General features: G+C 50.6%; 11 protein-coding genes and 1 long non-coding RNA gene across 23 annotated transcripts; 11 read left to right on the forward strand and 1 right to left on the reverse strand.

Annotated features, from left to right (window-relative positions):
* The first annotated feature begins 8,377 nt into the window (after positions 1-8,377).
* HOXA13 (homeobox A13) lies at positions 8,378-11,175 on the forward strand. Of its 2 annotated transcripts, XR_010623135.1 has the most exons (3): positions 8,378-9,050; positions 9,577-10,291; positions 10,602-11,175. XR_010623135.1 is itself a non-coding variant. In XM_065752074.1 (2 exons), the coding sequence occupies exons 1-2, from the start codon at positions 8,378-8,380 to the stop codon at positions 9,819-9,821; spliced, it is 918 nt and encodes a 305-aa protein (XP_065608146.1). In that variant the 3' UTR covers positions 9,822-11,175. The 2 variants fall into 2 exon arrangements, 1 of the variants encoding a protein (XP_065608146.1); XM_065752074.1 differs by having other exon boundaries at positions 9,577-11,175.
* A 4,670-nt stretch (positions 11,176-15,845) lies between these two features.
* HOXA11 (homeobox A11) lies at positions 15,846-26,890 on the forward strand. 2 transcript variants are annotated; one of them, XM_065753621.1, is made up of 3 exons: positions 15,846-16,336; positions 24,366-24,861; positions 26,182-26,890. In XM_065753621.1, exons 1-3 carry the CDS (start codon positions 16,232-16,234, stop codon positions 26,412-26,414), a joined length of 834 nt encoding a protein of 277 aa, XP_065609693.1. In that variant the 5' UTR covers positions 15,846-16,231; the 3' UTR covers positions 26,415-26,890. The 2 variants fall into 2 exon arrangements, with proteins under 2 accessions (XP_065609693.1, XP_065609692.1); XM_065753620.1 differs by lacking the exon at positions 15,846-16,336 and having other exon boundaries at positions 24,116-24,861.
* An 8,727-nt stretch (positions 26,891-35,617) lies between these two features.
* On the forward strand, positions 35,618-38,348 carry HOXA10 (homeobox A10). Its single transcript, XM_065753528.1, has 2 exons — positions 35,618-36,437; positions 37,780-38,348. The coding sequence occupies exons 1-2, from the start codon at positions 35,618-35,620 to the stop codon at positions 38,052-38,054; spliced, it is 1,095 nt and encodes a 364-aa protein (XP_065609600.1). The 3' UTR covers positions 38,055-38,348.
* A 5,814-nt stretch (positions 38,349-44,162) lies between these two features.
* Positions 44,163-47,267, forward strand: HOXA9 (homeobox A9). The gene is made up of 2 exons (XM_065752227.1): positions 44,163-44,782; positions 45,730-47,267. Exons 1-2 carry the CDS (start codon positions 44,239-44,241, stop codon positions 45,966-45,968), a joined length of 783 nt encoding a protein of 260 aa, XP_065608299.1. The 5' UTR covers positions 44,163-44,238; the 3' UTR covers positions 45,969-47,267.
* A 5,454-nt stretch (positions 47,268-52,721) lies between these two features.
* HOXA7 (homeobox A7) lies at positions 52,722-56,156 on the forward strand. The gene is made up of 2 exons (XM_065752937.1): positions 52,722-53,220; positions 54,312-56,156. Exons 1-2 carry the CDS (start codon positions 52,845-52,847, stop codon positions 54,593-54,595), a joined length of 660 nt encoding a protein of 219 aa, XP_065609009.1. The 5' UTR covers positions 52,722-52,844; the 3' UTR covers positions 54,596-56,156.
* A 1,031-nt stretch (positions 56,157-57,187) lies between these two features.
* Positions 57,188-101,544, forward strand: HOXA3 (homeobox A3). 9 transcript variants are annotated; one of them, XM_065752915.1, is made up of 6 exons: positions 57,188-57,496; positions 68,617-68,720; positions 69,877-76,537; positions 82,968-83,157; positions 97,843-98,431; positions 99,865-101,544. In XM_065752915.1, the coding sequence occupies exons 5-6, from the start codon at positions 97,960-97,962 to the stop codon at positions 100,632-100,634; spliced, it is 1,242 nt and encodes a 413-aa protein (XP_065608987.1). In that variant the 5' UTR covers positions 57,188-57,496; positions 68,617-68,720; positions 69,877-76,537; positions 82,968-83,157; positions 97,843-97,959; the 3' UTR covers positions 100,635-101,544. The 9 variants fall into 9 exon arrangements, with proteins under 9 accessions (XP_065608987.1, XP_065608990.1, XP_065608988.1 ...); XM_065752918.1 differs by having other exon boundaries at positions 70,799-76,537; XM_065752916.1 differs by lacking the exon at positions 69,877-76,537 and adding an exon at positions 86,711-86,783.
* HOXA6 (homeobox A6) lies at positions 61,175-63,690 on the forward strand. Its single transcript, XM_065752936.1, has 2 exons — positions 61,175-61,759; positions 62,913-63,690. Exons 1-2 carry the CDS (start codon positions 61,324-61,326, stop codon positions 63,170-63,172), a joined length of 696 nt encoding a protein of 231 aa, XP_065609008.1. The 5' UTR covers positions 61,175-61,323; the 3' UTR covers positions 63,173-63,690.
* Positions 65,019-67,503, forward strand: HOXA5 (homeobox A5). 2 transcript variants are annotated; one of them, XM_065752934.1, is made up of 3 exons: positions 65,020-65,465; positions 65,610-65,773; positions 66,641-67,503. In XM_065752934.1, exons 1-3 carry the CDS (start codon positions 65,212-65,214, stop codon positions 66,889-66,891), a joined length of 669 nt encoding a protein of 222 aa, XP_065609006.1. In that variant the 5' UTR covers positions 65,020-65,211; the 3' UTR covers positions 66,892-67,503. The 2 variants fall into 2 exon arrangements, with proteins under 2 accessions (XP_065609005.1, XP_065609006.1); XM_065752933.1 differs by having other exon boundaries at positions 65,019-65,773.
* Positions 78,534-80,371, forward strand: HOXA4 (homeobox A4). The gene is made up of 2 exons (XM_065752932.1): positions 78,534-79,201; positions 79,686-80,371. The coding sequence occupies exons 1-2, from the start codon at positions 78,601-78,603 to the stop codon at positions 80,015-80,017; spliced, it is 933 nt and encodes a 310-aa protein (XP_065609004.1). The 5' UTR covers positions 78,534-78,600; the 3' UTR covers positions 80,018-80,371.
* LOC136059049 (uncharacterized) lies at positions 87,205-93,067 on the reverse strand. Its single transcript, XR_010623181.1, has 3 exons — positions 91,601-93,067; positions 88,270-91,499; positions 87,205-87,770 (listed from the first exon to the last, which is right to left on the reverse strand). It is a non-coding gene; the product is annotated as an uncharacterized LOC136059049 (long non-coding RNA).
* A 2,639-nt stretch (positions 101,545-104,183) lies between the features above and the next one.
* Positions 104,184-107,793, forward strand: HOXA2 (homeobox A2). Its single transcript, XM_065752924.1, has 2 exons — positions 104,184-106,075; positions 106,686-107,793. The coding sequence occupies exons 1-2, from the start codon at positions 105,694-105,696 to the stop codon at positions 107,429-107,431; spliced, it is 1,128 nt and encodes a 375-aa protein (XP_065608996.1). The 5' UTR covers positions 104,184-105,693; the 3' UTR covers positions 107,432-107,793.
* A 3,904-nt stretch (positions 107,794-111,697) lies between these two features.
* Positions 111,698-114,067, forward strand: HOXA1 (homeobox A1). Its single transcript, XM_065752931.1, has 2 exons — positions 111,698-112,401; positions 112,771-114,067. Exons 1-2 carry the CDS (start codon positions 111,795-111,797, stop codon positions 113,124-113,126), a joined length of 963 nt encoding a protein of 320 aa, XP_065609003.1. The 5' UTR covers positions 111,698-111,794; the 3' UTR covers positions 113,127-114,067.
* The last annotated feature ends 23,385 nt before the right edge of the window (positions 114,068-137,452 follow it).

Genomic DNA, 137,452 nt, shown 5'->3' on the forward strand with positions numbered 1-137,452 from the left:
CGGCTCGGAGTGGGGACACGGAGCTGGCACAGCGGCAGGAACAGCGGCCTCGAGTTGCGTGCAGGAGTCGGCGGAATCTCTTCCTTTAGGTATCGGTGCTCAGGACCAGGGGGCACACTTGGCTAGAGACGGACCTTCGTTGTTCGGCCGCTCGTTATTCTACATGTCACAGGGGTTGCTACGAGACCACTCCCTTTTCTCTGTGCCACTATTGGACTAAACATACTTCGGCTCCCGGGACGTTGCGAATTGTCTTCAGAGCGTGGGAACCCCGGCGTGTGCCCTCAGCTCCGCTCAGATGCTTGGCACCGCCGTCGCTCCTTCTCCCCGGGTATCTCGGGCTGCTCCTGCCGGGCGGGGGCTCTCCTCCTGCCCCGGAGACAATGGGAGCTCCCGGCCCATTGTCTCGGCTCAGCGCAGTGCCGCGCGTGGGTCCGGGGACACGGTTGGCGGTGCCAGGCTGTGCCCAGGTGGGAGCTGCCGTGTGCAGGGTCGTCAGGGACCACCCCCCTTCTCCCCCCCCCCCCCACCCTCACGTCCTGGCGAACCGAGGGGCTCAAACGCAGAGATCTGGGTCGGTTCCAGAGTAAATAACGTGTTGGAAGCGCAGTCAGCTGTCGGGTATTTAAGAACGGGATTTAGCCTTCAACAGGGCCACATATGTAAGTGCTTATCTAAAGAAGACATAAAATACAATAAGCTTTGGAAAAATTCATGATTCAGCAAAAATGAAGGGAGTAATGTATTTACCCGGAGATGCAAGTTATCGGCTAGTGTGCATTCGGCTGGTGTAATGTTTAAAGGAAAATACTGTATAATTCCTGTTTGGAGAACGTGTTCACGGAATGGGTGGAAAAACATTAGTTCCATCTAACATGAAGAGTAGCAAATGTCTGTTGTTATTAAAAGCAGCACGTAATATATATACCTGAGAAATGTACTCTAGGCGCTAGAAAGCATTTTCTAGACTCCGGTTTTACTAGTGTTTTACCGAATAAAATTTTAACAGAAATGCGTGCGCATGGTGAAATGTAAAGCTAATTGGAGAACATGGGATCGTATCGCGGTGTCGGGTAACTTTCTGCTGGGAGGTGGCTGATGCAGGGAGCACCCAGGGCTTGAGCTGAGGGCACGTAGGCGCTGCAGAGCACTCAGCCGAGGCCAGCTGGCTGCCTCTGCCCCGCACCCGGTCCCAGATGGCGCGTGGAGCCCTGAGGGGCGCGCCCCGACGGCTGTGCTACCCACGCTAGAAGCGGTGGGACGAATGTGGGGGGGATGGGAACCCCATCCTGGGACCAAAGGATGCCCCACTTCCTTACTTTGAGGGAACATAACATCTCAAAAGTTGAGAGGCGCACACACACACTGGCACTGGGATAAGTCCTTTCAACGTGGGGCTGGCTGGTGCTTGGTGCGGTGATGGAGGCAATGGCCCGCGGGCACGGCACGGCAGTGGGGCACAGGTGTAACGGGGCCGGGGCCACCTCCCAGCTCCGTGCGGCAATACAGGGACTGGGGTCGTAGCCGTCGTCTCTCAAGACCACCGTGCTACTCGGCGGGGGCCCGACGGGCTGGGGAGCTCCGCCTGTTCCCGGCAACAGCGCCTGCCGCCTCTCGGACAGGGAAGGGATGGGGATGGCGATGGGCACGGGGCTGGGCAGAGCGAGCCTTGGCCCAGAAGCCGCCCTCTCCGCAGCCACTCGGCCCCTTGGAGGAGCTAATGAGGCAGGGGATGAGCACTCCCAGCTACAAAGGGGAAAGACAGCTCTTTCTTTCCTCCCCGTCTACAACCTGTGGTAAAGTTGCGGGCTTTTGCCAGACGTAGAGTGGTTTATTTGGGGTTTCTGTTTTCCTCTCCTTGGAGATGTCCTCCATTCGTGGCTCGGATAAGAAGTTGCTGTCCTCAATGCGCTGAGCCCCCGTATCTCGTGGGATATTTCTTAAGACAGCCGCGATGAGAGCCCCGCATATGTACAGTCTCATCCGAGCAAGGGACAGGAAAAGTGAGGAAAAAAAGCTGTTAGACAGACCCAGACAATAGAGATAAACTGCCTCCATCAAGTCAACATTTTAATCACTAAAACCACTTCTGAAAAGGCAACCAAAAAAAAAACCTCCTGGAGAATGTACTCAAACAGCTGTCTTCCAGTAAAGGCAAACATGTCCAATATTTCCTGTATGATTTTTTTTTTCACTCCCCTTTCCTTCTATATAGACTACACACAGCCGCCCTCAGTACTCCGAGACTCGCTCCTTCTCTGGGTGAAAGTACGGCTCTGGAGTTCGCACCAACAAGTAAAGACCCCACAGTGTCCGCGGCCACCGAGTGCTCCTGTGGGAATGTCACGGGAGTGCGGGAATGCGGGGGGGAGACTTCGGGTGATCGCTCCCTCCCGCATTATTAAACAAGAAGCGACTTCAGCTTGCCCCCGACAGCCATTTAAAGGGAAAGAGAATGGCACAAAGTGGGCCTGAAGTGCAGGAATAACTTCTTTTTCCCCTTTTTTTTTTCTGGTAGTGAAAAAGGTGGAAGGATACGTTTAATTGTAATCAGACTGCAACAATACACCATGTGATCATGTGGTAGCAATTATTACAGGCTCCCAGCAGAAATAGAGGCTGCGCCACTGCAGCTCGTTGTACACCGGGCTTATTTTCTTTTTCAAAAGACGTGACCCACCGATACATAGATAAGGCAAAAATGAATACGCCCTCCAGACTCTAAACCCTGAAAATCGGAGGGTAGCCCAACGATTACCGAGGGATGTTAATTTGAGTGCCGTTATCCACTGCTCCTTCCCGTTCGCACTGGCAAAGGCGGTTTCCAAAGGCAGATGTAACTGACCTGACAAACTGCTGCGGTGGGTGCCCGCACAGCCCGGCCTCCTCGCTTATCGCGATTCGCGAAGGCTAAAATGAAAATGTTCCCGGCTCCCTTTGTGCGGACGGGAAGAGCCGGTTGCGGTGGAATCCGTCCAGCGTGGACGGAGGTGGTAGGTGGGATTTATCACTGCGCTCGGGCAGCCTTCGGCCGACGGAGAGGCAGTGAGGGCTGCATGGCCGTGCCTGCACACGGCAGCCGCAGGGAAATCCTTTCTGCTCGCTGCCAGCGTGGAGAGACGGATTTCTGCGCTTCCAGACGCCAAATATTAGCAGAAAACCGTCGCCCTCGCTGGAAGCACGCTCGTGAAAATATCACAGAAAAAGAAAAAATTAAGCGAAACAAAACCCGATCCTGAATAGGGACCTTGTGCGTGAGAGGGAGATCAGGATCGTTTCCATTTTCATTTTAATCGCGTGGAACACCTCCTGCGTGTTCTCTAGGAGAAAAAAAATAAGTACAAGGAGAGGTGATCTTCTGCTCCCTGCGGAATTTACTCCGTGTCCCACACTTCGCATGAACGCCATGAGGCTTTTCTCGAGCACACCTGATTTATAGGAGGTGGCAGCCTGAGAGTTTGGGTGGACTCAGATAGGTGGGTCCATACCTAACGTGCGCCCAAGAAGGGGTGGATCCCCTTTTTTTTTACCTAAGAAAAATGCGGGATGAAGTCCTTCGCCAATCTTCCCGCGTCCCCCCCCGCCCCTCCTCGTCTGCTTTTTCCTTTACTAATTCTCCCTATTTTGCAGTACTCTCGGGCCCCCCCAGCACGCGGTGGGAGGGAGAGAGTTAAGATGTCCTGCGAACCCCGCTCGTAAAGCTGCTCACTTCCATTAGAAACACATGAATATCCTGAAATACGGAGTGTCTTTAAAACAGGCTCAGGAATGTTTATCTCGAAGCGTGATGCTTTAGAAATTGTGGAAGAAAGCAGCGGTGACAGCTCTCCTCCCAGTTGCCCTTCTGGCAGGTAAACTTCACTCGCTCATGAAAATCAGATTCGATTAAGGATCTCTCCTGCTATCACTTGACTCCCGTGTCTCACAGGGCTCCCGAGCACGGAGATTATTCTTAGTAACTAAGATCACGCTCTATCTCCTCAATTACCAGCTCAGCTCTTTCAGCAGGTTTGTGGAGATTTAACTCCGGGTTAAACACGTACTGTCAGACATCTCCCTCAATTATTTCTTGTTTTTTTTCTTCAGTGCTCATTAATTAGCTCGAAACAATGGAACGGAAAGTAAGAGTGAATTTCCTCTGACTGCAGCTTTTCTTCCGTCTCCGTCCGACTTTGATCAGCCCCCAAGAAGTTCGGCTCCCCTCGGCGGGGCACTCCCGCGGCAGCACCGTGCTGTCGCATAAAGGGACGGGGCTTAAAAAGCCGCCTAGGTAACCTGTGCCGACAGCCCCGGGTTTGTTTTTTTGTTTTGCTGGTTGGTTGCTTGGTTGGTTGGTTTTTTATTACTATTATTTGTTTTTTATTTTTCTTTTTATTTCTGGGGGGCCAAATCTGACTTTCAACTGAAAGCACTTTTCGCTACTCGGAGCGAAGAGACTTTGCAAGGCCTCTTTGGAAAAACGAGTGGCTCTTCAAATACTTCAGGGAGAGATTTACAAATCATTTCTAATTTCCCGTTTGAGGTCAAAATCCTGCAACCCTCGGCGGGACAAGGCTCTATCTTCGCCTTCACGGCGTCACGAGCGCACAGTGGCTGTGTTCAGAGAGCTTCTAGGGGGCAAATTCTGCCCTTGGCTTACACCTGCGAATTGGGTTACAGGAGTGTGACCCCAGAGCAGCCAAGGGACGCATCTGCCACTGCAAACAGCTGCGATATTTGCCACGGAGATAGTTGCGCGCTGTGCCGAGTGTGAAAATCGCTTGAAAATAGTGTGGTTCCGAGAGAAAACAGCCACTTTCAACACCCCCCCACCCCCCTATTGTGATCACGGCTGTCCATCCCCTCGCTCCCCAAGGTATTATTGCTCGTCTCAGAGGAGACGACTTCATGGATGTGTTTCCCTCCAAGATGTTTTACTTTGGTTTGGAGGTTTGCATCAGAGCTCCTGAAAAATGCTGGCGCTCTGTCACAAGACCGTGGTCGCTGCATCTTCACCTTCGTGCGATTAAAAAAAAGGGGAAAGAAAAAAAAGGAAAAAGAAAAAAAAATAACACGGAAGAAGCTTTACGTGGTCTTTCGGAAGCATAAATGGAATCATTCAGCCCTCGAGACAAATTCCCTAAATTAAGCGTTTGTAAAGAATGGACAAAACCAATCGGTGGCTTCAAGTAAATGCTTCCTCGCTCTTGGTTAATTTAGTTAGCACATCCCAAATCTTATTTGGCAAAAATAAAGAATAAAATGAAGAATAAAATAAAATAAAATAAAATAAAATAAAATAAAATAAAATAAAATAAAATAAAATAAAATAAAATAAAATAAAATAAAATAAAATAAAATAGAAGCTCCTAAGAACTGGTAAGGAATGAAGCACAATAGTATCATAAATACGCCGAGTTGTCATGGAGAGGGGATAGGCTCAAGCCTATTTTATCCCTGGTGTTCATTACAGTGTCTATGATTTTCGGAAAACATCTGTTCTGCCCGATGCCTTCAGCCCTCACGGTTCTTTTCTGATATTTAATGGCAGATCCCCATTAAGGCAGGAAGGAATTACAGCCCCATAGCTGGGGAATTAAACTAGGTATTGGGGAGGGGGGCGGGGGAATGAAATAGTTCCCCTCTCGGCGACGATAATTTATTAAAAGTGAGTCCTGACAAAATTCGGAAGCAAAACAAACGCATTAGGACCCGTGTCCGACAGTAACTTCTTTTTGGTGCTGCTCACGTACCCGTGATTTTGAATATTTTGAGGGAACGGTGCCATTACAGGGCTTCCACCCGCGTCACAACAAGGGAAGGGTACGGCTGCATCCCCGCTCTTATCAGCGCTGAAAAGCGTGGCCCTCTTTCCTAGCGATAAATAGAGCCCTGGAGTTGGGAGAGATACGTGAAAGAGGGAAAAGAGATCTTTTTAATCTAATCTCCTTTCTCCCTTCTGCACACAGAGCTGGAACGGGTCCAAGTGGGTAAACAAAACAAAAAAACAACCACCAAAACTCAGCAGACCGGATGCTCCCCCCCACCCCCCAACCTCCCCCCGCTCCCCCTCTCCACCACTTCTACATTTCGCACCGGGGTTCAGAGCTGCAGTTTCACATGGCTTCTCCTTCCCGATGGAAGAGCCGGGGCAGATAAGCCAGCAGCGGAGCTGAGAGAGAGAAGAGCCGGGCGATGGGGGCGGGCTGGGGGGGTGGGGGTTGGGGAGGCGAGCTGGGGAGATCGCTTTCTCATGGCTCCCCGCTTTGAACAAATCAGAAACATCTTCGGGCTGTGAATGACACTACTCACATTGGCTAGGCTGCAACTTTCAACTTGACCTTGGCCTCTCGCCGTGTCCAACCCGTATAGAAAGCAGCGCTGCCCCACGGAGCTGCCGCCCCTTCCCCTTCCCCTGCCCCCTCCCCGCTCTGCCGCAGGGCGATGCGGGGAAGCGGCTCGAGAAACGGAGGAAAACAAACCGGCCCGGTTCATGCCAGCCGAGAGCCGTTTGCCCGGGGGAATCCACAGGTTTCAGAGCTGGAGCCTGGAAGAAAAGGAAAAATATGCGGGGAATAAATATTTGCTTTTGGCCACGAGGAAGAATGCGGAAAGGAGTACGCTAAGTCAAAATGGGAACCGTTTATTGGCTACAATGAAGGAAGAAAGGGGCTAAAGCGTTGCCAAATTAGCAAGGGGAATGACAGCGACTTCAGGTATCCCGGCCCATCGCACGTAAAAATCACCTTGAAAGATAGATGGGCTCCGAAGGGCTATTTCGCAGGGCCGGCAGCGATGGGCGAGGAGCAGCCCTCGCGGCCACAATGGACGTCCGTGGGACCGCTCCGCGCTGGTCGCGGTGCGGGCAAAACAATGCTCCAACGTCAATGGGAAGCACAATAGCATCATAAATACGCCGAGCTGTCAGGCGCAAAACAAAGCGACATGCAACGGCAAGAAAAAAATTACACGAGTTTTCAGGATGGGAGGGTCTGGGGGTGCTCGTCCGCACACGGGAGGGCCGGGAGCTGGTGGCCATGGGATGGATGATCGCCGCTTAGGGTCAAGTTTATGGGTAGTGCAGTGGTGGAGCGCTTTGAGTTCAAGGTTGTGAGCGGATATCTGGAGGTTGGGGAAACGCATCCGCGCCGCTGGGAGGTGTGGAGGGCATTAAAAGTGGAAATTATTTCGCCCTATAAAAAAAAATCCAACGTTTACCGCGAAAGGAGAACGTAATTTCTTTTTCTAGGGATCGCTCGCATAAGAGGTATGACCTTAAATATATATATATATATATATATATATATATATACATAAAACAGCCAATAAAGCATTTTTTCCCAGCACAAAAAGGCACAGTGGCTGCGTGTGCACGCTAAGCAATCCGACGTGAGATTTTACGGCCAAAGACGATTCAAGCGGAATTGTAGGCCCCGGCTTTTATTATCACAGTAACAAATAACACAGCAGAGTTACAACGGAGATCCAGTTAACCCTCCCGCTCCCCTAGCCCATCCTAAAACAAATCAATACATAGAGCAAATCTGGATTTCCCGGTCAGTTCCTCTTATCTGGCTTCGGAGGCTTTGCGGCGAGAGGAGCGGAACGTCTCTCGGGCGGTCGAAGGGCAGGAAGGAAGAGAGAAAACACCCGAAAGGACATCGGGAGGCTCTGCTGGAGCCTCATCGGGACCCCGGCAGCGCTGCTCCGCCCAGACCTCGCGGCGGGGTCCCCGCGGCACCTGGGCGGGGTGGGGGGGAGGGGTGCCGGGCCCTCCCCGGGGAGAGACGGCGGCGCAGAGCGGAGCTCGGGACACCGCAGCGGGTGAGGGGAGAAGCTCTTCCCTTCCTCACGGAGGCCGGAGGGGGCCTCTCGGGTTTCCGCGGCCCCCGAGGCGGGGAGGGCCAGGCGGATCGGCGCGGGGGCGAAGCGGCTGCGGTTCTTGGGGGGGTGGGGGGAACCCCGCACCTCGGGGAGCGCGCCGCGGCGACAACAGGGCCGAACGGCTCACGCCTCGGTGGCGAGGGGAGGAGGGAGAGAGGAAGGAGGGAGAGAGGGAGGAGGAGACAGGGCCCCCTCGGCCCCCCCACCCCATCCCCGGCCGCGCCCGTGCCCCGCGCGGCTGCCGCCGGGCCGCGCCGTGCCCGCGCCCGTGCCCGCGCCCCCGGGCCGGGACCCGGCCCCGCGCGGTTATTGCATTATTTAATTATCTCCACTTTATTCCTTCAGATGTTTATCAGCTGCTTTGCATATCACGTGGGGGCGGGCGGCCCAATGAGGGCCCGCCTGGCGCGACACTGGCGCGTCAGCCTTGGTCAAGTCCCGGAGATTTAGTATCTCTTTTTTCAGTCTTTGGGGCTTTTAAAAAAGAGCCACTAGTCTCAATGCGGAGCGGGCTATGACAGCCTCCGTGCTCCTCCACCCCCGCTGGATCGAGCCCGTCATGTTCCTCTACGACAACAGCCTGGATGAGATCAATAAGAACATGGACGGGTTTCACGCCGGCAGTAACTTCGCGGCGGCTGCGGCGGCCAACCCGTGCCGCAACCTGATGGCTCACCCCGCGCCCCTGGCCGCCCCCAGCGCCGCCGCCTACACGTCGAGCGAGGCCCCCGCCGCCGGCATGGCCGAGCCCGCTGTCAAGCAGTGCAGCCCCTGCTCCGCCGCCGTGCAGAGCTCCTCCGGCGCCGCGCTGCCCTACGGCTACTTCGGCAGCGGCTACTACCCGTGCCGCATGACCCACCACAACGCCATCAAGTCCTGCGCCCAGCCCGCCTCCACCTTCGCCGACAAGTACATGGACACGTCGGTCTCCGGCGAGGAGTTCACGTCGCGAGCCAAGGAGTTCGCCTTCTACCAGGGCTACGCGGCCGGGCCCTACCAGCCGGTGCCCGGCTACCTGGACATGCCCGTCGTGCCCACGATCGGCGGCCCCGGCGAGCCGCGCCACGACTCCCTGCTCCCCATGGACAGCTACCAGCCGTGGGCCATCACCAACGGGTGGAACGGGCAAGTGTACTGCCCCAAGGAGCAGAGCCAGCCGCCTCACCTCTGGAAGTCCACCCTCCCGGGTAATACACCTGCGCGCTCCCCGGCCCCCTCCCGCTCGCCCCCCTCCCCGCTCCCGCGTCCGGGTTCCCCCACCCCCCCCCGGGTTCCCCCCGGGCTGCTCCGTCCCCGCCCCGCCCGCGCTCCCCGGCCCCATCCCGCCCCGGCGCCGCGGGGATGGCACCGGTGCCGCCCCCTCCCCCGCGCCCGGCGCATCGCGCCTCGCCCGCCCGGGGCTGCGGGAGAGGAAACAGCTGAGAGGGGCTGCCGGGGCCGGAGCCTGCGGGGAAGCTCGCCCAGGCACAATTTTCCATACGCGGCGAGGCCGGGACTGCCCCTCGCGGGGCTGAGCTCAGGCGCTGCCAAGGCCGAGCCCCCCCCTCATCCTCGTGCCCCGGGGTTGAGCCCCGAGAGCTGAGCGGGACCGGGGTGGGCACGGGGGGGAGGGAGGCGGCCGGAGGAGCCGGCTCCGAGCCCTGGGCTACCGGAGGATGTCCCGAGCGGTCGTTGCGATTTCCTAACGCTTGCTGCTTGGTTTTTGTGTTGCAGACGTCGTTTCGCATCCCTCGGATGCGAACTCGTACAGACGCGGGAGGAAGAAGCGAGTGCCCTACACAAAGGTGCAGTTAAAAGAACTCGAAAGGGAATATGCTACAAATAAATTCATAACCAAAGACAAACGGCGGAGAATATCGGCGACCACGAATCTGTCAGAGAGACAGGTCACAATCTGGTTCCAGAACAGAAGGGTCAAAGAGAAAAAAGTCATCAACAAATTGAAGACGACCAGTTAATGGATTAACCGTGGAGAAGCGGCAGCTCGGAAGTGTCCGAACTTTTTTTTTTTTTTTTTTTTGTTCAGATTAAAATAATTATTAATAATAATTAAAAAGAAAAGGAAAAAAAAAGAGAAAAGAAAAGACAATGAACCTCTTCTCTCAGAACAAGAGATCTGCATCCTTGGAATTATAGCATTTTTTAAAAAGACTGCTGTAGCAAATGGTTAAAGCTGACAGTTCTCCTGAAATCCCAAGCAGACAGTGCAACTGCCAAACTGTAAAGCCCACATCCCCCGCCCGAGAGACGCGCTCGCAGTTCAGACACACCATTTTCCGAGCAACTTGTAAGTACTTCGGTGACCTTCCTGTTTGAGAACACTCGTCGTGGCCACGATGGGAGCTGGTGAACGTCAGGAGCTCGATGCGTACACATAAGCTTGTTTTCTTCCATTGCAATCCAAACTGTATGTTGAATGACTGCTCAGGTAAACCATAGTGAAAAAAAAAATACAATTACTGTATGTTTTAAAGCAATGCATTTAATGTTAAAAAAAAAGAGAGAGAGAAAAAAAAAAGTAATAATAAACCTCGAAGGTACTGGATAAGGATTTCAGAGACATCAGTAATGAAGGAAGCTCTGTGGAGGATCTATCCTGATAGCAGATTAGAACCATCACACATAGTGGGGATAGAAAGGGAATTATTTGCTTGGAGATATCTGTTGGTTTTATTTTTATTTTTATTTCCAAAAGATGATTTCCTGTCATCTGTCTTGTTGTTTTATTTTCCCCGCAGACCGTACAGTAGATACGTTGTAAAGGACTCTGCCTATTTCAAACCTCAAACGATCTTCGAGAATTAATGCTTTAAATCCCCGGAAATTTGTAATGCTTTGACTCTGGGTGGATACAAAAACACGAACATTGGCGTTCCCGCGTGGCTAAAAAAATAATCCCTTTGTGGAAAAAAAAAAAAACCCAAAAACCAAGAACTTCGAACTGAAATACATTTTATTTTTTTTCCCCAGAAGTATTTTGATCTATATAATCTATATTTTGATCTGTAAGCAATTAGTCGTTTCTCCTTGTTTATTGTCTGTTATGAGGCCGCAGTAGAACGTGTAGGGATTCTTTTTACAGCACCTTTTAATCCAATCAGTTATTTCAACCAGCACATTATTTTGTTTTTATTCACTATAAGAAGCTATCTTGTAAATAAAAGACAAAAAATCAGCGCACTGTGAAAATGTACTTGTGCACCCTCATTTTTTTTTATATTTCTACTGAAAAAAAAAAAAAAAGAAAATCCAAGACGTGTAGATAGGCATAGTAGTATTAATACTGTTATAATAAAATAGTCACTGTAATAAAACCTGGAAGAAATACTCTTTATTTTTCGATACCTATGTGCATTCCGTAAGAAAGTAAAAAAGAAAAGAGGACAATGTATAATCTGTCATGTAACTGTAATATTGTTGTCTTCCATTATGTAGCTTATATATATATATGTGTGTGTGTGTTTGTGTAGATGTATCAGTGGCTATTTTATTTCATTTATGGAGGGTGTTTCTGTGGAAGCAAGCTCGCCTGTAGTCAGCGTTCCTAGAGATGTTCAGTGATGTTGGGGAGAGCTTTGCTGAGGGTCTGGGGTCAGGGGAGGAAGAGGAGCATGGCACCGGCACTGCAACGCGGCCCCCTCAGGGAAATGGAAGCCGGTGGGGAGCTTTGGGGCCGCGGCGGCGGAGGGGAAGGTGGGGGCACTGCGGCCAGGCCGGGCCGGGGAAGGCCCAAACCTTGACCTTGAGGGGAAAAACGCCGATTTGTGACCTTGACTTTTGACAGCTCCCTGCGCCGCCGCCGCCGCCATTTGCGGGACGATGGCGCCACCTCGTGGCCGCGCCGCGCCCGCACCTGGCCGCGCCCGCGCAGCATCCCCCGGGCGGGCTGCGGCGGCTCTCCGCGCCTCCGCGCTCGCGTATTTCTTCTTGTCTCCGGCGTGTGAGGGCTGGAGAAAGAAGGCGAAGCGTTTGTGCTTTGTTCTGTCTTCTCCGGAGGGGATGCGGGAGCGGCAGGTCCGGTCCGGCGTTGAAAATCGGTGTCTGTGCGGCGCGCGGGGCCGCAGAGCCGCGGGTTCGGTCGGGTACAAAGGCAGAGCCGCTTTCGCCGCCTGTCTCCTTCGGTGGTCTGCAGCTCTAATTAGAGTTATCGGGGAACCTTTACGGTATGTTTAGGGGGTATCGGATGCCACTCGCAGTGCAGACTTCTAGACTTACATTTCTGAAATTCAAAGGGCCGTACCTCTGCCGAGGGCTTGCTGGCGCTCCAACCGGAGCGTAACGCATCTGTGCCATAACTTACAAGGAAAGTACCTGCAGGAAAGCTCTGTTTTCCAGGAAGCCGCCGCGCCCGAGGCCTGTCGGAATCGCGGGGCCCATGGTGCGCCGGGCCGGCTCGGGAGGTGGCAGGCCACGGGCACCCCCCAACGTTGCGACATGAGTACATCGAGGCATACACGCGGGGGATGTCCGAGAACTCTCTGAGCGAGGTTTCCCCAGTCCCAGTGTGGGAGCGGCCAGGGAGAGCTGGCCATGAGGTCTGCGGGCCTCGCCGTCGGGCTCTGTTCTGGGGTGATAGCATTATCCAGGGAGGGGACTTGAGGCAGCCCCCACGGCAAGGCTGAGAGGGAGTGGAGGACGTGGAGCTGTGGGGCCTGTGGCTGCCCGGGCCGAGCGAAGCCAGGCTGGGATGGCAGCAGCATCCACTGCCCCACTGAAGCGCGGCGGCCTGCTGCCGACGGGCTGATTTTCATTCGGAGAGCTCAGCAAAAATCCCGAGCTGGGGTTGTTCGGACCCTGGGAACGGGCTCCCCTCGGTCGCACCGTGCACGGAAATCCAGCAATAGGGTTTGCACGGAGTGTACCTGCAGCCGGCAGGCAGATACCTGAGACAGGCAGCAGGCAGGAAAGCTCATTGCAAAGCTTTCTCCTAAAGGAACCAAATGTCCTGGAGTAAGGCACTTGTGAATTACACTTGTTCTCGCTCTGAGAGGATAATTCTATTTATTCCGTTATATTTCGCAACCTGTGTAATTATAGCGTTAGATACGCCACAAATTGCATGTATTCCAAGTCGGAGCTGAGGGCGATATGCACGACTTGAGCCTGCGGTGATTGTGTATCTGAGGCAAGATCTTTTCTTCTCACACCGTGCCCCAGAGCGATAGAATTCAGGAGACCTTGAAAGAAAAGCTCAACGAGAATATGGCTGACTTAAATACAATAACGGCTTAAGAAAAAAAAAAAAAAAAAAAAAAGAAAGACAGAAAGAAAGAAAAAGAGAGAAAGAAAGAAAAAAGAAAGAAAATAAAGTAACTTTGAATCGGAGCTACCGCTTGGAGATTACTTTTTCACACTGCAGTGCTTACCGATCAAATCTCCTAAGCATTTCTAGACCGTGGATTAGCGAACTCGAATTCCCACTACTGTTCAAATAGCTGCGCCGCAGATATATTTCACAGGGTAAAAAGGGGAGCGCTTGACTCGTGACCGCTGGCAGGAGTAAGGTGATATTTTGGACCGGACCCCCGCTCCCGTGCGAGACTGCCCGAGCTCTGCAGGAGTGGAGCGGTCGCGTTTCCCCGCGCAGCGCACGGCCCGGCCGCAGGATCAGGCCCACCGGCGGCGGCGCGGAGCATCCCCGGGCACGGTTCGTCCCCTCGGGGCTGCGGTGACCCCGCTGCCTCCCCCCAGGTTGCGGGACACGGCTCCGGAGCTCAGCGGCTCGCTCGGCCGAATGATGGCCGGGACTGCGGGGCAGAGTGATGGGGCAGCGGGCTGCGCGCTGAGCCGCGGAGATTGCTCGCGTGCGGGCGTGAAACACCGCTGCCCCGTCCCACTTCTGCCCGCAGCCCGCACCCATCTCCCCGTCCCTCCTCCGCGTGTTTGGGACCTCGGGTAGATGTGTGTGTGTTCGCGTTATTTATTACCTTCATTTACCGTCCAAAAGCTGTTGGCACATACATTTTCAAGTACAAATTGCTGTTGTAATACATATTCTCCTCTCACCAATCTGCCGCCCACGTCCTAAAATGCATCCTTTAATATGTTTTATAAGACAATATTCACCGTCGAAAATAATTAAGCCCCGCGACGCATTGCTTCACGACGTCCGACCATATACGCGGTTCGGAAGGAATTAGTATTTATACTCCCGCGTTACAGGCAGTGTTTTAAGATGGTGGTGGGGAGCTCATTGTCCTGCCTTGTGCGGTTAGACGAACGGGGGTTTTAGATGAAGGCATGGAAAAAAAAATGTCCCGGAAGAGGGATTTGAAAGCAAAACAAACACAAAATTAGAAATCCAACCGCGCAAAAACCCAATATGTTCTCGGCTCCCCCAGAAATGCAAACTTTGCCCGTAGAACCCAGTGTGCAGAGGGACATTGAGGGACAGAGAAGCATGGTACTGCTGTACACTGAGTGCCTTTATGGAAACATTAATGTCAGAGCGATATTTCATTCCCGGTGTAAAATGCGAAATACAATTCAAGATACATATGTATTTAACTACTTCACTTTCACTTCAAATAATTTCTGCAAGTTTCGGCGGCTGACACTCTTAGTTCCGAGCGACAGGTTTTTTGGTGTATAATCACACAGTTCTTGGCGTCCTCGGTCCCAGTAATTGGGGATTCCCACGGACAGAAGTGGCCCTACGGCTGTGATGCAGACAGAGGGCACAGCGAATGTTTTGTCTTTCTTTTTTTTCTTTTTTTTTTCCCCACCGAGAAATGAATCCGTATTTAATCTATCCGCTCCTCGAGCTCTTGGCAGAAGCGAAGGTGGTTTGCTGTGGGAAATAAACCTTGACAGGAGCATATTTCCGAAAAAAATAAAATTAAAATAAGAAAAGAAAAAAAAAAAAAAAAGGAAGAAAAGGAAGAGAAGGAGAACTGCAAAGATGTCACTTTTTCCGCCTTCTTTCTCTCGGAAATACTTCCGCTTAAGAACGAGGAGACCTTCGAAGAGAAAGGAGAAAATATGGTGCTCAACACTGATATATTCAAAATAAGATCTCCCCGCGCTTCCAGAGCATGGGTTTTATTTTGTATTCATCAGAACGTGCGGGTAAGCATCTCGGCCTTTACCCTATAAACTAAAATTTGGGGGAGGGGGACGGGGACGACAAATGCTTTAATGAAATCCCACTCCTCGCGCATTTCAGCATTCTCCATAGGCAGTGTGAGCAATGAGAGCAAGACAGCCTTTAATACGAAGAAAACATTACATGAAATGATTTGGCAGGCGCTAAAAGGACGGTTGTTGCCATTCATAACTTTTTCGTGCGTTTTAACGCACTTCAATGATGATTTGGAGAGATGGCCTTGTGTGTCTTCCGTCGGTGCTGGAGTCCTGAGAGAAGGGGGTGCGGGGTGTGGGGGGGGTTCAGAGGGGTGTCCTTAGTGTTTCAGCGGGGCTGTGGGGCCGTGGGTGCCGCCCGCGGGGTTTTAACCGCACCGCGGGGCCTTCCTTGCCCCCGCCTCACGGCCGGGCCCCCTCCCTCGTGAATGCAGTTGATTCATGAACTAGGGGACGAAATGCAAATGTTCATTAAGTCTTTCCTCCCTCCCTCCTCCCTCCCTCCTCCCTCCGGCCTTCCCCCCCTCTCCCCCCCCACCAAACCCCTTCCAAAAAAAAAAAAAAGGATTTTTTTCTTTTTTTTTTTTTTTGCTCCAGTGAATGGCTTCAACATGGCGTGCTGAAAGCAAGAGGCTTTGCCCGCTCCTAGATCTGAATTGTGATTAAACATCCCCAAAGAGAGCATCTCCCTTCCTCCCTTCCTCCCCCGCCCTCCCCTCCCCGTGGCGGGGAGAAAAGCGCCCTCTGCTACGTAGGAAAGGTCAAGTCCTACAGCACGCAACCCATGGTCATTACTGTACTGTGACCCGGGGTGTACTGGGGAGGAACGGACGGGTGTCCCGCGATCAAAAACACTTGGACTTTTTCTTTTTCTTTTTTTTTTTTCCTCTCCTTCTCGTGCGGTGGGATTCGATGGAACTAGACAGCGTTTTAGCCTCCTGCTATCACCTTGTGTGTGTGCACATCGACATCGGAAAGCGTAGGGGACCGGGAGAGACAGAGAGAGGGAAAATAAACGGCTCTGACAGCAGTGATAATAACGGCAACGATCCTAATTAGCTCGTGGTATCGCTGCGTTTTGCAATCAGCCTGAAGCTGGCAGGAAGGACGCTGTGCCCTAGTGGCTACACTTCTCTCCGTTCAAAGGCAGGCAAACAGCAACTAGAGCAACAAAATAAAATGTGTATATATATAAACCCAAACCAACAGAGACCCGAGTCAATGGGAGACCGAGAAGGAATGTCTTGTGGACCGGGGATATTTAAACAGTGGGGAAGGAAACCAAAAAATGTACGCTCCATCCTCACTGCTGCGGAGGTCTCCAGCCCAGCGCAGGATCCTCGCTGTCAGCCTCCGTGGGGATTGCACAGGCGAGACACGTCGGGATGCCGGGGTAAGATTTTCCTGCTCTTCCTGGAAGTGAATGTTTGTCCTCTCCCCCTGCTCGGTGGTGAACGAAGCCACGATGCCAACAACAAACCCACCCGCGCAGCCCCGTGCGTGACTCGGAAGGCCTTTGCAGAGGGTTTTCCAGGGCCCCGCTCCCCCCCGCGCCCACCCATCTGCCCGCCCGGCTCCGTGCGTCCCACGCTCACGGGGAGAGGGGTGCGGAGGCTGCGAGGTGATGCTGATGGGCAAGGGGAGCCGCTCCCAAATGTAAGCTCGCTTCTCCCGCTGGCTCCACCTTTCCCAGAGCTGCCGCTTCTCAGCCCGGTATAGGTGGAAGAAGGGAAGGATCCTGGCAGGAGGGGGGCCGGGAGGGCTGGGGCAGAGCGCAGGGTGCGGGAGAGCTCGCAGTCGGGACTGCAGCTCTCTGGGCTTTGTACCCTGGCAGCGTTGGGACGGGCAGCTCTACGAAGCGGTTCCCGGCTGTTATTTATCCCCGGCCGCCTGCGCGTGGTGGTCGCCTCTGAAATGACTGTACTCTTTGATGAGATGGGGAGGAGGGTCGGAAGCCCTGTGTGGGATGATGCGGGGAAGGATGTGAGAGGCGGGTTAACCTGTCTGCTGGTGGCCAGGGCTTGGGCGTGTGTGTGGGGAAGGAAACGCGGCCCGGGCGCTGCAACCTGCCGGCGGACAGCGTCGGGAGACGCACTGGGCTGAACACACTGAGCAAAGCGTGTTTATTTATTCCTGATCGCATACATTGGTCGGTTTGGGTTATTAGGAATTTTCGATTGCGTCTAGGGGTGTTTGCAATGCTCTGGTCTTTCACCTCGAGGTGCCCTCGGGCGAGTGTAAAAAATGATAGATTTAAACACAAAGCCATCTTGGATGAGCTCCGTCTGCGGCTAGCGGTTGGCTACCATTGAAATATGACAGGTTTTGCAAAATGGAAACACCGCGCCGTGTGAGCGCTTGGAGGCGGGGGGTAAACCGAAAGGGAAAGGCTGAGCACGGCCGTGCCGTGCCGGGACGGCCCCGGTTCCTCCACCCGGCCGTCCTGGAGCGGCTCTGCCCGCAGTGCTGCGGTGCAGCACCGGGAGCGGGAGCTCATCCCGCACCGCCCGGAGCAGCCATGTTGGGCGCAGAAGGAGCTCTCCCCGTGCGGGTGTCTTTGCGTGACACAGGGGAGGACAGACAGTGAGCAGCCCTCGGGGAGCTTGACTGCGCGGGGCAAACGGCTCCGTTCGGAATTGAATGAGTATTTTCAGTTCGTTTTAGACCAATAGGTTGCTCCGAAGGTCGTTTTCCTGGTACAGGTACCTCCATTATCAAGCAGCTCTGAGAAACTATCAAAATATGAAGTTCGGGCTTTCAAGTCGTTGATTTGACAGCCCCGGCACTGGGATACTTCCTGTGCCCGCCCCCTGATCTATCCTTGAGGAAGAAGCGTTCTTACTCCGGTGGGTTTCACGATATGTGAAAAAGGCTCTCCCATAAAGTTAGCAGTGTGGTACAGTAAAATCCTCTGTTTCTTGGCGAGTTGGGCAAAAATATAAGAGGGGGGGGGGGAAGCAGCAACTTTATAAATCACTGTTAAAATCCAATGTGCGCTAGAGAAAGCCTTCTATCCTATCCAATTCAATGCAGCTGAGAATCCCGGTCGATTAACTCGACTCGAATCGTTGTACCGAGTGCGGTAAACTTGCACCACGGCATCACGGAGCGGTGCGACTGCGAGGAGAGCGTCCCGGCGTTGAGGCATTTCGATTTCTGTAGTTTTCTGCTCCTCGTGTGGAGGGCACGTTATGTAGCTCGTATTTCGTGTGCGCTGTTCGCTCGGAGCGAGAAGGATTCCCGTTTGTCAGAGGCACCGCGGCTGGATTTTTTTTTTCTCTCTCGCCGAATATATTTCCTGGATTAACAAATCTAAGGTCAAGTTCAAGGCATCAGTTGTAGAGATACTTTTAAATGTAAGGCGACGTGGGAATGTTTGGGCGGACTTTTTTTTTTTCTTTTTTTCCCTTTTTTTTTTTTCCTGTGCATAGGGAAGCGGTGTTCCGGGCTGCGGGGGAATTTTGCACGGGAACACCGTCGGGATGTGGCCGTGTGCGGGGATCTCCGAGTCGTGTGACAGCCCCGCACTTCTCAGGGCTCGCTGGGGACGTTCACTAAGCGCTCGGATTAATTCCACGTGAAACCGATGGGGGTGAAAGGTGGCTGTAGCTGCCTGCCGCCCCCGGTGCCTATGTCCCTTTTTTTTTTTTTTTCTGTGTATTTCGGTGGGAACCCGTGGGAAGAGGCTGGGTTCGGTATCGGGGGGAAAGAACTGGAGGAGTTGGCTTTCGGTCTCCTTCTCGAGCAGACACCCCTCCCAGCACCCTGGTTTTTGTTAGAGTACTCCTGCACCTGTAGTTGTTTCCATAGGAGGAGAAAAGATTGGATGTGCATTTTCACGCGTCGAGAGGGTCTCGCAGAGCATTCAAGTGCAGAAAAGCGGACCCTGCTGGCAGCATCCCCAGTCAGTCGAACTCCGAAACTTGACCATCTACGATAGCACTTCTTTATGCCCTCTTTGTTGCTAAATCTGCCTGTATTGTCTATCGGAAGCAAACTGCGAGCAGTAAATATAACCTGGATTCTACAGGGGCTTCAGCGAGACCGAGTGGGGGGCACAGCGCTGGGGAGGCGGGCTGTGGGGCACACGGTGATGGGAAACCCTCCGCGCTTGTAAAGATGCTGGGCGTGCGTTACGACAACAAATCGTTCTGCTGCAAAAGGGCGAGAAAATAGTTCTTAGGAAAGTGTTCTTGCCGCAGTAAGCTTCCTGTTCTGAAAACTGCTCTCAGTGTTTGTGCTTGGTTGAAACGATAGGAGTCAGGGTGAGTCCAGGAGGAGAGGTCCATCCTCGCAAAGGGATGCAAAATATCGTGCTTGGTGGCCAGAGACGAACAGATTTCCATAGGTCCGAAGCTCAAGCTTTGAGGTGGAAAAAAATACCCCACTGCAACTTTTCCATCTCTGCGACTAAAAAGGGAGCGTGACAGAGCAAAGGAAAGAATCTCGGTAGCTGACATTAAAAATCAATCTACCATTTTCTTCTCGCAGATGAGTTCAACCCTTCGAGAAGTTCACGTCTCCTAAATAACGCAGTAAGATTAGATGCAACGAAGAAGGCAGAATCACCTTGCCTCGAGTCCTGTTTACCTCTGCCCTTTTTCGTTCCACGTAGTCTGCAGTTCCCTAAGCAAAATCACAACCATACCGCTCGGGTTCGGGACACAAATAGCTGCTCCGAGTCACAGCATGGGGCTTCCCTCTCGCCGCTATCAAAAATCACTTCAGACTATGGGATAAACTAATACTTGAAAAATCGCATCTAAGTATTATAGTACTTCCCTCCACCACGTTGTTGAAGGTATATTTAGGTTTTTGGTGGTGGTGGTGGTGTTTTGGTTTGATTTTAATAGACGGATACGTGCAGCTCCTTTCCCTAACGGACAAAAGGCAACCAGGAAAGAACAAACGCCGGTTAAAAACTTCTGAGCTCGAAATACTTTAAATCCAAACAATAACCACGCTTTTCTGAAGCTGCATTCCTGGCCAATTTTGAGAAGAATTATCGCCTTCTGGCATTATTTTCATTGGAAAAGGGAGAAGGGGATGTGGCAAGAGCGCTGTGAATTCCCTCATCCTACATTTTTCTAATAGGACTTCGTACGCTGTCATCAGCCCGTACGTTTATGAAGCGCTGTCCTAATCCATGAGATACTCTCCCGTGGCAGAGTAGGAGCGAGCCCCGCCGTGCCTACGCGGAAGGAGCCTTCAAGACTCAAACCAGCAATCGGGAATATTTCAATTAGCTCTAGCCGACAACAAATCCCTTTTATCACACGTCGCCGCTGTTAATCGCAGGCACCCACCCTACCGGCAAGGTAAACGCTCGGCTTACCGTTTTGTAAAGCAAAACACAGACCAAAAAAAAAAGAAAGAAAAAAAAAAAAAAAAGGAGAGAAAAAAAAAAAAAAGACAACAATTTGGATACTAGAGAACTTGACCTTTCGGAGAACAGCAGTAGTAAGTTAAACAGTCCCCTTTGCACGCGATGTGTATACATAGAGCCGCGCTATCGAGGCGTCCCGGCTCTGTTTATATTCCTCCAAAGAAGAGATGTAGCTTTCCCCTGCTTTGTTTAGCTTAGCTAACCGGGTGACCGTGCTCCCAGCCTCTCCGCCTCTTGGCCACGTCCGTCCTTTGCAAAACGTTCTGCAGCAGCAGAGCTGCAAAATTCGCAGCGTTTTGAGCCTCCCTAATCCGGCTGAAATACTCGGGGAGGCGGAACGAATGCATTTTGCTTCTCCAAACGCAATGCCTCCCTTTGTTGATGTTGTTTTCGTCGAGCTTAGGAAAGGAAAGGCTCGATTTTCCCCCTTCCTCGACGCGGAAGTCCCAATTACTGTATTAAAAGAGCAATTCAACGTTAGACCAAATAATCGACATTGATAATTGTGCTGAGCACAGCAACCTAACAGCAGGCTCCCTGCAATTACCCACACATTCCGGGGCTTTAAGCGAACATTATCTCTGTTTCACTTAACAGCAAATAAAGCAGAGAACAGTCCGTGCCGGGTGTGTTTTCTCGCTCCCTGCCTTCCCCGGCTCGCTGGGAGAGGCGTTCTGGAGTCCCCCCGCCTTGAAAACTGGATGGATCCAATATGCTGCTGGAGTGGGTGTTGAGTTTTTGCTGCTATTAATATTATTATCGTTATTATTATTTTTACTTTGGGGAGCGAGGGGAGGAGGCACAGCCGGAGCAATCCCAAAGTAGCCATCGGGGCCGCACGTGTGCTCGCTGTGCCCGCGCACACACACGCCCAGTTCGCAGGGGGTGGCCGGGCTGCAGCCTCACCCCCCTTCCCCCCTTCCCTTTCCTCGATTTCCCTTTGTGTGCAGGAGCTGCCTCGACCTCGGGCACAAGAAGCCCGGTCCAGTCCTGTGCCAGCGCTGCCCCCGCTCTGCCATGGGGTGAGTGCAGGGGGGGGCCGCAGCCGGGCCAAGTAGGTGGCGTCCAGGGGCCGGGCAGCCCTGTCGTGTCTGCTCTGACACAAGCTGAAGTTGACTGCCAAAGTGCTATAAAACCGCAGGTCAGTCTAGAACTGTTTTCGGTTCTCCTAGACGCGCCGCGTTCAATTATAGCCTTAAAAGCCCTAATACAAGTGCAAGAATTTGTTTGCCATCACCCAGAGGCGGGGCGAGGCTCTGCAATGGTGGCGCCTTTGTTATCTCAAAGTCACCGAAATCCCAATGCTGCCTTTCTGTGCGCAGGGAGGGGCGGCGGTGAGGGGGGACAGAGCTGAGGGTGGAGGGACGGGGGGGACACAGTCCGTGCTGGGTGCCCAAAGAGGATTTCCACCCCTCAACCCCCTCCTCCCTCCGAAGGAGTGGGGGAGAAATGAGATGCGAGCGCGGGTATAAGCGTTAAAGAAAAAGCCAACCAGAGCTCTTGCACCCCCCCCACCCCCACCCCAAGTTATAGGAGGGGGGAGAGAGGGAGAGGGAGAATCCCCAAGCGCTTTTACAATCCCCAAACGACAATGCAGTCTTCTGCTAGCGGTTTTGACGACATGCGATCCCTTTCCATCCACTTTCTAGCAAACACGTCAAGCCTGAAGATTAATTCACTAATTTCAAGTTCAGCTCGCAGACATGCAGCAAGCATAAGAAGTTCTCGCAGCAAACCAAAATAAAGAGTTCATTAGGGGGATACGTCCGAAGCATTTGATTTGTGAACGGTAACCCTTGTAAAATAAGAGAAAGGCATATAAACATTAATGCTAATAAATTAGTTTACTCCGCTACAAAGTAATTACTTGATAATATTGAATTTACAGCTCGAATTCAAATGTAACAGTTAACTATAACGTAGGGAAAATACATAATGAGAATATTTTTTTCTGCGTGCAACATGATTAGATTTGTTATCGAGTCGGTTACGATAAGCTGAGCCATAAATAAACAAATCGATGTTGATATTTAAATACCGAAGATCTCCAGAATTTACTATAGAACTTTCTCCGGATATATAAATACTTCCGCAGCGCTGCAGAGGAAAAGGGGGGGAAATACAAATATTGTTTCTCCCGCAACTCGGTTCCCCTTCCATCAGCCTCCCCTGTCCACGGGGGCACAGACCTCGAGCTCCGTCTGATTTCATCGGAGCACCGGCTCTACGACATCCTTTTGCCGTTCTGTTTTTCTATTACGATTAAATCCAGCCGGAACCCAAATACTTCTTTTCTGAAATCGAGCATCAGAACAGCAAAAAAACATTTCTCTATACACGTATTTTTTCCCAACAGCTGAGGGATGTCCATGCCTGAAAAGGTGCTGTATTCTTTGGCGTATTTCTCTGTTTTCTTTGGCTGCGCTCGTTCGGTGGGGTGTGCATTTTTATTGGCAGAGAAGTACTTTTTAGTCTCTGCCCTGTGCAATCCGCTTTCTATATCATCCCTTTCATGCAACAATAGTAAAAGTTTAACCACTTTTTAAAAATAGGTCTCCCCGGGGCTCAGCCTTCGGCGACGGTACGAGGCAGAAAGGAAAGGATCTCGCTACGGCGAGTTTGTTCCTAGGGGTTAACAGTATGTCAAATAATTTTAACTGGGCTTCTGGCAATTAAACCCGGAGTATTTGTCGAAGCGGGGCAGCCCTACATCCACCGGTTTTCCAAGCATTTAGCAGCGGTGCGGAGGCGAAGAGATCAGCGAACACTTTTTAGCCCAGTGCTCTGCAATTTAAAGGGCTTTCTGGCGTGGCAAATAGGCAGGCGATGGTTCGGGGAGGTGGGGGTGGTGGTGAGGAAAGCGAACCTGCGTTCTGGGAATCCAATATTGCTAAGTACCTCTGGTGAGGCTTGGCTGGAGCCGCACGGGGTATTTGAGGTTAATATGTAAGGGAGGGAAGGAAGACACTAAGCGCTTCGGAAGTGAACATGAATGCAAGCATGTAATCTATTCACCATGAAAATCAGTGCAGACTTGACCCTGGCACATTCTTGCTAGGAAGGTTTCCAGCAAAACCCTGCAGGGCGAGGGGGCTTTAAATATATATATTTATATATATATATATAAACAATTTTTTGTCGTTGTTGGGGGTGGGGGAGGAGGGGAGGTGTGGGGTGAACCTTAAGATCCAACCAAAGCAAATGTAGGAAAAAAAAAAAGGAAAAAAAGGGAAAAAAGAAAGGAGTGGGGCAAAACATAAACCCTAAACTGACCGCTTTGCCAAGGAGCGCTTCCTGCTAGGAAGCAGCCTTCTAGAAGGAATCGTTGCTTAATTTCTCCGGCTCCCTTCCTTTCGGAGCCTGCCAACGAGCCGCCACACACCCCAGCAAGCGAACAAACAAACAGAGAGCTCTCACCTAGCCCTGTGGGCATTGCTAAGTGCTGCAGAGCCAGGGGGTGCGAGGGGCCGGGCGCTAAGTGTGGGGCAGTGCAGTGCCGCGCGGTGCCTTTGTGTCCCGCACCGTAGCGGGGCCAACCTGCGCGGTGCTGCGCGGTGCTGCGCCGGGGCCGGGCGGGCGGCGGGGGCGGGCGGAGCGGGGCCGCGCGGTGCGGGTGCGGGGCCGTGCGGTGCGGGGCCGCGCCGCGCCGATCTGTTGCTTCCCCCGAGATGGCTACAAAGAGGCGCGGGCCCGCAGCCGCCGCTTGTCAATTTGCACGGCGCGTCACGTGGCCGCACCTCCCCGCCGAGGCCGGAGGCTCTCCACGTCAGCTTACGTCTCCCAATTTCTTACTTCACGGATCTGCTTCAAAGGGGCAGCTGCGCTAGAGAATCATGTTAAGCTCAGCTAATGCGGAGAAGCCGAGGTAGCCCTAATGATGGATTTTGATGAGCGTGTTCCTTGTTCCTCTAACATGTATTTGCCAAGTTGTACGTACTACGTCTCGGGTCCTGATTTCTCCAGCCTCCCTTCTTTTCTGCCCCAGACCCCGTCTTCTCGCCCTATGACATACTCCTACTCCTCCAACCTGCCCCAGGTCCAACCCGTGAGAGAAGTGACCTTCAGGGAATATGCCATTGATCCCTCCAGTAAATGGCACCCCCGGAACAACCTGCCCCACTGCTACTCCGCAGAGGAGATCATGCACAGAGACTGCTTGCCTTCCACCACCACCGCCAGCATGGGCGAGGTGTTCGGCAAAAGCACCGCGAACGTCTACCACCACCCCAGCGCCAACGTCTCGTCCAATTTCTATAGCACGGTGGGCAGGAACGGGGTCCTGCCGCAGGCTTTCGACCAGTTTTTCGAGACGGCGTACGGCACGGCGGAGAACCCGTCCTCCGCGGACTATCCGCCGGACAAGAGCGGCGAGAAGGCGCCCGCGGCCACCGGGGCGACGGCGGCAACTTCAAGTTCGGAGGGCGGCTGCGGAGGGGCGGCGGCGGCCGGGAAGGAGAGGCGGAGGCGGCCGGAGAGCGGCAGCAGCCCCGAGTCATCTTCCGGCAACAATGAGGAGAAATCCGGCAGCTCCAGTACGTATAAAGGCAGCGCCCGAGCGCTTTCGGAGAGGGACTTGGAAATGTAGCGCACCGCCGCTGTTAAATTTTTATATGCTGTTTTATAAGCATATAAGGTTTATGAAGGGCCTTTAGATTTCCCCCAACAAAACTTTGTTATAAAAGGCGAGATCACGTGTTTAGTGCTGAAATTGGCCGTGAAATACCCACCGGGCAACGGATGCCTTTAAAAATTTTTCTTTCTCCTTCCTCTCTTTTTTTTTTGTGGGGGGGGAGGAATCGTAATAAAAAGGTGCTCTGCGGTCGGCTCTCGAAAATATAATAACGTGCGTCGGGCGCCTGTAAATTCGGCAGAGAAGGGCGATCCCGGCTCCTTTGATACCGATGTAATCCCGTGATTTTATAAAAGCCATGTGTTGCACCGGGAGCCTAGTTAGGAGCCGCATTCAAAGCCATCGCCGCTTTAACGATTGCGCTCGAGCCGCGTTGAGCAGATAAAGTAGCCGCCTGAACTGTAGCAATATATTAAAAGAAACAAATTAACCTAAAGCTGGCCTTTTTGTCTAAAGGAAGCCATTTTACTCGGGCGCTGTGGCAATTACGCGTTGCCTTCTGTCCAACAGTTTGTTACTTACAATTGTTATTCAATCTGTCAAAGGCTGATTTTTTTATGTGGGCTTTTTAAAAGGCAACGCCAGTATACAGCTCGGGGAAAAATACCTCGACAATGAACTGTACCAGAAAAGGAAGTTTTTAAAGGGGTAGCGGCTAGATTGAATGCAAAGGGCTTCTGAGCCTCGAGCCCTTTTCTATTCTGCTTAATGAACTTTAAAACCGCGGCGGCTGAGCGCGAGGAGAACACCCCGAGATCGTGGCTGAGCGTGCTCGAAAACAGGCGCCGGAACGTGCTGCGGCCGCGGGCTCGGGGCTGCGCTGTGTCGGGGCCGTGCGGTCGCTCTCGGCCTCCGGAGCGGGGAACGGAGCTCTGCGGGGCTGCCCGGCTGCTGGAGGGGGGGTGGGGGGCGGCTGCTGCCCATGCTCCGAGCGCCTGGCTCCGGCCGAGCCGCCTCCGAGGGCTTCCTCCCGGCTGCTCGCCCCTTCCTCCCGCGGAGAGAGGCCTCAGTGGGGTTCCGCCCTGCCGGGGGCCGGGAGGGTCCCGGCTCCCCGAAGCCCTCCGTGAGCTGCCGACGGCGGCCTCGGAGCGGGCAGAACGCGCGTTGTAGTGCCTCGAGGTGTTTTGCCCCGGTGTAGCCCCCACCCTGCCCACCCCCCCCCACCCGGCCCCCGCCGAAGGCCCCGCCGTGACAAACCCTTGTGCCTTTTCTCGCTCCACAGGTGGACAACGGACCCGTAAAAAGAGATGCCCCTACACCAAATACCAGATTAGAGAGCTAGAAAGGGAATTCTTCTTCAGTGTCTACATAAACAAAGAGAAACGCCTCCAGCTCTCCCGAATGCTCAATCTGACCGACCGCCAAGTAAAAATATGGTTTCAGAACAGAAGAATGAAAGAAAAAAAAATTAACAGGGACCGATTACAATATTACTCAGCTAATCCACTACTTTAAAACTCGTAGCGTTTTTCAATACGAGATTAAATTCAGATTTCGCCCTTGACAAGGTCAAGCCACGAGGTTACATGGAGGAAGGAGGTGTGTATCTGACGGGACTCGAAGAACCCGAGGTTTTCCATACATGTAAATCTGCTCTGGACCTTCCATGACGGTTTATTGTTTTGTCTGTATATTTACGTACCAACTGGAATCGGTTTGATTTTGCCACACATGCCGTCCATCCATTTCCAACGCGCGCGTCACCTCCGAGCGCCCAGCCCACGCCTCTCACCTTCCCGGGCAACGCGTTCGGCAGCTCCGGGCGGGGACGGGGGTGTCCCCGTGTCCCGCTGCCCCCGCGGAGCGTGGCGTGGGCACCGACACCCCGAGCGACCGCAACCAGGACTCAAACTTTGGGAAATGATCTCTCGTCCTTCCCGGAGGAAAAATGTCTGTGGTAGAGGCAGTGCGCCATTGCCCATGGGTTTGAAAGGGGAATTAAGGGAGGGGGGAGAGAACTAAAAGGGGGGGGGGGGAGGGTGACATGCCTACACCTTCACGAGGCCAGCCACGAGCAGTTGTAACATGGATGTAGCGATGGGTACAATAGTGTTTCCTTTGGGGCGGGAGGAAGAGGGGAAGGGGTGGGAAGAGAAATAAATGAAAGGCTTAAATATTTACTTTAAAAACATCAGGTATAAATTTGCCATACATCGTAAAGAAACAATCACTTAAAAAAAAAAAAAGAAGAAGAAGAAGAAAAAAAAAAGAAAAAAAAGAAAAGATTTCTCAAATTTTAACTAGCTCTCATTTTATTTATGACAACTGCCTGAGCGTGGCCATCTTTTTGGAGACAAATCATATTTAAATGCTAAAAATATAGCGTAAAAAAAAGTGTGAATTTCAGCGTTTTAAAAGAAAAAAAATACGGAGAGGAAACTAACCTTCTGGCTTCTGGCTCGCAAACTTTCTTCAGGAAATACCTGTGGAGAACGACAGTTTAGCGAATACCACACAACACTTAATTGAAACTTGGAGTTGTGCAATGCGCTAACATTGGATCATTAAAATAACTCAATCGCATGCTCTTGTAAAGGTGACCAGTGAGGAGCTGAATCAGAAGCCAAACAGTGTAAATACGGTCATTTTGTTGTCGTCTACTTTAAATGTCATGAGCTCTACTTTGTCGCCCAGCCGACATATGCAAAGAACGGAGAGTTGTTCGGAGTTATTTTAAGTATCTATAAATATATATATTTCCCTGCAGGAACCAAAGCGTGAAAGAAAAAAAAAAGAAAAAAGAAAAAAAAGCAATTTAAAAAGAAAAAGATAAAAAAGGAAAATATTTAAAATTCTATATCAGTTTACAAAGGCTACGGAGTTCTATCGTTAAGGTAATTTGCTGTTGAGAATATCTGAATGTATATTTCATACAGGAGCGATGTTTTACAAGACTTGTAAATAATAAAAAGAGGAACCCATGACCTATTTTGTTCGAATGCTTTCTTTTTTTTTTTCCTGTTGTTTTTTTTTTTTTCTCCTTTGGGACTAAAGGATGTGGGGTTTCCTTACATGTGCAACAAAGTGGTGATGAGAAATTTTTTTGCTGAATAAATTCACCAGATGGATGTAAGTTCTTTGTCACGGTTCACCAAACGCAGTATCTTTATATGACATCACTGTTTTCAGTATGTATCGACTATGTGTATATACCGTTTTCTTTTAATATGCGAAAGTACTTGGTTGCATGTATACAGTGGAACAGCGCACAAGGAAAATAAAAACAATGGAAACTTTATCTTTTTCATTCTGGCGTCGCGTTGCTGCATGTCACTTTGCCTGATGTGGTTTTGGAACCCAGAATTCCTCACGACCTTCTTGGGTCATTCTGGGAGAAATGATTGTGCTTTCGTAGACCTCGGCTGTGAAGTCTTCTGCCTTGACCTAACCAAGCAGACCTGGGCTGGGCTGGTTAGGAAAGGAACGTGGAGAAGACTCTACGTTAGGCCGTGTCCTTGTCCTGTGGGATGAGGTCCCGTGTCACACTAGGATGAGGCACCACAGTGTGCTCTGCCACGTGTGGCAACGTAAGCTGTGCCGGGAGTGTTTGGGGCACTTTTTAGAGACCCAGTCCCGAAGAGAAGGGTCGGGCGAGCCCTGTGTGGACGTGCTGAGAGGGGTGAGGGCCCTAAGAAAATCGTTGCCTCCTTCGAGAAAAAAATGCGCCTGGCAGCGCGGTGGAAATGGGCCGGCTGGGGTTGTCCTTGATCTCCAGGGCAAGGAGGGGTGGGATGGGGCGGGGGGAGGGCTCCAGGAAGAAAATAGGTTGGGGGGGGGGGACCAAACCAAAACAATGGCTGGGATGGGAACGTGTTTCGTGAAGAGCAGCTGAATCTTGAGTGTTGACCCCAGTCCTGATCGGGAGAAGAAAGTACATTCTGTTTTCGCATTGTTTGCTGGCTTTGAACTTCTGTATTGCTTGGACATCACCCATAACCTTGAGGTGAAGCACTCCCACTGACGCGGGCCTCGCTGACAACCGCCGGCGGCCAGACAGCGGCTCGGCGGAGGGAATGCTGAAAAGCGAAGGGAAGGGAGGCTCTGGCGCTTGTTTGTTTGTTTGTTCGTCTGCCTGTCTGCGGGAAACGCCAGCCGAGAGGCGACGGACGGATGGACAAGGCGGCAGGCAGGGAGCGAGGGACGGATGGAGAGCTGACGGGCAATGAAAGTTTAGCGAGAAAGCTTCCTTTCCCGGTTGAAAATTAACTGGCATTCACGGCCAATCCCAGAGACACTTAAACCATGGAGTTTCTCCGCTCGGGGTTTGATTTCCTAGCCCAATAAAATCGCATCCTCTGTGTTGCTGTGACAATGCGGCCATAAAAAGTGTCCGTGACTTGTCCGCTCGCAGAGGCGGAATGCACCGCTATAAAGGCGGCGGCTGCAGCGCCGGGCGGAGCGGGGAGGTGAGCGGCCGGTGGCCCGCGGCGGGGCCCGGGGCTGCGCGGGGATGCGCGGCCGCCAGATGGCGATCGTCAGATCAATGTCAAAGCCGCCGGCCGAGGGGAGCAGCCCGGCGGAATCTTGGCCTTTGTTCACTTCGCGGCCGCACGCTCAATTAGCGCGAAGGACCCGGCGGAGGTCGGGCCGTCGGGCTCCGGCGTAGGCGATGCGCGGAGGTAAGTGCTCTCCGCGAGGCGACGGAGGGTGCGGTGTCACCGTGGGGCGCGGGGAGGGCCGGCCTCAGCACCGGGGAGTGCAAGCGACGCTCCAAAGTTGGTGATTAAAGCGGTGAAATAACGTTGCAGGGGCTTTCTGAGCCGCTGCTGACCTTTTTCGGTCTCTTCGTAAAGTTTTGGCCGGCGGTGTGGAAAATCCACGGTATCTGGAAATTTCTGTTGGTTTTTTGTTTTTTTTTTTTTTTTGCACAGAAACTTGTAGATTTCTTCCATTTATAAAAATTGTAGCGCTGGAAATATTATGAAACTTGACATTTATGTGGGGAACAGTAGGTGTCTTCAATCAACTAGATCTATGGCAACCCAGACTACAAATGACAGACAATTCTGACGATCTTATTGGACTTGAACTGTAGTTTAGTTAGGGTCGCTTGGTAACTTAAAAGGAGAGCCTGCTTCCTTGCAGCTGGACGCAGCCCGTGGTAAACAAGTTTTGACACACTTATGCTCAAAACTAAGCATGTGGTTGCACATTAAATCAGCATGCATAGAGGACCCGATTGGACATCCATCCATCCATCCATCTCTCCAACTATCTATCTATCTATCTATCTATCTATCTATCTATCTATCTATCTATCTATCTATCTATCTATATATCCGAGCTAGAACATGTGCCGTAAACAACCAGCAGTCTCACATTCTCATGTGCTCAGGGCTGCTCGGGGTTGTAGCTTTGAAACTCTATCCCGGCTACGAGTATCCCTAACTCCAGGTTACTTTTCTCGCCCATAAAAGTTTCACATGTTTTTGTTATGTCTCCATTTGAGAAGGGGCGGGGGGGCAGGGGGAGAGGAAATGTGGTATTGTATGGAGATACTGGTTTGGCTACATATTTCAACGCACTTGTATATTAACGGAGGGTATACTCTATTTAAATGTCTATCTCGGGAAAATAATAAAATAAAATTGTGTTGTCCTTGCTCCCCTAAGAGTCTTTGTATGTAAACTAACGCAAGTTGCCTCTGTTATAAAGACAGAGGCCTTTAAAACCGTGCTCCCGGGGAGCTGTTGCAAGCCTAGTTAAAAGCACATGTTGAGCCGGCAGAGAGCATTTCTCAGATGATTATCGGAACCTATCGATTTCATCAAAGATGCTCCATTAAAAGCTCGGGGACCCGATCTCTCCTGACCTCCCCTCGGAAACGTCGGGCCTTAAGAAGTCACGTCCCGAGGAGGAGCGGGGAAGTCGCTGAGGGTCCCTTTGCAACGTTTCATTTTACACCAGCCTAGTTAAACTCAGCATATTTGATCAAATATTTATTTTTCCCCTTGTTGTTTCCCTGCTCCATTCAATACTCAGCTGAATAAATCAAAGGGACCCCAGCAGCAGTTAAAGCGCCCTCTGGTTACGAATTGTTTACTGACGGCCGCGGTCATAGGATAATATTTTAAAAAAACAAGCTCGTTTCTTACAATAACTGTTTATTATTTCACATGATTTGGGTTTGCATGTTTCGGAGGGAAGAGGCGAAGCCAACTCAGTGTCTACACTGTGTTTAATTAATCGTGTACTCGACTTCAGTGCACATACCACATCCAAACCCCTGGGAGGCTTTTTCATAAGCTCTTTGGGTTTGTGTTTTGTTGTCGTCTTCTTCTCTCTCTCTCTCTTTTTTTTTTTTTTTTTTTTGGTGTATGCGTGTGTCATAATCTTTTCATTAAACACTCCGAATCGAAGCGTGAGGCTTTAACGTGTGTGTGCGAGCTCTGCACCGCAACCAGAAAGATCTGGTTGTGTGCGCACCCAGATCTCACAGGCAGCTACAAAAAGGGGAGAGGGGATACAGTTTCAAACGCCCCATGCAGCTGCGTGGCCCATCTCTCTCAATAAAAAGGGAGCACTTAAAAAGGCAGATTTGTATGTTTACGGTTCTACCGGCTCCCACATCACCCGATACCGCTGCTACTTCCGCGCGGTGTTGGGGCTCTGCAGACAATAGGACCCCCTTGTTCGGATCGAGGCAGGGGAATGGCGATGGGATAGAGCAGGAATGAATCGGTCGGGGAGCGTTTTGTTCCGCCGCACGCCAGAATTCGGAGCTCGTCAGACTCACTCGCAAAATATGTTCCTAATCCAAATGAGTAAACCGATACACGCAGCCTCCGAAATATATTTAGGAGAACGAGCCCCCGGATGGCAGAATAAAATTAAATCTCACTCTAATTTTTAACAGCATAATCCGCCACAACAAGCCAAGCTCCCCCCCCCCCTCAGCGTGAAAGAATTTCTAGGGAAGATAAAATTAGTGGGGCCGTCATTTGTCACCTAACTTGGCACGGCCGCAGTTCCTAAACCTCCTGTTTGAAATCCGCCTTCTTTGGAGCAATTCCAGCAAAGAGAAGGGGAGGGGGGGGAGAGGCGGGAGGGGGGGAGAGGGAGGGTAAATAAATAAATAAAGGAGGAATCTGGCGCACACACACACGCACGTTCCTGACGACTGACAGTTCCAATATTAAAGCACCATAGCCCGATCGGATTAATTTTGGGAAGGGTGCAGAAAGCAACGCGCGTCCCTCCTCAGCCAGGAGGCGCGTGCACTGCGCGGCGCTGCGAGGCCCTCCGCCTTCCCGCACGTTGCGCTTTCCCCGTGTCTACAAATAAAAACATATTTTAATTAGCTCGCAAAATGGGTCTCCGGATTAACAGCGCTGATCTTTTGCTTTATACGGGCTAATAATAAAAAAGATAAATCACTGTTTAACGTGACGCGTTTTGAAATTTCCAGTCAGGAGTTCGCCGGAGCTGAGCTGTCGGGTTTTATTTATTCCCTTTTTGTTTTTAATTTTAGGCCAACCAATAAAACGGCTTAACGACGCTATTAATGCATCTATTATATTTTTCTTAGATCAATAAAGTTTTATTTTGATAGCGTTGTCTACGCACGCCGCGAATTCAGATTCTCCATGAAATCACCCGCTCGCCGGCTTTGATATTTATCAGAATTTTATTTGCTCGGTTTTATGGACCCAGGGACGGCTTTCCTAACGGAAGCGGAATTAGAAAGAAAGCGTTTCTCGTCCCCTGGCGTCCACAATCTTCTTTAAAATTTCTTTTAAACGGGGGTTAAGCTCCAAGGGACACACCGTTAAGCGCTGGCAATGCGGTAGCTACACCCAACGCATGCCAAATTAGCTCGGTTTAGTCGGAATTGACCATTATCTTTTATAGTTAAGAACCAAGCGCGCGTTATTAGTTTTACTTCAGTGGGTTTGACGATGCCGGTTACTATTTGCCTTGGCCTTGTTAGCGATTAAAGAAAGCGGAGATAATGCGGCTGCGAGCGGAGTTCACGATCGAGGCAGAGTGCCCCGACCGCTACCCTGCGCAGCGCTGCGGACCAAACGAGCGGCCCCGACTGGCGCTCCCCGACGGCGGATCCCGCACGACCGGAGCTCCGCTGCCTTCGGGCTGAGCCACCGAGGGCAGAGCCCCGGCCCCAGAGCAGCCAAACCTGCAGGGGCCTGGATGAGGGGAAATAGAGAAGTGAGGCTAAAATCTGGTTTTCTTCTTCCGAATCGTCTCCGTCCTCCGCGTCTTTTGTCTGATTCAGACTGCATTAGCTCTCGAAAAGGTGGAAGCAGCCAACTCGCGTTTGCTGTGATGCACTTTGAGCCCTTGTTATTCAGGAGGATTGCAGCGTACTTTTATGGGCCTCTCCCTGCTTTAATCCGATTTTTTAAAGGGAGCTGCTTATTTTAAAAACAGCTTTGGAAGGATTTCAAGTGTTACTCCTCGATTCCGCACGGTTTTTAGGTTTGCAATCCATTCCTATTTAATTTGGCAAATGCAAAACAAACATACCGCAAGAGAGGACTTCCCCGGAGTAATTTTTATACCTGACTTGTGCAGAGAAATGTACTGGGAGCGTGGAGTTGGGGCTCACGTTTCACTTTATTTAGATCTGCATTTACAACGCTAAGCCTATTGATAGTAGCCTTCCTGCATAGGAACCAATAAAATGGTTCCTTGCATGGTATTAATTTTGTTAGCGGTGATACGGCCCTCATAGGAATCTGATAAGGGTTTGTCCATCACACATTAACACATCTCGCGTTTGGGAAACACAAACGGTATTACGGGAGGAAACATGGGGACAACCTCGGAGGGTTTTCACAGGCTGTCGGTCCTCCTCCTGTCCCCCATCCGACAGGCGGTCCCGCTCGGTGCTCAAGGGTAAGTTCGAGAAAGCTGTGAATATAGGCCGCCTTTACATCAAGATTTTATGGCAACTGCGAAGTTGTAACGACCTCTCCCTGCCGCAGCCTTCCAGATGACGAGGACGGAGCCTCGGGAGGGCCCCAGCAGTGCAGCTTTCTCGCGAAACCTCACGCTTGTGTCCCCCTCCTCCAGAACTGCCTGGCCGGGGCAATGGCCATATACGAGGGGGGGGGAAAGAAGAAAATAATAGTAATTTCTCTCTCGCAGGCGACCGCTCACCCTGGAGACCACGTGAGGCGTGTCAGAATCGGGGGCGGGGGGCAGCGCTGCCCGTGGGCCCTCCGGGGCTCTCTGAAAGCCAAGGGTAGGGCCAGTACACGGCACACCGCACGGCTCCGGCCGGGGACAGCGGGCAGAGACGCCGCATCCCCCCTGGCCCGGGAGCGGGGCCACCGGCTCTGCTTCCCCGGGAGAAGATGCCCGCGGGGGCGAGGAGCGAGTCCTGCTGCTCTCGGGTGGGCAGCGAGGGCTGGAAAGCCTCGAGTAGCCCCAGGCTCCGCTCGGGCTGTAGAAGCCTTAATTCCTCGGGCCAGGCAGGCAGGCGACTTCAAAATGGCCTAAGCGAAAGATGATGGAAGTGAAAGCAAGCGATCATTAAGCGATTCATTAGAAAATCTATGTGTCTCTCTGTCTGCGTGCCTGTCTGTCTGCTATCTGTCTGCTCCCTCCGCCACAATTACAAATTGGCAGGACAGAGCTGTCTCCAATCTCAGGATTCATCTGCGTATCCTTCTCTCTATTATTTAGTGCAGCGCTTGCGACAGAGACTGTGCTTCTGGAGAGAAGAGTGAATGACCCAAAAGGAGGGGGGAGGGGGGGAATAAAAATGATCGCCCAAATATAAACACGCCAATAAACAGGGTGCGCGGCATCGTGCGAGCATCCATCTGAGCTGCTCACGTCTGGATTCTTTCTGTGGCATATGTCTGGCTTTGGATTTTAAATGGCAATCAGACCTCGGGAAGAATCCAGCGTTAACTACAGCATTAGAAGCTGCAACCGCACAATTAATCCTCACGGAGTGGCATTGCTCCCTCCGAGATTCCTAAGCGCACCAGCCAGCTCTTTATCTCTAGGAAATGTAAGCTGGAGAGATGTGGTGCTGGAAAGGCTCCCTCCCTCCTCGGGTCTTGAACGCGGGAGACACCAGGGCCCTTTAAGATTCCCAACGATCTGTGATAAACAGTAACACGTCTATTATTTCTTTATTTTCTCTCTCTCTCCCTCTCTCTCTCTTAAAAAAAAACAGAAAAGAAAAGAAAAACGAAACCCAGACAATCAAATAAAACGAGCAGAACCCGAGCATAAAACACAGGGAGAGCCGCGGCTTTATTAATTTCGTGTCACACGCGGGCTGCTCGGGGAGGTGAGCACGCATCGCTTCCGGAGAGCCCGACCGCGGGGAGAGAGGAGCGATAATAAAAGCTTCATCTGGCCGCGGCCGCAGCCGGGGTGTCATAAACACCGCCGCGCAGAGCGGTGCGTGGGGCAGAGCGGATGGAGCCGGGAGCCGCCGCCTGCCCCGCTCCGGCCCTGCCCCGCCGCGCGGCTCCGCACGTGCGCGTGTGGCTGGAAATCCATATCACACATTAATATCCATCCATATCCCAAATTCAGAGGTCGACCTGAGAGCAGCTCGGTGCATACGAAACCAGACGGGGAGGGGTTGCTGGGGAGGCCCGGGCTTCCATTGGCTGCAAGCGTTCGCCGCGGTGCGGGGGTATCTCTAATCATATTCAGCATGTTTTGCACAAGAAATGTCAGCCAGGAAGGGCTATCCGCTCCCTTCGCCAAATTATTCCACAACAATGTCATGCTCCGAGAGCCCGGCTGCAAACTCTTTCCTGGTGGACTCGTTGATCAGCGCGGGCAGAGGGGACGCGGCGGGAGCAGGAGGCGGAGGCGGAGGAGGAGGAGGCTACTACCCGGGCAGCGGGCTCTACCTGCCACAGGCGTCCGAGCTGTCCTACGGGCTGCAGGGCTGCGGACTGTTCCCCGTCCTGGGCAAACGCAATGAAGGTACTTCTCAAAGCATGGTCCCCACCTCGCACCCCTACGTGTCGGGGATGGAAGTGTGGCTAGACCCGCCCCGCTCCTGTCGCATGGAAGAGCCGGAGAGCCAGCAGGCCACCTCGTGCTCCTTCGCTCAAAACATTAAGGAGGAGAGCTCCTACTGCCTCTATGACTCAGAGAAATGCCCCAAGGGCTCGGCCGCCGCCGACCTCGCTCCCTTCCCGCGGCTGAACGCCGAGGTCAGCCCCTCCGCCAACGGCACCGGGGTGCCGGTCCCGGGCTACTTCCGCCTCTCCCAGGCTTACGGCACCTCCAAGGGCTACGGCGCGGGGCCGGCGGGGGCAGCCCCCTTCGCTCCGCAGCCCCCCGCCCGCTTCCAGCCGCCGCCGTCGGGGCCGCCCGTGCCGGAGGCGGGCAGGAGGGAGGACGAGGAGCGCTCCCCCAGCCCCTCGGCGTGCGGCTCCCAGCGGGAGGACGAGACCCGCGCTTCGTCGTCCACCGCCGAGGAGCTCTCCCCCGCGCCGTCGGAGGGCAGCAAGGCCTCTCCCGAGAAGGAGCCCGTAGGTAAGCGAACCACGGTGGGGTGAGGCTTAGGAAGCGGTGATAACGGTAATAATAACAAAAAAGGAAACGCGGTCGAGGAGCGTCACGAAGCGAAAGGAGGATCCCGGCTGCCTCGCGGGGCTGCCAAGAAGCGCTGCTCGCGGTGACCTTCTGAACTTTGTAATATTCGGGCACGGGGTTGCCGTAAAAATTAACGTCCGTCCTATAGTTTAAAACCCCGAGAGCCTCCGCTCCGGGCAACTTTCGCCTGCGTGCGACTTAAACGTATAGAAAAACGAGATCAGTCTTTCCCCTGCAATGGGAAGGTGCCTACCAGATAACAGAGATGTTTGTAAGGCATCCAAAATAAGCAATAGGCAGTGCCAATAAATAAACCTATTAACGCGGTAAGTTATATTTTACGATCCAGAATGCTTTTCGGAATAACAGCCGCGCTGAAATGTGCCATCTATGAACTGCTATCAAATTAGACTGATGAATGCACCGCGAATATCCTTCAGCGTCTACACTAGATAACAGGGTTGTTATTTATTCATTCGCCTATTTATTTCCCTCTCCGGTCCCCATGGTGAAAGCTTAGCTCCCCTTCCGTGGGCTGCAGGCTTTCCAGGCACTCCTCTCTGGCTGCATTTCAGACGCCCTGTTATTCCTTCAGGCGCCCCGTTGGAAAAGAATAATTAAAAAAAAAATTAAAGATCAAAACGAAAAGCAAGCAAAGGAAAGCTCCTAGAGAGTCAGCCCCACGCCTGTGAGCCTCTCCGATCCATCAAGGGATTGATGTTACTTCTTTCCCAGGCGGTTCCAGAGATAGGAATTCCCACCCTGGAAGGGGTGATTTTTTTTCTTTTTTAATTTTTATTTTCCTCCCAGTTCGTGGGAGAGCGGAAGGTCACGGTGAGGCAGTCCGGGGCTGGAGACAGGGGGCTCCGGCCCTGCAGCTCACCTTGTTTTCAGCTCCCAGAGCACGCTCGTAAAGTTCAGATCCGCAGGTTTTGGGTGGCTTTTGTTTTTGGAAGCAGGTGTCTTGGGAGGGTGGAAAGGCTCCAGGCCCCGCATCGAGCCGCCCCCCTAGGAACGGCGGGGTCGGAGAGGGGAGAAGCCCATGTCGGGGGGTCAGAGCTGGACTCCCCTCCGAGCATACCAGCAGAGGAAAGGCTGCCCCCGGTGCAGCCCCAGGGCCTTTAGGAGAGCGCTTTGGAGCTCCCGGAAGGCCCCCACATCCCAGCTCTGGAGGAGCGAGCCCTTGTATGCACACGCACCCGCACACACTTTCCACCCTCCCTCCCCAGCTATTTGCCTCCTACCCGCTGGTAATGTCCCTCTTTTACTTTCTCAAAACTAGGCAATTCAAAAGGAGAAAATGCAGCAAACTGGCTAACCGCAAAAAGTGGCCGAAAGAAACGGTGCCCCTATACCAAGCATCAAACTCTCGAGCTGGAAAAGGAGTTTCTGTTCAATATGTACCTGACTCGTGAGCGTCGCCTAGAGATCAGCCGCACAGTCCACCTCACAGACAGACAAGTTAAAATCTGGTTTCAGAACCGCAGAATGAAACTGAAGAAAATGAACAGAGAGAATAGGATTCGGGAGCTCACAGCCAACTTTAATTTCTCTTGATGAACCTATAAACACATCTTTATGGTTTAAAGAGCCAGTATCATTTTCCTAGGCTGTAGTCATCCGCACCTGTATGGATTAACGATTTTAGACGTTCTCAGTATGTCCTTAAACTCTTAATAGCTGCTTCGGGGCAGCGGGGGGAGCGGAAGAAAGCCATGCTAATGCTGAGGGCCATGTGTGAGCCTCCTCGGTTCCTGCAGCCTTCCTCGGGCCCGCTTTGCTCTTTCAAGCTTTGAAAACCCAGAAATAGGATTTCAGGAGTTGCGAATATCTTCCCCCAACCCCCCCCTCCCCCCCCTCCACTTCGTGTCCCTCCGAAAAAAGCAAACGAGCTCGGTTAGAGGCGCATTCTTTTAAAATATAGGCGGTGTAACTCGGACTGTAAGTAGCTTCGGAATGAATTATTTAAGCCGTGCCGTATTTCTATATATTGGGAGCTCAGCTTTTTCCCTCTCCGTTTTCCTTGTTTTCCCCCTCCCCCTTTATCCTTCCCAAAGCAGGACTTGCAATAATGAAATGCAGGCATCCTTTAAAAGGGCTTCATGGGAACCGGTGTTAAGAGCGATTTTTTGTTCTTTACCTTGAAAGTCAATATTACGGCTTTGAAATTGGCCAGGAAAATGAAATCTCTTCTCTTTAAAGATATAAAAAAGTTCGTCTCTCTCATGGACTAAATTATGACACTTACCTCTGAATTTCTCTCTCTCTTTCTGGTTGTAGATATTTACGTAATGTAGTTTTGCTTAAATATGTGGAATTAGTGATTTTTTTTGGTCGATAAATAGCGTTACCGCTGGTAACACGGGATAAGCACACAAAGATTCCCCCTTGAGAAAAAAAAGTCGTCACTTTTTCCTCACTAATTTCACTGAAAAGTGTACATCCTGAACATCAAAAGGACTTTCTGAGCCAGAGCCTGAGATAGCGAGGGAGAGTTCGTCCGTCTTCCTTTATACTGTGAAGTTACGTGCATCAAAGGGTCAAGCGTATAGGTGAAAAAAAATTAGAAAGAGATTTTAAAAAGAAGAAAGAAAGAAGGGGAAAAACTATAAATACAGATATGTATAAATGTCTATTATTATTAAAACGCTGATACCGTTTTAAGCAAATGCATTCTATCGTTATTATAAATGTTAGTTCTAGCTATATCTAGTTCTTACCTTAAATCGGAATAAATTAATATTGTAATGCTGCTGTGCGTGAAAAAGACGATGTTTATGTTCTCATAGAAGAATAAAAAACGTGGAATGAATCCTTTTAATTTTACCTCTTTTTGTGACTGTTTATCCTCAGGTTCTACTTTATGTCTTCAAGAACTTTTACAACAGGAATAGTTGCCTAAACCCCCTGCAATTACTTTAGGAATCTATTTAAATATTACCTAGACGGTCGTAATTTGTCTGGGCCATATAGCGATGGTGCTCTAAGGTTTGTCGGCTTTTGTTCAGTTTTATGACTTGCTAGTATATCTGGATTGTTGCTGTCTTGAACGAGTGGTTTCAGTTGACTGAGGAGCTGCACAGACTGAGGAGGCAAATTACTATTTCTTGAGGGTAGGGAAGAGATTTTTATTTTTCTTTCCCTTTTAATCGAACACCTACGAGCGTGCGGAGATCTTTAGCTGCCGAGGACGGTGACAAACTGTAGCTTTGTCTCGGTGGGCTCTGAAGAAACCGTGAAGGTGAGCGCATGGGGAGGGGGGAGGTGAGAGCCGCCTCCGTGCCACCGGGCCCCCTCAGACGAGGCTGTTCTCTACCTGGCTGCATGCGGGAGCACTTATTCCCCCCGGGCCGCCTTTGCATCCTCCCTCCTTCACTGCATGCTGTGCTAGCGGGGGCTCTCACAAAGGGAAGGCACAACGAGGGCTGGCAGAGGAGCGACAGCTCCAGCTTTCTTCCCGGGTATGTGGTGTGCTGGGAGGAGGGGGGAGACTTTGAACCCGGGCTTAGAGGGAGCCGTTAGCTTTTTATGATGTAACATCGCAGCGGACGGCCTTCCCATCTGCATGGAGAGGCGAAAGCCGCCCTCAGAGGGGTTCTGATGCTATTTCTCTGTTTCCCTGAACCCGGCCGGGGGGTGCGGGGGGCCCGGCGGGGTGCGCGGGGGGCGAGAGGGACGGCGGGGTCACGTTTCTGGTTTTATTTCCGTAGCGGGATCCTTGCGTTAAAGACCACGGCTATGGGGAAAGTAATTATTAGCGCCTGAGAACTGCTCTGTGGTTTAGGTAGTTTCATGTTGTTGGGGCTCCACCTTTCTCTCTACAGCACGAAACTGCCTTAATTACTTCAGTTGATATCATCACCAGGTATGCTTGGTGCGAGGGTCTTTTGTGCCCGAAGAAGTCTTAGCGCCGAAGTTATCTGTAGGCGTCAAGTCCCAATGCCATTGTTCCCCATCTGCAACGGAGGCTCCTTTGATTCCTCAGATAAACACGGCAGCCGAGGGGGGAAGCTTGACAAGTTCTTCAAGGTTAGCTAGCTCCTAAGCGAGTCCCTGCCTGCTTGCGGGATTTTCATATCTCTCGTAGGCTGCATTCAAGGTCAGGTGCGTTTTTGCATTCCGCTCGGCGTGGGTAGAGCTCGGGCGGAGGGGGGGTAGGGGGGATGGTGTGTGTGGGGGGAGGCTTTTATTTTTCCGCCTGGATTTATTCAGAAACGGAGGGTGAAAAGCTCTCGGCCGCCCGGGGGAGGGGAGAGACCGAGCCGGGCAGCCCCTCTCCACGCGGGGCCCGGGGGCTGCGCTCCCCTCCGGCCGCTCTCGCCCGCTCGGGCTCCCGGGGGCTGACCGCAGAGCCCCGAGCCCCCTCCGTCGGGCCCGCTCCCCCGGGCTCAGCGCCGCGAGGCCCACAAGGCCTCGGTTACGATCACGATTGCGGCGCGCCCGGGGCCGCTCTCCGCGGCGGCGGAACGGGCAACAGCGACCTCTCCGGGCCCTCCGTCGCCGCCGCCGCTCCGCCGCGCCGCGCCCGATGCCTTTTGTGTCCGCGGCGCCCGCGGCGGGGGCGGGCAGCGTGCTCCGAGCCAGGGAAAGGCGGGCACGGGAACGGGCAGGGAAAGGCACTCCTGCGGGGTTGGGTTTGTCTTTCTATTCCCCCCCCCCCTTTTTTTTTTTTTCTTCCCCGTCTGTTTTCCTAAATGTCTGATCGATTCTTTCTGCTTAAAAGAAAAAAAAAAAAGAGAAAAGAAAAAGAAAAACTTTGGGTGTGATTCTCCAGAAACGGAGAGCGGTTAGATAGCGGATTTGAGGCAGACCTACCCTAGCTGGATCTTCGTGGGAGACGCCTCGGCTGGGCCAGATGTGTACACCGCAGTCCGACAGCAGTGCTCGTGTCTGCCTGTGCGCACCGTGCTGCTGTCGGGCTGCCCTGCTCTGTGTACGTACCGGCGGTGTATTTACAGTGTGTGCGCGCCTCTGTAGCCTTCATGCACAGCTTCTCTGTGCTTTATATCCCGTTGGATTCACGTCGCTCCGCTTTTGGACCGCTTCCCCCAAACTCTGAGTCATTCTTTCTGCCCGCTGTGCCAAAGCACCGCTCCGCGCCGGTGGGTTCTGTCCGGCTCGTTCTCAGCGGCAGGAAAAAGGAGAGGCGGCATTCCAGCGCAAAACCCGCGCAAAGCCCGCGGCCGCGGAGCTCTGCCCCTCGCAGAGGCGCGCTTCCTGCCGCAGCCAGCGGGATGGGAACGCTGCGGGTTTCGCTCTGCCGGGACGGAGGCCGGGAGGGGTTTTATTCAGCCACGAGAACGGTGCTTCATGCCTGGAAATTCCGATTTCGTACCGCAGTGGGACGGCTGGTCGGTCCTTCCTGGGGTCTGCCGCCCCAAATCGTGCGATAATTGGCAATGCAAACCGTGCGAAAGCCGTGCGGGCTCCCACGAGCTCTCGTGGCTCGTATGAGAAACGTACTTCGGGGAAAACTGAGCCTAAAAGGTCGAAAAGAGAGGCGAACGCTCGAGCGCTATTAGCAGCGCTGTGACCGCGTGAAAAACGCCCGTAATTATTTGCCATATTTTAACTCCCGCTTTCCGCACAGCCTCTCCTGCCGCTCGGGTGTTGGCAGCGAACACGTTCCGAATTTTACAGGGAAATAAAAATGCAGGCACGTTCTTTTAAACGTTATTGTTATTGTTATTCATTTGCTATTATTTTTGGTGAGGAACCAAAAAAATGAAACCCGCTGCAAGTTGAGAACCCAAATTCGAATATAAACATCCAGGACTCCTGCAGCTAAGATTATTTTTTCTGAATGGAAAAAGGAAGTTCTACAATCACATTTCACCACAGCTGACTCTTAATAATAAATATAAATGACGTCGAGTTCCGTCTTTCCAGGAAAGAAACACAATTATTTTTTGCTATTACGGCGTGTCTATACAACGGCCACAAAAAACAGCGGAGGAGATCTTTATGTGCATTTTTTGAATTGCTCGAAAATAACGGGCTCCCTGTTTGCGGGGATCCTGCAAGTGTTTTATAATTTTCGAACTCTAATAGGGCATAATAGTTTCATTATGGGCCTTTGTAATCCTGAATGGGGAGAGAGCGTCGTTAAAATGGGATCTCCGCGCGATTTCTGACTAAACTGTTGGGAGGACATGAAAAGAAAAAGCGAGAAAGAGAGAGGGGAGAGAGAGGGAGAGAAGCGGCCCACACAGCCATGTAAAACTAATTAGAACCACACTTTTGCATGCACGACATTTACACGTGATTTTAATTCTTGCTCGGCCTTCCCTTCCATTTGCGGGGCTCTGTTTTCACAGCAGCACATCCCGAGCACCCCGAGCCTCCTGCGGGGATTTCGGGGCTCCCCCCGGACCCCGCTCCACCGCGTGTCCGCCGGAGGGTCGGGCACCGGCGGCGGCGCGGGCGCGCAGCTCAGCCCCTTTTAATCCCTAACACTGGCCTTGGATCTGGCCGCGCCTCGCTTTCCCCCGCTCCCTCCCCTCCTTCCGCGGAGGACCGTAACCCTCCGCTCGGTTTCCAGCGCGCGTCCTGCGGCCAAATCAATAACTCCGCTTTGCCCGTCAGCTCGGTTCCGCGGGGCGGCCGAACGCGAGAGACCCTCTTATATCCTCCCCTCCGTGAGCGGTGCCTCTCTTTGCACAGGGCACACCGCGCTTTTCCTCCCCTTTCCCTCCCGCCGCTTCCCTGCATAGTTAAGAATAAATCGGGGAGAGCAACGCTGCTGCCCCGCTCTCGGCGGCCCCTCCGCCGTGGGGGGGAGGTGGTCCAAGGGCAGGGCCGAGCGAGGAGGGGGCTTCGGTCACTGCCGCTCTCAGCCCGAGCCGAGGGGGACCGAATCCCTCTGCCCCGGTCCTCCCCCGGTCCTCTGAAGGCCCCGCGGAGCAGCTCCGGCCGTGGGATGCGCTGGGTTTAACTTTTCGTTGCCGGTCCCGCTTAGCGCGGAACGGAACGGGATTATTTACAGGGAGCTCCCAAACGAAACACAATGGTATAATTTAACCTTTCCGAGCACTCGTAAATTTTTACGGCTGCGAAACACAGCGATGCAAATGAGGGCGCTCATAGTTACTGACTTAATAACAACCCCGTGGCTTCCGAAACAATAACTCCTTATGAAATATAATAAATATATATTTAAATACAGTGCGCCGCAACTGCTATTTTGCTCCTTTTTATTGCTTCAATTGTTGTATAATTTTATGTGAAGGTCTCCGATCGCAAGGGTTTGGGTTTTTCTTGGCGGTTTTTTTTTTTTTCGCAGGGAAAACGACTCACTGATGGGATGATTAATTATGATATAAAATAGTCCGCTTAAACGAAAAGGAAAAAAAAAAAAAAAAAAGAAGGAGAGAGGGGGACAGAGAGGGAGAGGAGAGAAAGAAAGAGGGGGGGACGACGACCGTAATGCGGAATCCGATCTTTTAATCTCAGTTGGCCGCAATTAAAACAAACTCCGCCGTATAACTCAAATATCCCTTTGCATAAAAACATATGGCCTCGCTATAAAAATTATGGCTGGAAAACACTGACCCATTAATAGCCCGCGGACTGATTTATACTTTATTGTTCTGCTCCCCCGCCACGTGACCGGGGCAGCCAATGGGCGCCCGGGCTGCCCCCAACTTATTACTGACTCTACTTCTCCGCCAGCACCAAGTTGTTACGTGAAAAGCCGCAGCCCCGAATTGCGGCGGGTCGGGCGCCCGCGCCGCGCCGCGCCATGTCGGCCCCCGGGACCCTCAGCAACTACTACGTGGACTCCTTCCTGGTGCCGGAGGGGGACGAGCTGGCGGCCCCCCGCTACGCACCCGCGCCGCTGGGGCCGCCGCCGCGCCCGGCGCTGGCCGAGCACCCCGAGCTGGCCCCATGCAGCTTCCAGCCCAAGGCGCCCGTCTTCGGCCCCCCCTGGAGCCCCGCGCACCCCGCCGGCGCCAGCGGCGTCCCCGCCGTGTACCACCCCTACGCGCACCACCAGGCGCCCGTGGCACCGCCCGACGGCAGGTACATGCGTTCGTGGCTCGAGCCTGTGCCGGGCTCCTTGTCCTTCCCCGGGTTACCTACCAGCAGGCATTACGGCATTAAACCTGAACCGCTGGCGGCCAGAAGGGGTGACTGTACCACGTTTGACACTCACACTTTGTCTCTGTCTGATTATGCTTGTGGTTCTCCTCCAGTTGATAGGGATAAGCAAAGCCACGAAGGCGCATTCTCTGAAAACAATGGAGAAAGTGAGGCAAACGGAGAGAAACCACACATTGATCCAAGTAAGTGGGGCTGCGGGGCTACGCGCTTGGGGCCGGGGAGAAGGCGCGGGGCGGGCTCGGGGGGCTGCGATCCGCGCTGCCCCTCGCGGGCTCTGCTGGGATCCGGGACGGCTGCGGCTCTGAGGGCTGAGGGGAGAGCAAAAACCCTCCCTGCGGCTGCGACTCAAAATAATAATAAAAAATACTAATCTGAAAAAACTAGCAAAAAATCCCACTCCTCTCTCCCTCCCCTTCCCGCCTCCCCCCCCCCCCCCCACCCCCAGCCACCCCAAGCCAACTTCGCAGGACATACTCGCATCCTCCCGCTACACTCACGGAGCGGGTGCCCGAGAAGCATTGGATGTGAATGTGAGCTGCGGGGCCGGGGGTCGAGGGGGGGGGGGGCAACGCGGGGCCGACGGCCGGAACCCCGCCGTTGCGCGGTGCCCTCCTCCCCCTCCGCCTGCCGGCGGAAATGCCCGCGCTGGGCGCTGCGGGGCCGCGGAGCGGAGCTGCTCCTGCTAATAACGCCATGCAAATAAGGGCCCTGAGCTCCCGAGGCTGTAATGACGGCGGCTGCGGGCTGGCTCGTCAGCCCCCCGGGTCCTGCCAGCGATGACACGGGAGAAGGGGGAATTGTAACAGAGAACCAATTCGGACGAGCCGCCTCTCCGGTCGAGCTGGCACTCGGAGGGGCTGCGGGGAGGGCAGGAAGGAAGGAGTCAGCCAGCAGAGAGCAAGCGGACGGGTGTTTTCAAACTGCATCCTACAAACAATAAAAAAGGCGAAGGGAGGCGGGGGCGGCGTGGCTCTGCCGTCCACGGGTCCCCGTGACTCCCCCCCCCCCCTCCGTGCGAGGGGATGTGGGTGCTCTGTGCCCACCGCGGAAGGCGAGGGGCACCCGACTCCAAGACTTTCCCCCAGCCACCCCCCCTGAGCCTCAACTTCTCCTATCGTTCCCCCCACAGATAACCCCGCTGCTAACTGGCTCCATGCGAGGTCCACCCGGAAAAAGCGCTGCCCTTACACCAAGCACCAGACGCTGGAACTGGAGAAGGAGTTTCTGTTCAATATGTATCTCACCAGGGACCGCAGGTACGAGGTGGCCAGGCTCCTCAACCTCACCGAGAGACAAGTGAAAATCTGGTTTCAGAACAGGAGGATGAAAATGAAGAAAATCAACAAAGACAGAGCAAAGGACGAATGATGGGGATACGAGGGTTAAATGGGGGGGGGAAAAAAGAAAAAAAAAAAGGAAAAGGAAAAAAGAAAAAAAAGCATAAAGTTAAAAAACAACAAGAACAACAAACAAACAAACAAAAAAGCAAACAAAAAAATAACAACAACAACAACAACAAAAATCCTCCCCTCGAGCCCTGCCATGCAATGCGTCTGGGTCCAGGCCTCTTTTTTTTTTTTTTTTTTCTCAAGGCAAATTCTGATTACGATTGTACCTTGCTTGTCACAGTAGCATGGAGAGGCCAGTTGCCAGGAGAGGTACAGTAAGACTTTTCATTTTCTAATAGGAAAGAAAAAGGGGGCATTAGCACGAACCGGCTGTTCAGCTAGCTTGTATAAATCTACCTGTTTCTTCACTTAAGAAAAAAAAGAATGAAAAAAAGGAGAAAAAAAAAAAAAGAAAGAACGACGAGCAAAAACTACCTTTTCATAATGCACAACTATTTACGGACTGTATAGTTTAGTCAACGTAGTTAATTTTATTCGCTCTTTGCGCGGCAGAGAGATCTCTGCTCTAATACTTGAACACTGTGTTTTATTGTGGTAATTATGTTTGTGACTCAATTTATGTGCTTGGGTGCTGTACCGGATGTAATCGTGTAAGCTAGGATTCAATTTGAACTCAGGTTGTTTATTATAAAAATTGCATAGAGTATAGCTCTGTAGTGTATTAAGTCTTTTCTGTATAATTAGACAGTTAACCTTTGATTGTAAAATATATATATTATATATATCCCAATTTAAACACACACACAAAAGTAGAAAAAAGAGTTTGTCCGGGATGTCTGGGAATTACGGTTCTCAAAATACTTCGAAGCGAGTTGTTTTAGTATGCACAGTTGATATATATATCGTACTGTCTTTGTCAGTTGTATATATGATCTATATATGAAAAAGTAACTAAGCAGACTAGCTTAACTATTGTTTTTGCACCAGTGAGCAGTTAGCAGATTTCGGAGCTATACGTATATGTGAAAGGGTAACTACCTATGGTTTACGTTTTAATTTTAATCGAATGATTTGATGGTTATTGTAATGAAGGTTAATTTTATTGATAATAAATTATACGCTATAAAAACCTACATTTGGTTATTGTAAATTTGTATCGCTTATTAAAAAAAATAGTAATAATAAATCCGGGAAGTTATGTTGATGCAGAACGTACACTGTCTATTTTGAAATAGTTACCTCATGGCCTACTGACCAAATCGTTGTGTTGAAATGATATTTAACTTTTTGCCAAATAAAATATATTGATTCTTTTCTATTCCGTGATGTTTTAAGGTTCTTAAGAAAGGATTTCTACCCGGAGCCCCCAGCGGACTTGGCGGGGCCGAGAGCCGAGCTGGGACTACTTGCATGCTGTTCTACAAACGCAGAGCCCAGCTCAGGGGAAAACTGGGCTTCTTTTGGCTCTAAATGGGTCCGGAACGCCTTTGGTTCCCCGAGGGGGGGAGGCCCTGCTCCCCCCTCCCGGATACCGTTTCGGAAGCCTGCGCTTAGCGATGGAGAACGGCAGAGCCTCCAAATGGGAGCGGGGGCTCACGCTCACGTTAAGGCGATTTTATTAAATTCCTCCGGCGGGGCGGGGGTGGTGCGGACCGACCCGAAACGTGCAGCTCTCCTCGGAGCGGGCCGACGTGTAAATCAGTGCAGACGGCGACATTTACACCGGGCCGCTTCATTGCTCCTCGATAACGCGCTGCAGCGAGACGGGGAAGGAGCCCGCTCCCCGAGCCTACTCTAAATCCCCTTCTGGAGATAATCGCCCAAGCAAAAATATGGTATTGAGAACGTCGCCCCTTTCTTTCTCCCCTCGCCTTCGCGATGGGGATTTTTTATTTTTTTATTTTTTTATTTTTACATGCCCCGTGGCAAATAAAAACAAGCCGCTGCATTTTACTAGCGCCGCAGATTATGTATGTATATAGAGAGACAGAGAGAGATAAAATTTTACTGACAATTACGGTAGAATTTATGGTGTCAATTTTACTCTCTGGTTCAGCCTAGGGAAAAGAGCACGGCTGGAGCAGGGGAGGCAAAATCCGATTATTTTTTTCGTAAAGCAACAACAGAAAGAAGGGGAGAGATTCTTCGGAGCGGGAGATTTCTGTGCCCCCCACCCCCCCCATCTCTTGCGCCCACCCCTCCCCCGCCGCCCCGAGCCAAATCGGGCTCTGCAACAAAAGAAATCGTGGAGTCTGCGAATGCTACAGCCGCGTTGGGGCGGACGCGTTCCCGCGGGGGCGGCTCTGCGCGCCCCGACCGCGTGGATCTGTCGGGTGGGAGCGTATATATTGCACAGATATGAACCGAGAGCGAAATAAGACGGAGCGCACTTGTGGTCTTGGCAGAAGTTGTTGTTAGGAAAATTCAGAGCCATGCAGCGCAATAAAAGAAAATGACTGCTGTAACCGTTTATGGGGTGTAAAACGCTGCAGGGCGAAAGGCAGAACGTAGGGAGCCGGCACGGAGCGTACAGATGTGCAGAACTGCGGGGGGAAAATCCTGTCGGGTTCACCTTGAAAAAAAAAATAATAATAATAAAAGAAATCCGGGGTAAGATTTGATGAGTTCTAATTAGTGAAAGGAGCTCGTTCTGGCGTGCACACACAAAAAAGCCCCTAATTGAGCCCCGAGCCGGTGTTTGGGATGCTGGGACGCCCTCTGTTGTTGCAGACGGAGGCAACTTCAAAGAATCAGCATTAAGAGTGTGTAATAAATGACGGGTCTGCAAACTGTCTGGAATTCGGCCCTTAATGAGTTTACAACTGTCCAGCCACAATTAAGATTTTCTACAAAAGCCTTTTCATTTGTTTTGTCTGGCTGTTTTAGATAAAGCGAGCGAGCGGAAATAACAGCCTTTATGAGCCTCCCCCCCGGCCGGGCCGGGCCGGGCCAGGCGCGGACGCGGAGCCGTGGGGCGCGGCCGAAGCGGAGCCGCCTGCGCGGTTCGGCTCCGCGGGGCGCGGCGGGCGGGCGGGCGGCGCGCCGGAGCGCCGGCAGGTGGCGCTGTGAGCCCGCGAAAGAGCAGCCGCCCGCCATCAAGCGCTCGGCCGCCTCCCGCCAGCGCCTAAAATGTCGACGGTGTGGGCGCAGATCGCGGGCCGGAGCCGCGGGCTGAGCGTCAACAAAGGCCGAGTTCATTTTTTTCCCCCCTTCTATTTTTACTCTGGTTTTTTTTTTATCCCCTTGTTTTTCTTCTTCTTTTATTTTTATTATATCTTTTTCTTTTTTTCTTCCCTTTATCCCCTTCTCACTGGGGCACCGGGGCAGCGTCAGTGCGTGGTCACAGCGAACGCTCGCCCCGCACCGCGTTCCGCTTTATTATTCTCGGAGCACCCACCGCTCCCTACCAGCTGACGGAGCCGCGGCACTGAGCTGCGAGCCCGTCCAAGCCTTCCCCAGCCCCTCGCCCCGCTCTGAGCCTCCCGCTTTCCCGGTGAGAAATGACACGCTCGGAAAATGCGGGGACGGCAGAGGAGAGAGGAATCGGGGTGCTCCCGGGTCCGCCCGGCCCTGCCGGGGAGATGCGGTGTGCACGGGGCCGCCCTCGGAGCGAGTCGCAACGACGGGAAACGCAGCGCTGAGGAGTTTTAATTTGAAAATTATTTACCGGCGAGGGGAAATTTCCAAACATCTGTCTCTGGTACAAATAAAACTCCCCGCCTGCGTCCTCGGCAATCCCCCGCTTCGTGGGACACGCTGTACTTATATCGTACAGATGCTAACAGTCGGGTACTCCGCAAACTTGACGTATCCCAAAGTCACTCCTAACTTCTTCTGGCCCGCTATTCTGATTTCCCCCCTCTCGTTTTCCTATTTCTCTCCGTTTTGCTTTCGTTGGCTTCTGGTCTTGAGAATTAGAAGTAGTGGGGAATGGTAGTGCGTGTTCAGATGTTGCCAAAAGAAAGGGGGGAAAAGTAATTGGAAAGAAAACAGAAACAGGAGGGGAGGACGCACAAAATGTGTTCTGAAGGAAGATCGTCGTGTTTTTCAAGTTACAGTCAGACAAGAAAAAAAGGAAAAAAAAAAAAAGCTGAACAGCGCTCTGTAATAGAACCACTTTCTCTGCGTTTTATTTACATTTCCTTAAATCAAAGGCAATATCTTAACATCGAAATTCAGCATCGGAAAGGAATGTGCGCACTGTGCTATTTTTTCCCCACCCCGCTGCAAAGATTTAATTCTTTCTAGGGATGTAGAGCAGCAGCCACTCCCCGCTTTCTAATAAGAGCCTTCCTATCAAATGTTTGTCTACAATGGCGTTGTTAAACTTCTTATGATTAATACTTTATTTTTTTCCTTTTTATTTTTTTTTCCGAGGGCAGTAAAACTGCGCTGAAATTAAAAAGTGTTTATGCGTCGTCATACGAAGTAATAACTTGGCACAGTGCGCTTCATTATAATCGGGGATAAATTACGGCGAGATTCCAAAACAACAAAAATCCTTTCTAGTGCGAACCACATCACGATCCCTCTCGGCACATGAGCCGTAACCGGGGAGTGCTCCCAGGTCGCGCGTAACTTCTGAGCACCGTTTTTATCGCTGCCTTTGACTTCCCGGAAAAGCTGTGGAAGCAGAGCGAGGCGCCCGGCTCTCCCACGAAAATCAGAAATACAATGAATCCCGCCTGGAGGATTATTTTTAAAGCGTGTGAGAAGATTGCGGTGACGGAAACCTCGCAATCTCAGCTCGCTCGCTGTTTCCTCGACTGTAACATATATATATATATGTATATATTTGAATGCGTTTTGCAGGCGGCCGTGCCCGGGGTTGTTTGTTTGCGACAGAATGAGACATTTCGGGGCTATTTCCGAGCAGAGCTGTGCCGCCGTTGGGAGAACAAGCGGGGGGTGGGCGCGCAAATAAGGCGATGGGGGCCAAACCGGAGCCGCTTTGACGATTTGTTGGGTGGGAGGCATTTTGACGTTATAACCATTATTATTTGTGGGCTGGCAGATTAAAAGCTGCGAGCGAAATAGAAGAAAAGGCGGCGGTCACAACACACCCCCGCAAAGCTAACGGCATCGCAGCGCTTATTTTGCAGGCACACGGAACCCGAAATACACGCGCCCGGCTCCTCTGTTCGCTTCGCCGTTATCAATATTTGAGTCTAGACACCGGCTATGTTCGCTGTTTCTTTCTCCTTGCGTCTTCGTATGTTGTCACCAGAGGAGCTATTTATTGGTCTAATGTCATCTACTCCAGCTTCTTTGATCTTCTGAGTCGTTGTCTTGTTTGCTTCGCATTCGTTTAACTTCTTGGGCCTTTCTTCCCCTCCGGCAGCTTCTTCTGCCGGAATGTTCCCACATCGACCGCAGCGATATTGCCAAAATCGGAATAAACGCGCACAGAGCCCTTTTCTCCAGATTCTCCCCTGCGCTTGCGAGTATCAGGCGCGTTTTCACGTGCTTGGCACATCTCTAGGAACAGCCGCCACATTTGCATGCTCTGAGGCAGCAATATCTCGGGGATCTCACTCTAAGAATTTACTCGCTTCTGTCAGAAACCTGTATTCATGGGGCTGCAATAACCGCGCATAAAGGCTCCCCAAGGGCGAGCGTGGAGGTGTGCGGGGGAGGGGGGAGAGGGTGTTCCACGGTTACAAAACGGAAAGTTTAGGGTCCGTGCGAAATATCGCCAAGAACAATTTTAAGTGGTGAGAAAGTCTTTGTACACGGGGCACCAAACTATAATTGAAAGGAGAATTTCCGGGGCAATTCCATTGTGCTCCTTCCAGTTTATGATGTGCAATACAGGCAGGCAGTAAAAGCTGTCTTTACCAGGACTCCCTGTCTGAGGGAAGGAAACTCATTTTACGATCCGTTTAAAGGAAGGGCACGGCGCAGCATCCTCAATGCAGAGCCATTCGCATTGTTGGGGAGCCGGGGTTTAGAAAACCGGCTGCGTTCCCCACGAGCTGAGAAGAACGGGGCTGTAAGGTACGTACGATGGAAAGGTAAAAGGGGCGCAGGAAAAAAATAATAGCAATAAGGCTGAGGGCTGAAGGCTTTTGCAGGCGGCTCCTTGAATACAGCATATTGTTTTCTTTTTGTTTTTTTTGAGGCTCTCAGGAAGTTGACCGTTCCCTCTCCCACCCGTTGTATGTCGCCTTTATTCGGGGGGCGGTTGTGTTTCTTCTCTTGCCCTTTCTTCCCGGGGAGGAGGGCCGGGCCGGGCCGGGCCGCCCCCCCGAGGGCTCCGCGCACCCCTATGTTTGGCTCGGGCTCTGGCACCCTCCGAGGCGGCGGGACGTGGCCAGTGTACCCCGCGGCTGATGGCACCCCAAGCACCCCCCCCCCCCCCGCGCATTTTAGTGACCCCTCTGCGTGCTTACATCACAGAAAGACAATGAGAGCTTTCACTTCTTTCAAGTTGTTTTGTTTTTAACGTTCTCCCCCTGCCCCCCCCCCCTCCTTCTCCCCCGCCCCGTCTAACGAGGACCACATGGTGCCCGCCCACCCCTCCCCGGCTCTCCCCCCTCCCTCCGCCGCCTCTGCAGAGCGGTTCCGCGGAGCGGGGCTCGGGCGCTCCCCCCTCGCGGCGGCGGCGGCGGTGCCGTCGGGGGCCGAGGGGCGGTGGCTCGACGGCGCGGGGCGGCGGCGGCGGCCCCGGCGGCCCCGTCCATGGCCGGGCACCGGCGGGCCGCGGCCGGCACCACCTGTGAGGCGGGCGGGGATTGGCGGGCGGCGTCATATGACCGGTCACGTGCTGGAGGCAGCTCAGTCCAAAAGAAAATGGGGTTTGGTGTAAATCTGGGGGTGTAATGTTATCATATATCACGCTACCTCGTAAAACCGACACTGAAGCCTGCCGGACAACAAATCACAGGTCAAAATTATGAGCTCTTCGTATTATGTGAATGCGCTTTTTAGCAAATATACGGCGGGGGCTTCTCTTTTCCAAAATGCAGAGCCTACTTCTTGCTCCTTTGCAAGCAACTCCCAGAGAAGCGGCTATGGACCAGGCGCGGGTGCCTTCGCCTCCTCCATGCCCGGCTTGTACAATGTGAACAGTACCATATATCAAAGCCCGTTCTCTTCCGGATACAGCCTGGGCTCTGATGCCTACAACCTGCATTGTTCCTCTTTTGATCAGAACATTCCCGTCCTCTGCAATGACCTAACCAAACCCAGCTGTGAGAAAGCGGAGGAAAGCAACCTGCACAACCAGGCTGAGGCTAATTTCCGGATATACCCCTGGATGAGGTCTTCAGGTAGGGGCGAGCGGGGCTGGAGCTGTGGCAGCCAGGCAAAGCGTGTCGCCAAAATTACTGTCAGCACAGCCTTGATGGTTTTAATTATAGCCGAGGCGCCATTGCGTAGAAAGCCCGTGGCATTGTATGTAAATGAGTATCATAAAACTTTTTATTGCCCAATTAATGGGTTCTAGCCTCGTAAATTTATTTAACTCCATTTGCTATGGAATTTTAGCATTGAGTTTGTTTGCGCTGTTTGCTGCAGAAATGCGGAGAGTTGGCTGCGTACTCGCAGAGCCCCCTCGGGTGAGCGTCCCCGCTGCCCTCCGCCGAAGTCGGGCAACAAACCTCCGCCCGGGGGGGGGAAAGGGGGCCCGGGAGCAGGGACGGCTGTGCCGGGGCTCCGCCGGGCCGCGCCGCGTTCGCCCCATGCCCCCTCCGCGGAGATAAGAATCTATAGAAATGGACTGAACAGGAAAGCGGAGGGAGGGGGGAGTTGGGGGGGGCCGGGGGCGAGTGTGTGTGAAAAGCGAGAGCTCGCTTCTGGGGCTGAACGTGGGGTATTGTTTACGATCCGGGCGGGGTAGGGGAGCGGGGAGGGGTGTGTGTGTGTGTATGTGTGTGTGGAGGGAGCCCCCAACATAAAAATAAAATAAATACGGCCCGGCCTTCCCTCTAGATCTTTACTTCCCTTTGCGAAATGCAAAAGCCTGGAAGGTTTTAGGGAAATATATCGCCCGGGGGAAAGTTCCTCCTCCCAAAAGCAATTTCCTCCCCCACCTCCTCTCCTGAATGCTTTCTCTCCACTTTTTCTATGTCTCGAGCAACTTAATTTTCGCTTTGCTCGAGCAGAACAGGTCGTGTCGCTGAAATGTCTTTGTTAGGACAATGTGTGTGTGTGTGAGGGGGGGTGTGGGGATGCGAAGGGGAAAAGGGGATTATTCACTCTCGCTTGGGCTGTTTCTGTTTTGGTGTTTGTTTCTTTACGTTGGGGGAAAAAAAAAGGGCGGGGTGTGTGTGTGTGTGTGTGTGTGTAAAAACAAAAAAGATAGAACTTTCCTCTTCTCTTCCTGCCTAACTGCTGGGCGTGTGTTCCTGCCTGCCTTCAGGTCCCGATAGAAAGCGAGGGCGCCAGACCTACACCCGCTACCAGACCCTGGAGCTGGAGAAGGAATTCCACTTCAATCGCTATCTGACTCGTCGGCGGCGGATAGAGATCGCCCATGCCCTCTGCCTGACTGAGCGGCAGATCAAGATCTGGTTCCAGAACCGGCGGATGAAGTGGAAGAAGGAGCACAAGGAGGAAAGCTCCAGCACTCCGGCTCCCAACGAGCCCACGTCAGCAGCAGCGTCTGTGGAGAAAGTGGAAGAAGATGAAGAAGAGGAGGACTAGGGAGTCCCATTCGAGGAAGCAATCTCTTATAATAATGTATGCACGTGACAGCTCTAAAAGCTCCCTTTAAAGAGAGAGAGAGAAAAAAAAAAAAAAAAGGAGAGAGAGATACACACTCACTGTTTTTATTAAAAAAAAAAAAAAAAAAAAAGGTAATCAGTTCCCCTTCAGTTCTGTCTTGCAAGCGAGCGTTTGCAGACATGAAAACGTCTCTTGGGTTGGATTTCCAGCCCTCTCTCCCCTCTCCTGTCCACTCCAAACCTCCCCCGAGGTAGCATATCCTAAGAGCATCCTACAATCATTTGAGTTTTCGTTCACCCACGCTCGGGTGGGTTTGTCCCGGGGACGTTTCGGTGCGAGGACTGCTGCTTGCACATAAAGTACACCGTGACCTTCCGAAGTAACTACCTGACTCGATAGTCCCGATCGCGATGAAAGGGGAGAAGTGCATTAGGCTCACATTAAGGAAAACTACCTAATTTTGAATAAGTAGCTCTGCACTTTCCTTTTTATTTTTATTTTTAAGTTTTCCTTTTCCTTTTCTTTTAATTATTGTTAGAAAAGTACCGTAACTAACAGCTACACTAACAAAAGGTAAAACAGCAAGCGAGGGGAAAAAAAAAAGATGTGCCACAAACCACTACAATCCACAGCAATGAGTCGTACTACCTATTTTTCAGACTACCTATATATCTTGCTCCGCCTACCTATCTTCGAAAGTATGCTGTATTTTAGTAGTCAAAAGAAGATAACGTACTAATGTGAATTGCAAAATGCTTTTAGAAACGTAAGTGTAGTCGTTCGAAAAGCACGCATCCATAGCTTTGGTATAGAATTTGGTACCGTAAAGGCTGAATATATTTAAATTTAAAATAATATATTTATTCCAAAGCAATTATTAATGAAAACCATATGCTGCAATATATCTCTGTCCGCGATCCTTTACTTTTCCGAGTGAGGGAGCGAACACACACGCCAATATTGTACAAAGCGGTTTAATATCTACCGTGGGCTTCTACCTTAGGCTGCCTCTGCTCATGGCCGTTTCCTTATCCTGGGTTGATCTTACTCAATATAGCTGAAAGTGTTCTTGGCAAAGTGAATTTAAATGACCATGTAACCACCTTTGAAATATCTGTTTGTCCTGATTATCCGAACGTGTTAATATGTAATACCGTGAATTTTCCTACGATAGCAGATATTGTATATTTGAACGATTTTTTTTTCTTTGTCATTTATATTTGTCTTGGAGCTCATTTGTAAGATCATGTCATAAATTGGGAAGTATGTAATTAATTCGGAAACTTTGTCGCATGACGTATCGTTCAGAACTCTGTATAAATCCGTCTAGAAGGTTTGGCTAAAGTTGATTAAAAAAATTGTATGTTACAATGTGTTTCGATGTGTTCGTTGTGAACATTTGGATATGCCGTGTAAGTATTGGAAGTGGAAAAAAAATATGTCTGTGAACTCTCTTTGGAAGTGATACCGTGTTCAAGTATCTCCCACGATAAATGTGTTTTATGTCACACGGAAAATAAAGATGCTTGTTGACAATGAATTGTGTTCATTTATTAGGGAAACGGGTCGAAGGAAGGATAAAAAATACAAAAAATAGTTAACGTGCAAATAAAGAAATTCGAGCACATCAATCTTTCCCCCCCCCCCCCATAATCGAAAGGAATAAAATAATCTAAGGTGACGAATGGACAGCGATCTGTCAATTTCTCTATCTCGACTTCGTGCTTTTTATTATTTTTTTACATTTATTTATTTATTTCTCCCAGCGTGGTTGATTAATAAAGCGGAAAGCTTCTTTATGGCAGGGCTTCCTTCCACCGAGCTCCGGGCTCCTCCAGAAAACCCGAGCTCGGCCCAGGCGGCCGTGACGAAGCCCCACTCGCACGCAGGGAAACCAGATTTGGGAAGGAGGAAAAAGTGAAGGGCAAAACTTCCCGGGGTGAGGGCTCGGCTGCGGGCGGGCGGCTTTCCGGGGCCGGAGGGCACGAGAATTGAGTTAAAAAGGGGAAAAACAACCCCGCTTTAGGAAAGATGTCAATTCGGACAGGTACCGCGCGACGTCGAGGCGAGAAAACATTTTACAATAGTGAAAAAAAAAAACCATCAAAAATGAAAAATTAAAAAATATATATATAAATAAAAAATAAAATTTAAAATAAAAATGATCTTTAAAAAGCCCGAAATGTCCCTTTATTCGGGCGGCCGAACACAGGTAGAACGAGAGCATCGTCTGCACAGAAGTTCCCTTTTTCCGCCGCCCTCCGTCCCCGCCGATGTACTAATTGCAATTTTAATAAAATTAGTGCGAACTCCAGGTCTGGTTAAAAAAAAAACTCCGGGGCTGCCTCTGTGGTAAGATGGCGCCTCTCTAAGACCTGCCTCTTCTTAGTGATGAGGAAAAGGCCATAAATCCGTTGTTGTTTATGAAAATTTACAACTTTGCAATACAACTTTATGAGTTGTTCGGTTTTTCCATTGGTCGTTGTCGGTCATGTGGATGGTAACCGTGAACATGAACTTTTTTATAATTTCCCTTGCGAGAATAGAGCCGCATTCTTTTGCTGAGCTCTGTCCTGCTTCGGATCTCTCTGGCTTTCAATCCCCATTTCATTTGCTCTTTGTAAGGCAATAGTGAACAAAGTGTGCGGAGGTTCGGCATAAGCAGCCGCCTAGAACACAGATCCGGGATGGCAATTTCCAGTTCCCCCGCTGGAAGGTGTGGCATATTGGATTCAAAGCACTGGCGTGGCAGATTTTCAACTTGCAACCTGGCTAATTTCCTGCTTCTTCTGGCACCAAAAGGAGGGCGATTCGTCTCCTGTGCAGCCAAAGCGACAGCTGTCAAAGTCGCAGGGGCTCCTGTGAGCCAGAACCTAAAAGGTGAGAAATGTATATGACACTGCCGTAAGCAGGGAAACATGCTTTAATACGGGGAGATATTAGACATGTGCAATTAAAGCGAATGCGAATGTGAGCGGCCAGAAATAGACGCGGCCGCAGCTCGGCTTCTTTCGATTTAACCTGTGCATGCAGAGGTGCTGAATAAAATGCCGATTTGCTGTTATTTATTCGGGAAGCGTGGATTTTTCACGAAGTTTATTCCTGTTTGCTTTTGCCAGGGGGTCGCTGTGGCATTCTGATTATTTTCTAAGAATTCAGGTTTAGAGCATCAATCCGGAAGGATTATAGTGTTATTATTCTTATTATTTTTGCCGGCACGAGGGAGAGAGGAAAAAAAGAAAAAAAAAAAAAAAAGGATGATTTATATATGCGTATATAAAAGAAAATTTTTTCTTTCGCAGCGTTAACTTTAAGCTCCACCGCGGCGGCTGAAATTTAGATGTGATTTATCTGTGATTATTTTAAGGCTGTTTTGGGGCGGGGGTGGGGGATCACGGCACAACGTTGCTACGTCCGGGGGAAGGTTCTTCCCGGAGCGCGGCTGTGCCTTTGGTTGTCTGTCTCGGGTGGTCGCCGTGGTGCAGAGCTCAGGCTGCGGCAGCGCTCAGCCCGGCTGCGCGGAGCGGAACGGAGCGGATCTCGGAGCCGGGGCTGAACGCGTTCTCGTTTCGCTGCGAGCGGGGAGTGGGTTGCGGGCACCCGCAGCCCCCCACCCCCCCACACACACCCCGGGGAAGGCTCCCGGGCCCCCGCCGCCGCCGCCCCTCGGTGACAGCCATCACGGGTGAGCTGCTCGCAGCGCTGTTTGTGGCGCCGAAGCCGCGCATTTGCATTGCATTGCGGTACCCGGCGGAGTGGGGCTGCGGCGAGCGGCGGATTATTTATTGCGGGCGGCGGTGCTCAGTGCTGCCACGGCGTGGCCGAGCGGCGGAGGCGGGCACCGGGAGCGGGGCAGAGCCGGGAGAATGCGCTGCTGCTGCTGCCGGCACCGCGCAGGGGCTTAACCCCCGCCTCCCCCCAACCCCCCCCAGAAAAATTAAGAATAATAATTCAAAAAGAAGCATTTCTTAAAGAGAAATCCGGCCTACCGCATCGCGACCGTGGGCAGATACTGCGCAGCCCCCTCCCTTCGCTGTGTCCTCGGTGTGTGCGTTTGTGTCAGCCGGGGGCGGCCCTCGGTCTGTGTCCCCCGGGCCGCCCCCCCCCAAGTGCCCCGCGGGTCAGAGCGGCGTCTCGGCCGGCCCGGAGCGCCTGGATTCGAGCTTAGTTAAAGGGTTGGGAGCGGAGGGAGGGAGGGATTGGGGGGGGGGGGATGCTGCCGAGCAGAGAATGGTTTGTAAGGGGTTTTGTGTACGAGGAGAAAGAGGGTTTTAGAGTTAGGAAGGGAAATGCCTCCGCACCTGTACCTGTGGTTGAAGAGAGGGGGAACGTGGGACGCGGGGAGCTCTGCAAACAAACGCACGGCCGGGAGATACCAGGGGCTGCAGCGAGGGGCTCTGTGGCAAAACGCTGCGGCTGTCTTCTGCTTTCCACGGCAGGAAAACTGCGGTGGATGTGCCCGGGCGAGCAGAGCTCGGGGTGCCGAGATTCGGGGTGCCCGAGGGCGGGGGAGGAGCGCAGAGGGCGCGCGGATATGAGTGCGGCACAGAGCGCAGCGCGGAGCGTTTGGCTGTCACCGAAACGGCTCCAACGCGGCCCGGCCGCGCGGACGGAGCACTGAGTGCTTTTGGATATGATGGGGGCAACAAAAAAGTGTTTTCGTTGCCTGCGGTCGGGATGTGAACTGTTCGGTTTGGATGCGAGTGATAACTTGGGAGAGAAAGAAGGAAAAAAAAAAGTGGGGGTGGAAAGGAAAAAGAAAAGGAAAGAGAAATAAATCAGTGCATAAGCAATGCTGCAAAATGTAAATAAAACAGAGCCTTGCGCGACTTTTTAAACGTTGGTCTCCGTGCCACGGATTCACACAAAGGCCGCCTGAGCACAACTTTATAAAGTAAGGCCTCTGCGCTCCGCTCGCCCCGAATATTGATGTTTCACGGCGCGTTTTCGTTCTGCCCCACGTTGGGGGAAATTCTCTCGTTTTAAAGCTCTTTGTGCTCGCCGCTCTGTGTGTTGGGTTGCTGCCGTTCCCCCTTTTTATAGCCCTATTTGCAGAGAGCATAAAACTTTCCTGGGGAAGGCTCTCGGCACACACGCGTTTCCCTATGAGCCCGCAGCTCAGAGCCGGCGTTTTGCCAGGTGTGGCCGCGGGTCGACCGGCACCGGGAGTTTAAGGAAGTTGAAAAAAAATTGGAGGCAATCAACATCTGAATGTGAAAGTCCAGCTGAGGCCGCGAACAATACGAACTATTGTGGGGCGATGTTTTAACTCGCTGCTGTTTTATAGGTATCGTAATCAGCCCCCGGAAATGAGATAAATAGTCCTCCGACAACAACAGAACTCTCGGGTTAAAGCCGCTTTAGGAAACGGGGCTCGCACGAAAGTCACTTTCCGGAGGAGCGCGTTTAAAATTAGGATATTCTCTGTGTTGTAATGGGAGCACGCACGGCTCGGGGTGTGCCCTCCTCCGCAGGATCCGCGGGGTTACGGCTCCGCTGTGCGCGTCGCGGCGAATTTCATCAGCACTGTTACTGTCTCTGCCCTGGGCCGGGAATGAGATTTCCGCTACGGGTAACTGCCATGTTGAAAAATGAACGAGGAAATGTTTGTTTCGTGTTGTTGTGGGTGTGTGTGGGGTTGTTGTTTTTTTTTTCCCTCTTAAAGACACATATCCGTGTTTAATCCAATTGTTTTAGAGCGACGACGAAAGCGATTGGCTTCTACTGACTCATTAGCGGGGCTGTATTAATTAGGGGTAGCCCTGCCGGCTCGGTGTTGCATTCGGATGTTGGGTTCCCTCGGCCCGGCAGCGGCGGGGGGGGGGGGGGGGGGGTCGAGAAAGCCGACACGTGAAGGTGTATAGGGGCTGTGCGAGGGGACTCGCCCGGCCTTTCTCAGCCCCTTCTCGGACTCTGGGACGGAAAACCCCCTCCCCGCAGGCCGCACTTCTCTGCTCGGGCCCGGAGCAAGCCGTTAATTGCCGGAGCGCTCATTAACGCACGAGAACCTGGCCCACGCGGGAGGCGCAGCCTCACACAAAGCTGGCGCCGGGGCGGGAAGCCCCATCGGAGGAAGGGGGGGGATTTCAGCACACCACTTCCAGCCCGGCCGCCTCGGCCTCAGCACCGCGGTGGGGACGGCGGCGGGGCGCGGTTTTCTCTCCCACGGGCAGAGCCCCTCCGGCGCCGCGTTGCCCCTTCCACGCTCCGAACTTTCCCTCCGCAGCATCCATCAATCGCCCGCCCCCTCCCCAGGGCCGGCGCTCTCCCGCTCCTCCCCGGCGCTGCGCGGCGACAACTTTTACGGGAGCCCCCTCGCCTCTCCCCCCTCCCCCCCCCCCCACTCCGACCACCGAAGGAGGGGGCTCCACGTCCTCTGCTGTCACCCTCGCGCCGCTGTTCTCACGGCGGGATCCCCGAGGGGGCGGGCCGCCGGGCGGGGGCGCGGTCCGTCCCCGCGGGCCGGGGGCGCGGGGCGGCGCGCCGGGGCCGGGGCTGTCGGTAACTTCGCGGCGCGGTGGCGGCGGCCCCGGGGGAGCGGGCGCCGCTCGCGATCCCATTGGCCGCCCCGCCGTCAGCTGCTCCTATTTTCTGCTGTCGCTTTTGGCGCTCGGCCATCCAGAAACAAACCACTTCGATGACTACTAATAGTTATAGCCAGATGTACTAATACACAACAAATCACGGTCCGGGAGAGGGGAGAGCAAATGAGTTCCTATTTCGTGAATCCCACTTTCCCCGGGAGCCTGCCCGCTGGCCAGGACTCCTTCCTCGGGCAGATCCCCCTGTACCCGGCGGGCTATGATGCTCTGAGGCATTTTCCGGCTTCGTACGGGGCGAGCAGCCTGCAGGACAAGACCTACACCTCACCTTGTTTCTACCAACAGTCCAACACCGTCATTGCTTGCAATCGGGCTTCCTACGAGTACGGAGCCTCTTGTTTCTATTCAGACAAGGAAATTAGTAGCGCCTCTCCCTCCGGCAGTGGCAAGCAGAGGGGACACGGGGACTATCTGCACTTTTCTCCCGAGCAACAATACAAAACCAACGGCGTGCAAAGCAAAATTGTGAATGACGAAGGCACCGACCGGAAGTACACGAGCCCTGTTTACCCCTGGATGCAGCGGATGAACTCCTGTGCCGGTAAGTGACTGAGCGCAACCGAAGGGAAAGGGCACCAAAAGTTTCTTTCCCCCGGATTTTTTTTGTTTGTTTGGTTTGTTTGTTTGTTTGTTTGTTTTAGGTAAACTGGGGCTGCCAGGGGGCAATGGTTCCGCAGGCACCCGATCGGATCGGACCTGGCACCCTGGCACCCTGGGAGCAGCGGCAGGGAGCCCAGCCTGGAAAACGGGCAAAAGAAAAAAAAAAAAAAACAATGGCAGTACAAAGGAGGGAGCAAAACCCTTTTCCCACTCTTCTAAAGCCACCCCAAAGCTCATCTCCTTCATTGTCAGAGAGCAATGCAAGGAATATGCCCTCTGCACTGAGGATCCAATGCATTTGTGGCACATTCCTCATCGCCCCCCTCCCCCAGCTCATTAGTATTGGATATTGAGAGCACGTTTCGGGGCCGCACTCGCATGGCATCGCGGATTTTCTCTGCCTTACAAAGTGAACCGCACGGGATCGAACCGTTCTGGCTGGGAGTGGTGCTGAGGAAAGGAGGGGTCCTATAGGGGTGGCACTTAATTTTGATAATCCCATTACCACGTTTGCTTGCATTATTTGCTAATGAGTCCAGGAGTGAGAACCCCTCCCGACTTTATGCTCGGTGGACTGTGGGTTGCGTTTCTTCTTTTGGGAAAGTTAAACTTTTAGCAAGACCATTCTGATGCTGCTTTGCATTGGAGGGCAATAAATTCCGGAGCAAATGGCAAAGGCTGTTCTATGATCTTTAGCTGATGTCTATCATTATGCTGAAATTACAGCCCCTCTGTAGCCATAGAGCAATAGAGTCAGCACACACACACACGCACAGCCTCGGCCCGCACACGTGTGCGTGTGTGGATGTGTGTGTGTGTGTGTGTGTGTGTGTGTGTGCGTGCGCAGTCTCCCCGCACCCTCGTAGGGTGCTACCTACAGCTCTCCCCTCTTTGTATCACGGCCACCCCATGAGCACGTCCTCACCCCCAGTGGGTCAGGGAGGGGGAAAGGGGGACAAAAAAGCCCCACCAGCCCCCACCTCTTGCCCCCCCACACTCCCGCTTCCCCCTCCCCCCACGAAAAGCGGCACGGCTTTGTGGTCTGAAAGCACTGGGCCCTGTCCAACGCGCTCGTTTTGTCTTTACTTCTGCAGGTACAGTATATGGAGCTCATGGGAGACGAGGGAGGCAGACTTACACCCGCTACCAAACGCTAGAGTTAGAGAAGGAGTTCCATTTTAACAGATACTTAACCCGAAGACGACGCATTGAGATTGCGAACGCTCTCTGCCTTACCGAGCGCCAGATTAAAATATGGTTTCAAAACAGGCGGATGAAATGGAAAAAGGAAAACAAATTCATAAATTCCGCGCAGCCCGGCAGCGACGAAACAGAGGAAAAGTCAGGGGAGTAGAACCGTGCTTAATAAACGCTACCAGGCCCGTCCTTAGAGCTCACTGTTATATTGTTATTTACCTTGTGCTCCTTCTGCTACTAAAATCCCATAGGTTTTTCACAGCCTATTAATCCCCACAAGCTGATGTACGTCTGCGATCAGCCGGGACTTTCTCTAAGGCACGCACATGTCCGAGCCTTCGAGCTACGGCCGTGTACATAGATAAGAACCACTTTTGCCACGAGTAGGTGGCGTTGCTTAAAACATGAAGAGACCTGGCCCAGATTTTAAAATATTTGGGTATTTGCCTGAGTGCGGGAGAGTGTCCCCGGAGTGTTCGTGTGAGAACCGACCCGCGGGGCACTGCTATTATTATTATTTTTGTGCGTGTGTGATTGTGAACGTCCATACTGTAGAAACATGAGAGATTGAAGAAAATCTCGGCTTTATCTTTTTACAAGCTGCCGCTAAGTCGGGCCGCCTCGATACGATGTGTTTGGGGTTTTATGGTCCGCAAAGAAGGAAAAAAAAAAAGTTTTACACGAGTAGAAGATATTTAAACAGAACAAAATGCAGTAAAAATCCTCGTGACAAAAATCGTTGTATAAAATCCTGGGTATAAGCTTGCGGATAATGCGAAAATGAATTGCAGGGAGATTTCTAAATGCCACTAAACTGACCCCAATCTGCACTACTGATACCGAGTAAGAGCTCGGTATAAACTTTGGGGCGAGCGAAGGGAGAGACTTTGAAGGGGTGAATTTCTGTGGTTCCCGTCGAGCTCGCGCTGAGATTTCGGTGAGCTCAGCTCTGCACTGAATTATGGACTTCATTTCTTGGGGATTTAAGGGTTCGGGTTGGTCTTTCTTCCCTTTCTTTTATCTTTTTTTTTTTTTTCCATCTTATGAAAGGAAAAGGAAAGTGTCGGTCATATTAACTCGGGGATATTCTTCCCCGCTTTTGTGGTACCTTAATTTACATCCGCATTTCCTAGCACTGAAAAAAAAAAAAAAAAAAAAGGAAGAAAGAAAAGAAAAAAAAAAGATACTCTAAAGAGAAATAGCTGCGATAACATGGTTCCATTTCGGGTTCTGTGTAAGTAATAGAAGCGCAGCGATTGATATATGCGTTATATCTCTATATGTTGTATTGTTTTCGTGCGAGTGTGCTGTGAGGCTGTGTGCAAACCCACTTGTGCACGCACCGAGGCTCTTTTGTTCGGGAGGCAGCGCAATTTGGGCTACCGCTCTCAACATTTCACAAGCCAGAGCTCCAAAACCCTACTGCAAAATGGCCACCATCGGATTTATGTTTTTTTCTTTTCTGGGAGGCAGAAAAGTAACACCGACACCGACCGCCTGCAATCTGCCCGCTAGCTAGGGAAGCGCTGCACGGCTCTCATCCCGCAGAGCTACCTGCCACTGCGGAGCGGCGGGACCCGCTCGCCTCTCGAAACCTCCGCCACGGGAAAACGGTACAAAAAAAGAAAAATCTCTCTCTCTCTCTCTCTCCTAACGCGGATCATGCGAGGGACGTGACCGCTGCCAGCACCGGGGATGGAGCGCAAGGCGTTGGCGGCCCGCAGCACATGAGCCTCACCCGGCGGAGCCGGCGCGGCGCTCCCCGTGCGGCCCCGGGGCGGCCCCGCCGCCCGCCCGCGCCCCTCTCGCTCCGCCGCCGCCGTCGGGGGCCGTCACCCCGCGCCGACCCCGCTCCGGGCCGCCATCCCCCGCGCCGCCAGCGGGTGGCGCTCGAGGCCGGCGGACGGGCGGCGGCGGTGGCGGCGGCGCGCGGCGGCGGCGCGCCCCGGGCCGCCCGCGCCCTCCCAGCTCCCCCACCAGTGCACGAGTTTACCTCTAGAGGTCATCAGGCAGGATTTACGACTGGACAACAAAAGCACGTGATTTGAAGCCGTACCCCATATTTGGGTGCCTACGTAGGAGGGAACCAAGTACATGTCCCAGTCATTTCCATAATTCATCATAAATTGTGCAAGGGTGCTATAGACGCACAAAACGACCAAGAGCCACAAATCAAGCACACATATCAAAAAACAAATGAGCTCTTATTTTGTAAACTCATTTTGCGGTCGCTATCCAAATGGCCCGGACTACCAGTTACATAATTATGGAGATCACAGCTCGGTGAGCGAGCAATACAGGGACTCCGCCAGCATGCACTCCGGCAGGTACGGATACGGCTACAATGGCATGGACCTCAGCGTCGGGCGCTCCGCTTCCACCCACTTTGGTGCCAGCGAGAGAGCCCGCTCTTACCCGGCCAACAGCACCTCTGCCTCGACAGAGCCCAGGTACAGCCAGTCCGCGGCCGCTTCCCACTCGCCTCCCCCCGACCCCCTGCCCTGCACCGCCGTGGCCGCTTCGCCCGTCAGCGAGAGTCACCACGGGGTGAAAAACTCCCTGGGCAACTCCAGCAGCACTTCGTCCAATTCCAGCAGCAGCACGCACATCAGCAGGGACGGGGTTGGCACCTCGTCCGGCACCGAGGAAGACACTCCGGCGAGCAGCGAGCAGGCAAGTGCCCCGAGCGACCAAAGCACAGCACAGCCTTCCCAGCCCCAGATCTACCCCTGGATGCGAAAGCTGCACATAAGTCATGGTAAAGCAAATACCCTGTTCTTTCTTTATTTCTCTGGAGGAAAAGCAGGATTGAACGTAAAGCCGGTGTCAGAGCCGAGCCAGGTCGGGGAGAGGGGGAGAGGAGGGCGTGAGAGCGCGCAACCTCCGCTCCCTGCCCGGGAGGGCAGCGCCCGGCCCCGACCCAGCTCCCGGCCGGCTCGCGGGGAGCGGGGGACGGCGGGAGCCTTTCCCGGAGCGGGGCCGCTCCCGCCTCTGCCCTTCCGGGGGGACCCCTCCGCCGGGAACGGCGCTGCCGACCCTATTTGTGTCGCCGAGCCGAATCGAATAGAGAATGGCAGGGGGCGAGGAGGGCAGCTCTCACCGCCGGGAAGGCGCGGGGAAGGGGGCGGGGGTGTGGGGGAGCACCCCCTTGGCCGCGGGGAGCGGGCGGAGGGGCGCGGAGAGCCCCGGCCACGCTACCTGCCGCGCCCGGCCCGCCGGGGAGCGCCGGGGGTTCGCCGCCTCCCGGAGCTCCGCCGTGGGAAAGGGCTGCGCGCCTCCGCCTCGCTCCGCGGCCCCGAGAGCCCGGCGTGCACCGCAGGCGTCCTCCGCGGAGCCGAGCCGAGGGAGGAGAGAGAGGGATTCGCCTCGAAAACGCGCTAAAATCTCTGCTGTAGAAAGAGCGAAAGCAGAATCCGAGCGGAAACTTAGCACGGCCGCCAGATCCCCCCTCCCCCAAAGGCTTTTCTAAAGGGGCAGTAGGGGGAAACTTGTTGAGCATTTCTCCAGCCCAGCAACAAAACAGAGCGGGGCTGAGAATAACGGTCCTGGTGGCTCGGAGCTGCAGGGAGACACGAGAGCTCCACGTCGCTGCTGGGTATCTAAACGCTGTACTTTTCTCTTCCAGACAACATAGGGGGACCAGAAGGGAAAAGGGCTCGGACTGCTTACACCCGATATCAGACCTTGGAGCTGGAAAAGGAATTTCACTTCAATAGATACCTGACCCGCAGAAGAAGGATTGAAATAGCACATGCTCTTTGCCTCTCAGAGAGACAAATAAAGATCTGGTTCCAAAACAGGAGAATGAAATGGAAAAAGGATAATAAGCTGAAAAGTATGAGCATGGCAGCTGCAGGGGGGGCATTCCGTCCCTGAGCGTTTGATCAATTAAAAGTACTGAGCAGTATTAGCTGACCCTGCGTCTCATGTCAGTACTAAGTTGACTTTCTAAAACTTCCTTGTGTTACTTCTGTGAAGAAACCCTGTTCTTGTCGCCCTTATTCATCTTTTAATCATGAGCCTGTTTATTACCATTCTCTCGCGTGTATAAGTAGATCTGCTTTTATCGTACATTTCTTTGTCTTGAATGGCTTTGTCTTGAAAAAATAATAGATGTTTTAACTTATTTATATGAAGCGAGCTGTGTTACTTGAAGTAACTGTTAAAAAAAAAAGCAAAAGAAAAAAGAACAAAAAAAAAAAAAAAAGGAAAAAAAATGAGAGAGAGAGAAAGAAACCCTCCCCCGGTTTAGTACAAATGTTATGTGTTGCACTCAACCTGCTTAACTGTGCATGTGTGGTCAAGTGTTAATGTCTGTATAGCTCCAAGCTGTTAAAAATATTTTTATTCAAACTACCTATATAATTTCTGTGTAATTAATGCTGTCGTAGAGGTGAAATGATGAAATCAACTGAACTTGTCCTACGTGTAGTGAATAGTGAATCTGTGACGAAAACTGTGATTCCAAGCAGTATGTCCTTGCTGTGCCTTTGTATATGACTCTTTGCACGAACTCTTAGAAGTGGCTCTTATTAAGCGCAGCTTCTGTGATGTATGTTTTGGGTTGTTTTTTTTTTTTTTTTTTTTTTTTTTTGGTGAACAGTTACAAATATAGTCAAGGTCTGGCTGTCTGAGCAAACTGTGATCAGCTTTTTTTTTTTTTTTTTTGTATTTGTTTTTCAAAAAAAAAAACCTGACTGGAAATAGACAAAAAAAAAAAAAAAAAAAAAAAAGGACGATGATAATAATAATAATAATAATAAACTTTCTATTGTAAAGTTTTCGTGATCTGGTTTGTGCGAAGCGAGGAGCTGCGCTGCCTCTGCGCGCTCCACGAGCCCGAGCGCAGCTCGTGTGCGCGTTCACCTGGCTCGGGCTGCGCTGCTCCGGGAGAGCTACTTCTGCTGCAAAGTTGGAGCAGAAGTTCCTCCCTAATGGCCGCTCGCTAAGGTGGAAAGCCGCCTCGCAAGGACCGCGATCGACACCCTTTGTGGGCGAAGCAAGTGTTAGCTGGTCGCTGATGGCTGAAAAAACATGTGCTTTGTTAAAACACGCTGCTAACTCCGAGGCGTGTTCGCACCGCTCTAGGTTTTCTCCTGTGGTTGCCTTAAGTATCTTTGCAGGACGGCCACGTTAGAGCCCTCTGCGCCTATTAGTAACACTCGATCGCCACGTTCCCACTTTTAGCCCTTAACAGATTTTTTGGTTTTCTTCGCTACTACGGTTAGTTTTCTATAAGCGCGATGTTACTTACCCCGTCAGAGCTTGAATGGTTAACTCTTCCCAGCTTCTAAGAGCAACTACAGATTTGCACATTTACTGACTGGTTACATTGATGCCTTCCCTTAAAAGTTATAAAACAGTAAACTTTATAAGCCCCAGTTCCGGCTATATGACATTTGGGTGCCAAATGAATAGGGTTTTGTCTATGAATTAGATCGTAAAATCATCCATAGCACAGACAGATAGGCTCACTGGCTATAAAAAGTCACGTGGTGCCATTAAAGTAAGTTTTATGGTTTTGGGGAGTTGACATCCAACATTATATACCACATAACATATAATCTCACTGACGCTGGACTTCATTTGACTCTTTTGCAGGCTACGTGTGCCTCCTGGCCATTCACATTGTCACTTTTAGGTACAGAAGTATCCCAACCACAAGTTCTCAATACTGTGTGAAAAATGGCTCCCTGCAAGTCAAGGTAAGTTCTGTGCACAAGTTCCTTAAAGTTTATTTGTGCCGGGGGAGCCGAGGCTCCCGCTCGCTCTCTCTCTTCCCCTTCCCCTCTCCCTGCGCGGAGCCGCGGGGCTGTCCCCCCGCCCGGGGCAACGCACGCAGCCCCAGGTTGCGCGCAGTGCAGCGCAGTGCCCCAGCCCCGCTCCCGCGGCTGCCAGCTCTCTATTTTAGCGATCAAATCAAAGTAAACCACAATAAGCGACTTTGGCAGAGATGGATTTTGGGGCCTAGCTTTAATCACTTGGACTACCGCAGAAGATAATTACTTCCTTCGCTCCAATAGGCTCTCCAAGTTTGGAGAGGTTTTGTTTAGCAAGGAGTAGTTACTGCGGGCGATTAAAAAAAAGGGAAACAAAGTAGATAGGGCTTGATATGATCTGGGCAGTGCCTTCTGTAGGCATGATAGGGGTGGAGGCGTGCTGATATGGTAATCATCTTCGCACTGGCGAAATGTGTTGCACATCAGAGCAAGTATTAAAATGGCACGGGCCGCGCTGGAGTGCTTAAGATTCCTCTTTTCTGCAGTGGGTCGAGTAGGAGGCTGTAGCTATGTAGCTAAGTCCATCCTCGAGTGTGTGGTGTGCTTCGGCCGTGTGCATTTATAACGCTGCTGCAAGTTTTCTTTTTCTTTTTTTTCCAGCTCCCCTATGTAAATATACGACTATAAATGTTACTGAGCGATGCGCGTGTGTGCATGCATGTGCCGATCTGTGTGTACGCCTGTGTAAATCTGTGCACATGCCTCCGTTCATGCTCTATCGGTGTCTTTATGCGTACAAAGGGTGTGTACGTGTGTACACAGATATAAGTTACAGCGACTTTTTTTTTTTTTGTTACGCGAGCCAATTGACTGTAACTCCTAGCATTAATACCAGAGACCACAGGTCATTAGAGTACTTCAAATTATGAAATACGGGCTCGGTTTATTGAAGACTGTAAATATCCCCAATGCTCTGCTCTCTCCCTCTCCGCCTTATATTGCTGGCTGCCATTGTGGGGTAGGCCCCAGCTGCGTGTTTACTTCCACATTCTTTTTATTTAAGTGGACTGTTCTCACTAGAGTGTGATTACTCAGCAATAAACTTTATGGCCGGATTTAACTTCAGTCTTTGAATTTCCAGGACTTGAATGAAAGGGTGAAAGGAGCTCTGTCTCTCTTTGGTAGCTGCAAGGCCTGATCCTTACCCTCAGAGGGAGTGATCTCGGGGGTGTGACGGACCGGTGGGGGCCAGGGCGGAGATCTGAGAACGAGCTCCAAAATGCCTCTGTACCCAACCTCGCTGTGAGAACCTCGTTCTCCGCTCAGGTTTGGAGTAGAAGGGAATCAACGCAATCGCCTCTGCAGATTGCATTGTTTTCCTCGATGTGTCATAAACTCGAGTTTCAAGAAGAACGGGGAGGCGGGATGGGAGATGGGAGCCGGGCTTTGTTTGATGTTGCCCCTGCTATCCCATGGCCCGAGCGGTGCGGTGCGGGCTCTGTATGGCACTGTGAGCGGGGCAGGTCGTCGTGGACCTCTGCAGGGTCTTCCCAGGGTCCACCACCAGCATTGCTGACTGATCTCTTTTTATTTTCCATTCGTTTGCCTTAAATGTTGAAGAGACATTCGCATCTAAGGTTGGCTCAGCTAAAAGATTTCACCGTTTTACAAATATTTAATATTTGGAGTCAACCCCCAGTGTAAGATTAATGAAGTCCCAAGCCTTTGTGTCTGTGGATCGTTCTGTGAGCACTAAACAAACACATATGCATATACTTTGTATAAAAAAAATAATAATAAATGGGAAAGGCTTTAAAAGCACAGATCCAAATACACATTCGAAAATCATTTCCTTCATAAACAGCTGGGGATTTTATAGCTCGCTAGCTGTCAGTTTCATCAATAGGAATACCAGAAAGTTTTATACGATAGGCGTGCACTATATTATATTATATGCCATAAAATTTTTATAGTTGGAGGCAAAGGCATGCAAATGCTTTAAAACTTTGGGCTCTTTTCATATGCGGGTCCTTTTCCGCAGGAGAAACCTTTTCTTCTTACAGGGAACGATACTAGGCACAAACCGTTCCCGATTACCCAATACACAACAACATTGTGTTGCTTCAATTGCCTGCTAAATACACAAACACATCCACGTACACACCCGCTCAACTCATGCTTTAGGAACCTGGATGCCATCTCGGGTTGTAATGGTCCGCAGCGAAAAGATTCGCTCCTATTATTTTCGCATTTCTGAATGTGGTTTCTAGAGGATATTCTCGTAATGCTGTGGACAGAAATTCAAGCGCTAAGGGAAAGAAAAAGATCACAAAAGCCCATAAGCGTCTAAAGCCGCCTGTACCGCAAGAAACTCTCTAACAACAAGAGAAACTTCGCTGGAAATGACAACTTCTCAGTAGATTTTGGCCCTCGCCCGTACTAAGCAGAAGAGCTGAAGTCACTGCAAACCGAGAGCGCATTCAGATTTTGCAATTCACTTTGAAAATTCGGAATTCAAACAACTCCAGTCTGCCGAACTGTGCAAAAAATATTCCCAGATCCTAATTGTTTTCTGAGTGAAAAACATCACGGGGAATAATCGCCTGGAATCGAGAGAGCGGTCTTATCTGAGCGCTTTCCTTTTTTTTTTTTTTTTTTTTTTTTTTTTTTGGTGCTGTGTTTTGGGGATTAATGCGTGCGAGTTTGTTTTACTTTAGGCACAGCAAGTGGCGTTGAGCGCATTGAAATACAGTTTACTTAATCCTTTGAAAGAAATACTTGAGTGTAGTGTGTCATGTCTAAGCGTAGGGCCAATTAAAGATTAGGCAACTCTCTTAATGTGTGTAGCTAGTGACTTTGTAAGTCATAACTTTCTCTAAACCAGAAGTATAACAATTCGCTTGAAAGTCATCCGTAAATTACAGCTCTGCAGCGCTTTCTAAGCCCTGCGAACACCCTAATTGCAGAACATTACGGGGAAATTTTGATCCTGCCATTTCCTTACAGTTAATAAGTGTGTATCTGTGGAAGGGTGACAAAAGAAGGGTTTGCAATCTGCTCCATGGGAAATTGAATGGAACAGATCGTGAGGGGCGGATCAGGAGGTTTCGATTTCAAACCCTGGATACTGGAGCAATGCCTTTTCCCTCCCCGCAAATACAGATTTAACGCATTAGCTGCACACAGAAGTAAATCTCCTCACCAAGTTAAGCCATCTCTTCGCTTTCTCACTTCCTTTCCCTTCCTGCCCCCCAAATATCCCCAATTTGTTGTCAGAGCTGCTACCCAGAGCGCAAAAGAACTCAGCCCCCACTGCCGCCAGATCATCTTCGAAAATATTATTCCTTTTAAATTAAAGCATCCTCGCTAATGCCTCTCTGGAAGGCAAATACTCATGGACCATCGCAGTCACATGCTCGTGTGGCTGCACGCACAAACGATATCAAATCTGACACGGAGAGAGTGTAAAATTCGCAAGGATTTCGCTTTGTGGCACGCGTAAGGAATCTTTCCTGCAACCCCACCAAAAATGGCTTTTCAATAATAATATTTGCTATGAAGGTTATTGGGTAATTATTGCAATTTTGTGGAACAGTCCTTGCTTGAGGTGAAGTCTGTCTCCGGATAACAAATGGCAGCCCGTGCAGTTCACTGCCAGGTTAAGTAAATGCAGAAAAGATAAATCTGCACACCCTAGGAATCACCAGCAGAGCTCGCTTTAGACCAAGTTCACAGTCAACTCGTTTGCCTAGACAAGGCTTCGCAAACAATTAGAGTTGTTTCTTTATGCTTAAATCAAGGAGAAATGACTAAGACCCTCGCAGCAGAGAGCTGCGGCTTTTCCCCCAACGCCGGTCCCTACGTCCTTCCAATCTCACGCCCAGAACTTACCCAGCATTTCACCTGCAATTGTAACCAAATAGCGCCTTTGAGAACAGGCTTCCCTCCAACGCTGCCGAAAGGCTGTGCAAACTGATTTAACAGCACTTTACAAAGCTGCCAGGTTAAAGAAGAAAAAGAAGAAGGACGGGAAAAAAAAAAAGCAATAATTAAAAATGCAAAAGTATCCGATTTCTCAACAGCGAGAAGAAGGAAAGAGGAAAAAAAAAAAAAGCCCTTAGAATGCTGGGGGAAACGGCAGAACTATTGAAACAAACACTGCGAGTCTCTTACTCCTAAAAGAAGCTGCATAGCTTTTGTATATCTTTGTGGTTAAGGGCGTTACAACTGCAGGTCAAAAAGTTGAGGGTCAAAAGTTTACGTTTTGCACCACTCTTAGTCATTCGTCCAGACAGAGTTTGATGTCAATGTTATAGCCGAGATCTTGACTATCAGCACAAAAGATAAAATAGCTTTGAGTTACGTGTGTATCACAGTATGGACTCCAGGTGAACCCTACTGGCTGAATGACCTCAATTACCGAGGAAAGGATAGAAAATTCCTCTTTTCAAGAGTAATACACGTTGTATTTCATCTTGAATTATCGGCCACATTTGTGTCTGAATATCTCGGGCTCAGCGCGGCAGGTAAACACGCGTGTCCCCCCACCCCAGAGCTGCCGCTGCTTCCCAGGACCGGGGAGCGAAACGTTTCCCCTTGTTTATTATATCATAACCCGCTTTAAGAGGTTTAACGTTAAGCCTCCTCACTTTGCCAAACGGCAGGAAGATAAGATAGGAGCGGAGCAATTAACGCGTGGATCGATCCCGGCCGCGGCTTTGTTTTTGGCTCTCGTTTCTGTAGCACCCACTGAACTCCGCTTAACCGGGGCAGGACGCGGCCGTGCTGATGCGGGAGGGCTGTGCGTTCCGGCCGGAGGAGCTCGGGGCTGCGGGACGGCCTTCTGCTACCGCTGGAAAACGGTGCGGAAGAGCTGGCTGCCAAAGCCGAGATTTGGATGGGAGCTCCGAGCCTTCTGGAATTACCCGTCGCTTCCCAGAGGGATGGGGAGCGGCTAGGGTTGGTTTCCCTCCTCTCCTCAGCTAAAAAAAAAAAAAAAAAAAAAAAGAGTTTGGTGGAATTTGGGGGGAATTTCTTTGCGCGGAGTTGATTTCCACGTTGTTGGCGTTTTGTTTTGTTCCCAGCGCTGCCTCGGTGTTGAAGCCTTAGCTGAAGCTCTCGGCCAGGCTTGTCTGTGGGGAGAAGCGTCCGGCACCGCACGCGGAATCTCATTTGGGGAGAGGGGGGAGAGGAGACCACTGCAAATTACAGGTTGCAATGATGGGGATGAGGGGTCGCGGGGAGAGGGAGAGGGCATTCCGAAATATCCGCTAGCAGCTGTGAAAGGTATGGAGGAGGGGACAGTGCCACGAGGAAGGAAGTCAGAGAAAGAGCGCACCTCACCACCATCCGTGCATAGCTGCCTTTCGACCCCAAAGGCGGGAGCCTGTGCCGTCCCTCCACGCACGGGCTACGCGTGAATTATTTGCCAGGGACGCAGCCGGATCGTGGCAGCCTGGCGATATTTCTTGGGGACACATGCGCGTGGTGTAAGATTTCAGATTAGCCCGAGTTATTGCTGGAGGCTTTGCCCGCTGTACCTGCTGAAGCGCAGCAAGGTGTGCGAGCATTTGCTCGGCGTGGGGACGTCGTTCCCGAGTTCCTGCTGCTGCTCCCTTGCAGCGAGCCTTGGCACTGCCCGTTTGGAGTGCCTTCCCTCAGCGGAGATATTGTTTAACCTTTCACATCTAGAGTATTTATTTGGTGTAAGAGCAAAGCCTGATAACAAGCTAAAAGCCGTGGCCAAATATCTATTTTGTTAAAGAATAGCGGGCAGATTGTTTCCAAGAACAACAATGCGTCTTTGATGCACCCAGAACGAAAGCTGCTACTATAAGTGGGTTACTCAAGAGTAGGTGACGGAAAACCATTTGCTTCCTTACCAAAACAATTAGCCGCTCGGATTCCATATTTTTCAGTCTAGCCTAGGATAAAAATATCAATGAGAACATTTTCAAAGAAGCTGGAACTTCAGCTTCGGGAAGTACCGACTCTTTCGAATTGGTGTCTGAATGAGTCCCTTAAAAAGAAAAACAGTAAGGAAAAAAAAAAAAAAAAGGATCATTTGAGGCGAACTATCTCTTCCCTTCGTCTCCCCGCGTTCAGAACGCTTCTCTCCTGAGTGGAATCTCTGGCCCAAAGACCATTCATTTAAAATCCGGGCGCAAATCACATTTTACGTGTGTTTATTTAACCACTCCGGGACGGCGCGAGCACGGCCGCCGGACACCGCGTTGTTGGGAGCAGAAACGGTGCTGGGGGACTCCCCGCTTCTACACAACGCTGAACTTGGGGCCCAATGTGCGCGTCGCCCCAGTAGCGCCCTCGCGGAGCGAGCTGCGTCCCCGCGGAAGGCGGTAGCTGCCCCGGGGCTCTGCGGTTCTCGGGAACAAAGGGGGGAATACAGTCGATACATTCCATAACGTTTACATTTTCCCGCGATTTTTTTCTTAATTTTCCCTTAGAAGTATTGACCTGGGCAAAGCACCCCGCTATCTAAAAGACACTGTTATAGACCTTTTAGAAAAACTAAGTCCAAGGCCGAGGTGAACTTCAGGTCACCGCGTCTAACAAATATGAAAATGTCGCCTGGTGAAGGGCACGCCTTGTTATTTAACAAAGACTGTCAATGTGTAAGATTAATAAGAAACAAAATGCACACGGTGTCACTTTTCGGTCACTTTGAAACTCGGGACAGCCTCGCATTCAAGAGGGGAAAGCTGGGGCTAAATATATTCAAAATGGTTCAAATCAAATTCAACCCAGGCTGCGGGTGCGATCCTTCCTCCTTCTGCCCCTCTCTGTGGTGGGTGCCCGGGCATGGCGAAAGGTTGTCTTCTATTATTACCTTTGTTGTTTTTCTTCTTATTATTATTACTCTCCTCGTTCTTATCTCTCTTTTGTATTCCGTACGGTTTAGCCGCGGACACGGAGGGGAACGCGGTGTTTGCATGTTTCGAAAGAAAATGGGGGACCCCCTCACCCCCTCTTTGTGTATGCATGAAGCTGCTCTCCTTCGTGCATGGCAATTAACTCTCTCATTCTCAACTTAATTCCAGTGCAGTCCCCATCTCCTCCTCGGCCAGGAGCCCCCGGCTCCTTCATTGCTGATTAAAGGCTCCTTTCTGCAGCAAACCGAGCCCCCAGCCCCCCTGTAAAAATAAGGGACCCGGCCTGTTTTCCCTCTACTTTTCTTTCTTTGAGAGGTTAGGATGATGCTACAAGTTTGCAAAGGGAAGTACCGGGGAGGAAAAAAAAAAAAAAAAAAAAGGGTTTCAGAGATTGTTTATTACAGCCATAAATCTTGCAGTAAAATGTCGAAATGGCCGTGTGCAAGATAACACTTGGTGGTCTTGGCTGGGTTCTTGTTTATGATAACAAAACCACAAAGACATGGAACAGGCCTTTTGGAGGTCCTGCCTCAGCACATCTCCTCAGCCTGAGAGAACCCCGCAGAAACAGGCTGAGCCCGGCAGCTCGGGTCACCTTGCAGATTTACGGTCGTACACAGCACCGCATCCTTCTCCGTCCAACCGAGCGCCAGAGACACTCGGTAGAGAGGTGCAGCGGAACGAGTGTCCTCCGAGATCTAATCGCGGTAAATAATAGGAAGCAGAACCCGCTCAGCTCGCCGGCACAGAGCTGAGCCTACAAATCGGGACAGCGATTTTCGTTGTGTTTTATCGTGCCCCGGGAGCACGGAGCCTGCTGTTCCGAGCTAGCCATAGAGCCTCCGGACTTGCCTTATGCCGAGGATAACATGCCCGGTACCGCAGGGCAATGCATCTGGTGGCGGCCAGCAGGTATTTGTGCGTGCGTGAGCTCTGCGCCGGGAACGTGCTTTGGGCTTTGACAATCTTTTCTTTTATTCCTTTTTTCTTTTTTTTTCCCCTTCTTTCTTATTTTTATTTTTTTAAGGTAATTCAGGTGGAAGCTCCACTTTTTCCAATATGGGTTGCCGTGTTGTTTTCATTTTTATTTTTTAATAAAGCCATCTCCCCCTTTCTGCCCAACGTGTGCGGCTGCGTCTGTGCGCGTGTGTGTAACCGCATTTCCTCCCCACGCAGAGTAAATAGAGCAACTTATCTATTACCCCAGTTAAAGAGTTCCATAGATGTTCTGTTGGAAAGGAGTAAGTAAATGTGTTTTAACTCTCTTTACAAATTAGCCATTCGATATGAGCAGGAAATGAGTGATTGTTTAGATAAGTAGCCCAGTATGCCCAAGTGCTGGAAATGTTCGAACATCTTACGAGCCGCCTGCAGTGTGCGTGTGTCCGTGAGTGTCAAATACAGATCGATACTCCGTGTGCCTATTTGGTGGAATATATCTTCAAATGGAACTTTATTATCCGTGCCCATTATCTATGAAACGGCTAAAGACAATATTCTGAATTGTAAGCAGAGTAACTGTTAATGTCGTATCGTTGGGAGGGCGAGATATAAAACGCGTCGTATTTACGCCTGATATATTAGTTGTATTTACCCACACCGGAGGACGAGATTGCCCACTCCGCAATTATATTCTCAAAGGATGTGATAAATATTTCTGTGGATATATGCGCTTTCCTGTAAAGGACAGAAAAAAAAAATCGGAAAAGTTGGCTTCTAACTTCCAATCTACAAGAGTAGATGGCGTTCGATATTATTTTTTCCCCTTAGAATAAGAGCGTAATTAGTTTAACCATCAAATTTCAATTACCTAAGGTCAGGGCGGGTGCCTCTTTTCCCTCTGAGCTGAAAATATCGTTAACAGTCTCAGTTCCAGCAACGCAGCAGTGGCCGGGTGCCCTCTCCCTCCCTCGCCAGGCGTTCTGCGAAGGCGACAAAGATTTCTCTTGGAACAGAGAATTCAGAAATAGAGCCAGCACCAGGCACAGCGAAGCGACAGCCTTACTATTCGTAGCTGGAAAACGCAGCTCTGCGGGGAGGGATGTTCGCAGCGAGCCCTGCGGCGGCCGGTAGGAAGCGTTTATAGCACCGCACCGCCTTCCCTCGCCTCCCCGTTATTTCCCGGCTCCCCGTGTCCCCCACCCACACCCCACAAGACACGTAGGGGCTCCCCTCGGCCTTTCCGCGACGTCCGCGCTAACTTTGGGATCTGCTCCTCCAGCAAGCAGGCTGCAGGGGGGCGGGAGCTGTCGGCTCTCGGCCAGGGGAGCGGTCGCAGCTCGGGGAGGGGGCGAGGCGACCCCCACCCCACAGCCCCGACGGCAGCCGTTGGGTGATGGGTGCGTGCAGAACTATTGTGCAACGCCCCGCTCAGCTCCTGCCTCCCTCCCCGGGCTGCGTTCTGCTTCCCCTGCCCGCTTACTGACACGAAAGAAAAGAAAAAAAAAAAGATGACGAGGGTGAGGACTGTCAGTTCTGGATTAGTTTTATCTTGCTTGACACCGCGAGTGCCGGCCGCAGACCGATCAAGGGGAGGCGGTGATGCCGTTGAGCGGCGGGCTCGGGGCGCGGCGCGGCCCCGGAGGAGGCGCCGGGAGCGGCCCCGCGTTGGGGCCGCGGGCGCGGAGGTGCCCTACGGCCGCTCTCCCTCCTTCCATTTCCTGATCCGGGGTCCGCGGCCCCGCGCGGTAATTGGCGCAGGCGGTCAGGTGGTGATGGTGTGTCGGGGTGCGCGCGTGTGTGTGTGTGTGTGTGTGTGCGCGCTCCAGGGGTGGGAAGAGAGGAAGGGAGGGGAGTGCGGCGGGGAGGGGGAAGCCGGAGGCCCAAACTTTGGCAGCGGCGAGCACTTGACAGCGGCGGGAGGGGGGAGAGGGAGGGAGTGGAAGGGGGGGGGTGGGGGGGAAGGGGAGGGGCCTCGCCGAGCCCAGAAAAACGACAACGCGAGAAAAATTAGTATTTTTGCACTTCACAAATTAATGACCATGAGTTCGTTTTTGATAAACTCCAACTACATCGAGCCCAAATTCCCTCCCTGCGAGGAGTACACGCAGCACAGCGGCAGCGCCGGCAGCTCCGCCAGCTACCACCCGCACCACCCGCACCCGCACGCCCCGCCGCCGCCGCCGCCGCCGCCGCCGCCGCACCTGCACGCCGCGCACCCGGGCCCCGCGCTGCCCGAGTACTTCCCGCGGCCCCGCCGGGATCCCGGCTACCAGGCTCCCGCCGCGCCGCCGGGGCCGCCGGGGCCGCCTCCCGAGGCTCTGTACCCGGCGCAGGCACCCTCCTACCCCCAGGCGCCCTACAGCTACAACAGCGCCGGCAGCGCCGCCCCGGGCCCCGAGCAGCCGCCCCCGGGCGCCTCTCCGCCGCCGCCGCCGCCGCCCGCCAAGGGCCACCCCGGGCCGGCCCAGCCCCTGCTCCCCGGCCATGCCCTGCAGCGCCGCTGCGAAGCGGCCCCCGCCGCCGGGGCCGGCACCGGGCCGGGCTGCGCGTTGCTGCCCGACAAGAGCCTGCCCGGGCTGAAGGGGAAGGAGCCGGTGGTGTACCCTTGGATGAAGAAGATCCACGTGAGCACGGGTGAGTCGCCCGGGGCAGGGGGAGGCCGGGATGAGCCTGCAAGGAGGGAAAGGGGGGGAGGGTGCTCCCGGGGCCGGGATGGGTCGGTGCGTGTGTGGCTGTTTTTTTTTTTCTTCCTCCCTCCGCGTTTCCTACTAAAAAAAAAAAAAAAAAAAAAGTGAGAAACCTTTTGTATCCGGGGTCCTTTATCAAAAGATTTACGAGACGCCAAACTGTTAGGGCAGTAATTATAGCCCCCATAAATTTAATTGCCCTTCAGTGGCTCTGGGCCATGTGTCTTTGAAGCTTTTCTTCTAACCCAAATGCCCATCACCATTTTTTATTGCTCCTCGATTGTCCCCGCTGCCGATAGGCTGCGAAACAATTTTTCTTGCCGTTATGTATCTGATTTGAACCCGGTGTCAAGTTATCCTCTAATGACGATGTTCCATCGCTCCCTCCCTTCTCTCCTCTCCTCTCCGCGTGTCCGTGGGTGCACGTTCAGTCAACCCCAACTACAGCGGCGGGGAGCCCAAGCGGTCCCGCACCGCCTACACCCGACAGCAGGTCCTGGAGCTGGAGAAGGAGTTCCACTTCAATCGCTACCTGACCAGGAGGCGACGCATCGAGATCGCGCACACGCTGTGCCTCTCCGAGCGCCAGGTCAAGATCTGGTTCCAGAACCGGCGCATGAAGTGGAAGAAGGACCACAAGCTGCCCAACACCAAGATGCGCTCCTCCAACCAGCCCTCGCTCGGCCAGCAGCAGGCCAAGGCACAGACACAGGGCCACCCCCGCCCGCTCGACGGGGCTGCTCCCAACGCGGCCGCGCTATAAAGGGGTTATCGTTATGATTATTTTTTTTTAATATATAGATCTCTATTTACCTATCTATTGGGGTTGTGCGGCCGCCCGCGCTGGCGGCTGGCCCTTGGGACCACACAACTGTGTAAAACAAAGCAGGAGCAGGGAAAGGAGGACGAGACGTGCCCAGGGACGGGCACACGTTGAAACCAAAACCCGGACTATTGCCTACATTGTATATAGATAATGGTTCCATGCCCATCATTTTTTTTCTATTTATGGAAACCCTCTCTTGCCCTCGCTGTAAGAGTGCTGGATGCTGTCACGGACGAATTCTCTGTACCTATGACGGACTCCGTTTTGTTTCGTTGTTGTTGTTGTTTTTTTTTTTTTTGTGGGTTTTTTTTTTTGGTTGATGATGATGTTGGTTTTTTTTTTTTTGTTTTGTTTTTAATAGAGAACACTTTACAAAACAAAAGACAGTTCAAACAAAGCCGGGACCTCGGGGGACGCCCGCGCGAGGGCACTGACTGGAGTGGCGTGGGCCGAGCGTGGTCGTGGGCTTGAGGGGCACACACGGACCCACGCGGCACAGAGCGGACGCGTTCACCTCGGGTTAAAAACTTAGGGGAAGCATCCTTTCGAGCCGTGTTTGTGTACCGGCGGTAACTTAGCCGGGTTTCGGTGTAACCCCGCAGTAGCTGTGATATATGAGTTTTTCTCCACATTCCCTATTGCATTTATTTAAAAAAACAAACGCTATAAAGGCTGTCGCTGTCTTCATATTTGGCACCGTCTAAATCGTTTGGGTCCATGTACAATTTGTGGATTTTTGGTGTAATGTATACAGTGCCAGATGCTGGTAATAAAGAGTACTCTGTACAAAAGAATTAAACGCTTGAAACACACACACGTCCACTCCGTGCTGTTTCGTACACCTTGTACTCTGCTGCTCCCGGCACCAGGAGTGGAAAACAACGGCTCAAAGTGTTGGTGTAACTTGGGATTCGCTCTGTCAATACGGTTATGGTTGCTTAAGTGTAGCGCAAAGCGTCCTCCGTCCCAACTGCTGTCTGTGGGCAGAGCGCTGCGGGACGGGGAAAGCTCTTTCTGTACCGCACGGGGAACCATGTTCCCTGTAGAACTCGGGACAGAACCAGTCCGGTCCATCGCCGGACGCTGATCCCGTTTCCACTGCGCTAAAAGAGGAACTGAGCTGCTGCTGGGAGCCAATGAGCTCCCATGGCGGATTGTGCTGGAGGATAAGTCCCACAAGCTCGCCACGATAACACTGTAAATCTGTAGCCAGCCGTGATTTATTCGTTCGTTTTCTTCCTATTGTGATTCCTCAATTGGCCAGCACTTCTGAAAGGAAATACATGGGCGGTAACCTGAAGTTTCTCTATCTGCCTTCTTCTCTTCCTTTATCTTTCTTTTACCTTTCTTTCTTTCTTTCTTTCTTTCTTTCTTTCTTTCTTTCTTTCTTTCTTTCTTTCTTTCTTTCTTTCTTTCTTTCTTTCTTTCTTTCTTTCTTTCTTTCTTTCTTTCTTTCTTTCTTTCTTTCTTTCTTTCTTTCTTTCTTTCTTTCTTTCTTTCTTTCTTTCTTTCTTTCTTTCTTTCTTTCTTTCTTTCTTTCTTTCTTTCTTTCTTTCTTTCTTTCTTTCTTTCTCTCTCTCTCTCTCTCTCTCTCTCTCTCTCTCTCTTTCTCTCTCTCTCTTTCTCTCTCTCTCTTTCTCTCTTTCTCTTTCTCTTTTTTCTCTTTCTCTCTTTCTCTCTTTCTCTTTCTCTTTTTTCTCTCCCTCCCTCCCTCCCTCCCTCCCTCCCTCCCTCCCTCCCTCCCTCCCTCCCTCCCTCCCTCCCTCCCTCCCTCCCTCCCTCCCTCCCTCCCTCCCTTCCTTCCTTCCTTCCTTCCTTCCTTCCTTCCTTCCTTCCTTCCTTCCTTCCTTCCTTCCTTCCTTCCTTCCTTCCTTCCTTCCTTCCTTCCTTCCTTCCTTCCTTCCTTCCTTCCTTCCTTCCTTCCTTCCTTCCTTCCTTCCTTCCTTCCTTCCTTCCTTCCTTCCTTCCTTCCTTCCTTCCTTCCTTCCTTCCTTCCTTCCTTCCTTCCTTCCTTCCTTCCTTCCTTCCTTCCTTCCTTCCTTCCTTCCTTCCTTCCTTCCTTCCTTCCTTTTTTCATTTTTTGTGACAGTTTTGAAATGTATTGAGAACCTTACCAGTGACACGAAATTGGGCACTGCTCAAAAGTTTCCCTGACCGAGTTTCTCCATACGACGGGGACAAAATGGGGAGCGATGAGCCTCATAAGGCTTTCCCAGCCTGAGAGATGGTAGCACAGCTCTGGAAAGGAGCTCCTGAGCCATACTTCTCCCAGAGAAAGGCCGGAAGCCAGGACTTAGTTACTTACCACATCCACCCGAGAGGGATTTGGGATCCCAGTGGTAGAGCACGGTGCTCATCCCACCGGGGGGGCACCCATTGGGACCCCGAGAGCATCGCAGCCCACCCGAGGAACACAGAGCGCCTCGGTGAGAAATGTAACGTGTCACTGGAGGGGTATGCTCAGCACCGCAGATATGGCGTTGTAAACACACTGAACAAACACTGCCGTCTCCGAGGCTGGCCAACGAGCAGGCCCGAGGAGCGCTCCTACTCAGTGCTGTGTGCTAAGCCCCACGTCCCAGCCGCCCCCTCCGAGAGGGAGAGGGATACAGCTGGAAGAAGGCAGCCGCTATCTGCGGGCGTGCAGCTTCTCGTTTTGTTTATTGCTCGAATCCCTCCACGTATCTCGAGCCAAAATTAGCACAAGCGAGCAAAATTCCAGCTGAAACGTATTAACTGGCAGTGCGGGGTCGCTTTGGTGTGCAGCCTTTGCGTATAAACCTGGTTTGTCCCACTGAAAAGAGAAATGAAATCACGCTGCAAATAGCAATTTTAGCGAGAACCATTAATCACCTCCTACAATAAATACTTCTTTGTAATTCAACAGCGGTTCTGAAAGCCATTCTCTTGGAAAAGTCTGTGAAGACGCAAAGGATTTTCCTGGAGAGAAAAAAAAAAAAAGTGGTCATGTGTAAAGACACCGCATCTCGGCTGTCTGCTAAAAAAATGTACACTCTCTCGGTGGAGATAGAGCAGCGGACTGCAAAATGCCCCACGGTCGATTTTCGTCGTTTAAGGTAAATTTTCCTTTTTCTCCCTTCCCCCCCACCCCCCCACCCTCCCAACCCCGGTCCTTTGGGAGAGGCGCGATGCTGCTGGGCCGGGAGCCCTCTGCTCCCGCTTCTAGCCCGCCCGGCTTACAATAACTTCCAAAATTACATCGTCCGCCTTAAATTCTCGCATTGTGCTCCCTTTGCTAGGGCAACCAGGAGTTCACCGAGAGGACAAATTTTCTATCCCATTAATTGTTTTTTTTAGAGGAGCAGACTGACCCTTCAAACCCTTGACCTTTAAAGACAGTATTCTTTTTAAGCCGGCGCTCGGACCGCAATGTCTCTTTCTCTCCCTCCCTCTCCCTTGCTCTCCCCTGTCTCTCACACACGTATTTATCTGCTCTCACCACAAAGGCGAGCGCGGCCCAAAACGCCGCAAGTGGAAGTTTGTCAATATCTCAAAGAAAGACAAAATCACCTCGGAGTCAATTTAATGGCCGCAGGGAACGCCACGCCGTTAACCCCGCTCCCCACCTCCCCTCCACCCACCAAGAAAAATGGGAGTTTGCCAAGGTCTCCTTCCCTGTTCTTCCGCAATCTCTGCTATACCTGGTGTTTTATTACAGGGGGAACTCGGCTGTGACAAGCGCCTCGTGGTATTTAATAACTAGAGCCATTCCGCATTGGAGGATTACTCAATCCTGTGACTTTTTTTATTTTTTTAATTTTTTATACTTTTTTTCCAAGGTGCTATCGTCCCACAGACCGTTTCTCAGTGTTAATAACGGGGCAGGGATGGGGGGAGCCCTCACACAGGCAGAGGTTTGACGGAGAGACCCCGACCCTCCCGTCCCCCCGCAGAGCCCTGGCCCCGCACCAGGACCCTAACCGGGTTGCTCCGTCCCTCCGCTGCTCCCGGAGTTCCCCCACACCCTCGGGCAAGTGGGAGCACGGGTCGGGGCCGCAGCCTCCCCGGAGATGACACTCCCGCGGGGGTCTCCCGGGGCCGTCCCCACGGGCAAACCCGGCCCACGCGGGACCGAGATCCGGTGCTTCCCGCGTGGGCAGGGGGAGCTCCACGACCGCCTCCCTCCCCAACCCCCCGCCGAGCTCAGGAGCCCTCCTGGCTCCGCCCGGGGCCGTGCGAAGGGAGATTGACCCTCGTTGTAAGGTAGCCCGGGTGCTTGGGAGGGGTGGTGGGGACCACCCCGGTACTCTCATCGCCAGCAGCATTTAGCCCCCCCATCCCCCTCGCAGTACTGCACCCTGCCCCATGCACCGAGGCTCTGGGATCGGCTCACTGCTGTGTGTGCGCGTGTTTGGGAGGGGGGATGTTGCAGGGCTGCCCCATCCCGCCACAGAGCGGGGCGAGCCCATATTATTCATGTCCCAGCGCTCTCCCTAGGAACTGAGGAGCTGTCAAAGGCAGCAGAGATAGGGGACCGAGTACAGGATCCCTGCGCTCGCAGATAAAGGTGTTGCGTCTGTTCTGGGGGAGATATTGAAATTTTAATCTTCAGGGTCACGTGACTCATTAAATAATTAATGCAGATAGTCAGGAATGGATCTGTGGCCGTCAGTTCTCACTAGGAGTGATTCTCTCACAAGTGAAACTCAACTCCTTATTACTGGAGTTTGTTTTTCTTTCTTTTTTTTTCATTTTTTTCTTTCTTTTTTTTTTTTTCTTTTCCCTTTAAAAAACCCACCTGATTTATCTTGAAAGATTCTAAACTCCTTAAGCAAGCAGTAGGGTCTGTGTTGGTAAGTAGGGAGTGCGTCTTTCTAGCTTGATGACTTTAATTGTTTGTGCTTGCTTTGTCTGCTGAGCCTTTGCTTAACAAGTTTAATATTTAGAAATGTTGAATCTTTGTTTTCGCTGCCTTGTGGTCACATTACGGCGTTTGGTGATTAAGCGTTACCGAGGCGAACACATTTGATAATGTTCTAATTCACACTGCGGAGGGCTGGGTGCCACCGTGCAGGAGGACCTGCTTTGTTCCATTTTCCCGGCGCTAATAAATCACCGGCTCCTAATGCGGGGCCAAAAAAAGCGATGGAGAGGCTGCGAGCATTGTAAAGGAAAAGTCACGGGCGAATTTCTCTATGACTCATTAGTCTGAACGATTTATGTACGAACTTAAAGTGGCGCAATGAATATTAGAGTTTGGGATAACAACAAATTAAAAAAAAATGTCGTAGCGTTTGTAAAGTGCTTTATTGCTACTTAGCAACTCTTTCAAGAGGAAGCGTAGTTTAAAGGGCTGTGGCAGCGTAATATATGGCGGTGTGACTTAATAGCTCCAAAATAAATAACAGAAAGTCGCTGGCACCGTTTGTAGATACATACTCCATATTTAACACGAGTGGGGCAGCCCGGTCCCGGCGCTCTTGATCGATGCCGATGTCCGCTCGCAGCGCGGCTGTCGATGAGGGGTCAGGGCGGGGAGGTGCGGTGCGGGGTGCCCTCTGCGCGGGGCGGAACGAGCGCCGGGGGCAGCCCCGCTCAGGTCGCGGCGGAACTTGCCATGTTCTTCGGTGTTTGCCAGGAGATTCTAGCAGTCAGCGCTCAGAAATTTATGAGACGGCAATAAACAGCTTAGGAGGCTATTATTGCATGATTTTATGTAGGCTGGAGTTCAACACCAAATTTAAAATTATTAGAGTAATTATGGGACTACTAAATTACCAAAGCAAAGTATCTGCTGGAAAAGTTCTCCCAAGACAGGCTTAATATTTCCAGGGCTCAGAAGACATTCTTCTGCGAGAACTGTGTTATTTAATTATTAGCATTTACATTTACTGACAATTTTCAGACGCGTTAGACGGCTTTTATTAGCAAGAATGAATAGAAGGAACACGTTATTACATCTGACAAATTCATACGTAAACGTGATTCAGTAAGTGGCACCCGAATAATCTGACTATTGTCTCTTTGGATTGTGCAATGTTGTTTATTTTAGGGGAAGAGAGGCCGTCCAGTTTTCTCCCAGTCTGGTGGCTTTCAGCGTTGGTGCTCTCGTGTTGTTCTTTTTTTTTTTTTTTTTTTCTCTCTTTTTTTTTTTTTCCCCTAAGCCTTTCGGGCTCGATGCTGCTTCGGCGAAGTCAATTATCAGCCTCTTCCTGCGCTACTGGGGCCAGGATCGGGCCCCGCTCCCTGTTTGAATAAGAGCCCAACCACAATACGCTCCGCATTGAAACTGGAACTCGTTCCGCGTTTTATTCAACAGAGATGAACACCACTGGTTGTGTTTAATGTCTGTTCTTGATTAAATGATCCTAAACAAAGGTTTCCCAGAGGAAAATAAAGCAGACATTCATGTAACAAGAGTTTGGAATGACAATATTTCCAAACACTTGGAGACAGAAGGCATAGCTGTCTACGGGAGGGGGGGGGGGGTTGGAAGAAAAAAAAAAAAAAAAGAGCCCCACGCTTTTATTTCTCAGCTAGCAGCTCTCCTCTCCCCGCCGGAGAGTTGCGGCCGTGCGGGGCCGTCCCGGCACTGCCCACCCCGCCCGCGGGCGGCCGAGAGCCGGCCCTGCTCCCCCCGTTAAGGCGTTGTTTGTCGCTTGTTTGCAGAGCGCCCGGCACCCCGAAAACCCCACAGCGGGCAGCGGCAGCGCTCCGGCCCCGGCCTCGGCGGTGGGACGAGGTAAGGACCGGGGCCGGCCCTGTGCCGGCCTCGTACCTGCGAGGGTTGGTGAGAAATATTTAACCGAGCCGGGGGTTCGGTGCGGTGGATCGCCTCTATTCATCTTCCTCCGCTGCGAATGCGCGTGTCCGGGCAGACAAAGCAGCGTGCGGGACACAAGCGCCCGAGCCCTTATAAAGGCGCTGGGAGCAGGAAGGATGCGAAGTCGTGCGAGGAGCCAAAGAGCTAGAGGATTTCTTTGTCCGTTCTGAGCTCCTTTCAAAATCGAAGGCGTAAGGGGGAGAGGGAGATAACGGGAGCACGGCGGGGCTGGGGGCTTGTCGCCGCCTGTGTGCTGGCGGCTCCTCGAGGGGCTGGGCGGCGGTCCCTGCGACGGGACAATGCGAGCCCACTGCAAATGAGCTCAGGTATCTGCCCGGCCCGGCCCGCCTCGCCCCGGGCCGTGGGTTGATATGGTTGGTGCCCGAGCCCTGGTACTCTGGCAGAGCCCCGCGATGCTTCCCATAGCGATCGTGTTCTCCTGCCAGCAGCAGAGGAGGGAGGATTACCGAGAATTAGCGTAAATTCCTGCTAGATTTACCTGCTTATTTTTGGACGCTGATGTACAATTAGTGTATTTTACAACCTTTTAAAAGCGGTCGTAAATTACAGGACTACAAGGGCTCTTTGTGTTGGTTTAATGGGCTGCTTAAATCTTAACTACAAAAAGGCGCTGCAAACGTCCACTCACGGAAATTAAAAGCGAAAACACAGTGCGAGGGAACCTTCCTCCGGTGGCACGCACCCGCAGCATTTCGTGCACGGATATTTGGGATTCCTAAAGTGTCCCGGCACTCAGCCTCAGCTGGCTCTCGGCACAGCTTCCACCCAGGGCACAGGCACTAGCTCTGCTCTTTTTATCTGCCTCGAAGTGATCAAAGAGCGACTTTATCTCGACCAGCCTCGCAGATGTAGGTAAACAGCTCAGCATCCCAGCAGATCCCAGATCTTTCGAGGAAGCAAGGAAATAAATACTTGTGTAGAGTGGCGATTCCCATGTCCTCTCCGCATGGGAGTGACAACCTGACCTCTTAACAACTGCCATAAACGTAAACATGAAAGACGGCAGAAATTCGAAATCTATTTGTACTGGAGGTAACTTTAAATCACATTAATGCTAGGAGCGTTTATTGATGCCAGAGCTGGCACAAAGGGTTTCTCGTAATGAGTGCACGTTACGAACTCAGATCTGTTTGTTGTTACCGAGGTTGGAATTTCAGCCCAGCTCGGAGCCATGTGTATATAGCACAGAAAAATCAGTAGCAGACCTACTGAGAAACGCCACGTTTTCTTTTTCTTTTTCTTTTTTTTTTTTCTTTTTCTTCTTCCAGAAACAATGTTTCAGGTCTCCAAATCATCGAGGTCATAAAACACAGTGTAGAATGTCCAGGAACAGGAACAAAGTAATATATGGGATGGCGGAGGAAATCTAGCGTCTGCTACTTACATGGTCTTTTGAATTCGTGTTTGTAAACTCGTAATCATGGTAGTGGAGTGAAGAAAACCTCCAAATTCGGCGGGGGGAATCATTTTCAGCTGCGACCCAGGACAGTTTGCAGTAGTGAGGACTCCCCCTCAGCCCTCCCGAAGCACACTGAGTAAGGTATTCAGCCGTCAAGGAGTTACTTTTCTCAAGAATTAATTAGTTTCCCCACTGCAGACACGAAGTTAATTGTTAAACAGTAGTTTTAGCATTAACTTGACCATTAATACTAATAAAGATGTTCATAGAAAGAAGGTTTTGAAGCCAATGGCCACAGCTAGCGTTAAGGCATTTAAGCTGACTTATGATTGTGATTTATTGCTTTTGTAGTTTCTATTTGCTCAGGACTGCAACTTCTAAAGCCATCTTTCTGCTTCTGACGCAAAGCAGTCGATAACTTTCTACAACGGCCCCTAGAAAGACTTGCTCTGCTTTTTTCAACAACTGCTCCATTCCCCATTAATTTCGGTCTCATTGTTGCAGAAGAACTTCTCTCTGTGTTTCTTTGATGGGACCTAAACGCGCCGCGTTTTAAAGAGCCATGAATCCGTCCCGTCCAGTAAATCTCAGCCTTGGTTTACGTTTAGGACGAGGGCTGTGGAGTGCCCTATGGAATTACACGTCGTGCTGCTAGCTGCAGCCTTGTCGTGTGCGGATAATGCTCTCCTCTCTCTTTCAGAGGTCTACCATTTTTATTCCAGTTCCTAGTGAGGGATAATGTATGTGTGCCCTGTCACGAGCTTAGCGTCTTCCATATGAAAAATTGCAAATTCTCCCTCTGCTGTAATGTCACGCTGACTTTGCTGCACTGTCCACTAATATACACTGTTACTGATGGGCTTAAATTCCAGTGGCCCACTTTTACAGCCCAAGTGAGAGTACGAAGGCATGCCCCCAGCAGTAAAAATCGCCTTCCAAAAGAAATCCCCTTCCCTCCTGCTCACTGAAGTGCAGGTGAAACGCTAAGGGGGGATATGCGGTTGGTTGAAAGTTTTCTTCGAGCTCGTGGGGGTGGTGGAAAGATTTAGGCAAAGATATACACAACACGACGCATAATGCTGGAGTCACAGGACTCGGTCAGGAACACGTTAAAAGCACGAACCGTCCCATTTTCTGTGACTCCTTCCAGAAAAGTTGGGTGAGATTAGAGCTTCTTTTGTTTGTTTAGTTTATTGTGTCAATAGCAGAAGTTAAATAGCCTTGCAGGGAAGATGTGATGTGTTCACACACAGGCGAGGCTGGCTCGCTGGGCAGGCTCGGGGGCCGAATAGGGCTTCTTTTTTTTTTAAAATTTTTTATTTTTTTATTTTTTTTTCCCTTCAGGCAGAGAGCTCCCCCTCCCCAATTTTTTTTTTCTTCATCGTTAGAAACCTATAATTTTGTGCATCACTCAAACTAGCTGTATAGGAAATGCGTAAGCATATGTTTAACAGCAAGGTCCCAAAAGGTTTTGCAAAATTCAGAGGCACGCCAGTGAAGGAAGGTGTGTTCTTCGTAGTGTAGTACAAGGACAAAAATCATCTAGCCTCTTAGAAGAGAGCCTTTTTTGCCTTTGTCAGGTAATTATAGGTCTTTTTAGTTTCTGCAGAAGCCCCGATGTAGCGTGTGGGAGGCAGCAAGCCCTGCACAATGGAGGGCAGAGGCGGCCGGGGGCGCGGGGGGGGAGGCCGGGAATCGTCCCGTGTAGAAAGGAGTTGGAAAGAAATGCATTAAGATTTGGTCTTTCTTCGGGCTTGTAGAGAACGTGCGACGTGGGGCAGCGTGGTGGCCCGGGGAGTGAATGCCGATTAATTAGGCTAAGTATCAGAGTGGTGCGATCCCACGTCGCGAGAAGAATTCCTCCGACTTTCCGATGGGATTTGTATAAAGAAATGCTGATGCGGGATGAACCGAGACTCGAACCAATCTTCCCCCCTAGGCAGCGCCAGCTCTTGATTGAATTTTTTATTTTTTATTTAATTTTTACTTAATTTTATTTTATTTTTGTTCCTTCCCTTAAATCTCTTCTCTAACATATCGGGCTAAGGCTCTAAAAAGCCACGGCTCACTCTCAGAAACCCCGCTCCTTCAATGATTCCCTATTTCAAATAAAAGGATTTAAGTTGACGTATGACCACGTGAGCACATAATACAGCGCATTATTGTGGCATTTGGAGTGGAGACCCGGTCTGGCTCCGTCTGCGATTACGCTTTTCCAGTTTCTGTTCAGAGCAAGCACTGCTTTCTATTATTTTTTTTTTTTTCCTGCCCCCATCACCGTCCCCTCAAGAGCTGGCCATTCCGCTGACAGCTTTCGTTCCTTATGGAAAGCTTATTGTCGAGCCGAGAGGACGAAATGCTTCGTTAGAAAGGATGGATTTTATTTTAAGGTATTTCCGTTGATTGTTCATTTATGTGGTGAGTTATTGCTGTTCGAGGCAAAGGTCAGTAGAAAAGGCTGAAGTGAGTGCGTGTGTGTGCGTGCGTGTGTGTGCACCGGGGCCAGGCTGCTTCCCCCTTTGTTTCAGTTTGCTGCGGTAAATATTCCGCTCTCCCCTCGCAGCGAGCGGAGCTGCTTTATTTATTTTTCTCCATAGAGATCCCACACTGCTGCTGATGGCCAGCTGCCTCCGCTCCGGCCCCTCGATTGCCATCTTATCGTTATTTATGGCCGGCGGGAGACGGGAAGCCTCCTTTTAGTGTTCTGTGGCATTTTGATCATTATGATTATTTTTATTTTTATTTAATTTGAATACATCTTTTTTTTTTCCACTTTCTTTCTTTCTTTCTTTTTCTGTTTTTGCACTTGTTTACTTATGTGTTTGCGGGGATCGGGGCTTGGGTGGGAAGGAGGGAGGGGGGCACGGGGGGATGCTCCCGGACTGGGGTCGCGCTCGGGTTTGCTGCGGAGCTTGTTTTATTGCGCGTTTGTTCGGCCGATGCCGAGCTGGAAATCGATGAGTATGCGATTGTGCTGCCATTTTATTTATGATGCTTCGGTGGTGCTTTGCTTGCCGTGAGCGGAGGGCTGCACGGGCGCTCAGCTCTGTGGCGAGGGTTCCCCTTCCCGAATGAGCCGGAGCTCCTCTCCGCTTCTCCTCGGTGAGGAGGAGCTGAGGCGAGAGCCAGCCGCGTCTTCCAGCAATAAGCAGCCTTGGAAGTGCGGTGGGGTTTTATTGAATTTGATCTTGTTGGCGTTTTGGTTCTGTTTTCCTCTGGAAAGCGAGAATAACAGGGATAAGAGTGGAAATTAGCTTCTAGGAGAACGTACCGTAAGTTCATATCCGTACGGTCTATTCTATAAATACGTACATACCGTATATGTAAGTATGTGCATATATATAATGTGTATAAATATGTCTGCGTAGTCACATTATAAGGAATGAACTGAAACGGGAGGGCAAAATGTTACATAAAGTGACACTGCCCCGGCGGGTCTCCGCTTTGGGAAAGGTCACAGCTCTGAGGCTCTATCCTCCAATTTGGTCAGTGCCTATTTCTGCGGTACCAATTTGTCCCCAGTACCCGGTGCTTCCATGACACGTCTTCTAGGGGTCGGAAAGAGGAAAAGAGACAGAAAAGCGAGGGACGAGATACAAAACGAGTTGAAAACAAACAGCAAAAAAAAGGTTTTTTCCACATGAACCTATTGGCGGCCGTTCTGTGGAGACCTCGGGGGCAGAGACGTTAGCGCTGTTTTCTCGCCTTCTCGCTCTGTAAGTCTCTCTCAGAACAGAACTGACCCAAACATCTGAGATTTCCCCTCTTGTCGTGCTGAGCCAAACCCTGTGTCCCTTTCAAGAGGGGCAGGATAGCTGCTCCGCTCAGGAGCGTGTCTAAAAGCCAAGGTTAGCTTTGCCATGTTTTGAAATGGGCCAAAACGCACCTCAAAAATAAAGCGTAAGCTTTAATTGCGGCTCCATTACTTGGCAGCGTTTCCTCTGATTTATGACCCAGCTCGGATGCATATTGACCCAGCTAAAACACTCATAAATAACACGGTCCTGCTCCGGAGCAAAAGAAAGGAGAGTTCTGTAGGAGAGGGCTATCTCGGCAGCTTGGGTAAATAGCCTCGCTTTGCTGAGCAAAGAGCAAACTGTTAGCGGGGATTCTCTGGTGTTAGGGAATATAAAGAACGACTGGGATTAACCACGGCTGCTCTCACTTACTCGGTTGCCCAATCCCTCTGATATCCCCTCCTAACGCCCTACAGACCTGCAGAATTCGTCCCGCAGCTCCCAGCCTTGCTGTTTCGACCCTAAGAGTTTCCCCCGAATCAACCTTGTATTATATTCGAAGCATCCCGTGACAAAGCGCTTTCCGGGCACTATTTTATTCGGAAACTAAGACAGTGCAGGATCCCGAAAACTGAACTTTTCGGGTGGAAAAAGAGAGTCGACCGTGAGTCAGGAGTCAGCCCCAAAGGTCCCTCTCCGAGCCCTATCGCTCCCTGCGGAATGTGGCAGAAAGAAAATATTCGGCCCCTGAGAGAGAAAGGCAGATAAAAGCAGCGGGGGTTGTGCGGTGGGACACTTATCCTTCCATCATAAAGCACATTACGAAAAAAAAAATCATCTTCTCGTGTTTAAAATGACCTCTTTGGGGAGAGAGGGGGCGTGGGGAAACGAGCTAAGAGGCAAAAAGCTGTTTTCAGGCGGAAAAGACGAATGGAGGAAATACCTCGGTATCCCCATGAACTACTTCGGTTCTCACCATTAAAGTCCCTCGCAAATCCCTCCGGTTTTACAAAGCCCCCCCTCCGTCCCCGTCCCCACTCTCAGATACAGACATGGTGTCAGAATATCCGGCTCCGAAGTTAGAAAACCCTCCGAGGGAAGGACGGCACACGCTCTCGGCAGCTCTCCCGGCCCGGCCCGGCCCGGTCCGGCCCGGTCCCGGCGTCCGCAGGTTTCCTTATCCTCGGTGCTCTCTCCGTCACATTCTCCTCTTTATTCCGGAGTGCTCCGTCGGGGCTCGGAGGTGTCTCTCGCTATTCGGTCGGGCACAGGGGAGAGCGACGGCTCAGCAGTTTCAGAAGAAAGTGTGGGGTTGATTATTGACTAAAAAGACTTTTCTTCCGATGCCACATTCACGGGGTTGTTTGAAGCAAAATGCATACGCGGGATTTTTGCTTCTCCTCTCCTCCTACGCTGCCCGTTTCCCCTTTCATGTGGTGCCTTCTCACTTGTGCCATAAGGAGCAAGTGTTTTCTGTTTTAGTGCTCTGTTTACAGCTTTGGTGCATGAAGTCATAAATCTTGCATAGCCATAAATGACAAAAACCATTGGTATGCGTAAGAGGCCACCCCAGCCTTATAGTGCTTTTTATTTCTCGCTTCCCCCTCGCTTTGTTTGTGCTTTAGGATGACGCCGGGCTCCCTCGTGTTTTTAACGGACTGGTTATATTTTTAATGCCTTAATTAACGAAGTAACGTCAAATTTACACCTCGGCGCTACGCGGAGCCCCGGCTCGGTTTCCGAGCCCACAGCCCGAGGGGCCGAGGCTACAACTTGCTTTAAGTCTTCGTGTGAGCGCCCGCTTTGCACGAGCTCTGCTGTGTTGCTCTTGCACAAAAAAAAAAAGGGGGTTGAACCCCGACCCAAAGCCGGGAAAAACGAGGGGAGAGGGTTCCCCGAGGAGCAGGAGGCGGGGAAGGGCTGTGCGGCGCGGGGTCCACGTCCACGCGGGACGGCAGCCCACGCGTCCCCACGGTGCTGCGGGCACCCGGCCCGGCTGTGCGACACATGGGGGTGGGAGGTGGTGGGGGAAGCGGCTCTGCGCCCGTCCTGAGCGCTGGGGATATTTGGGGGGCGGGGGGGTTCTGAGTGTACATCTGTGTGTGTGCGCTCACGCATGCATGAGTTAATAATTAGTAACTCTAATGATTTCCAGCGTGGCTCTGCGAGCATTGCCCAGAGCGGGGATCCTGGTGGGCTTTGGTTGGCTCTCCGGACCCGGCGCTCCGGGCCGCTCCCCCCATCCCCGGCTCCCAGCCGGGCCGTGCGGTGCTCCGGGCGGAGGGGCTATTGCGCGGCCGCCCCCAAACCCCGTTCGTGAGAGGGACAAAACAAACAGCCCCGCCGCAGAACCCCGGAGGCCGGTGAGAGCGACCCTTTGTGAGCGCCGTTTGTCTTCATTAGCATAATTTTCCTGGACTTTGGTGACGCCCGGGTGCTGGGGGGGGGAGGGGGGGCCGCACTCCTTCACTGCCACACTCCTTCCCTCTTTCCCCCAGGCTTCCCCAGCCGGCCGCCTTTCTTTCTTCCTGCCTTATAATTTTTTTTTCTTTCCCCCCCAACCCCCTCTGCCCCCCTTTCTCTTTTCCTTCCCCTCCTTCCCATCCCCTCCAGGCGCGGGGAGCGGCCCTGGGAATCGTCCCCATCCTCCGTGCTCTGCGCAGGGGGAAAGGGACAGGAGCAGGGTGGGCAGCGCGGAGCGGGAGGGAGCCGAGGAGGCGGGGGTCGGGAGCAGCCGTCCCCATCCCGCACGGGGCAGGGCTCGCCCCTCCCGGCCGGCGTGGAGGAGCTGAGCCGGTGCCCATCCCGCAGCTGCAGGGACTCGGCCGGGGCAGATCAATCTCTGCTCCCCGGGCTGTGCCGCCGAGGCTCCTAAAAAAAAAAAAAAAAAAAAAAAGAGGGGGGGGGGGGGGAAAACCATGCTGGCTTCCGCCTCAGTCGTCAGAAGTTAAGGTAAGCAGGCCACAAATACGCTGCTATCAGTCGTGAATGGCGGAGTTTATGTCCCAGTGATTTATGACCGTAGACTTAAATGTCGGTTCAAGAAGAGTTCACAAGCTGGGGCTTCCTTCCAGGCAGTGACTGATACCCTTACACTTCGTGTTCAGGCAGCTCTCTCTCCTCTCCCCCCACCCCCTCACCTCTTCTCAACTTTGTCTTTATCTTTCAGGAAATCTTTCTGGGGGGCTGCTGTTTTTTTCAGTCCCGGAGTCAGAGTTTGGGGCTCGGCCGGGAGCTACAGGGGAAAGACGCGGTGTATTTAGGGATGGGGAATGGGGAGGTAGGGGAGAGCAGAGACGAGGAGCGAGGAGGCGAGGGGGACATGCCTGGGGGAGGCAGCTTTCATCTGCTGTCTCCGGGCTGTCTGGCGGGGGGAGAGGCTGGAAAGGGGCTGAGAGGTGTATTGCGCAAATGGGGATGGATGGACCCGCTTAAATTTGTCGCTGGCAAATTTGGGGGCCCAGTTGTTTTGGCCTTTTGTCTTCGGTGGGGGCGAGGAGCGCTGTTCCCATCGCGGGCTCCAGTTTGGGTGGCAAGCCTTCCTCCTTCCGCCCTCCCCTCCTCCAGCTCCCGTTAGGGCGCCGCTATTATCCGCTCCTTGTCTCTAATAAATCCCGCTAGTGCTGTTTTCGCGAGTAATGGCCGTGCGCTGCTCAGGTTACCCTAACTTTTAGGAAGTGATTAACTCCCGCAGCCAAAGGCGGGGGCTGATTTTCCTCTGCTGGCGGGCGGCCGAATTTTCATTAATATTTTGCCTTCGAGGCGCAGCCGCCCATTGTTGGAGCCGCGGGCGCGCAGCTTTGCGCAGAACATTGCGCGGCCGCCGCTCTGCCCGCCGACGGCACCCGGCAAAACTGGGAGAGCCCGGGGAAGGAGAAACGTTTGGTGTGGACAGCATGAAAGGAGGGTGCCCTTTGGAAAAGGCTGGATTGTTCCCTTCCTGTTATTGCGGTGCCTGCTTTCCCTCTTTCTGAAGGAAAGGAATTGAGAAAAATCACACCAGGCCCAAATATCGTTAGGAAAGAGGCGAGGAGCTGGATGCGGTGTTTGCGCCTCAGATCTTGATTGTCTTATTGGCTTATTAACAGCCGGAGAGGTTGATGAGTGCAATAATGGTGCTGCCGCCCTGCTGTAGGTGCGCTACCTTCATTTGGTTGGGATGTAACAAAGGAAAGGCTGTTTTCTAAGAACTTGTATAACTTGAAAGGCGCAGAATGAGATCGTTTGGTGCATGTGTTGCCTAAGACATTTCGCCCCTAAGCATTTGTCGTCGTTAGATGTTTTTGGGGAAAATAGCCAGCTGCTCAAGCGCGGGGAGATCAGAGCTGCTTGGCCCGAAAGGATGGAGCTGTTTGGTCAGTAAGGGGAGAGGGGTCGGCGAGCAGCTCGTTGAGATTTCTGAGAACAATATATATGCGTGTGGGACGAGCTGCTGTATGGGAGATGGAGCACAGATCTCCTCTCTCATTAGTGCGGGCCATTCTTTGGCTGGTTATTTTCAAGTAGCAGGAGAATTTAATTTGAAAAAAACAAAAGAAAAGAAAACAAAACAAAAAACAACCAGAGAACAGAAGGACGGAGAGAGCAGAAAGAGAGGGGAGAGAAAGGGATTCGCCCGGGCAGGAGCAGCATTCTCTGGGTCGGTGTCCACCCTCTCCCCAGCCAAGTGACCCTCATACATCAAATTACATAGCAGCTTCCAAGACAGAACCTATTATCGCTAAGTTGGAAGGAAAGTTCAAGCCGTGGTCATGGAGATGAACGCTGGTTTTTCAGGTTCCTGGTGTTTTGTTGGTTGTTTTTTTTTCTTTCTTTCTTTTTCTTTTCTTGTCTTTTTTTTTTCTCTCTCCAATCCATCATGTTTTAACAGGTAGAATCTGTCTGATTCCACGAAAAGTTAGTGTCTTGAAATAACTGATTAAAAACAACAGCAGAAGCACCCAGCTTGCCCCTGCTGGCCTTGCTGAAAGGGCTCCGAGCCGGGCTGGGTCCAGCGGGAGCTCCAGAGCCGCTCACGAGGGAGGGGAGAAGCCACGGAGGGGTTGTGGCAGTGCGGTATTGAAGGGGTGTGGGGTGGCGGGGTGGTCCCGATATCACTCCAGAGTCGAGCAGGAGCCGCTGCGGGGCTCGCCCGGGCAGGAACCACTGGTGCCAGGGTGCTTGACCCGGGCGGCTGGAGGCGATGTGCGAGCACGGAGGGGAGAAGGCACCGGCTTTGTTTATTTTCCTATCGAGTGTTTAATAGACAAGCCAAAATCTGTCACTTGGGATCTTCGTGTGTAAATATCTCTGGCTGCAAAACCTTTCCACCCTGCTCCTGCTCCCTGCCACACGTAGACAGGAACAATCTCATGTATTTCTTTGAAGTCGGATGGAGAGCCGTAACCTGGAGAGAAAGGCTAAAAATAAAAAGACGCCGGTTGCAGGGGAGGGCTTGGCTGTGGAGCTGGAACGGAGGAATAGCCCAGCCCCTTTGCATTAGTGATTCCTCGATCACCCTTATCACGGAGACTGGTATTAAAACAGCCTCGCGGTGATAAACGACCGACCCCTTTGCTGTGTGGTGCCCTGCCCTGTTTCTTAAGGAGAAAGAAAGGAAAAACCTTAGAAAGACCCTATCCCAGTGCAGCAAAGCACATATTTGTAGCTGCCAGTAAATCCAGGCAGCTTTTACATCGAAATGCTCTGCGCCTGAGGCCAAGTCATGCTGCTAAATATTGCTGACCACTTTTTCTTTTATGGCTTTCATGTCACTTAGCTATTGAAAGTAAGATGGATTTGCACCATTTCTTCACCCTGCTCTGCTCTCCCCACACCCCAGGTCTGCCCGGAGCGGCCATTGGAGGAGCAGCGCCACGTGACAGAGGGGTGCCAATGTTATTCTCCAAGGGTGTCAAGACCCTGTCAGTTTGCGAAATAAATATTGGGAAACAACGAAATGCAAAAAGCGACCTACTACGACAGCTCTGCAATCTATGGTGCCTACCCCTACCAAGGAGCAAATGGTTTCACTTATAATGCGAGTCAGCAGCAATATCCTCCGTCTTCATCACTTGTGGAAACTGAGTACCACCGCCCCGCGTGCTCCCTCCAGTCCCCTGGCAGCGCCGTGTCCCACCACAAGGCCAATGACATCAGTGAGAGTTGCATGAGGACCCTCCCCGGCCAGCCTCTGCAGCCCCCCAGCCTCGCCGATCCCCAGGCCCAGCCACAGCCACCTCCAGCCCCGCAGGCACAGCCTCCACCTCCGTCCTCGGCCTCACCATCTCAAAATGCCAGCAGCAACCCTGCCCCGGCCAACCCTACTAAGAGCCCGGCTCTTAACTCGCCCACCGTGTCCAAACAGATATTCCCGTGGATGAAAGAGTCTCGGCAAAACACAAAGCAGAAAAACAGCAGTTCCAGTTCAGGTATGGAACACATTTCCCTCACGTGTCCTGTGGGGAGGGGGCAGCCCTGGGCACCTTTGCTTCTGGGAGGGAAGGGAGGGTTGGGGGCTTGTTTTCCTCCCTTGTACAAAAAGGTGTACAAAAAGGGGGCAAAACTAAAGGGAAACATCCCATAACAGTTGCCCATGGGCTTGATGGCTTGCGATGGGACCTCAGTGACCAAACGACCCCCTGGGATCTTTCCCAACCTTGCAGGATGGATCCAATGTGATTTGGTTTCCTTGCTTGTGCCCTCCTGCATCTATCACGTTTCATAGGTAATCCCCCATCCAGTAAATCATGTCAGTGTCAAGCAACCCAGGCCTCGAGCCAGGGGCCTGTCCCGAGTACTTTGTTGGCACAGTGCTACTAGATTAATAAGACAGTGACCTATCTCTGCCGAAGTGTAACGCGAATAAAATAGCTCATAATCACGTGCAGTCGGGATCAATGCCCTGAGTTGCAGTCAGAACCTCTTCCTACTTTTACAGGCTGATTGGCAAAGTTACAAGACCGGTAAACAAAAGTCTTCTGAAGTGCCATAAACTTAAGCCCATAAAATATTATTTGAGGGATGGCAGTGTACATTAACACTTTTAGTACTCAAGGAAATCCAAATCAGTAACACCAGCGCTAACTCCAGTGCCCAGGAGTTGTGTTTATATTTATCTCTTCCTCTTTTTCTCTTCAATGTGCCTTGGAAATAGGGTCCAAATCTTTAGCGAAGGTCTCTGCCAGTGTACTTTTAAAGCTCTGATAATATTGCTGTTTACAGACTTCCACAGTGTGTATTTATTTTATTAAAAAGCAATAACAGTTAAATATGCCTGTATGCCTGTACACAGGCACAGACGCCATATGCTCTTCTGATGTGCATTATACTTCCCAATCACTACCATATGTTTATGTTAGATGTGTGAGAAGCACTACGTTGCCAGTTCTATGTATGTTACAACATTATGTGTAGATACCTGACCTTCAGACATTTATAGCTGATATATGTACAACAGGGGTATCAGAAGAAGGGGCTATGGATCTCTATGGTTGCAGAGAACAAGTAGTTCTCAAAGGGTCTGAGGCTGATATGGATGTGGAGAAATAGGTTCACCTTTAGAGTTTCTAAAACCTGCCTTATTTCCGTGAACCTTTCTTATTCCCTTATGCAAAGCTCAAGGTATGTTGCGTGGTGTCATTCTTTATTGGAGCAAGTATAGCCACACAATGGTACCAGTGAGGCAAAGGAAGACTACTGGGGCTTGGAGCATGATGTGGCTGATCTTGTGCTGGGGTTACTCACTGCACATGTGGGCATCTCATGCCCAAGAGCTGGGCAGGTGCTGACATTGTTGGGCACTGTCTCCAGTTGCCATGTCTAGGTTCATCATCTGATTGTGTTCTTTGTGTGATTTACATAGGTGAGAGCTGTGCTGGTGATAAGAGCCCCCCAGGGCAAGCGTCCTCTAAGCGAGCCCGTACGGCTTACACAAGTGCCCAGCTGGTAGAACTGGAAAAGGAGTTCCACTTCAATAGATACCTTTGCAGGCCACGAAGGGTTGAGATGGCCAATTTGCTCAATCTCACAGAAAGACAGATCAAAATCTGGTTTCAGAACCGCAGAATGAAATACAAAAAGGATCAAAAGGGCAAGGGCATGATGACCTCTTCAGGAGGACAGTCCCCGAGCAGAAGCCCCGTCCCTCCAGCTGCTGGGGGATACCTAAACTCTATGCATTCTTTAGTAAACAGTGTCCCGTACGAGCCCCAGTCGCCTCCGCCATTTAATAAGCCTCATCAAAACACCTATGGCATCCCTGCATCGTATACCGCTCCTCTTAATAACTGCCCACCTCCTCAAAAGAGATACACGGGGACAGCAGCTGTGACACCTGAATACGATACTCACCCTCTTCAAGGCAACGGTTATGGGAATCCACATATACAGGGAAGCCCCGTCTATGTAGGGGGCAACTACGTGGAGACCATGACCAATTCCGGGCCTTCCATCTTTGGTCTAACTCATCTCTCTCATCCTCCCTCTGCCAATATGGACTACAGCGGGGCTGGGCCGATGGGCAACAATCACCACCACGGACCTTGCGACCCACACCCAACATACACAGACCTTACCGCTCACCATCCTTCTCAGGGAAGAATTCAGGAAGCGCCCAAACTCACCCATCTGTAGGAGCCAGGAGTCACTAGGTGGAACGCAAAGCCCCAGCGTTTTAAAGTACTCGTCCCTTCCTCTCTCTCTCTCCTCCCCGCTGTGCGCCCTTCTCCCCTCCTTTTCTTCTTTCTTTTGCTCATTTTAGTTTGTTTCGTTTTCTTTGGTAAAAGCGTTTTCTAGTTTATGTGACGTAGCAATATTCGTTGCTTGAATTGCTCTATAGTTTCACTAGTGGATATTTATCTTCTTGAACTGCAGCCTCGTGTCTCACTTTGGGAGCATACAGAGGCTTTATACTTTACCTTCTACACTTTTATCAAAACAGGGTATATGAACAAATTTTCTATAAAAGGAATTCTTAAATGTGAATTTGTTCGTACATGATTGATCCCACGGGGAAGCAATTTTTTTATTGCACTTCTTTTAAATAGCGAGAAAGACATCAGAAGCGCTTGGACAGGGATTCCCTGGACAATTATTGATACGTGTAAGTCTTTCAATGTGTGTATGCTGGTGAACATTCAGATTTATTTATATTATTTTTTTTTTTTGCAAACATTGAATAATCTAAGTGTTTAAAATTTTATTTATCCCCATTTGTTCATATTTATATATATATAAAAAATCTGTACCCTGAGTATTCAGGAGGTATTTACCTGGCCATGTGTTAGATGGCATATCGGCACGCGTAGGAAATATCATTTGAAAGGGAACTATAACTCCTTTATTAAAATGATGATAACTGTGATGATGACGATGCAATAAAATCTGGGAAAAAAAAAAGAAAAAAAAAAAAAGATCACAGCTTGAATAATTGATGCCTGTAACATCCAGACAGGGAGAAAGAAGGCGTGTGAAGCTGAAAGGCTTAGATTTGTTTTGAAAGTTATACATTCCTTGCTGCTCACGTTCTGAAAAAAAAAATAAAGTTTTTATTCTGAATAATAAAGAGTTAAGGCCATGTTATTTGCAGTGTGAGGAAGGGAGAGCCCTTCGTGACGTGGGGAGTCGTTGGACTCGCCTGGAGCTCACACGGTGCTCCGCTCTCCCACCACACACCTCTGTAGTGCCTTTTCGGGTCAGAGACAGAGAGGGGGATTCGTTATTATTGTTTTTCCCATTGGGTCTGCCTGCCGCCTCCCCCATGCCCGTACGGAGGGCGGGGCCGTGGACCGCGGGTGTACACGCGGGGGGGGGTGTGCCGTGTACGTGCACGAGCGTGTGCGCGAGAGCGAGCGCGGGGACAGAGGTCCGGCTAGGTGCGGTGCGGTGCGGTGCGGAGGGGCCGCGTGGTGCCCGAGCTCCCCGAATGGGGTCGGAGGAGAGCCAGGCGGTGGCCCCAGACCCCAACCGTGGCTGTGGGGTGGGTGTCGGGCACAGCTGCTTCTGGGCACCTCTGCATCACCATTGCCGTTTTGCCCGTTTTCTTTAAAGGAGTGGGTTCTCCCTCGTCTTCCTTTTATTTTTATTATGATGATCATCATTCTGGATTTCAATCTGGGGCCGTTTCCTGTTGGCCAAGCCTCCTCCCCTTCTCTGCAGCCTGAGGCTGTGGGGGAGGGGAGCCCCGTGCTGCTTTTACTCGTCCCCCCTCCCCCCATACCTCCCGCCCCCCGCGCGTCCGTGTGCATGCGTGTCCGTGTGTTGCGGGGCTGTGACACGCGGGGGTGAGCGGGCACCCGCGGGGTACTCCGGGCCGAGTCAGTCCGAGCGGAAGGCAAGAACCTCAACGCCGTGTTTAAATGCCATGTTTCTTCCTTCCAGGCCAAATGTCCGTAATTTGTAGGTTGAAACTTGGAAGATAAATCAAAGCGGACCTTAATAGACTGGGTAAAATATCCCCGTGCGCGTTTATAGAGACGTATCCCTATGCTGTGTAGATAATCGCGCACGCTGTTTGCCATCTGTATCTTCCAGAGCAAAGAAAAAATGTCGCCATTTTGGTCGCACGCTGAAATATTATTAATCTTTGGGCTTTATCTTGCTCCCAGAGCCACTCTTGCCTGATGCCGAAACATTGCCACGCAGCTGCGAATCTATAAAGCTTTTCTGAATAAGTAGGTAAAGAGTGCTCGGGCAGAGAAAGGGATTGCGGATATATCCGCACCACGAGGCGCGTTGCGGTCGCAGACGTGTAACCGTGGAAGGAAGGGTTGTTTGTTCCGATATTTTTCATCGAAACCCGATTGTCACCCGGCGCAGACCAGCGACAACGTTATTGTTTTGTGGGCGAAGAGGGCATTTTGGCACCGTCGCAAGGCATCGCTCGTTTCCAATTAGCGAATATATAGAATCCAAACGTCCCCCTCCCATCAGATAAATGCGATAGATCAAACAAAAGGTAACGGTACAGGCGGAGAACTCAGCTTGTGAGGCTTAGCACCAGGACTGCATTTCTGAAAATGTCCAAAGAGAAGGAATTCGGCTTTTCTTCCCCCTCCCACTCCAAAGAACGAAAAAGACAGGCGGTTTTGCCCCCTTCTTTCCTCTCCCTATCCTCAGAGCCTATACGTTAGCAATACGAATTTGTATTTTTGCATTCGAGATTTGCCCGATTAAAAGATCCCTCTGGAGGCAGAAGTAATTGATTTGCCCAAGAATTTCGCGTCCCCTCTCCAAAGGTTTTGTTCCAGGTGGTTTTTGTATTAGAACGACCACAAGGAACAAATGTGCAGAATAGAGACACCCACGCAGGTTTTACTCACAAAGCCCGGTTAAAGTCCAAACCTCTCTCTTTATTATTTGCCATCCTGCTGTTAATCCCAATATTTTCCAGAAAAAAAAAAAAGAAGAAAAAAAAAGAGAGAAGAAAAAAAGCAAAGCGCGACCCCGAGGAAGGAGCAGAGAAGCAAAATAAAACCGGGCATTTCCCACAGCAGAGCAGCCCTCCAACAGCATATTTTAAAAGCAGCTTTTTTCCTTGTTTACCCGCGTTTCTCGCTCTGCCTCTTTGCTCGGACACATTTGATCTTGGAAAGAGTAAGAAGCTCTAAATGTGTTCTTAAGGGCCAGAAGCTGTCAAACCTTTTGGCGGCCAAGATTGATCGCGCGCAGACACCACCAGAGCTTTGTTTGGACTAAAAGCAAGAAAATTAAACCCTTTGCATTTTCCAACAGCATCGATATTTGTAAGGCATCCCTTTCGAGGGATTAAATGACAAGTCTCGTTCTATATTTTATTTAAACAAGCAACCACCAAAAAAACCCATTTAAAGCCTCCCAGCCCCTCCCCTCCCCCTCTCTCCAATGCCTTCGCAGATATGCTACATCTTGAGGGTGCATTAACTTAAAACCGATTTTTAAAATGCACTTCGTGCAGTCTGGATGTAGACCGGTCCGCTGAGTGTTTGGGGTTTCGGGTGGTTTTTTTTTTCTTTTTTTTTTTTTCTCTCCCCCCCCCTCCTCTTTCTTCTTCTGTTTCTTCTTTATTTTTGCAACACGAAGAAGACGCTTTGCCGACCCCCTTTTGGCAAATCCGAAAATGCAGAGCGACGGCCCAGCCCGGCGCTGCGATGCTGCCCGGCAGCTGGAGGACACGGACACAGCCCGGAGCTCCTGCCCCGGCCCGGATCTGCGCACAGGACTCGTCGGGCCGGGGACGCTGCTGGCATTGTCATCCGCTCTCCCGGTTGTGCCCAAAGCGTCCGAATTCAGGAGCCGACCGAGCGGAGGCACATGGAAACGACGGACAGAGCCAAGCTTCGGAGACGAGAGCCGTGCCCCAGGTTATCGCCCCGCAGCTCTGCCTGGCCCCGTGAAAACAAACCCGCTACCAGCCCATATATATCCTGGTAATCGAAAATACTCACCAGACCCAGCCTACTACGGTTATTAAGCAATTTATGCCAGCAGACGGGAGTATCGTTTGCAAGTTAAGGCACAGGATTTTGGCTTTTTTTTTTTTCTTTTTTTTTTTTTTTAAAGAGGCACCAGCCAGCCGCGTTTGCAGCCTCGCGATTTGGCTCGCCCAGAGCGGTGCTCGCAGGGCACGTTTTTGTGGTCCAATCCCGGGAAGGCAACTGGAGAGGGAAGTCACGGAGCGCGGGGGTTGCTGCTGCCTGTGTGACTCTTCCCTTAGAAGCAAGGTTGCTGAGGAAGATCCTCTTAAACAATGGCTCGAGACTGGCGGCCAATTGTTCTCCGTACTGTACAATAGATGGCCACCCAAAAAAAAAAAATAAAAAAATAAGAGGATAAAAGAAAGAAAGGAAAAAAAAGGAAAGAAAAAGATTTAAAAAATGAAAAAGATAAACAAATTATTAATAAAAAAGAAAAGGAAAAAAAAAAAAAAGGAGCCCGTAGAGGCTGAGTCTGAAGCGATAAAGTAGTTTTGGAGGAAGTGTTATTCCCGGGGAAAAAATCAAGACTTGAGACTCCTGCCTGGGTGCAACTTCTTATGTGGGGGCCTGGCGGTGTCAAAACTTTGAAGATTAATGGATGACTTTGTTAATGACTCACGGCGTCAGATTGAGGTGCTTAAATGATTTGTGAGGTGCAAAGCGCTTTCCTGACAGTCCCAAACAATGAGGGGAGAGTGCGCGGGCGGAGGCGAAGAGGCAGCGGGCTGCAGGACGGGCGCACACACGCGGGGACACACGGACACACGCACACACCCCCGCAGCCGCCGCACCAACGCACCCCCGCGCCCTTCCCCCCGCCCCGATCATTTCAGATTAGGACGCCGAGGGGATAGATGCGGGAGATATCGTTTCCCTCTTTAAAAAAAGTGTAAATAAAGCCTTTCTGGCCCCCAATGAGGCGTTCCTTCCCGACTTTTTTGGATCAATCAAACAGACAGTGGCTTCTTTTGATTAAAGCCCAAATTGTCATTGGGCAGAGGCAATCATGTGACAGCCAATTCGGTCCAATTTCAACCTTGTCTCCATGAATTCAATAGTTTAATAGTAGCACGGTCCCCATACGGCCGTAATCAGTGAATTAGAAAAAAAACACCCCACCAGCGATCTTCTATGATATATTTTTTTCTCCTCTCTCTCCTTTTTCCTGGGCCTTCCCCCCCCCGAGCCCCCGGCATCCGAGGGAACTTTTTCTCCGCGGGGGCTGCGAGTTGAAGGCCATGAATTTCGAATTCGAGCGAGAGATCGGTTTTATCAATAGTCAGCCATCGCTTGCTGAGTGCCTGACATCTTTTCCCCCTGTCGGTGATACATTTCAAAGTTCATCAATCAAGAACTCGACGCTTTCACACTCGACACTGATTCCTCCTCCTTTCGAGCAGACCATCCCCAGCCTGAACCCCGGCGGCCACCCTCGCCACAGCGGCGGCGGCCGCCCCAAGGCGAGCCCCCGCGCCCGCAGCGGCAGCCCGGGCCCCGCCGGCGCCCCGCCGCCCCCGGAGTACCCCTGGATGAAAGAGAAAAAGGCGTCCAAGCGATCCTCGCTGCCGCCCGCCTCGGCCTCCGCCTCAGCCGCCGGACCCGCCTGCCTCAGCCACAAAGGTCAGTCCCGGGGCTCGCCGTCCCCCGGCCGCCCGCAGCCCCCGCTCGGACCGGGCTCCGCGCGGAGCCCAACTTTGCCAAGTCGCCCCAACGCGGGATGATTTATTTGAGTTGGAGCTGACCTCTCTTGTCTCGCTGTCCTAGAGCCGGGCTATTTGACAGTAATGAAGAGTGATAGATTGCTCCCGCTCAGCTCGCCGGCTGATGCATTAATTATCAATCGCGCGATGGCCGATATAAAGTTGGCCGCGGCGTGGGGAGGGCGCGGAGCGGGGGCCGCGGGGCGCGCCGAGGGGCTGGGGGGGCTCCGGGAGCCGCACAATGGGGTCCCGCGGCCGAGGGCGGCCATTTTGTTGCAGTCGCTATTTTATGCCATGAGGACATATGGACGGAGAGGCGCTTCCACGCGGAGGGAGAGGGAGAAGCGCTGCCTCCCCCCCACCACACACCCACCCCCAGCCCGGGCCGCGAGGGGCTCGGGGGCCGCGGTGCCATCCGCGCTTTTCCCCGACGTGAGCGGGGCTCCGCTTCGCCTCCGCTCTTCGCTGCGCTCCGGGGCGCGTGTGGTGGTGGTGGTGGTGGTTCGCCTTCTCTTTTTCTTTTTTAACAGACCCCCTTGAAATCCCCGATAGTGGCAGCGGTGGATCTAGGCGGCTGAGGACGGCCTACACCAACACGCAGCTCTTGGAGCTGGAGAAAGAATTCCACTTCAACAAGTACCTCTGCAGACCGCGCCGGGTCGAGATCGCAGCGCTGCTGGATCTGACCGAGAGGCAAGTGAAGGTCTGGTTCCAGAACCGCAGGATGAAACACAAGAGGCAGACCCAGTGCAAGGAGAACCAGAACGGCGAGGGGAAATTTAAGGGCTTGGAGGACCCCGAGAAGGCGGCGGAGGACGAGGAGGAGGAGAAAGCCCTCTTCGAGCAAGCCCTCGGCACCGTTTCGGGAGCGCTGCTGGAGAGGGAGGGGTACGCGTTTCAGCAGAATGCGCTCTCTCAGCAGCAGGCGCAGAATGCGCACAATGGCGAGTCCCAAAGTTTCCCCGTTTCGCCTTTAACGAGCAATGAGAAAAATCTGAAACATTTTCAACACCAGTCACCCACTGTTCAAAACTGCCTCTCAACAATGGCCCAGAACTGCGCAGCTGGCCTCAACAATGACAGTCCTGAGGCCCTCGAGGTCCCCTCTTTACAGGACTTTAACGTTTTCTCCACAGATTCCTGCCTCCAGCTTTCAGACGCGGTTTCCCCCAGTTTGCCGGGCTCTCTGGACAGCCCTGTAGATATCTCCGCTGACAGCTTTGACTTTTTTACAGACACGCTCACCACGATTGACTTGCAGCATCTGAATTACTGAGAAATTAAAGACGTCCTCTCCCAGGGTCCTGCCTTCTCCTCCTCATTCCTCCCCTTTATTTTTTTTTTCCAGTGAATTAATTTTATTTCCTCCCCCCCCCCTCCCCACCCCCCTCCCCTCCCGGTCGGTATGTTCTGTTTGTCCCCTCCCTTCGCCTTGCCATTTTACCGATTCTGACCAAGTTTTAGTTGTCTACGGTTTTAACCTAGCCACGTTCTAGGTCCTTCGACAAAAGCAATATATGAGGTCTGTAAGAAAGTGATCATATAGGGATCGTATTGTCACTTTCTTTTTATTTTTGTATTGCATTAGGATGCGTTGTCATAAGTATTTTTGGTAGAATAAATTCTTGTTTGCTACAAGGCGCTTTCTCTTTTTTTCTTTTTTTTCCCTTCCTCCCTCTCTCTCTCTCTCTCTCTCTCCTTTGAGCACTGATAACACAGCGAGTATTTCTCCCCCACCCTTCCACTATTAATCCACTAATAATCAAACCCTGCCATCTCTCTCTCGTTGGCAACGCAGGACATTTAGTGGAGAGGAAAAAACACGTTCAAATTCTTTATTGCGAGGGTTCTCAGAGGGGAAACAAACAAACAAACCCGAACCATTCCCAGCTCCTATGGCGATTTCTTCCCTTTAGTGCATAACCACAGCATCTCCGTCCGTGTGGACGCGGAGCTTGGGAATGCTCAACTCTAACAAAGGCGTAAGGGAGAGCTTTCTCTGTTACAGACAAAACGAGAGGCACAGTCAGGAGGGTGCATGTCTCATGCAGAAATGAGCCTGGTACGTTTACCAAAAGCTTTTTCTCTTTCTTTCCTTTTTTTTTTTTTTTTCTCTTTTTTTTCGGGCATCATATATATATATATTTTCTTGACCATGAGCAGCCAGCAGGCTGTCTGGGAACCTTACAAAATCTGAGCTCACAGAGTGCGTTCGACGGGTCCCTCCGCGCTGAGTGATCCAGGAGATCAGCCCTAAAAAAGAGAAGGAAGGGGAAAGTTAAAGCTTGCAACACTCAAAGGCCGCGCAAATCAGCGAGGGAGAGATCGTGCCATCCGCTCGGTCCTTTTTAGAGACGGTGAGGGGACGGGAAGGATGGTATTTTCTGTTCAAACCCTTCCTGCGGGGCGATCCAAAAGGGAAAGCTCTCACTCCCGAGCTGCGGTTTCCTCGGGGTGCTCGCTGAACAGTGCAGGGAAACCCTCCGGCACATCGCGGGTAGCAGCAAGGCCGGGCCTGAACAGGGCGAAATCTACTCCTTGGGACGCGAGTGGGGGCTCCCACGGGTGGCGAGGGGGACGGTGGCCGCGGTTCCATGAGTGGGGATCCTGTGTGAGGAGAGCGGGGACCTAGGAATAGCCCAGAGCTGCCCGTCCGTGCACGGAGAGCCGTCTCGCAGCTCTGCACCGCGCTGTGGAGCCGGGATGCGTGGGTTATAGCTGGAAGGGCTGAACGCAATTCTTCCTAAAGTCATAAATCAAAGGCTTTCTATGAATGAGAATGTCATCAAAGAGATCAATTGCAGGAACACATGCACAAATAAAAATCCTCTTACGTATTTGCCGGGGCTGGGGATCCCCGTCTAAAACCATTAAGTGAGAAGGCGTTTAGTCATAATTCATTTTTATTGCTCCTTTAAAACAACAGCTTGGCTGAGCTGCGGCCGCAGCGAAACCCCGGCCCTGCTCCTGCCCTCCTCCCGCTGCAGCCCTGCGCGGGGAGGGCGGCCCCAGCGGCCCCGCACCTCCTGGGCACGGGCCGAACGGGGCTGCGGTGCGCGGGGGCATTTCGCGGCCCGATGTCTGCATGCTGAAAACGCTTAAAAAAAAAAAAAAGAAAGAAAAGGAAAAAAAAAAAGAGAGAGATAAAAAAAAATCCTCGAGAAGATTTCAAATTTTCGCCTACTCGAATTAAATAGACGTGGGGGTGCAACGAGCAGGAGTCGCCTTAGATCCAATCCGTGATCCCCGGAGTGCTGTGGGGGCGAACTCCAACGCAAAAGCTTAAATGGGCGGAATGGCCCCGTGGGCCCCACTCTCTCGGACAGGAAACGATTTCCAGCCCCATCCCGGAGCAGAGCCGCCGAGGGGCAGCGGCTGTAGGGCCGGGGGTGGCCGCTGCCCCTCACACTCAGTACTGGCAGCAAAAACATAAAGCATCGCGAGAGAGACAATGCAACAAAAGGGATGGGGGCTGCTCCCAACAATGGCACAGAAAAGGGGGAAAAAACTAAAAAGGATTTCAGGATGCTGGAGACTGTAAGAGAGGCGCTGTAATTTGCCGGGATTTATGGGTAAAACAGACCCACTTGCAGTTAAATATATGTTTTTCTTCGAAGGCTGTTGTAAACAACAACAACAAAAAAGCACTAAAAAGATGCCAGCTCTTTTATTGGTAAACAGTCCCTGAGGCCCTCCTTCTTGCTCCGTCTTGTGCTGTATTTATTACGACAGGTTTACGAGAATGAAATGAACGCGTTTCCATAGTTTACCATAGCCCACACTGATGCACTATAATGCCATAAACGCCCCCGGAGTGTTGTTGCTGTTGCTCTCCCCACGACCCCCCCAGAGTTTAAGAAACAGAACCTTCCCAGAGGGCCCTCAGCCACTCGTGCCTGAGCAGTAAATCAGAACAAATAGAAATCCTAAGAGCGGCCCTTCAGCTTTCGCTGCCCGTAGAGAGGCTTTTGGGATGGCATGGGGTGAAGGCTGACCTAAGAGCAGCGGGAGAGCCTGCACCTGGGGGAGGGTGTTGTGTTTCGGAGGGGAGGGAGGAGCTTGTGGGTGAGTGAGTGTGTGCGTGTGCTGGTGAGCAGGGAGAGGTGGCAGGGCAGGGGGAAGCCTCTGGGATTTCAAATCAAGCAGCAGCAAGCGCACAGCGATGGAAGATCCGGCCGGGAATGCACCTGCAGCAGCACAGGAGGGAGGCAGCTCCTCCCGGGACCACTGCCTGGTGCACTGACCGTCGGTGCCAGCCCCTCTCCCTGAAGATAAATGGGAGCCCTGGCACGGATGGATGCCTGCTCTTTGCATCCCCTTCCTCCTTCCGTATATGTAATCCGAGTATGGGGTCGCAACCCACGTCTTGCTGCCCTCCCTCCTTTTCTTTCCACGGACCCATTTTTTTTTCTCCCCGTGGATGGGAGTGGGGAAGGGCAAGCTTAAACCGATGCACGGCGCAGTTCCCAAGGGTCCTGGGGCCCCCTCTGCCACCGGCCATCTGCCACCTCCCACCACGGCTGGCCTGGGCGGTGGCGGAGCGCGGGGACAAAAGGGTCGGACTGTGGGCCCTGCGTCTCCTGCCTCTCTCCGGGCCTTGCCCCAGGCCGCCTCCCCGGGCTGCGACCTGCGGCACTCCGGGCACCCTTCCCCCGCCCGGGCCGGGACATGCGGGTGGCAGCGCACCGCGGGGACACGGCAGATGGGTTGCGGAGCCCTGAGGGGTCAGTCCCCCGACTCCCCCTCCTCTACCCCAGCCCCGGCTGAAGCGAGGAACCCCGGAGAAGGTGCGGGGGGAGAGGAGATGCAGGCCAGGGGGAGGTTGGTGTGCCTGGCAGAGCACAATGGCCGTCAGTCCCCGAAGCGCCTCATTTCCATGCTAATGTCCGCGGCCGCCTGGTGATGCGGCTGGACAAGCCCCTTTAACTCTTGGCGTCGCGTCGCGCTGGGCTCTGCGGCGGGGCTGGAGCAGCAGCCTCATCCCTATCCCCCGCATTATTCTCATCCCCGTCATTATCCCCGTTACTGTCTGTCTCCATCCTCACCCTCGGTCTCATCCTCACCCCCGTCGCTAGCGCTGATGCTCTCCGCTCTGTCCCCAGCACCTCTTCCCCGCTTCATGCCGCGGATCCAGCCCTCCCCCATCCCAAGCTAGGAAGATGACAAAGGTGCCCAGCACCAGTTTGACAGCCGGATCGGCGCGGGGGCAGTCCGGCCGGGCCCACCGCAGAGGCACTCACCCTAGAGGGGCCGGGCTCCGCGGGCCGGACTCCGCTACCGGCTTCTCCGCTGCCTTCCCCTCTCAGCCAGCGGGCGGGACCCCGGCGGAGCGGCAGCCCTGCCCCCTCGGGCCCCGGGGGGCCGCCGCCGCCCTGCCCCGCGGTGCCGAGCCGCGCCGCGCCGTGCCGCGCCGTCGGAGCGCTCGGCGTTTAAATGCCCCCGACGCGGCGATCTATCAGCGGCAGGAGCCGGGAAAGTCCCGCAGGCGCCGCAGCCATTGGCTGCCGCCCCCCACGTGCCTCCCCGCTCGCGGTACCTTCGTGTCATTTTCCTCTCGGCCCCATGGAGGAAGTGGGAAAGTTGGCGCGGCCCCGCCGGACGCTGAAGACCCGGCGGCGTGACAGCGGGACGCTCCGAGGATGAGCTCCTTCCTCGAGTACCCCGTCCTCGGCGGCGAGGCGGGGGCCTGTGCCGCCCGCTCCTACCACCCCGAGCACGGGATTACAACTTTCCAGCCCTGCGCCGTCAGCGCCGGCAGCTGCGGCGGGGAGGACCGCTTCCTCGTGGGCCGCGGGGTGCCCCTCAGCCCCCACCGGCACCACCACCCCCCGGCCCAGCCTGCCGCCTACCAGCACCACGGCGGCTTGGGGGTGTCCTACGCGCACCCTGGCTGCCCCCCGACGTACGGCGCGCAGGGCTTCGGCACCGCCTACGGCCCCTACGCGCTGGGACAGGACGCGGAGCTGGGCGGCGGCTTCCCCCCCTGCGCGCCCGCCGTCTACTCGGGCAGCCTCTCCTCCGCCGCGGCGCAGCACCCACACCAGGGCTACGCGGGGGGCCCCGCGCAGTACGTGCCCTCCCCGTACGGGCAGGAGCAGCAGAGCCTACCCCTGGGCACCTACAACCATGCCCTCTCTCCCCTCCACGCCGGCCACCAGGACAACTCCCGCTCCCCCTCCGCCGACACCTCGCCGCCGGCGCAGACCTTCGACTGGATGAAAGTTAAAAGGAACCCCCCTAAAACAGGTCAGTGGCCGGCGGGAGCGGGGCAGCCCGGCCCGGTTCGCTCTGGCCTCCGCCGTCGGGCCGGCTCGGGGCGGCGGGCGCAGGTGCCCCCGGGGGCGGCCGGGTCGTGTGCCCTCAGCGCTGGGTGGGAGCAGGCGCCCGTTCTTCGGTCCCCCTCCCACCTCTCCCGTGGTCGTATTTCGTGTAACTCACAAAGCACTTCCCGAGTTTCCCCGACACAGGGAGTTTAGCACCTCGCACCCCATCACTCACCCTGCCCTGGCTTCTCCCGTATCCCGAGGACTCCCCATCGCTCGGCCGCTGCGGGCGTATCGATTACGTCGCCTATAAATCATTTGCGCTCACTTATCGCCGCCCGTCCCCTTACAGGCAAGGCCGGAGAGTACGGTTTCGTGGGGCAGCCCAACACCGTCCGGACCAACTTCACCACCAAGCAGCTCACCGAGCTGGAGAAGGAGTTCCACTTCAACAAGTACCTGACCCGGGCCAGGCGGGTGGAAATCGCTGCCTCCCTCCAGCTCAACGAGACGCAGGTGAAGATCTGGTTCCAGAATCGGCGGATGAAGCAGAAGAAGCGGGAGAAAGAAGGGCTGCTGCCCATCTCCCCCACCACCCCCACGGGCTGCGAGGAGAAGGTGGAGGACCCGTCAGAAAAGTGCTGCCCGTCCCCCTGCAGCGCCTCGCCCGCATCCTGCGCCTCGGACCCGGGACCCGCCGCCAACTGAGCCCCCCCTCCACCCCTCCTCGAGCCGCGGTGCGCTCCGTCGGTCCGTCCGTCTGTCCGTAGGTCGGGCCCGGGGGTGCCGGCCCGGCCGCTCCCGGCCCCTGATGCCAAGAGGTTTTCTTTCGGTCCCCCCCCCTCCTCGCCTCCTTGCTGGAGGAGTTGCGTTGGCACACGCGTAGGTTCTCCCTCCTCCCCCCAAGGACGTTCCTCTGAGTTTCCCTGGGTGACAGACAGGTCATGGAGGGTACATAACCTCACGAAGAGATGCACTATGGCAAGTGTTTACACGACTTCTAGGACTTTCATCCTTTAATTTAATGTATACTTCGTTCGTGTCTATGAGTTTGTTGCTTGTAAATACTTTGTCCGAGAGATTTATCTTTTTACAGATTTTTCTAGAGATGACGTTTAGATGATCAGGTGAAGCAGGGTGAGTGCATTCGCCAAACCGGACCCACTTTTCAATCGGTCAGGCTGACGGCAGCATCAAGCAGGCGTGTTCAGCTCCAGCAGATACCTCAAAGCGTAGCGCTATTTCCCAACACGTGACGAACAAGGCTTCAATTGCACTAGGTTTTGTAAACCTTACCCGGTGTGCTTGTCCTCCCTCCCCCATACAGCTGTGCTGGGCTGTGCCAGACCGAGGGGCACCGCCGCCCCACAGACCTCACCTCTCCCTATTTACGTATCCCCCTCCTTTAGCCTCGATGTCTTTTCGACCCACTCGTGAATGTGTCGGATGGCCAAATGAATGTATAACTTCTGTGGTTGGTGTCCGGGCTGCTGCATGCCGCCCCGTGTGTGCTGTACTCGGGACACGGAGCTCTGTCGGGCGGGAGCCGCGTCCCCCGACGTTGCGTACAATCACCAGGGCTCTGCGGTCCCCACCGCTGGGACCCAGGGCAGGATTTACGGGTCCTTACCATGTCTGTAATAAATATATTCCGCTTTCAGGTAGCCGTGTGTCTGCCTCTGCGTGACGTCACTGGCGCGTCACGGCTCGGCTCCCTCGTTTTCCGCTGTTGGGGACTTCCGAGGGGAGAAGGGAGGGGGGTCCCTGCCCGTTCCTCCCCATAACACTCACCTTCTTTCTTTCCTATGCTCTAATACTATTATTTTTAGAAAAAAATAAAGATAAAAATGAGGCCCTCCGCTGTAACTGGGAGGAATTTATGACCCCGATCTATTTCTGAAGCACAAACACGAGAGCTTCCTGGGTCAAGTGCTAACCTTTTCACCTCGGGATGGATGGTGACACTTACATAAACAGAGCACGCTTCAAAAGCAGAAACTGTCTTCAGGCCCTCTTTCCTCACGTCGCAGGCCCCTCGCGAGGGCTGCATATTTAATTACCGCGGGCATCGTGTCGTCCCCCCCAGCCCCCCGCCCCGGGTTGCCACCACGAAGGGATGGAGCGGGGAGGTGGGGGGGATGGCCCCTAGGTGCTCCCAGCCCGTTTCCCAGCTGCTGCCTTCGTATTTCTGGAGAAATCCCAAACAAGTTATTGCAGGTAAATAGTGCGACGTTTCCAAGAGGTGCCAAAAGCGTGGAGTTGGGGAGGCAGGGCAGAGGGTGCCGGGAGGGAGCAGAGCGGTGCTCGGGCGTGCCCCGAATCCCCTCTGCCACTGGAACCTCCACGCGTGACACCTCCTGACACCACACAGCTGCGGGGCAGCGCTGCCCCAGCGGCTCCGCTGTGAGGGATCACCGGGAGCCAACGAAATGTTCTTCACTTCAGTGTCAAAAGAAACAAGCCCAGATCTGCAGGCGCTGCGGCCATATCAAGAGCAGCTATCTGCAAGGCAGCGGGGCTGTCTCCAAAGGCTCCGGCCACCGCTGCCTCGATTTCTTTCATTTCCCCGCCTGCCATATACTTTACCTTTTGTTTATTAGTGTAAAGCCACAAAGCAAACCAGATGGCCTTCTTCCAGAGACTTGGATGTGTTAAAGTAGCATTTGCATGCCAATGAGGGCATTTCAATATCGAAATCTGGATATAAACATTGCTGGAATCCGGATCTGAGAGCCTGCTCCCCCGGTGCTGACTCAATGCGTTGGGAAAATACCCATAAATTACAGCCTAAATGCGGGACGGGACGCATGTCAGTGCGTCCGTCTGCGGCGAGCTGGGGCACAGAGTTTGCTTTCCTTCCATGCCAAACCTTCGCTTTGTCGTTTTCGCTTTATATTTTATTATTTTATTTTATTTTATTTTATTTTATTTTATTTTATTTTATTTTATTTTATTTTATTTTATTTTTCATTTCATTTCATTTCATTTCATTTCATTTCATTTCATTTCATTTCATTATTTCATTTCATTATTTTTTAATTATTATTATTATTATTTTCTCAGTCCCGAACGATTTAAAGCTGACACCCCCAACCTTCCGACTCCAACTCATTTCGTTATTTTTAATATTATCATTTCGATATTGTCAAGCTCTCAGTGCTGACGGTGGGGGAAGGAGGAACGAGTTTCTGACACAGAAATACCGTTGGTCCGGGAGAGCTATCAGCTGCTCTCCGGATTGGGGGGAGCCTTTTGTTTTTACACAAGGAATATTTTTTTTTTTCTGTTTTCCCTCTCCAGAATGTCAGGGAAAAAAAAAACAAAAAACAAAAAACAAAAAATCCGAACACGCACACACACAAAACCCCTAAACAACAAAAAACAAATTAAAAACTCAGAAAAAAAATCCCTCACCGACCACCCCAACTCAAACCGCGTTCAAATGTCAAACGGAGTTTAGCATCCTCCTATCATACTTAAGGCCATTTCTACCGTTCACCTTTAAAGTTTACTTTTGGAGGCTATTGAGATGCTTTGGTGTTTTCCTCTGGGGCAATCAGATTGAAAGCGATCAATATTTACTCAGTCTGAAAGGGCTGTTGAAAAGGCAGCTAACAACAAACTGCTTAGCTGCTCTCCCCTCTTTAATCTCAGGTTCACCGAAAGTTCAGGCAGAAATGAATTCAGTGATGGGTCACTTTTGAATAAGTCCCAGTGGTTAATCTCACTGCCTCGCTAAAGGCAACAATCGCAGAGCCATCCCTCTCCCTCCGTCCCTCTCTCCGTCTCCCCGGCAGCAGTAATTCCCTCTCCTTTTTGCCCGGCAGATGTATCTCAGCGTAACCGCCCTCCGCCGTTCAGCGGAGATAGGCACAGGGCTGCGGGGAACCGTCCCGCAGCGGACACGGGGGCAGTAAAAGGGACACGGGGAGATGCTCGGGGCTGGATGCAGGGTCAGCTGGGGGCTGGAGGAGCCGCGTCGCCCTCTCCGTCCTCAGAAGGAATAAATAATATTAATAATAATAACAGCAACAACAACAATAATAATCAGTAATCACAGGGACCCCTGTGGGCGCGGAGGCGGCTGCGGGGCGGCCCAGGGGGCTCCATCCAGGGCAGAGGTAAGGGATCGTTTCGGAGGGTTTCTCTCTCCAGTTTCCTTGCTCGTCTTCCATCAGCGATTAGTTCTGAGCCAGCTCCGTAAAGTACAGGAGGAAAATAGCAACAACAGCAACAACAACAAAAGAACACAGAAATAACCGAATGGATAATATTGAATTAAATAGCAAAATAATACCTAAAGGGATCAAAAATATTTCTTTATAGCTTTCTTCTTCCCCTCTCCTTCCTCCCTTTCTCCTTTCCAAGGCAAACATTCCTGTTCTCCCCCAGGCACACCACTTGGCCGACTCGCGCTGTTAACATTATTCTTTTATGGTTTATGTGTCAGAAAATATTACTGGTCACAGTTACTCCCGTTTCAGGCTCAGAAAGACCACTGGAATCAACGGGAGCTCTGGGAAAAAAGTTCCTAAGAAGTCGGGGGACAAACTGTTGATTCTGATCACGTGAGGAGCCCAATTTGCCATACAACTTCCAAAAAATGACGTGTTTTAGTAATACGAGCAGAAATTGGCCCGGAAGAAATGCTTCCGCGATACTTCTTTTAATATTTTTTTTATGGGGCAGTGTCATATTTGAAGCATTTGTTCCCCATGGAGAATGTTTCAGCCATTACTTTCACAATGCTTCTGGCTTTCCGATCTCCTTTCCTTGAAAGTTTCTGTCCCGTCAAGTGAAATCGCCACCGTTCTTAGGAAAATGAGACCAAATGATGATCGACCTCTCTTAGGATGAAAACAACAGGCGCTTCGCGGCTTTTGAGGAGGTCCGGTTTCTAAAAGCAAAGCCAACGCGTTGCCAAAACTAAGCAGCAAGTAAATGAATAATAATAACCGCAGATCAAACGAAACAAATACAAGACCAAACGAGAGCAGAGTGGGGGCAGCAGGGGGACACGGGGCCAGCCGCAGCCCCAAACTTTCGCCTCCTCTCTCATTGCTGTAAGACGTGGTGCAGGCAGCGGGGAGCAGAGGGGGGTTGGGACACACAGGGGCTCACGGTGTGCTCCGCTCGGAGCAGCTGTAGGAGGTGTGGGAATGGCGGGGAGCAGCGTATCCCCAGCCCGGCCCGGCTTCCCCGTTGGGACGGGCGGGATCGGTGTCCCACCCGCTCGGCTGTGCTCGGGGCTGCGGGGAATTGTGTAATTCCAGCCCGAGCTATAAGCCGGCCGGAGGAAAGCCGAGTCAAAACCCGGTAATACGCTATCGATTATTAAAAAAAATAAAGAAGAAATAAATCCCGAGGAAATATCTAGTTTGATGGAACGCTTCGCTAAGGGTTTTGGAGGGATCGATCGCATTCACAGCTGTCCTCGGTTTTGATCTTCGGGAAATGACTAATAGAAGGAAAATTCGTTGTGTGCGCTGTGACAATAACCGAGTGGAGACGACGGAGGGGCCGGAGCGCTCTTTTCCGCCCTGAGCCGGGCCGGGCTGGGGCTGGGGGGCGGCCCCCAGGGCTGCACCGGGATCGTGCGGGGTTGCAAACGCTGAGCCGAGCTCCGGCGGCTGTCCGCGCCCGAGGTGGCACCGCAGTGCTGAGCGGAGGGCATCGCCGCCGATCTGCTTTGTCTATTAATACAGCTCTCACTAGTCCCGGATAACCTCCATCCCGCTCTGTCAACACCCGGCAGCTCCAGCCCGGACTCGGGGAGGAGGGATGGGAGCTGCCACCGGGGTCCTGAAGCAAGGGGGTGCCCCTTTTAGGGGGTTCGTGGTGACAGATGTTGATGTTTCTAGGGAGCTCGGTAAACAGAAAGTTGGACTGGACTTCTTCATAGCCCATGTGGTTTTCATCATTCCCCGTCAGGCTCAGACCAAAGGCAGGAGCTTCCCTCTTCACACTCCTCATCCCCTCTCATCTTCAGCAGTCACTCAGCTCCGGTGACATGGAATAAAGAACAGAGAAAACACAGGAGACCGGGTTCGTTAGGGAGTAAGAGACGGGACGAGGATGAGGCTGGCAAAGGGAACAGGGCAGCGGGAACCTCCCTGCTGCTGCCTAGCTGTGAGCACTCAGGTGCAGAGCACAGCTGTGAACAATAGTCTTCATCTGGAGACATTAGGGCTTTGAGGTGAGCCACAGAGCACAGCCACTTGCTCAGGTTTCCCTCTGGCTTTGTAGAACAGTGAAGGTCATGGTAGCCAAGAGCGTAGGGATTTCCACACAGTTTTAATTGAAACTCCTTAGTACCAAAAAACCTTTTTTTTTTTTTTTTTAAATTTTGACTTGTGCACCAAGTCAGCAAACTGAATTACACTGGAAGTGAATGCAAGGCTCAATTCATTTTCTTAGTTTAGTTGTGAAATATTCCTTCCAATCTCCAACAAAGATGTAGACTTTACCAAACTAGGCTATTTTGGAAGAAATACCTGCATGGTTGTGCTGTAACACTGGTGGTCTCATGCATGGTTCTTGGGGATGGATGTATCATAAAACAAAGTGCATTGATTAGGGTAGTTTGTGTTCCTCATGCTGTGCTGGGGAAAAAAATATTTAAAAAATAGCACTGCCTTGGCACTGAAAGGTGATCCCATTTGGGCTGAGCCATCGAAAAACCATACATATTTCACTGTGCAGAGACATTATCTTGGAGGAGCACTCCTTCCAGCAGACAGCATTAGCATGAACAATATGTTTAGTCATGGAGGTGGGCACTGCAGACATCTAAGACCCCAGGGGGCTTAGCAGTTTATTACATTTCCATCCTCCTTCTCCATGTATTTTAGTTTTGCACTTCTGACAGTGCTAGGAGGCCAGGCAGTGATGACACAAAAAGGGCTGGAGAAGACCCATCTTCTAGTCAGAAGAGGATGAGGATAAAGATGACAGTAAACCCCACCTCCCACATCATCCATGTGAATGTGTACATTCCCTTAGAATTTAGGTTAATTTAATGAGACATTACCATAGCTTCTTTCAAGTCAGCTCACAAACTGAATGATTTAATGTCAGCAGAGGATTGTACCTGCCCTGTGCGTACATTGATCTTGCGTGGGACCTACCATGGCCCATTGCCCAGGGAGATTTGGCTCACCTGAGCCCCAGGTCTGCAAATCAAAAGATTAGGCTCATTGAATCTAGTAATCTGTCAGTAAAGATAACTTTTCTCTTTTCAGATTCTACATTTCTCACCCTGGGGTTTTGAATGCCACAGCAAGGCTTACAAAGGAAAATAGATAAAAAAAACAAAAACACTGAAAATTCTGCTGGGACTCTTCTGGTGATTGCAAATCAGACAAGTACCTCTAGAAATCCCGATAGCCTCCATGCACTCACCTTTTTGAAGACAGTGATGTGTTCTGGGACCAGCTGACCATGAAGGTTGCCACCATTTTCATCTGAAAAGAAAAAGTAATTTCAGCAGGCTCTAACTTTAGGGTCCATACTAAAAAATGAGCCAAAATCCATCCTCTGCTTTCCACTGAAAGGGCAGCAGGGCAGGCTGTAGACCAAAAGCAATGGAAACCCAACAAGCAACCTTTGGTTAGACCCTCAATTCTTTTGCATTATACTTGTGATCTGTCACTGGGGATCCTTCTTCTGGAAGAGGAAAGTAAAGCATTTAATATATAGTCTACATCTAGAAAGAACAATTTTCCTCATTCTATCCAGTATGTGTGAATCAAAAGAAAGGTGAATCATTGAGGCTTAGATGGAAATCTTATCTACAGCATTAGCTATGATCTTATAAAACTGAGAGGGCTCCTTAGTAATCAGCCTTAACCATGGTTGAATATGAAATGTACAATGGGACCCCCATTCTGAAGATCTAATTCATTAAAATTGCCATAATTTTGCCTTAAAAAATAACACATTTTTTCCCCTGAGCCACTAACTATTTTTCAATGTGACATTTTATGATTTAAAATAATAAGTGAAAACTAGTCACCTCATATGCAGCATTTAAAGTAACAGTGAACCCATGTTAGCATTGATTTCTGTCTGTGTGTCTTCTCTCCTTCTTTGTAAAACTTATGTACTCCATTGATACAATACTACCCACTTTGATAATAAATCTGTTGTTTCCAGCTAGGGTGCTGCCATTTCCTTTTTCATGTAATTTATAGTTCTATTGATTCCAAAGCTCCAGTTCTCTATTTCCCCCTGTTGTATTAAAAATGAGTTCTAATTGCAAGGCAAATGATCGTTGGTCAAAGCACCTCTCAGAATATTTTAACTGGCTGAGAAGATTTAATCTGATTAATAGAGAAATGAAAGCCTCAGATATCTTAAATGATAATTTTCAGCCTATGAGAAAGAGAGACAGGGAAGGAAGGGAGGTTAATGGAGCTGGGGAAAGCTTTCATAGATCAGTGTGAGCAGATGTTCTTTTGCTTTTCTGTCAACAATTCTGGTTTGTTGTGCCTAGAGAAAAACAAGCTTTTCAACTCTCACCACGATTTCAGCCTGTTGCCAGCTCTGCTTGCCTGCAGGATATCTACTTATCTAGTGAGGAGCAGGATCAGGCCTCCTCCCCTTTGGTCTGGAAGCAAAACAACCTTTCACAAGGGCTGCAAAGGTTGTCACACCCCCCCTCCTCTGCACACACATTTTTCAGTCCTTAGATCTTTATTTCATAAAATTCCTCTTAGAGATCGGAAGAAAAAAAAAATCCCACCAGGAGATGAATGGAAAAGCTGAGAAATATTAACTGCATTCAGGTGTGCATTTACTGATGAGAGACGACAGGAGCTCGGCTCCTTCCTGAGGGCAGCATATGCATTTGGCCCCACAGCTGTAAGGGGTCCTCTGCAGCATGGTGCGTGGTTCCAATGCGGTGTTTTGGAAGAGAAAGAGCAGTGGAAGTAGTCTCAGGGTCACTATCTGTGGGGTAGATTGTATCTGATCTCAAAGAGAAGAAGGAGAGAGGAATTAAGTCCATCAGCATCCTTGTTTGGAAACATACCTGCCTGCAGTGGGACTGTCCCATGGCAGGTGCGTTACACTGCTCACAGGACCCTGTCAGCCCAATCTCAGACATTCCTTCAGCTGTCATGTGTGAAGGTCCCTGTGGTTTTGAGTAGGAATTATGTGTGCTGAGCCAGAATGTCAGTAATGAAAACAGTTTTTCCTGATCATTCAAGGCACACTTAAGGGTTAAGAGCTGCAAAAGTGCTTATTAGGAGAAAGGAGGGGTAACAATTCCTCACTGCATACAGCTTATACTTGTATTTAAAAGATTAAAGTTAATCTATATGTTTCCCATATGCTTGTCCACATCTTTAAGAATAGCTCTTCAAGATCATCACTGGTACTCCAAGTCATGGAAGCACCTGACAAGCTTACATCCTCCAGTTTCCTTTTCCTTCCCTCCTTCCTTCCCTCTCCTTTCTTCCTTTCTTCTTTTTCCCTTTTCCCTTTTCCTTTTTTCCTTTTCCTTTTCCTTTTCCTTTTCCTTTTCCTTTCCCTTTTTCCTTTCCCTTTCCCTTTCCCTTTCTGAAAGCCTTACTCTTGTTAGCTAGCTATAAATATTAGGAGAATGTACCTCCATTTCCCATCTGGAAAGCCCCAAAAATTTATACTTGGGTGTGTGGGGAGGAAAGGGGATGTAATACTTCCTCAGATTTCTAACCAGCTTTTCAGTGTGGAGATTTACTCAGGCTTTGTTCTGAGCAGAGGTAGCCACTGAAAGTAAGATGGTGTTTTGTTCTCATTGGTGCCAGTGATTTGCTTTTGATTTCAAGAATTCCCTCATTTTCTTTATTCTGGGATGGACAGACTCAGACTCTTGCTGCAGAGGAAATGTAGAATTTCTATTTTCCTTATCACAAGGTGGTGGGGTTTTTTTTGCCTTTTTTTTTTTAGCGTTTGCCTCCTTTTCTGCTGTCTTTTCTTCTGCTTTAATATCTTTAATAAGTGCTACCAGCTGCCTGCATGCTTGGTGTTACATGTTGTGCACAGGGCTGAGTTTCTCAGGGCCTGGAATGGTGTTGTTTACTATTAGGCGTAATGGAGATTGTTGTTTTTGCCTGGGGCAGGTGGGCTGTGGCTGAAGCATGCACAGAAATGCAGAACATGTGCTGCTCTGAGGTATGTGCTTCTCTGTTAAGATGAGGCTTAGCTGCAGCACTTGCTTAGTATGCAGGGAGTCCTTCTCCTGCCATTCCCTGGCCCCTGGCATGCTTAACCTTAGAGAGAAAGGCAGAGCATATTGCGATGCTGCTACCCGGTCGAAAGGCACTATCAATTTTAGAAGTGATAGGTGCATGTCAGAATCAGCATAATTAACTGGAATGACAATCCTGTTAAATGTGTTCATGCCATTGCACCGGCAATAAAGCATGTGTAAATTTACAATTAAGGCCTGTCTTTCTTCTGTACCTTGGAGACTGGTGGCAAACATTAAGAAGTTGTATAGCATTGGGAGCTGAAGGGAGGTATTTATCACAATAAAAACATCAGGTGATGCATTTCCCAGATTATCAGGCATACTTATGCAAATCCTCCTTTTGCTGGAAATTTCAGGCTGAGTATTATATTTCTGATCTGAAAGGTGATATTTCACTCTCTGGATTTCTGTTTTCATTTGCAAGATGGATGAGAATACCTCTGTTTAGCCACCTTAGAAAAAGATATTTGAAATAATCCCCATTCCACATTGCACATCAAGCTGTACTTTCTTTACACTGGTTGAGCTCAGCTTCGTGTTCCCAAAGAGAAATTTTCAGGGATGCTACAAAGTATTTCCCTACATTGCACAGAGATGCTCCAGCTCTGGCGGCTGCTGGAAAGCATCAGCATAAGCGAGATAAAGGTGATTTAAAGCACGTCTGTGAGTCAGGCGGTGAACTGACAGCCATCTTTAACCAGCCTGACCCTGGGATGACCCTGAGCTCAGCTGGTTGTGAGATAGTTGGGTCTATTATGGGACAAAGGATCATATGTCTGACAGGATGCAGAGAACACATTATAGGATCACAGCTGAGTAGCAGCGCAAGACATAATGTACATTTATTTGATGAACAACACAAGCAAATCTTGCCAAGGAAATGTAATTTCAACTATTTTGTTTATTCCGAGCCAATCTCTTTCTGTCGCCTATTTCACAGAATTCATATTTGTTAGATTTTTCTCTTCCAGGAATGAAACAGATGATCATGCTAGCAAAATTTATAAAGCTTGCAGAATGTACGCTGATAAATTCATATAATGGACTTGCACATTTCTATCGTATTTCCTGCTTCCCATGTGGGCTCAATCTGCATCTATTCCACATTAAATTTCTAACATCTTCGCCTAAAACCACATATAACTTGGTCAAGCAAGGCTGAGAATGTCAGAATGAATGCAATAGTAAGATGGAGAGAAAGCCACAGGCTGGAAACTCTGCATGGTCTTTTAAGTGAGAAACTGTGCTCATGGGCAGTGCCAGAAGACTGAAATTTGGTGTGACAGGCTTCTCAGGAAGGAAAAACATTCAAGTCCTTTTCCATGCTGAACTCCATTCATGTCTAGTCCGAGGGATAGGATATTGTAGCAAGAAATCTAACATTCTCCATTTCATCATGGGGAGAAAGGCTGATGGAGATACAGGCAGTGGTAATCTATAACCTCACACATAAAAAAGAAGATCAGCTCTACCATCTCCTCTGTAGAGCTCATTGTATACTCTAAAGAAGAGAAACCACTGTATTAAGGCTGTGGGAGCTGAGGCCAGGAAGAGATTGGGCTTGATGAGACTCTTGGATTTGCAGGATGTTGGGTATTTGGTGCTCCAGAGGCAGCGTTCAGCACCCTGGGGAGTGCAGCTGTGCGTGGCCTTTGCCAGCACCACCAGCAAATGAAAGCAGAGTGGCTGGTAATATCCACCATGGTAATACCCACAGCTGCTGCTGTGGTGTGTGGAAGAGATGTGAGCACTGTGACCATTCAAGGATGTCTCTTGACCCCCTGACACGAATGCAGGACCACATTTGCTGGACTTGCAGGTGGTACTGAGCCCCAGTCCCCAAACTGCCCTGTGGTCTGGCTATACAGAGCAGGAGGCAAAGACTTCAAACAGCAGAAGGAAAATTGAGCATTAACTCCATCCTTCCCCACTGCCCCCTGGCCTATGTGTCAGGGTGAGGAGGGCAGTGGGATGAAGCACCTCACCATGGGCAAAGCTGAGAACAGCTATTCACCTCTGACAGCTTCTGAGGGGATAGGGGGTTAATCTGCATCCCAAGCCCTGTTGTCAGCAGCCACACATCCTATTGCTCCAGGCAAAACTGGATCTGGCTCAGAGTCCTGTACAAACAGCTCACTCTTTGCAGAACTGCTGTGCTGGTGACCTCTCCTAATGTATGACTGGTTTATATGTGGGCTGATTGCTTCCAAAGGGGAAACAACACAAAGTGATTCAACGTGACCTCATTAACTCAGCTCACACTGGTAAATGGATGGCCACCATTAGGAAGGCTCTGTTGTGGCACCACTTCCATCGTATTACCTGTGGATAGTATCATAATCTTGCTATAACCTGCTGCAAAGATTTATGCACTATGCTAACTTGCACACTACAGCTGCTTTCTGTCTTATAAATATTGACTTCTGTGCCAAAAACAACAACTTGGTACAACAGGAATTAATCTTCTGCTTGACTGATGCATCTTCGCAGGCCAGTTTGTCTTTAGCAAATAGAGCTCAAGAGAGTTCTATGATTTAGAAAAATACCTTATAAGTTGATCTAAAATATAGGCTGTGATAAGCAGAGGCATCATTAAAGTGACACAGGGGCTATATTTTGCCTTCTAGATTTTCCTAACTGTACCATCTGTTTGTCATCTCAGCTTGTATGAAATTTTAAAGAAACTGCCAGACTCTGTGACCTGAATCTTTTCTACATTTCTCAATTTCTCCAATAATTTATCTATCACACTACACAAATGGTTTTATTTCATTTGATTTTTTAATAAAATAATAACCATTGGAGGATCTGATTTACCAAAACACTTACAGGTGTTACGCTTTTTGTCCTCAGGTATAGCACTGCAATTTCAGGGGAGCAAAGCGCATCCCCTGGCTGGTGCTGGACACTAGGATAAACTCACAGCATTGGAGGATTCTGGAGCTGACAGTAAAGAACAACTTACTGAGCCAAGGTGTCAAAAAGATTAAAAGACAGAATATTAGCTCATCTTATTCATGATTCTTGTAGGAAAATTTCTGTGGTATGATGACTGAACAAAGATATTTTTCTGTGTGAAGGAACCATTTAATGAATTGGACTCGAAGATGAACTTGCTGTGTTTTGACGATGGCCCTTTACTTAAGTTTGAATTCCTAGGGCTCCAATTACATATATTTTCATAAGCTCATTCATGATACACATGAGAGTAAGAGAAAGTGAATGATCCCTGCTGAGGAGGAATTCTTGACTTTACTGTTCTCATAGCAGTCATGTAAAAGTCAGGGAAGTGTTGTGGTTTTGGACCATATCAACTCATACCTCATACTATGATCTTATGCTCTACAGGCCAGATATGACTACAGCTCAATTTTCATTTGGATTGAGACTTGATTCTTCAATGTCTTTAATGAAGCACGCCTCCAAGTATCCCTGGGTAGGATTGCTGGTGGTAAGACTTCTCTGGGGTGAAATCATGCTTCCAAAATGGATCAGTCACTAGATCTCTCCAAGTCCCTACATAGGTAGCTATTTGTTTTGTGCTTTGCCATGATGATGACTTCAGAGCCACTAGTTCATGCTGTTCCACCAAAACTCTCCTTTAGATGAATGTCACTAGGTGCAGCCTTTTTCAGGTGGAGGAATTAAATGCCACACCTTTGCTCCATACACACGTCCATGTCAGACACCATTCTGTCAGGCTGCCCCTCTGCTGCCATCAGTCACACGGCAACAACACATAACAGAATATTGGTGGGAAGGTTCAACTTCTACTGTCACACCACCAACATCCACCTCTGAGGATGTCTGCTGATATAATGAAATAGGAGGTATCACTTTCAGTGTAGTCCTCACATAAGGCTTCAGTCTCTCAGGAAAAAAAAAAAAAGGAAAATACTGTAAGCAATAAAATGAACAAATTAATAGTACTCCACACAGCTTATTTGTTATGTAGTAAAATTAAGCATTTGAGTTTTAAATTTGATAAGCTATTAGCTTTTATTTTTTGTAGTTCATTTCTACGCTTTCTCAGTGCATAGGAACTCGGGCCAAGTACCGTGTTTCCACTGGCTGAGCTTTATGGCAATCTCAGAGATCCAAGTTTAAAATTTTATGATGCTTATTCATAGGAAATAGATATGCCTATGTGCTTGAAATTATGGTGCTGAGTGTCTTCATACAAGAACTACTTTTAAATCTTTCCAGTGGAGATAGCTCGGGAAGGTAAATTAAGGTGGAATTTTAAGGTTCATCTATTTGAGAGTCTTACTAATGCAAATATTCTTACATGAGATGAGCATTTTTTTTTGTGACTAAGACTCAAAAATACCCAGCTGAACTGATCAAAATTACTTTCAATCAATGGAAATTGTAATCAATAGAAAAATTCATCAATAGAACTTAGAAAATATTAACTGAGAATTCGATTTCTCTCATGATTATAAGCTCTACAGTCATTTGATTGTTTTAGGTGTATGAATAGGTTTATTCATAGTAAAATGCACATAATTCAGGCATTTTCTAAAATACATAGTTCCAAATTGTGGCATTGATTAGATTAAATTAAAAAGAAAAAAGAAAAAAGAAAAAAGAAAGGAAGGGAAATTAAATGGCTGGAATCCTTAAGTGTAGCATAGCTAGATACAGATCTTCTGTAACTGCCTGAGAAACTGTGCATATAATTATAAATATGTCAAAGCACAGGTGTGATCTTCAGTAAATACATGTTCGTACCTGCATATTCCTGGATTTACATGAAGCACACCAACACGTTTTGAACTCTAGGAATGATCTGTATATGGAAAGTCATATGGGCTGTTGTTTAGATGTGTTAAGTCCCAAACTTCAGATTGCAAGGTAGGAAAACATATGATAGTTTGATCTTAATTTTGAATTTAAACCTATGAAGGAGAGGATATTTGGTTCAGCACCTTCCTCAGATGGAATGCCAGTCAACACCACAGTAGTAATTCCTGTTGTTTTGGTACTGAAGGGCAAACCAAAGATTGGTACTTGGGTAGCCCTCCTAAACGGTTGTACAACAGCTACCAGCAGTGGCTGTAGCTGAAGATCCAGGATTGGCCATATTGTAGTAGTAATAATTCCTTCCTACATATATAAAGCTAAGCACAGGCATTACTTTGGACTTCTAGAATCAGAGCCTAGCTATGAAAAGCTGTCCTGCTTCAGGCCCTACTGAGTCCTCAAGTAGCAGATAATCCAAGACCTGAGACAACATGACTACAAGAAAAAGACTTCAGAGTCCATATGCTGTGAACCCCCTAGGTTTCCTGAAGAGTCCCTTTGGGCTAGGAGTTGTCCACTAGGGAGCAGATGAGGTGAGCATCCACAGGCTGGAGGTTCATTATGGGCATTCACTCTGGAGAGAAAGGGGGAGTTCTTTCCTTTTCTCATGTCTGCTTTCTTTCTCTTGTACTGTGCTCTTGTATATGCCTTGAGGTGAACTTGAATAGGACAGCTCACAGGAAGCCAGCAAAAAGTGTATGGAAGATCTGGTTTTGATCCCTATTCTGAAAAAGCTGTCTTTTGATTTCATTGGAGGCCCAAGCTCCACAGAGTAAGATGAAAAGAGGCAGGAACTGTGTTTCTTCCAGAGTTGGGAAAGTCACTCTTGATGTGTTTTCTTTTTCTCCTCAGTTTCAAGTTCTTGTAAAATCCTCCCGAACTTCTCTAAAGCTGAAAGCTTTGACACTCAGTGTCAGCTCATAAAAGGCCTTTTTTTCTGTTGACAGTTTGAGGAAAACTCTTTGATCCAACTTTAAGACAGAGAAGAGTGAGACAATGAGTTTTTTTTTTTCCAGGCAACAACTTGAGAAGAAGGAAGCAGACAGACAAAAACTAAAAACTCAGAGAAGGAAGGCTAATCTTGATGTCTGAATGTTCTTCCATGAAGGCCAATGTTCTAGCCAAGCTGTATTCCCACAGAACTAGAGGAATGTGATGCACAGAAAACTTCTGGATGAAACCACATGTTTGAAATACACATTGTTGAAAAACAACTGTACTGAGCATGCATTGAAAAATATCCCTTTGAGAAACACAAACAAATTAAAACCCTTTAGCGCAACAATGTGGAGAAGAGCCGTATATGTCATGTGGTTGGTCCCACTGGTGCCTGTTGGTCGCGGGGTATTTGTCTATGCCTGCAGATTTGTACCTCCAGACTTGAAGGGACTCATGAACCCCATGCAGTTTCTGGCTTATTTGGAAACCAATTCAAGCGCTGAATTTTGTTAACTGGCATCCAAGGTATTCTGAGCAATGTGTTTGCTATTGGTGTTCTCAACATCTAAATAAGTTTGAAGCAAATATCCTACTGTTGCATTTCATCTTTATTTAAGAACTATGTTGATAATGGCTTTAAAATCAATTTCAATCTTCTAAAGAGTAGAAGAGATGGTTGAATAGAGAGGTGGCAGAAATACAGCTAAATTGTCAGTTTAGGTCCATGGACACAGATGGACTTGTGTTACAGTGATCCAGCAGTGAGTGGATGCCTGCTTGACTGGGCTATAGAATGCCCAAGCATATAAATGTGTCGTTTGCCTTATATGCTCTTGGCTGCTGTAACTTGGTAGTTATAGTAATTTTTTTACCTGATAGGCCATCTAGACCTAGATCCTATTTGAAATTCAAGTATTTATCCTTCATAAATCATCGAGGAGTTTTTATTGTTATTGTTGTTGTTCTTTTTCTGTTTTTAAGCTGCAAAGTACTGAGCATGTTCCGTTGGCCGGATTTTGTATGATGACAAATAAAAGCCTATAAAATAACTGATGCCCTGAAATAATACTGAAATAATACCAGCAGGAATATGTAATAAAAGCAAAGTAATAGTGTTTACAAAATCAAGGCTTATCATGCTGTGTAAAGCAAGGCTCTTGTTTCAGCTGCCTTTAAATCTGAGCTCTCCTCACTGATTTTGTCTTAATAACAAGCACACATCTCACACTGGCAAATAGAGCAATCCCTATTGAGAATAATATGCCCATTGCTGTCATAATGGATCTCCACTGACACATTTAACAGCTTGAAGGTATACACTTCAGACACTATAACTTACACTAATTAATCTTTATTACATCATTACTGCCTTATAAAAAAATAAGAAGCAGAATCTCTGCAAGAATTTGTCACCGATATTAATGAATATGCCAGGCCATAATAAAGTTACAGTTAAACTTTATTTTTACACAGAGATGCACTAAGAACCTTGTGCCAACAGCGAGTGAATAAAGCCAGTCAACCAAAACTCTGTTCTCTGTCATGGTAGAATATAACCGCTGCATATTCTTATCTGATGTTGAGCTATGGGTGTCTGTGTTTAGAATTCAGAGGATTACTAAAGAGATTATCTGATCTGTCAATCACACTGATATCTTGATGGGTTGGAATACTGCTCCAGATTTAGCATAGTGTCTTTGCTCTAATCTTCATTCTGTGTGTCATGGTTAACCAACATCTTAATTACGCAAAATGAATAATCTCTCCAATGTCTTATTATTGCAATGCAGGTCTCAGTAGTGCCATGTAAGCTGAGTCCATTGCTGGGAGTCACTGAGAGCTGTAGGTCTCACTGAAGGACTACTGCAATAGCAAATTCAGTAAGCCTCACCCACAGTGAGTTGAATGAATCTTATTCTTGCCTGTTTTGGAAACTAAGTGTGCTCAGGCCTGACTGGGAGAGTTAGGTGACCACATAGAAAATGCAGCTACAGTGAGCACAAGTCATGGAGAGGAATTGTCCACAGAAACTAAGTAACTGAAGTTGAAATAATCTACTCTTCTCCACTGCTGCTCCTGTAGTGCTACTTATGTTGAAGAGAAAAAGCCTCAGTGTGGCCAGTGGAAAACTACTTCTCTCATTAACACTGCATTCTGTTCTCCACTAGGACCTGGAGGTTTTGCATAGCACTGTTACCACCTGAGTCAATAGACTAATGCACCAACATGTTTATCCCTCTTCTTTGCCTCATCCTCTCTGTGCTCCTAGGGCAACTTTTTGTTCTTATCCATCTGTCTGTTTGTTTCTTTCACAAGAGGAGGAGCATGAGAGAAGGTTTTCCAGGGAGAGATGGACACCAAGATCATAAGCATACCTGAAGATTATTGATACAGGATAAATGGCATTTTGCACCAACAGCTTTGTAAGATTGCTTGGGTATAAAGGAGATGGAGTGTAACAGTGGCAGGCACCAGAGTAGGGACATACAGATAGTCTCCCAAGACAAGTAAAAATATCTGATAAGAGCAAGCAGTTCCAGCACAATGCTTCTTCATTTGCATGCTTTAGATTTCTTCGGCTTGTTATCAGTGCTGCTTAGGCAACTTTGGGTCTAAAACAACTGAAAGATCTAACATGATTCCAACATGAAAGCCTTTTGTGGTGGCAGCTGCAAGGGCTGACTATTCTCCATCGCACCCCGGAGTGGAATTGCAGTAGTATGGTGATCGTGGGCTATCAGTGCCCCCTTGTAACTATGCAGAGGAAGGGAATGTCACTCAGCTGGATCACTAAGAAAAAGCATTTCTGAGGGAAGCTGGTTTAACCAAAAAAGAGTTGTTATAGGGTGCAGCTATACCTAAAAGACTTTACCAGCATAGGTGAGGGATGACTTTCAAAGGGATGTTCTAAAATGTCCAGGTGCTCACTCTTGTTGCAGTAGAAACTCATCTGCACTGTGCACTGCATCATCATCTAAAATTGCAGATACCTTAAAATCAACACCACTAATTCTCTGCCTTGACACTGAAAACAAATGAAGCAGTTACAGTGGTTACTGTATATGACATGTTCCTCTTATCTGCAGATGAACACAAAACAGTTGGTACTGCGAACATTTTCTGTGTCTTTCTGCTACAGCTGAAGGCAGACAGTTAAAGAAAGGACTAGATTTTCATGCAGTCAGTGTCACAGGCTCACAGCTGGGCCAGCTGATGGGAGATAGTCCAAGGACTAACAAATACGAATCCCGGTCATTGCATTTTAAAATTAATGATCAGGGTCTAATTATAGTTATTTTGCATGTTCTTGCATTCCTGTCTCTACACACCTCTATCTGTATGAAGTGTGCTTGAATATTTGCTTCAGTACTACTCATGGTTATCCCAGAAGAAAAAGGAAATGGTCTGAAATGATCAGCTTCATGGACACACAAGCACAGGCATAGCCAGGCAAAGGAAAAGCTGGTGAGTCAATAGTTGGATAAGATTTAGAAAGAAATATGGTCAAAATGCAACAAATTGTTCACAGTTAGCATTCAGTAGATATTCTGGAGCATTGTTCTTAATGTGTTCATCATTAAGCTTTTGCTAGCTGTGCCTGATAAGTGTAAAAAGCCCTCTGTAACTGAGATGGAAAGCAACGAGCTGCACATACAAACTGTGCTCTACCGAGGCTGTGGCTTAAATGAGAGGAATAGGAGGGAGAGCTACGAAGTTTGTTACACTTCATTGCTACGTTCCAGGCACAGGAGGATAACTGGTGGAAACTGAATGATTCCCTCTGGTCCTTACAGTGGAGTGGGCTGCTTTGCTTTACGGTCTGTGCATTTTGGGACAGATCTTTTCCTACCATAGGGTCACTGAGGTCTGCATATCAAAAAGTACTTCTAAACTGGTAGGACAAAGTCTCCTGTGTTCCTTACTTTGGACTCAATATAATCAAATTGACAAAGTGACCTTGTATACACATTATCCAAAATGATGTGCATAACATGCTGTTCCCAATTCAAAGAAACAGCAATCTGCTTTAAAACTAAAATGGTAGAAATTGGTAATTTAACAACATGTAGTAAGCAGTTTTCAGCTTTTCCTGCTGTGAATCAAGTCTGTGTCTTCCTGTCTTAATCAGGATTTTATTTAAATGTTTCATCGTGCCACAAGAAACAAAATTGGCAACTCATTCTCTTGCAATGAGCTTCATTGTCTGTGGGTCCAGTTTGAAGCCTCTCAGCAGTGCTGGCAGAATTGAATTTTGCAGCCCTTACATGGGAGGACTGGGCTCATCCCAGTGCTGGATGATAAGGACAAAGGAAGAGCTGGAGTAGAGGAGAGTTCTGGAGAGCCAGACTTGCTCCTCCTGCACCACTGGGGTGGGACGTCTGCCACATCCCCCAGCTTGAATTTCCAGGGCTCTGTTGTAGGTAAAGCAGAACTATTTTGCTGCTCCTACCCATCAGCTGCCCGAGGTAACTGCTGACTTTGCCAGCAGCAGTGCCAGCTGTGGTTGTTAGCTTGTCACATTTGAATGCAATGTGGAAGGCAGACCAAATTGAAGAGCCACTTTCAGCTGCAGTGGGAGAGAAATTTTGTCTGGCAATATGCCTTTGAAACTGCCAGTTTTCTCCAGTGAAAGGCTTGCTGTTCTTGTTTACTACTTTATGTGGGTATTACTTCCCCCTGCTGCAGCACCACTGTGAAATGTGTGTCTTGACTTTGAACTTAAAGATCAGGATACATTTTCCACTTCATCAGAGTTTGTCTTACTTTGACTAGGGTGAAAGGGAAGGAGACAGCACTAGTTTGATCCTGGATGTAATTTAGATCTACTGAAAGTGTCAGTCCATGGGTCTGTCATGCCCTCTCCTTAACAATCAGCCTTCCTATTGCACAACCAACACTTGCCTCTCCGCTATCTGCTTGTAGGAGTCTCCCTTCCTGTAGGGAAGCCTTCACTGCCCAATGCTTTTCATAAGTGGGTGTTGCATATGGATCCTTCCTAAAGCTCTGGTCGTGGCTTGCCCTTAGGCTAGTGTCTTATGTGAAATCTGGGGGTCAGAGCTTTTCTGGAAGAAACCCGGTTGCTGCTGCTCTGAGGACAGTCTGCTGGGAAACGCTGATCCTTCCTCCATGAACAATTCTCCACCTTACAAAGTATCCTGTGATGAATATTTGAAACACTTAGTTATGCCCTTAAATACTTAGATTAAAGCAGTAATCATAGCTAATCAGTGAAGGGAATAATTAGACACTTCTAGATGTCAGATGACCATAATGCAGTAATACCTGTCTTGTCACATTTTATTGTCTAGCGACACGATGAAGGTTTTGAAGATAATTGAATGGCAGGCATTCACTAGTACAGGCTGTGATTAAATGAGCAAATAGCCTAACAAGCATGGTCAGGTACTATGTGCATTTCAGCTGTTCATTTTGCTGAAGGCCAACAATTTATGCTACACCCAGTGGCTACTGACTCTCTTCAGACCTGGTACATGCAATAAAACTGGAATGTTAATGGAGCTGACTGCAAGGCCTTAAAGGAACTGTGCCCATGCAGGTATTGGCTGTGCCTTATTCTAAGTCGTTTCACTCTTGAATTTTAATTTAAACCAGGCTACTTGAAGTGCTCGTGGGAAGGAATTAATAAAATAGGCGACATGTTTTGACACATACTGAACATACTTATTTCGAAGTGAAATCCATCTCTCATATTTACCTGCAGGCAAGATGACGTGGCAAATATTTCGAAGTAACGCCTGTGGGCTACGAGAGAGGCACTGCACTAATAAATCTCTGTGGAATTATTGACAGGTCTGGTGTAAAATTCAGTTTTCCCAATACCACTACAACTAGAAAGAATGTATGGGACCTTAGACTCTCAAGGCCTGTGGCTGCAGGTACATCACTCACTAAAGACCTTCCCAGCTATACAGCTAAGGGGGAAAGGTTGATGTTATGCTTAGAATCACAAGTCTGCCAGAACTTCTTCTGCACCAGGTAAGTGTCTTGCTACCTGCAGTATTAATTATTCACTATGTAAATATTTTTATAATCCATCCCGCCCCTCAATAACCTGAGAAGGGAACCTTCAAACCTGGGAACATCTCAAGGAGTAACTCCCCAGGAAATTGTTTAAATATCAGCTGTCTAAACTCAGTTTCCCAAAGGTATTTATGGTGTAACCCTTCTGTGGCTAAATTCCCACCCAGGCCAGAGGGAAGCCAAATGCCCCCAAAGGATTTAGGTTTCCAGATATCATTCTGAATTTGACCTCTAGCATCCGTAAAGTCTACTGCTGAGTGGCATGAAATGTTTTCTGCTCTCCAGAGATTAAGCATATTGGCTATCTACACTAATCCCCATCTGTCAAAGGAAAAAAAAGAGAGCTGAGATCAGTAGCTGGAAAACAAGTGTCTCTCCAGCATAACACACACTCACTGGACCTTCAAGCCAAGCTATGCTTGGAGGTCTGCCACATCTTCTGTTTTCTCATGGACTGGATGTTGACAGCAGTTGAGATCCTCATATTGCCCAGACTCTTGTGACATGAGAACTGTACAGTGATTACAGATTAAGGGTGTTGGTTACATCTGTTTCAGAGCTGCTCTGCTCTCTCTGTTAACAAGCTGAACTGCCCCAGGCCAGTTCCCTGTTGTCTGTGGCTCTCCCACCTTTTCTCACACTTACTCACGAGGCAAAGCACAGATACTTGTTCTGCATGGAGCCTGGCTGCTGAGCATATCCTTAGCAGCTCATGTCACCAGCTGGATCAGCTGGATTAGCACACTAGCCTCTTGCAAAGGATCCTCATCCTTGGCAATATTGGCAGGAAGGACAGATATAGTCGTGGTGAATTTTGAATATGATTAAATGCACACAGGCTTAGGAGCTCGTGACCCACACAGGTCCACGTTTGATAGCTTTAACCTGATATTTTGACTTTTAAGCTCCCCTGAACATGATGGGTTTATATTTTCACCGAAATGTCACAGCCTTCTTGTGTGCATCCCCTTTCTAATATTAAAATGAGTAAACAGACATCAATAGTCTATACTCTTGCCCCCATCAAATGAGGGCATGAAGGCAAAAATAGAAAAGAATGAAGTTTAGAAAAATATGAAGGCAGAAGTGGGAATCTATGGAGAGAAAATATTATATGGAAGCTAATGAGAAGTACCTGAACTTATTCTTACATGGACTATATATCTTTTAAAATATATTAAAACAAACCACACAGTCACACAGAAAAATACTTGTAGGAAAGAGAAATCTACCTTGTAGTGCAATACAAAGGAGAGGTGAGCCTGGGTAGGAGGACCAGAAGCAGTTAACACTGGTGCTCCACGGACAGGTTTTGTTGTAGTGTCAGCTTCTTTCTGCCTCTCTGTGTTGTGTTTGGATAGCACTCCTGCAGAGAGGGGCAGCGTGCTGGTCAAGGAGGGGCTCATATACCTCCTGTGAGCTTCTCAGAGTACATTGTCCCTGCAGCCCATTTGTCATCTAGTCTTACATTTGGGATGAAAGAAATGAGCCATTTAAGTGAACTTTTCCCATCTTTTCAGCTCTCACATTATTCAGGCCATCACAGTCAAGCAATACTGAGTTCTACACTCAGGAATATAATCTCTAGAAATTTTCAATCTAATGGCATTGCCAGGAAGTTTAACTGGGGCTTAATTTTGGGAACTCACTAGGTCCCAGCTTATTTTAGCCTCGTTCTCTCTTGCATTGGATTAGAGTGCCTCTGCTGTCAAAATTACTAATAGACCCCTCAGGCAGAAACTGCTTCTCCTGTAATGATATGTGCCGTCCTACTTCACATCTGGAGTGCTGCAGGGCCACTCTTTTGGCTACTTCTCACTTTGTGGGGAAAGAGATGGAAAAATGTCTGTCTTTGCTGGTACATCTTCAACATACTTTAGTTCAGTTTACATTAAATACCCAGGAGTGAGGACAGAATGACAGCTACTTTACTGTGTGAGCTGCCCAAAGGTAGACTCTGTTAATACAGAAGTTAGACAGTGTGACAGATAGATGGGAGATAAGCAAAAGGCTATTATCCCAAGGTAAAGTTATTTCAACATACTGCCAATAACCCCTACGTATAATTTGGATGAGAGGTGGGAAAGGCATGACTTCAGTTGAGATCCTTTGACTGCCATCTACACCTTTCAGTGAGGCTCTGACACTTTATCAAAGAGGGGAGAAAAAAAGAAAAATCAGTCTTTATATTCTGGGCAGATGTCCAATAAGAAACTCTAGCAGAAGATTAAAGTCTTTAACATGAAAGAGAGATCTAGTGCAATGTGTAATATCTAGCAGTTCTAAAAATAAGCAGGTTTGTCAAGTCTACAACAATCAGGCTGATTGCTAGCTTTGACAGCATGTCATGCAGCTTGCAATCTAGTGCAGAGTAAAAATGTTATTCAAATATCTCCACAGTCAAGCTGGCCTTTGCATATAGTGGGAAGAGACTGCTTGGCAGTCCTGGCTGCATGCACCTAGCTCCTCTTCCCAGTCGCGACAACTCAGTTCCCAATGGGATAGGGAAGGTCTGAAAAGGCATTTTCTAAGGTGTACTAAAAAAACCATAAAATTCCTTCCTGATCTTGAATGTCTGAATAGAGACTTCCAATTGTCTCTGGCATGTCTGCAGAAGCGTTGCACACTGAGATTGAATTGTACCGACTGCTGCTGGGAGAAGGATAAGCCAAGAGAGATGATGGTTCTTCAGCAGACAGTGTCAGAGCTGGGTCTAGAACCTCCCTGCACCCCTAGTCATTGAGAACAGCTAATGGGTCGGAGAAAGGGCTGTGCACAGAGGATAAGACCCTATGTGCTGACTGATTTCACAGAGTCTTTGCTTCCAAACTCCTCTGTGAATAGGAAAGGAGCCTTATATCATTTGCAAAAAATAGGGATGGAATTTGGGAAGGAATAAAACTGAGGGGGAAAAGCTGTGTAACTTGACTGTAGCAACAGAGTCCACTGACGGATTCACATATACAATTGCTCTCTTCCTGAGAAGGAGAACGAAATATAATCCAGGACACTG

This window comes from Cyrtonyx montezumae, unplaced genomic scaffold, assembly GCF_038088225.1.
Source record: "Cyrtonyx montezumae isolate F1298 unplaced genomic scaffold, pur_monq_1.0 scaffold_8, whole genome shotgun sequence".
Classification (NCBI taxonomy): Eukaryota; Metazoa; Chordata; class Aves; order Galliformes; family Odontophoridae; genus Cyrtonyx; species Cyrtonyx montezumae.

Coding starts and splice junctions, on each gene's coding strand:
- HOXA11 (XM_065753620.1), top strand. CDS start 24,204: ATGATGGATTTTGATGAGCGTGTTCCTTGTTCCTCTAACATGTATTTG. Junction 24,862..26,181: donor GGAGAAATCCGGCAGCTCCA/GTACGTATAAAG, acceptor CTCGCTCCACAG/GTGGACAACGGACCCGTAAA.
- HOXA1 (XM_065752931.1), top strand. CDS start 111,795: ATGAGCTCCTTCCTCGAGTACCCCGTCCTCGGCGGCGAGGCGGGGGCC. Junction 112,402..112,770: donor AAGGAACCCCCCTAAAACAG/GTCAGTGGCCGG, acceptor GTCCCCTTACAG/GCAAGGCCGGAGAGTACGGT.
- HOXA5 (XM_065752933.1), top strand. CDS start 65,212: ATGAGCTCTTATTTTGTAAACTCATTTTGCGGTCGCTATCCAAATGGC. Junction 65,774..66,640: donor AAAGCTGCACATAAGTCATG/GTAAAGCAAATA, acceptor TTTCTCTTCCAG/ACAACATAGGGGGACCAGAA.
- HOXA4 (XM_065752932.1), top strand. CDS start 78,601: ATGACCATGAGTTCGTTTTTGATAAACTCCAACTACATCGAGCCCAAA. Junction 79,202..79,685: donor GAAGATCCACGTGAGCACGG/GTGAGTCGCCCG, acceptor GTGCACGTTCAG/TCAACCCCAACTACAGCGGC.
- HOXA10 (XM_065753528.1), top strand. CDS start 35,618: ATGTCAGCCAGGAAGGGCTATCCGCTCCCTTCGCCAAATTATTCCACA. Junction 36,438..37,779: donor TCCCGAGAAGGAGCCCGTAG/GTAAGCGAACCA, acceptor TCTCAAAACTAG/GCAATTCAAAAGGAGAAAAT.
- HOXA7 (XM_065752937.1), top strand. CDS start 52,845: ATGAGCTCTTCGTATTATGTGAATGCGCTTTTTAGCAAATATACGGCG. Junction 53,221..54,311: donor CCCCTGGATGAGGTCTTCAG/GTAGGGGCGAGC, acceptor GCCTGCCTTCAG/GTCCCGATAGAAAGCGAGGG.
- HOXA9 (XM_065752227.1), top strand. CDS start 44,239: ATGTCGGCCCCCGGGACCCTCAGCAACTACTACGTGGACTCCTTCCTG. Junction 44,783..45,729: donor GAAACCACACATTGATCCAA/GTAAGTGGGGCT, acceptor TTCCCCCCACAG/ATAACCCCGCTGCTAACTGG.
- HOXA13 (XM_065752074.1), top strand. CDS start 8,378: ATGACAGCCTCCGTGCTCCTCCACCCCCGCTGGATCGAGCCCGTCATG. Junction 9,051..9,576: donor CTGGAAGTCCACCCTCCCGG/GTAATACACCTG, acceptor TTTGTGTTGCAG/ACGTCGTTTCGCATCCCTCG.
- HOXA2 (XM_065752924.1), top strand. CDS start 105,694: ATGAATTTCGAATTCGAGCGAGAGATCGGTTTTATCAATAGTCAGCCA. Junction 106,076..106,685: donor CGCCTGCCTCAGCCACAAAG/GTCAGTCCCGGG, acceptor CTTTTTTAACAG/ACCCCCTTGAAATCCCCGAT.
- HOXA3 (XM_065752915.1), top strand. CDS start 97,960: ATGCAAAAAGCGACCTACTACGACAGCTCTGCAATCTATGGTGCCTAC. Junction 98,432..99,864: donor AAACAGCAGTTCCAGTTCAG/GTATGGAACACA, acceptor TGATTTACATAG/GTGAGAGCTGTGCTGGTGAT.
- HOXA6 (XM_065752936.1), top strand. CDS start 61,324: ATGAGTTCCTATTTCGTGAATCCCACTTTCCCCGGGAGCCTGCCCGCT. Junction 61,760..62,912: donor GCGGATGAACTCCTGTGCCG/GTAAGTGACTGA, acceptor TTACTTCTGCAG/GTACAGTATATGGAGCTCAT.